General features: G+C 38.1%; 3 protein-coding genes, 1 long non-coding RNA gene and 3 pseudogenes across 4 annotated transcripts; 1 reads left to right on the top strand and 6 right to left on the bottom strand.

Annotated features, from left to right (window-relative positions):
* Window positions 1-18179: 18179 nt before the first annotated feature.
* Window positions 18180-27082, bottom strand: LOC122646160 (annotated as a pseudogene).
* Window positions 27083-36111: 9029 nt separating this feature from the next.
* LOC122645678 (cellulose synthase-like protein G2) lies at window positions 36112-47537 on the bottom strand. The gene is made up of 6 exons (XM_043839002.1): window positions 47357-47537; window positions 38300-38449; window positions 38102-38227; window positions 37299-37742; window positions 36828-37175; window positions 36112-36675 (listed from the first exon to the last, which is right to left on the bottom strand). Exons 1-6 carry the CDS (start codon window positions 47477-47479, stop codon window positions 36127-36129), a joined length of 1740 nt encoding a protein of 579 aa, XP_043694937.1. The 5' UTR covers window positions 47480-47537; the 3' UTR covers window positions 36112-36126.
* Window positions 47538-51973: 4436 nt separating this feature from the next.
* Window positions 51974-71262, top strand: LOC122645679. The gene is made up of 3 exons (XR_006330501.1): window positions 51974-51984; window positions 59732-59736; window positions 70917-71262. It is a non-coding gene; the product is annotated as an uncharacterized LOC122645679 (long non-coding RNA).
* Window positions 71263-80408: 9146 nt separating this feature from the next.
* On the bottom strand, window positions 80409-89284 carry LOC122646159 (annotated as a pseudogene).
* A 3599-nt stretch (window positions 89285-92883) lies between these two features.
* LOC122646158 (cellulose synthase-like protein G3) lies at window positions 92884-93405 on the bottom strand. The gene has a single exon (XM_043839652.1). The coding sequence runs from the start codon at window positions 93403-93405 to the stop codon at window positions 92884-92886; it is 522 nt and encodes a 173-aa protein (XP_043695587.1).
* A 5346-nt stretch (window positions 93406-98751) lies between these two features.
* Window positions 98752-116667, bottom strand: LOC122645677 (annotated as a pseudogene).
* Window positions 111273-116836, bottom strand: LOC122646157 (cellulose synthase-like protein G2). The gene is made up of 6 exons (XM_043839650.1): window positions 116231-116836; window positions 115514-115663; window positions 115253-115378; window positions 113345-113788; window positions 112605-112952; window positions 111273-111836 (listed from the first exon to the last, which is right to left on the bottom strand). Exons 1-6 carry the CDS (start codon window positions 116834-116836, stop codon window positions 111288-111290), a joined length of 2223 nt encoding a protein of 740 aa, XP_043695585.1. The 3' UTR covers window positions 111273-111287.
* Window positions 116837-139079: the final 22243 nt, after the last annotated feature.

Below are 139079 nucleotides of genomic sequence, written 5' to 3'. Positions count from 1 at the left end.
AATTTAGGAATTGGTCCAAATCTTAGTATGAGTTTGAATAATGAGTTCTATATATAGGGAATCCTTCAGACTTTGCAGCTACACTCTCACCCTTGTTGATTCATGGTTTGAAGGTATCTTCAACTTCTAGGTGGATTGTAAAGTTCTTCTCCCTTTTCTATTCTCTGTCTTTCATCATCCATTGAAGTCCTTGTCTGATTCACCCCAAAAAAAAAAAAGTCCTCAACAGCTTCCAAATTCTAGTTTTGCTTCCCACAGTTCATTCAATCAATCAATCAGTTCCTGTAGGAAACTAGAAAACATCGAAGAATCCAATAGAAATTCTCATTCATAAACCCTATAGAAATCCCCTAGTAACCCCATTGGCCTACCCTGATGTTCCATTGGATCTCAATTTTTGTTTCTTTCTATGATTTCTCATTTTTACCCCATCTGCCTAACTCTTCATAAACATATGATGGTGGAATTGAAACATTGGCAGAAATCAGAATGACTTTAACCTTTTCAACTCAAATGTTTTGGTTTCCTCCAAACCAAACAATCCATTTCTAAGACAATGATCTTCTGAGTCCTTTCGATAAGACACATACCATGTGAAGTATATTGCCCAGAATCCCTTTTTTGCTGACTGGAAATAGATTTGAGAGTTATCATATTGAGATATAATACCCCAAAATAAGGCCCAAGAACAGGGAAAATACAAAAGAGAGAGATAAAGAAATCAAGGTAACTCACCTCCACATTTTCTGAAAGGAGTAGTAGAAACCCCAGATGCAGAAGAGTGAGAGCCTTAGTCATGTTGAGTACCCCTCCCAATTCTCACAGTCAAGACAGTAATTCTTTCCTTCAAAGCTCATTGAAGGTGAGAAACTGGAGGCAATTGAACCACTTCCAACCAGGTTAGTAAAACTACAAGAGATGGTTCAGTTTCCTCCAGTTCTCACGTTCAAGACCTGTGTAATTACATTCTTGTAATAAACCACTGAATGCGAAGAGTTTGAACCAGAATCTGATGCAAACAATTTAGTCTTCTCCAATTTCTGGTATTCAGAATAAACCAAGCTTCAACATATATACCAATAGTAATTCTTTCCTTCAAAGCTCATTGAAGGTGAGATACTGGAGGAAATTGAGCCACTTCCAACCAGGTTAGTAAAACTACTAGAGAAGGTTCAGTTTCCTCCAGTTCTCACGTTCAAGACCTGTGTAATTACATTCTTTTAATGAACTACTGGATGTGAAATGGAGAAGGAAATCAAGCAAGAGTTTGAACCAGAATCTGATATATGCAAACAATTTCGTATTCTCCAAGTTATGGTATTCAGAGTAAACCAATTAAGCTTCAACATATCACTGAGACCCTTGAAGGTGAGACATTGGAGGAAACCAAACCATGATCATAACACCCAGGAAATTAAATGGTTTACTTTCCTCCAATTCTCACATTCAAGTCCCTGCACTCCGTAGAAGACCCTTGTGGGTGAGACACAGAGAAACGAAACTGATTAGTACTTCCAAGAGTTATGTTTATCCAAGAAGGCAACAAGAACTTCTATTTATGGATTGCTTTAGCTTTCTGTGCTGGAAAGCAAATATTCTTTAAAACGGTTACACCATGTGAAGGGCATTGCCATTTCCCACAACCAATAAGTTATTTTCTTACCCAAAATGTCTATTTCACAGTTCACACATGGGATCACTAGCTAGAGAGGTTAAGTTTGGAAATCATTAATGCACTTATCATACTTTTGCTGTGCTCCGTGAGTAGGAGCAATTCGGCCCTCCTCCAGCCTTGGCGGGAGCTGGAGGATCCAGCCCAGCAAAACAAGGGGTGTTTGGGTCATTTCATAGGTGGACCCCCCTCTATGAAATGACCAACACCCCTCCCCCGCCTTGTTTTTGCTGGGCTGGATCCTCCAGCTCCCGCCACGGCTGGAGGAGAGCCAGGTCCGAGTAGGAGTTGTATACTTGTAGTACTTACACCTAAAAATGTTGCATGTTATAAGAGAGAGGATTCTTTAAACGGGCAGCTTGGAAAAAGATCTCCAAGCATGCACCTGAATATAATAGGTTTTTGAAACCATTGGATAGGGACTAGTGGCAGTGTATTGTACACGATTACAGTTGAAAACATGACTGTACACCATACACGGTCATGTACGAAAACTCTCCCCTTCTCTTTATGTATTGTAGTTCAAAATTGATTGAAGAATATTAAACTTTAACAGTTTTAATGAAACTTTTGTTTTAATCATTGAAAATAAAAAGGTAAAATTCCTATATGGCATACTGCCTGTGTGTGGTAAGCTAGCGGACAACACCAATGAGGGCACGGGATGGGGCATTATATAGGAGGGGCACGTTAGTCATTTCAAGGGGGAGAGAGAGACACACACACACACAATGGGTACTGAGTAGCATACGGTACACCGGTTACTCCAATCTTTTCCCAATTCCTTATAAGGTAGGCATTATACTGGACCAAGATGGGACCCAAAACTTGATTTGTGGCTAATCCAAGGTAGTGCTTCCCATCCAATGGAACCTGAGATCCTTGATCCCAAGTCCCTGGCTTGCGAATTTCGAGAAGGTCCTCTCAGATGGCACAACACCCCCTCCCCCAAAATGATTAATTGCTTTCATTTCTTTGGGGCTTCTTTCCCCTTCTCCCTTCCCCCCTCCCCCCCCAACCTCCCAACCTCTTGATGGTTGGCCTCGTCGAGCTTCCTAAAGCTCTCCTTTTTTTGATGAAAAAAAAGAAACTTATATAACTTAAGGAAGCAAGTACAGTGGGGATGCCCTGGACCAAGCAATGTTTTTACAATAGTGCAAGGTAAGGTTGTCAAAGTTATCAACTTTTTCAGCTAAAGCAAAAAGTTACGTATAAGGTTCCAGGGTATAGGGTGGTGGTTGGTGTAAATAAAAAGCTGATAGAGTTATTTGTTGCAAAGCCAGAGAGATTTTAAAGCTCTCCTTGTTCTTTGCAATTTGCGGAATGCTCTTTCCTATGAGTCTTGCTGCCACCCCAGACACAATTGAAAGTATGGAGGTTAGATCTCATTCTAACGCTCACGACCCTCAAATCTTATATGTAAAGAAAACCCTAATTCCAATGAGGAAGAAGAGCACTGATTTGATTCAAAACTTCAAGATGACTTTATTTTGTCCAAACGATTCTTATGTAAGGTCGGAATACAAAGGAAAAAGAAAACTAAATAAATTATGAAACAAATATAGAAAAATAAAATAGAAAACTAATATCCTAAAATCATGCACAAAATGATGGAGGCTACATACATCCGTTAAATGTGTGAATTTGGCTTCGAAACATTTGTCCATTACTAGCCAAAATTTGCATGATAATTAATGCAATTTTTATAAATATTTTGTGTTCCTACAAATCGGGTATCAATAAGATTGAAAATCAATATGTATTAGAATGATACAAGATTGAAACTGATTGGCACTATAGGCCATACCTAGAAGAAGAGAGAAGAAAACCCAACAACAGCAAAAACAACAAAATGCCTAATTTCAAGGCTTTAATATAAGAGATGCCATCAAGTGCAGAACCCATGCTAGTAAGGCAGATGTCACTGTAGTCGTTGTAGGCATCTTTCCTCCATCCTTCTGCTCCTACTAGTTCCTTCAGAAATGAAATCAAGTTGATTATAGCAGCTGTTGTTAGTGGTACAAACAAGGGTGATGCAACTCCGAACTCGGAAATACCTTGCTCATATCGCTTACTTTGTTCTTCGTCGATGACTTTGCTAGTCACATTGAATCCAAATGCAGAGATGCCAATTGAGTTAAGAAAGTAATCAAAGGATCCAAATAGGTAAGATGAGATTGCCCTTATCATCCACTTTCTTTGATCATTCCACCAGCTTTGCATTGTTCCTCCTAGTAAGAAATCTAGTAGATCTTGTGCATAAGCTCCTAAGAAAAGGAACATGTACATATAGAACCAAGTGTTTGATACCTGTTCATCAGGTTTGAATTCTCTTTAGAGTTCATCATAAAAATTCTTGGTCAATATGTCTTTACTATAATATAGGTCCCTAATTATAGAACTATGCGAGAACCAAGAAGAAGAAGAAGAAAAGGGCAAGAATGTCATTCCACCCTATCAAGGGTATATTGTCATAAAATGACTTAAAACCTCTTACCGTTTGCAACTAACGGTGTGAATGCATTTGTTAACTTTTTTAAAAAGTAGGGGGACATAAATAATTATCTAAAATTGATAGGTGTTTTTGTAATTACATAAAACCTGAGGGGAGGTACGTATAAATTTCCCTTTTTTAGAATAACATGTATTTTTTTTTTCCAGTGAGTAAATTCTGTCATTTCATATGTTTATTAGAAAAATGTGACACTTTTAATTATGACATAATGACAAAATACTTTCAAATTATTTTAAAAATAATTTTTATCTCTATATTAAACAATTTTTGAGAATAAAACAAGAGGCATTCAAAAGAAGGTTGCAACTTCTCGCTTCACCATTTTGGTGACAACAAGATGCACCCTAAAATTATTTTTTTTTTTTTAAAATTTACTCGGAAATATCAATGGGCCGGGATGGGCTGGGCATGCCATAAACCCTAGCTCAACCCTAAGGTCTTTTAACTCAGCCTAGGCCCTACCAGGGCTTAACAAACCCTCGACTGAGCCCAACCCTATATATATATTAATACAACGCCGGGCTCAGAGTGGGTTAGGGCTCGTGCTGGGTGGGTTTCTTTGACATCCCTAAAATTTACCATTTTGCCCTCAAAATCTGACTAATTATGGTGACAACAAGATTCACCATTTTACCTGCAAAATCTGACTAATTACGGATGGGCTGGTCCTTGGCATCCGTAACACTAGCCACTAGGGGTGGGCATCAAGCCGGTTGGGCGCTTAACTTGTCAGCCCAACCCTAATTTGGGTTTTCTTTCAAGTTGGGTTTAGGTGGGTTTGTTAAACCCGCTAATGTACCCTCCTAATTTTACTATAATGGGGCAGGTTCGTCCGGACCCATTTGGGCTCAACCTTACCAATTCCTACCCCTTGCAAGATGAGTCAACAGTCAACACTAGAGTTCCAGTTGAATTTCAAGTTGTTTAATCAAGTTTTATAACCATAAGACACATTACATACCTCTGGAAACATGGAGACACCATTGATGAGAGCAAGCTGCGGGACAAAGGCATAGAATGTGACAGGAAAGGACCAAATGGGCCAGAATAAATAATGAGCATAGGAAAAGCCCATTAGTAAGCCCATCAACAGAATACCAAAGAAAACTGTGCTGTACTTGGAGAAGACCACCTCTAATAAGCCCACAGATCACCTCTAGACCTGGCCCAGCATATCACTGAGGCTGATGGGTACATCTCCAAGGAAGGCTGCTCTTTAGGATTGCAAAACACTAATTTCCAGCCCTCGCATTGCAACTGAGAACCCGTGAAGTAGTCTTTGACCAAGGATCCGTATCTGAACCCCATCTGCGTATTTTAGAATAACAAATTCATTACCTTTAGATTGTGAAATCCACACCTCATGGACGGTATGAGATTTAAGGAGAGAGGGTCCTAACTCGAACAACTTTACCTTCATGCTCCAATTGGTTTGATTATCGTATTTGCAACTTGCCACATGGTGAGCCAATGTTAAAACTTCTTCAAACCGAACCGGCTTGTTCACGACATGATCTGGGTGTAATTCTTGGATCTCAGGAGACAACAGCAATGACGGTGGTCCAATAAAAGCCCGCCAACGAAAAAAACATCTTGTGCCAACATATCTAGGACTGGCTAACCCATCCATCCCTTGTGGATTAATTTGGAATAAATGCTTTACTTCACCACCGTAGATAGCATGCTTGTTGATCCCATGGAAGAGTTGGGAGAATTGAACAAAAGCTAGTTTCGACCCGATTGCAGGATTTGAGAGATACCATAGCACCCGAAGAGGAGTGTTCGGATCATTGGAGTACATATCGTAGTCTAAGGTTAGAATCACTGGTGCATTTGTCATGGGAGCTGACACACGAAGCTTCACCACACATAAGAATTAGTAATAATTAAAATGAATTATAATTGTTTTTTTTTTAATTGGTAATATTAATTGTCTCCTACTCTCCTTAGCATGGTTCGTAAATCGTAGTCCCGGAAAGTCCTATCTATGAGGTATATGACAATCTAGCCGGATTCCACTCGTTGATTCAAGGAGCTTTGTAATCCCCCAACTAGGTGCTCTACACCTGCTTCTCAATAGTTTTTTACTTACTAAAAAAGAGTAATCAGCGGACTTTTGCCCCAAAAAAATATATTTTTTTTAAAAATAAATCATGGAATCTGTCTCAATATCGGTCAACGTTGATACTGATGCAATATCAATTTAGATCGGTCCAAACCTATCAATTGTGCCAAAAAAAAATCGGTTTTGCTCGATCTGTCGTGAAATCTTTGCTAGTATCAAAAAAAAAAAAAAAATAATTAAAAAATAGGAAACCCCCCCCCCCCCCAAAATCGGTCAAAAAAAACAGGTCCAAATAAATTTCACGTGTATTAGATTAGATTCGGGTGACCCAACTGAGGTGACCAATCCAAGGAGCGATCCATTAATACCAGGTAAGATCACTCATTATTTGAGATTGTCGACCCATGTAAATCTCTTGTCTCTTTTTGTGTATGTACTTATTTTCTTTTATTCTTGTTGATCTTGCACATATCATTTTCGTGCATTACTCACATCGTAAAGAGAAAGTTGAAAAAGTTGTTTCTAACCCTAATAATTACTAAGGCTAAATGTTCTCTGTGCCAGGGGCGCAGGCTGCGCCCAGACACATGGGGGTGGGTGAAATGACCACCCTGCCTCCCTAAATGACAGGCCCATGTGTCTAGGCGCAGGCTGCGCTGCGGCATAGAGAACATCAACCCAATTTTATTTTATTTTTGGTAAAAGCATCAGCCCAATTACTAATATCAAAAGTTGTTAGATGCCTATATCAGTGTAGCTTAGTTCTCTTAAGCAACTCCCACAACTGTGAGTCTAGAAAGGGTCATAATGTGTTCAGCCTTACCCCGCTTCATAGAGAGACTTTCTACGACTCGAACCCATGATCACTAGGTCGTTATGGAGCAATATGATATGATGCAGAAATAGATAAATCTTATGAGTCATACGAAGAGTGGGAGGCTTATCTTCCTGCTTGGCTCACTAAAATCCAACTGTGGGCTAATTCTTTGCTCCATCATTTTCAATGGCAAGTTATCACTTGGGCAAAGTTTTTCCATTTGAGCTTAGGTGGGCACCTAAGAACAATCAAATGAATCCACATCAATCAAATCATGAGATAATTATTGGATTGGTTTCGATTTGGGGGATTACAACCCCAAAACGAATCGAACCAAACCGAAAATCAAAAGAATCCAAAATCAAACCGAAACCGATTCAAAACCCAAACCAAAACTGTAATCAAAACGATCTACCTCGATAATAATCCAAAACCCACTAAAAATCATATTTTTCCGATAGTTTTATATAAATGTGTATGGCAAATCGAACCCAAACCGAATCAAAACCAAAACCAAAATCGACCTAATAACAAATCGATACAAGAAACCAATGTAAACCCAAAATAAAATCAAGACAAAACCAAAACCGAGCCGAAACTAAACTATCCTTATTGGTTTGATTTTGGTTTTATTATTACCATAACGAAACCAATTCAAACTGAACCCAAACCGACTTATTAAGACTCTACATTTAAGGGTCACATGAGATACGTTTAAACTATGAACCACAAGAGATCTGTTTTAACCATTTCCCAAGAACTGCTAAGCTGTAACTGTATAAATAAACTCTAAGTAAGGATTCTCTCCATTCCCCATTCCCCATTCCCCAATCCCCAATGAGATATGCTTTTGTCAGAGATGGCGAGTGAAGCGTAATACCTCCAAGATTCAATCCATGCTGATAGCCTGATACTGTTCTTGTAATGCGTAAATGACAGAATTTGCTACTTCAAAAAAAAAACGTAAGTTAAAAAAAATAATGTAATAAATTATTTTTTGGGACAGTTTTCATATATAGTTTTGTAAGTAGGGCATATGAGAGGGTGAGAGTTTCAAAGCATTAAATACGAGTAAGGTTTCATGACTTTTCTAACTTCTTGTGAGAGGAGACACGACTATACATGCTTGCACGGCGTATGAAATCTTTGGCCATTATTTATCACCACAAAGCTCTCAATAAGAATATATCTTTTTTTTTTGGTACGATAATAAGAAAATATCTTTATGTATAATTGGGGGCGGTTTTCATGCACGGTCATGTATAAGAGGAATCTTTTACACTGGATTTTAGTAACCGTCAGATCGAATTGTTTTAATCTGAACCGTCTAAGAATAAAGTAATGATATATACTTCTCCTATACGATTACTTTTCGATTACTCTTTCAAATACGTCTACAAGACTTTGTATTTATTGATTAAAAAAAAGGATATTTTTTTTGTGAGAAAAAACAAGAAATTACTTCCATATTTTTCGTTCACTGCAACTCCCTTTTCTCTTGCCCAAAAAACCTTTTCTCTCTTCCTCTCTTCCACAAAACAAGGTTTCTTCACCTCAATCTCAACTCTCAATCGACCATGAATCTTTTCATTCTTTTTTCTCCTCCCTTTTCAGTTCGCTTCACCTTCTATCACAACCAATCGGATCCCACAATGGATACCGCCGTTTCCATCGTCGGAGCTGTTAACAGAGCACCTGTACTGTGTTCTTCCCTCCCTTTTCACCCTTTGTACCAATCCTTGCTTATTTCTTTCTTTCGTTTCAATTTCACATGGCAGAATGGAAATAGTTCCACGATCTCTTCTGAATTTTGCAGGCTTGTGAAGCTCAGAAATACTGCAACTCTTCTTCATGTGGGAACCTTGTCAACATCAGCTACCCTTTTCGCTTGAAAGACGATCCTCCAGACTGCGGAGACCTTCGATGCAACCTCTCATGTGAGAATAACCGCACCGTTCTATACATGTTTTCAGGGAAGTTCTATGTAGAAGCAATCTGTTATCAGAACCGATCCATGAGAGTGGTTGATTCCGGTCTCTAGATTCAAAATTGCTCCTCGGTACCTCTTAATTCCTTGACAAGTAATGGTAACTTCACTTTTGAGGATAGATTAAGAGGGAGTTGCAGAGAAAAGCATGGAAGTTGTTTCATTTTTTTTTTTTTAATTATTATTGATAAATACAAAAGGCAATCTTTTACACGTATTTGAAAATGTAACTGTAGAGGATGAGTATATACCGTACTTTATCCTTAAACGATTCAGATTAAAACTCTTGAATCTAATGGCAAATAAAATCCAGTGTAAAAGGTTCCTCTTATACACGACCGTGTATGAAACTTTTTGCCTATTCTTAATTTGCCCCCTATTGTTTATTTTTTGTTCTCATCGATCGCTAATCAGCCAGTGTAGACATGGACAGCCAGTGTAGATGTGGACACCGATCGACCTTCAATTCTGGAGGTTTAATTTTCAGTTTGAAAGTTTGATTTTAGGGTTCATCTTCCCCAAATGATTTAGGGTTTGATTTTCAGTTTCAAACCCTAAACCATTTGGAGAAGATGAGGGTATTTTAGTTATTTTATTTTTAAATTCTGGTGATTTTTTATCAGAAGGGTATTTTGGTCATTAGATATCCTGAAACTAACATTTAACGTTTCAAATTAACGGCAAGGACCAAAGTGCTATAAAGTTTTGAAAGTAAGAAGGAGTTTGCAATTAGAAAAGTTGTAGGGAGGCATTTGGACAAATGAGTATTTTCAGGGGGCCATTTGACAAAAACCCAAAAAAAAAAGATATTAGGGACTTCATTAATAAGTCCGAGTCTAATTATTCAAAAGATCGAAGAATAGATGTACAGCTAATCATGCTCATGTCGTTGCTTGCTATGCTAGGAGAAATAAGTTTACTGGTTGTATACCCAATGATTCACCATTAGAACTTCTAAATTAGTAATCCAGTATGTTCATCTATGCATGAGAAGATCTCAATATCTAAAGGCAAAGGTAAATGTAATGCAATAATCCCATCCATGGAAAGTCACAATATGTTATTTCAACCACCACAATGCATCAAAAAGAAAAACTACTCAGTCCTGCATATTAAAAAGAACATTCACTTTCTATTCAAAATTTCACAGAGGAGAGAGAGAGAGGACCCCTACTGAATTACTAGAACTATTCACATTACATTAATCGAAATGGTCAATTTAATCATTAAAAGAATTATTATAATTGCTTTCCCCTTGTAAGACTAAAATAAATTAAATAAACCACTTCAACCACAGTAATCCCCACCCATTCATAACATTATTTCCCTACCTACATTTAGAGTGGAGTACTGAAACCACATCCAAATAACCAGAGCCATCAAGAGTAAAATTTTGTCCCCTCAACATATATTATATATCTTTCAAGAAGGACCATGTCCCTTGTATGGTTGTCTACCTCTCCTTTTGTCCAAACACTTTCTCACTAAATCCGTTTTTCTAGGAATATTTCTCCACATTATTATGCGGATTTTTTGTGTGGTGGGTAACTAAAATCAACAACTTGGCACCACAAGTGTTGCTTTCTTATTCCAAAACCAAGGTGAGGTGTGGAAGAAAGAAAGAAACTGGAAATGGTAGTTCCATGCAATATGTTATTAGTAATAAGCGACAGAAAGAAGACTTGTTGATGAGCTTGGCACCAAATTCAAATTCAAACCCACTTTGCTTGAAGAATTTAGAGAAATCTTCAAAACCCCAGGAAGAAAGGCAATAGATAGCATTTCATACCCGTTGAATATCCCAATCTGTGTACATGAGAACTCTCTCTATTTAGCTTATTCTTCACTTTCCCAAATTAAAAACTGTTAACTTCACACCAACACACAACGAAATCACCAAGTACTCAGGAAGAGACAGAAATCATTCAGGGAGGCACCAAGACACAACGAAATCAGCAAGCATTCAAGAAAAATTAACACAAAAACCCTATAATCGACACCTTCAAAATAAACAAGCCCTAAAACCATACCTTCGAAGCGTTCTTTTCAAGCTATTAGAAGAAAGCACAAAAAATGAACGAAGGACCAAATGATTCAGATCTTCAATGGTGTTAGGCTGAAACAACAACAAATCTAGGGTGAGACCGAGATAGATAGATAGAGAGAGAGAGAGAGAGAGAAAGAGAGAGAGGAAGCTTACCATCACTGTTTGCGAGTGAGAGATGTGCAGGAGAGTCTCGATTGGCAAATAACTGAAGGACAGTGACGATCGGGAAGAGCAGGGAAAGTGAACTTGAGTTGTGATATTTTGGAACCCAGTAGAATCCATTTTTTAGTCAAGATATAAATACCTGAGTCCAGAACCTGGATTCATTTTAGAATTTGCCCCTTGAGGTGAATTCTAGTGGCTTCTAAAATTACATAGTAAAATGGATTTTAGTGAATTCTTAGAATCCAATACAGAACCGTGTTCCGAGTAACCAAACACGAAAAAAACGGCGGAATCCAGATCCTGTTGAATCCGTCTCCGAAGAAACCCTCAACCAAACATGACCTAAGGCTTCTATCTTATGCTGAAGATCATCTTCTTACAAGCACATACAGAAAGCGAATATTAATTCTATATTGAATAGAATTCTAACATCTTTCACAAATACATGGCATTTGATATAGGGCTTTATGGTTTGAAGTATAAAATGTATCCCATCTTTCTTCTTGCACTTGATTATAAGAGCTGTTGGCTTTTTGCAAATCCCACCATTTCTTTAACTGTTACAATAAAAGTGTTAAGTATAACATGGGAGGGGGTTTTCTAAACGGACAGCTTGGTAAGAGATCTCCAAGCAGCACCTAAATATTATCTTTAGGCAAAATGTCTCTGACAACATTGATAAGGATAAGCAACACGATCATGTCCATCCAATGGTTGAAAGTACGACCGTGCATCATTCATGGCCATGTATGGAAACTCTCCCCCTTATCTTTATGTATTGTAGTTCAAAATTTATGGATCTTCTTCTTCATGTTAACAGCTTTTGGTCTCATAAATTTCAGCCAAATTCCATTTTCTCATGTGGAGATGTAGTGGTTTTTAAAAATTGATTGAAGAATATTAGACTTTAGAGTTTTAAGGTAACTTTTGTTTAACCATTGAAAATTATTGGCGAGATTAGTGCAATAGAATCCTCCTCCGATATGGTAGGAAATCAGATAGAATCCTTCTCTGATAAGGCGCTTATATGTGTTAGCCACAATCACGGCTCAACAGCCAGTACCCACTGTGTACACGCTATTTGTGCTTATCTTATCAACTGTATAATGCTCTATTTAAAGATAATACACCCTCCTCAAGATGCTAAGTTGGGATGAGGGATTTCACCCATGGAGTAGGCTTCCAAACCTAGGAAGACCGAACCACCTTATCTTCTTCGTCTCTTTTATCTGTCTCTTCTCTTCCCTTTCTCTGTGTGAATGAATGATAATCAGAACATGGTATCAGAGCGATCATTTGTAGATCATTCTCACTGAGATCGGTAGTTTCTTGCTGAGCCTGTCTTTGTCGTTCAACAGCTAAGTTCCTCTATCTTTATTTCAATTTTTTTTTTATTTTTTTTTATCATAGATAGCTCTACTGCTTCATCTAAAACAAATAAGTCCTTCTTTGAGGGCAATAATTGTCTCACTTCTATCACTCTTACTGGCTGGAATTACCTTCCATGGGCTTGTGCTATAACGATCTCCCTTGGAGGTCGTTCAAAGTTGGGTTATGTTAATGGCAAAATCACAACACCCGATCCAGAGGATCCCAAGTTTGCTGAATGAGAGAGTAATGATTATCTTGTAATGAACTAACTATTCAACTCCATGGAATCCCAAGTATACAAAATATTTAAGAACTCTGAAACGTCTAAGATACTATGGGATTCCCTGAAGGACATGTATGGACAAGCCTAGAATGCTTCTCATGTTTTTGAGTTACAATAACAAATTTCTCATATGGAACAAGCCTCTGGACAATCATTCACAGATCATCTTGGCAATCTCAAAAGAAAATGGGATGAATTGAGGCAATATCGTCCTCTTGCTACTACTGTTGAGGTCTATACAGAACATGAGGGACAAGATCGTATCTTCCAATTGTTATCAAGTTTGCGACTTGAATATGAAGATTTAAGGCGACAAATTCTCATGAGCAGCACCTTGGCCCCCCTTCTTGTCTGTTTGTACTATTATTTAGCGTTAGAAAACACGTCGGCGTGTGATGAATTCCAGTTCTGAAGCAGGAAATGATGTGCCTGAAAATTTTGTTCATTCCGCTAATCTTGGTCTCTCGCAAGGTACTTGCTCCTCTTCTTCCCGTGGGCGTGGTGGGAAGAAAGGTAGTGGTTCTTCTTGTTACCACTGTTATCATTGCACCCGAGATGGCCATACGAAGGATCGCTATTGGGCGTTCCACCCTCATCTTCGTCCTAACAAAGAAAAAGGACCTGAAACTAAAGTGGGAACCGAAGCTAATGCTGCCTCCCACACTGTGTCACCTGAACTGTAGACATCTCTTTGCCAACTGGCTATGCAGTTACAGAATTTATTAAAGACCAACAGTGGATCAATTGTTGATTCCACTCCTTCAGCTTCTGAATCTGGTAATGCCTTTGCCTTTACTACATTATCTAAAGATTTTTTTTATAATTGACTCTGGAGCTAGTCATCATATGTGCTGCACTCCACATGCTTTATCTCAAGTAAATACTAACCCTGGCCACTCTCCTATTATTGTGGCAAACGGTACTCATGTTTCGATCCATGGCTTGGGTAAGATTAATTTGTTGTCTAAGGCTTCAGTTGGTATATTGGTTCCTGCATTATCCTCTAATTTGTTATTTGTTAGCCAGTTAACCAAGGAATTAAACTGTGATGTTATTTTTTTGTCCAACAAGGTAACCTTTCAGGACAGTGTTTGAAAGAAGAAGATTGGTGAAGGTCATTGTCAAAATGGATTATATGTCCTTGACTTTCCAGATACTGTTTTTGTTGCAAGAAAAATCAAAGATATGGAGGCAAAACTCTGGCATTGGCGATTGGGACATCCGTCCAACCGGGTGTTGCACATCTTACATCCTTCTTTTTCTCTTTCTGATAATAATTGTGAGACTTGTCATTATTCTAAACAACACCCGTTACCTTTTTCGCACAGTACTACTATTTCTACAAAGTTATTTGGTTTAATACACTGATGTTTGGGGGAGAGCTCCAATAGACTCTAGAGATGGTTTTAAGTATTTTATAATGTTTATTGATGATAAAACTCGTACTACATGGTTGTATTTGTTGATCTCAAAGAGTGAAGTATTAACTATTTTTCAAGAATTTTGTCATATGGTGCGAACTCAGTATAATGCCCATATTCAGGTCCTTCATACTGACAATGGAACTGAATACACCAATGGTCCCTTCCAGGCCTTTCTTAAAACCCGTGGTATTCTCCACCAAACCTCTTGTGTTGGAACTCCCCAACAAAATGGGGTAGCTGAAAGGAAAAATCGCCACCTCCTTGAAGTGACTCGGGCGCTTCTGTTCCATGCCAATGCACCTAAGACTTACTGGTCTGATGCGGTGCTCACTAGCTGTTACTTGATCAACAGACTTCCTAGTAATGTTCTCAATTTTAAGATTCCCATGGAAGAACTTCGTCGCAAGGTCAATATTTCTCATCTCCGGGTCTTTGGCAGTGTGTATTATGTACACTTACAAGCCGGGGGGAAATTGGACCCTCGTGCTCGTAAATGCATGTTTCTAGGATACTCTTCCCTTAAAAAGGGTTATAAATGCTATTATCCCAGTGTTCGAAAGGTAATCATCTCCTATGATGTTCAATTTGATGAACATTAATTGTTTTTTTCTGGCAGGGATTCAATTCAAAGGGAGAACAATGGTGATTATGACTATGAGGAATTTACCTCCCTACCTTTGCCTATTGCACTGGATCAACTTGATGATGCTATTGTTGACAGTGGAAATATGGATCAGCCAGTTGATGAGAACACTCATGAGCCCATAGATGGGAACACTCATGAGGTCATCAATGAAAATGAGGAGGCTATATCAGCTGCTCCTGCCCCAATCATACCTGTTCGGAGGTCATCTTGGGTCTCATGACCATCTGTTAGTCTAAGTGATTTTTCAACCTATTATGCTGGTACTTATCCAATACAGTCACACCTTTGGTATGATTATATAGCGCCTGAATTCAATGCTTTGCTAACCATGATTGATGCCTTCACAGAATCAAATAGCTTTGCTGAAGCTAAGACCTCGTCAGTATGGGTTGAGGCTATAAATGAAGAGTTCAAAGCTCTTGACAAAAATCATACATGGGACATAGTTTCTCTCCCTGAGGGAAAGCGCTCTCTAGGGTGTCAATGGGTCTATAAAATCAAGCATAAAAGTGATGGGTCTATCAAAAGGTAGGCCAAATTAGTTGCCATAGGTTACACCCAAACTTATGGGGTTGACTATAAGGGAACGTTTGCCCCTGTTGTTAAAATGAACATTGTTCGTGTTCTATTATCTATGGCTGTTAATTATAGTTAGTCATTATTCCAAATGGATGTTAAAAATGCGTTCCTACAATGAGATCTTGAAGAAGAAGTATACATGGATATTCCTTCTAGACATATCCTCAAAAATCAAGTTGGAAAAGTTTGTAAGCTCAATAAGACTATCTATGGCCTTAAACAATCACCACGTGTTTGGTACAGGAAGTTGAGTTCAGCCCTTATAACTGAAGGATTTAAAAAGGGAGAATCCGATTCGTCCTTGTTTATTAATAGGAATGATAAAGGAATTGTTGTTGTTCTTGTTTATGTGGATGACATTGTCATCACAGGTAGTAACCTTCAAGAAATAGCTAAGCTCAAAGGATATTTGACTAAAAAATTGTATATCAAGGATTTGGGGAGACTTCGCTATTTTCTTGGTATTGAAATCGCAAGATCTAATAAAGGGTTGTTTATGTCCCAAAGAAAATATGACTTAGATTTGTTGGAAGAAACTGGGAAACTTGGAGCTAAACCAGTTGATTCCCCTATGGATTATAATAGTAAATTTGGCAGCAAGGATAACCCTTTGTCTGATCGTGGTCAATTCCAAAGGTTAGTGGGACGGTTGATCTACTTGACTATTTCCAGACCCGACATCACATATGCTGTCAGCTATGTAAGTCAATTTATGTATTCTCCCACTGAGGGACACATGGATCTTGTCGATCGTATCTTACGATATCTAAAATCTTGTCCTGGAAGAAGATTTACCACCGGTTTTTGCACATTTGTTGGGGGTAATCTGGTTACTTGGAGAAGTAAAAAACAAAGTGTTGTTGCTCACTCAAGTACCGAAGCAAAATACAGAGCAATGACATCTACTACTAGTGAGCTGGTCTAGTTGAGATTGTTAATTCAAGAACTTGGCCTTGATGTTTCTCATGCTCCCATGAAGTTGTTTTGCGATAATTAGGCAGCCATACATATTGCTTCAAATCCAGTGTTCCATGAAAGAACCAAACACAGAAGTTAACTGTCACTTTGTTCGTGAAAAGGTTCAAGATAAAATCATTGAGACAACATATGTTTCAAGCAAGAATCAAACTGCAGATATGTTTACTAAAGCTCTATCTAGAGAGATCTTTCGCGACATGTTGTCCAAGTTGACCTTAGAAGATTTCTTCGCCCCAACTTAGAGGGGGAAGTGTTGGCGAGCTTAGTGCAATAGAATCCTCCTCCAATATGGTAGGAAATTAGATAAATTCCTTCTCTGATAAGGCGCTTATATGTGTTAGCCACAATCACAGCTCTACAGCCTATACCCACCGTGTACACGCTATTTGTGCTTATCTTATCAACTGTGTAATGCTCTATTCAAAGCTAATGCACCCTCCTCAAGATGCTAAGTTGAGATGAGGGATTGCACCTGTACAGTAGGCTTCCAAACCTAGGAAGACCGAACCACGTTATCTTCTTCGTATCTTTTGTGTTTCTCTTCTCTTCCCTTTCTCTGTGTGAATGAATGATAATCAGAACAAAAATACAAAGGTTATATTCCTAAGTTCAGGAGAGGGATAGGCATATTGTCCATGTGTGGTAAACTAAAAGGCGGTATCAATGAGGGCACGGGACGAGGCATTATATAGGAGGAGCATATTAGTCATTTCAAAGGGGTTGGAAGAGAAAGATAGACACAATGTGTAGCTTACGGTACACCGGTGGTGTATCCAACCTTTTCCCAATTCCTAATATTGTAGGCATTATAGTGGACTAAGATGGTACCCAAAACCTTGATCTGTGGTTAATCCAAAGTAGTGCTTCACATCCAATGAAACCTGAGATCCATGATCCCAAGTCCCTGGCCCATGAACTTCGACAAGGTCCTCTCAGATTGCCAAACAGCCCCTCCCCCAAAATGATAATTGCTTTCATTTCTTTGGGTGCTTCCTTCCCTTTCTCCCACCCCCCAACCTATTGATGGTTGGCCTCGTCGAGCTTCCTAAAGCTCTCCTTGTTTTTAGCAATTTACGGAATGGTCCTTCCTATGAGTCTTGTTGCCACCCCTGACACAGTAGGAAGTCTGGTGGCTAGATCTCGTTCTAGCACTCACGACCCTCGAATCCTCAATGTAACAAAAACCCTAATTCTGACTAAGAAGAAGAGCAAACAAACTGATTTGATTCAAAACTTCAACATAATTTTATTTCGTCGAAACGACTCTTATTTAAGAAGGTCGAATTACAAAAGAAAAGGAAACCTAAATATAAACTAGGAAACAAAATAATATAAAAAAAAATAAAATAAGAAACTAATATCTTGAAATCATGCACAAATCTATGGAGGTTGCGTACATCCCTTAAGCAACGAATTTAGCTTTGATACGTCTTTCCATTACTAGCCAAAATTTGCATGATAATTACCGTAATTTTTATAAATATTTTGTGTCCCTACAAACCGTGTATCAATAAGACTAAAAACCAATATGTATTGGAACGATACAAGATCGATACTGATTGGCAATATAGACCATGCTGAGAAGAGGAAGAGATGAAAAAACCCAACAATAACAAAAACAACAAAATGCTTAATTTAAAGGCTTTAAAATAAGTGATGCCATCGAGTAGAGAACCCAAGCTAGTAAGGCAGCTGTCATTATAGTCTTTGCAGTCATCTTTCCTCCATCCTTCCTCAAAACCATAGCTTCATAAATTGGCCAACAATTTACCACCACAAAACTAGATATGAACAACTGCACAAATACTTCCCCTAAGTTCCCATATCTAAAAACTCCTACTAGTCCCTTCAAAAATGAAATCAAGTTGATTATGGCAGCTGTTGTTAGTGGTACAAACAAGGGTGATGCAACTCCAAACTCGAAAATACCTTGCTCATATCGCTTGCTTTGTTCTTCGTCGATGACTTTGCTGGTTACATTGAATCCAAATGTAGAGATGCCAATTGATTTAAGAAAATAAGCAAAGGATCCAAATAGGTAAGATGAGATTGCCCTTATCATCCACATTCTTTGATCGTTCCACCACCTTTGCATTGTTCCTCCTTCTAATAAGGAATCTAGTAGATCTTGTGCATAGGCTCCAAAGAAAAGGAACATATATAGATAGAACCAAGTGTTTGATACCTGTTCATTAGGTTTGTCATCCTCTTATCATGAAAATTCTTGATCAATATGTCTAAAATTATGGGAAAATTTGGTTGTAACTATAATTGGTGAAAAAAGTTTGTTAATTTTTTTTGGGGGGGCCTTTTAGTATAAAACACTTGCATTACATACCTCTGGAAACATGGAGACACCATTGATGAGAGAAAGCTGTGGAACAAAGGCATAGAATGTGACCGGAAAGGACCAAATGGGCAGAAATGAATAATAAGCATAGGAAAGGCCCATTAGTAAGCCCATCGATGGAATACCAAAGGTAACTGCACTGTACTTGGAGAAGACCACTTCTAATAAGCCCACAGACCACCTCTTGACCTGGCCTAGCACATCACTGAGGCTGATGGGTACATCCCCAAGGAAGGCTGCTCTTTCAGGATTGCAAAACACTGATTTCCAGCCCTCGCATTGCAGCTGATAACCCGTTAAGTAGTCCTCAACGAAGGATCCGTATCTGAACCCCATCTGCGCATTTTAGAAGAACAAACTCATTACCTTTAGATTGTGAGATCCACATGTCATGGACGGTGTGAGATTTAAGGAGAAAATACCCACGTGGGGAGAGGATCCTAACTCGAATAGCCATAACTTCATGCCCCAATTGGTTTGATTCTCGTAGTTGCAACTTGCCACATGGTGAGCCAATGTTAAAACTGTTTCAGACCGAACCGGCTTGTTCACGACATGATCCGGGTGTAATTCTTGGATCTCAGGGGATAATAGCAATGATGGCTGTCCAAAAAAAGATCGTCGATGGAAAAAACATCCTGTGCCAGCATAATTAGGACCGGCTAGCCCATCCATTCCTTGTGGATTAATTTGGAAGAAACGCTTTATTTTACCAGCGTAGATATCATGCTTGTTGATCCCAACGAAGAGTTGGAGGAATTGAACATAAGCTAGTTTTGACCTGAGTCCAGGATCCGAGAGATAGCATAGCACCCGAAGAGGAGTTTTCGGATCATTTGAGTACATATCACAGTCTAAGGTTAGAATAACTGGTGCATTTGTCATGGCAGCTGACACACGAAGCTTCAACACACACAGTAATTAGTAATTAAAATGAAGGAAGAAAGTTCTCCATTGGGGAGCGTATTGCCCATGCTCAGATACAGAGGGTGAAATGACCACCCCGGCCCCCAAGAAAGGCAGAAATCCAACCCTCCATAATGCCAATGTGAAAGCTCTCATTGGCCCTGCACGCATATTGCTATGCTCCCCCACAGAGAACACTGACCCTAAAATAATGAATTATAAATATTTCCTTTCATGCCAAGGTTCTGAGAGTTCAGATCTGTCCCTAAAATAATGAATTATAAATATTTCCTCCATGGGATGTGGGACCCCGCCTCTAGGGTGTGGGACCCACGCCCCATGGAGGGGTCAGATTTGTCCCCACCCTTCCCCATGTGGGTAGCTGATCCGGATTCAGGTTCTAATTCGGGTTTGGTCTGGGTAGAGCTATCCCAACCGACCTGAACCAATCCTGACACCCTACAAATTTTGATTATGAAGATAAAAAAGGATATCCATTAAAAGATGCTTACAAGGGCATTTAGGGCACACCAGCTTTAAAATGGTGTGGAGAGGCCTTGCTCTTCTGTCTGGAAACATAAACAAGGTTTGGCATTTCATGGCCCGTGATGTCCTTTTCTCTTCCATTCTCCATCAAAACCTGCATTTGAATTGTCAAGTAAGAACCTAATAATTAATCTTGCATTTACCACTGACCCCACAACATAGGATCCCTCTAAGACGAACCTGAATCACTGTCGTATGATCATGACGGGTAAATCCAGCCGTCCATTTGTCGAAGGTGTCACGCTCAAGTACACTGGCAATGTACTCATTCGGAACACGCCCTCTATCCATTGCAATCTCAACCTTAGCTTTAATGGTTTCATATATCATCTGCAACATTTTGTAACAACAAAGAAGCAATAATTCAATAACTATAAATACAGTAAGTAATACACCATAAATTTTAGTTATATTGTATTATATAGTTAGGAAATTCTTTTGCCTTGGTAAGAAGTTTAACAAGTTTATGATAGATTGAAATGCAGAATTCAAATGCAGTCCATTTGGGAAAAAAACAAAGGACAATTAGAAGAAGGTGTCAAGTTCTAAATACACCTACTGCTCGAGATGGCATTACATTCTAATCTTTTTAATTCATTGAAAAAAGGAAAAGAAAAACTGTTACAAACTTAGAATACCCCTTACAAAAACAAAAAAGGTTAAGAATTCCCATGACATCAATGTAGGACATCACACTAATAGGCATTTGGGAACAGGGTTTTAGTAATCGATATCGGGATTAGCTGATATCGATACCAATTTGGATTGTGGATCTTTTTCCTAAAAACGAGGAAGGGAAGTTTTCATGTATAGATGCATGAGAGGGGTGAAGATTAAGATGCGATGATTGGGAGTTCGAGTCCTCTGCACGTACCAATAGGTCAACGTTCATTTGAAAGCCAACCACCTATCCTAGTTTTGCCATTTACAAGGGGAGGAGGGGTTTCTATGGAAACAAAATTGTAATGTAATTGACTCGAAGATGTAGGTTCGCCTATTGGTACGTACAAATGATCCATTTTCTTGATTGGTGGGTGGTTGTCTTTGCGACTCCTTTATTGTGAGAAGAGGGACAAGACCACGCACACAACCTTTTGCAAAAAAAATATATATTTTCTATTTCTTTGGCGTTTGGGTCGATTTTGTTTTTCATTAAAGGCATATGTGGCATAATGGACAATGTGTTGGGCCTAGCGCAACATTGGCACCACCATCATGGGCCGGGTTCTGTGAGCCATATGGAATGTTGATGTGGTCATCTATAAGAGCCGGATAAAGAAGGGTTCCCCTTATTAGAGACTCTTAGATTTGTGGAGAACCGGAAAATTATACTCTCATTGTTTACAAATGGATGAAATAAAATTGATCCTTTGTGTGGGACCAAGGTTTTTGTAATTGGTATCGATCTCGATCGATATTGATTCGGGTCAATTTCTTTTACCTCTGTCTATACTGATCCAATGATACGAGATCAATTAAAAATTATATCAGTCTCCACTCTCCTCCAATATTGATACAAATCAACCGATCTGATTGATCCGATTCTGATAACTCAAACCAACCTACTTGAATCTCAGGTTTAACCACACAATTTGGATCGTCTATGGTGCAGCTGCCCGTAGCGGTCTGTACGGTATAGAATGGGTTGCCCATGTAATGATCGCATTACCCTTGCTCAGGTAAGGCGTTTGGGTAAGAGTATGACAGTCTTTGCACGTGCGGCTCAGTCTGCACCCCTCAAACCACTACAGGCAGCGCACTATAGAGGATTTGGATCCTTGACCACAAGAGATATGTTTTTGATGAGAAGAACTTTTTCGACCGTTTACCAAAAAAAAAAAAATTTTCGGCTCTTTTCCAAGAACTAATAATAAGTAAACTAAGAATTCTCTCCATTTCCCAATGATATATGCTTTTGTCAGAGACAGCGACGACTAAGCGTAATACGTCCAAGATTCAACGCATACTCAAATAAGGAGTTTGAGTTATAAAGGGTATAGCCAAGAGATGGGAAGCACAAGCAAAAGCATCTCTCCCTTATCCTCTCCTCCTCCTCCTCCTCTTCACACTCTTGAGCCCTTTCGTCGCACGTATTTAAACTGTGCATTTGCCTTACTCTACATGTGTGTGGATTCAGATCCTCTACTGCCAAGCTACCTGGCAGGACCGTGCTGCCTAGACACGGCAAGACGTGCGATGATCGCCTCACCCCTGCCCGAGCATCTTGCCCGAGTGGGGGTAAGATGGTCATTGCACGCCTTACCATGTCTAGGCAGTATGGTCTTGCCAGGCAGCTAGGCAGTACAGGATCCAAATTGCTCTTCTATCACCATTCACTCAGACTCCTCCAGTACTCCAACTCCTTCATCACCTTCTGCTTCTCCCTCACCTTTTTCTTTGTGATGTCGTTCTCGCCTTCATGTAGTTCACCACTCAATCCTTTCGGATGCATCCAGTACACCGCCGAGAGTTCCTGGAAAACCTCCTTCACTTTGTGAAGAAAAGTGTTTTTCCGGCGTTGGACATATTTATATGTACAACTGACCCATACAAAGAACCACCAATAAACATAGTTAACACTGTTCTATATGTTATGGCTTATGATTACTCGGTGGAGAAAACTTTGTCATAAATTATTTAACACCTTAAGTCATAAGAAATTCTCTCTAATATATAATATCTTTGTATATAATTTATACAAATATTTTGTTTCTGTCAACCCGTCAAATTGGAATCAAATCATACGAAATGACAAAAAAATAATATTATAAATTATTTAACATTTTAAATGATAAGAAAGTCTCTAATATATAAATATCATTGTATATAATTTGTAATTTATACAAATATTCTGTTTCTATCAGCCAATAAAATAGAATCAAACCATATTGAAGGAATTGGAGCGGCCAGCGAATTAGAGGTGATAATTATTCAACATATCCTATGAGTGGAGGAAAACTATGTCATAAATTATTTAACACCTTAAGTGATAAGAAAATCTCTCTAATGTATAATATCTTTGTATATAATTTATAATTTATACAAATATTCTGTTTTTGTCAACCCATCAAAATGAAATCAAACCATACTAAATGACAAAAAAATAATATTATAAATTATTTAACACTTTAAATAATAAGAAAATCTCTAGTATATAATATCTTTGTATATAATTTATACAAATATTCTGTTTCTGTCAGCCACCCAAAATGGAATAAAACCATATTAAATATTGAAAAAATACAAATAGTCATCCTAAACCCATTATAATATGCAAGTTCAATTTAAATTGAAGAGCAAGTGGTAATTAAAGAGAAACACATCAACGAGATCCAATAAAATAGTATCATACACAGAAGGACAAAGAGGGCATTATATGTTTAAAATTAACATAGAGTTAGACAAAAAAATGCTAGTGTATCCTACTCCAATGGTTCAAAAAACCTTTTTTTCCCCCTTAATTCTTCATGTGTCTAAAGATTTGCGAGAAGGTTATCAAAACAGAAGGAAAAAAAAAAAAAACCAATTAACAAAAAAGGACAATCTCTTCAGTCAAAAATTTCCAACTTAAAATAGTTAAAAATAAGGGAAAACTACGTTTACCACCTCTGTAGTTTGAAAAAATTACATCGATCCCCCTTAAAATTACCTCTACCCCCTCCAAAGGGGAGGTGGATGTAATTTTGAGGAGGATCGGTGTAAAATTTTCAATTGCAGGGGTTTTTTTTGTAATTTTCCCTAAAAATAAATAAACAAAGATATATATAGCAATCAATTCAAACTTGACAATATAAAACATACACATGTGAATTCAACAACCCTCAACAGAAAGATTTCATTGATAAGCTTTTTAATTAAAGAGACTTTTAATAAGAAAATTGTGTTTCACAAGATAATTAAATTAAGAGTAAACTTCATGTAAACCCCTGAACAGAAAGATATATATAGCAATTAAAATTGATAATATAAAACATACACATGTGAATTCAACAACCCTCAACAAAAAGATTTCATTGATACACTTTTAATTAAAGAGACTTTTAATAAGAAAATTGTGTTTCACAAGATAATTAAATTAAGAGTAAACTTCTTGTAAACCCCTTGAAGAGAAACATATATAAAGCAATTAAAATTGACAATATAAAACATACACATGTGAATTCAAAAACCCTCAACAAAAAGATTTCATTGATACGCTTTTTAATTAAAGAGACTTTTAATATGAAAATTGTGTTTCGCAAGATAATTAAATCAAGAGTAAACTTCTTGTAAACCCCCTGAACAGAAAGATATATATAGCAATCAAAGTTGACAATATAAAACATAAACATGAGAATTCAACAACCCTCAACAAAAAGATTTCATTGATACGTTTTTTAATTAAAGAGATTTTTAATAAGAAAATTGTGTTTCACAAGATAATTAAATTTTTTTTTTTTTGGTAAACCACAAGATAATTAAATTATGAGTAAACTTCTTGTAAACCCCCTGAACAGAAAGATATATATAGCAATCAAAGTTGACAATATAAATATAAACATGTGAATTCAACAACCCTCAACAGAAAGATTTCATTGATACGCTTTTTAATTAAAGAGACTTTTAATAAGAAAATTGTGTTTCACAAGATAATTAAATTAAGAGTAAATTTCTTGTAAACCGCCTAAGGTTTGTTCACCTATCATGTAGCCTCTAAATGTTTTAAAACCTTACTTACAGACCCAGATAATGGACGGACTACCCGTTTCGTTAGAGTCAACTAGTTAAATGATGATGCCAGCAGACCATAAATCACTTAATGACAAAAATACCCTTATCACCGTTGAGGGTATACCTTTTCCTCTTTACTCTTCTTTATCCTCTGCTAGCACCGGTATGCCATTTCCTTTCTCAGATTTCTCTGCTACAGAGAGATTCAGAGAAGGAGAAAGAGAAAAAAAAATTGGTTTTAGAAATTTCGGGTGTTCTTGTCGATGATTGTGAGCTAAAGAAAAGGGGTTTGAAGCCAAGATTCATTCGCCAGAACCGAACGGAAGAGTTCATCGATTTGGAATCCAACACTCGTTTGATTTGAACTTAGGGTGTGAGAACCCCTTTCCCTGGGTGAATCGGACACTAGGTTCCCCAGCCCCATTCGGCTTCCCCATCGTGAGCAGTAAGCCAGAAATCCCTTCGCACTGAGTGAGAGAGAGAGAGAGAGAGAGAGATAAGACGAAATGTTGAAAGTAGAGAACTTTACTTACCTTTACTTTTAATTCTCTTGAAAATTCATGGAGTCTCAATCATGAGAGAGAGAGAGAGAGAGAGAGAGAGAGAGAGAGAGAGAGAGAGATGAAAACATGGGAAGTCATCCCCCATGACTTTTCTCTTTTGCAATCAATCTCTCTCTCCAGTGTCAGGGTCGTAGACATGAAGGTGACCCCTCTTTCAAGAAAGAAAAAAAATATTGAGCTTCGGTGATGTATGGTTCCAAAGACATACAAACACAGTAAGTGATGAGTTTCAAAATTTGTTCTATCATTATGACTTTGTGTTCATCAAGACCATTCCATGAATGAAACGGATTTCATTTTCAGGTAAAAATCAGATCTGACTCTTGTACCGCCAAGCTCTGTTGCAGGTTTCCCGATTGAGATCCCAGCTTGCTGTTTGCAAGAACTACTACTTGGGTTTAATAGGGCTTGGGATTGCGACTATGCATCTGCAATTTCAGGCCAAACAGAGACCTGTCGTGGGAGTTCTCTCGATCTGAGTTGTTCTCCTTTTCGCTGGGTGTTGTTCGTGACTGAAGGTTGAAGAAGAAAGTCTCTTTCCACGATTCTTAACCCCTTTACTTTATTCTTTAGTTTTCCCATTATGCCCTCTCCTTTGATTCTTAACCCTTCATTAAAAAAAGGTAGCATTGTCTTTTAAAATAGTCTTTGTACTTTATTAAAGATGTACGAAGGCTATTTTGGTCTTTTAATTTGTTAAACTAACACCGTGAGGTTTATGGGTCTGTAAGTAAAGTTTTAAAAACCTTGGGATCTACATGAAATGTCAACAAACCTCAAGGGGTCTACAAGAAATTTACTCTTAAATTAATTAATTGTAAGGATGCGTTTTGTCAATAATTTTGTTACCTTCATCTTCGCAGTCTCAGTGCAACTGTGGGTGGACCTAAAATAAGCATCAGGGCACCTCTCCTCTATCCTGTGCTCCCTACAGAAAGGCAACCAGTGGCTCGCGAACTTGGCAGCTTCCATGAAAGCAAACAGTGTAAGCTCTGAACCTCCATCATCTGAAATGTAAATTGAGAGTTTCTCCACCAGGTAATCATAAGCCATCACCGATAGAGCAGTGTTAACTACGTTTATTGGGGGTTCTTTGTATGGGTCAGCTGTACATATAAATATGTCCAATGCCGGAAAATCACTTTTCTTCATAAAACGAAGGAGGTTTTCCGGGAACTCCCGGCGGCGGGTTGGACGCATCTGGAAGGATTGAGTGGTGAACCACATAAAGGCAAGGACGGCATCAAAGAGAAGAAAGGTGAGGGAGAAGCAGAAGGTGATGAAGGAGGTGGAGTGGAGGAGTTTGAGTGAATGGTGATAGAAGAGTGTTGTTATGGCACACGTGTAGAGTAATGCAAATGCACGGTTTAAATACGTGCGACGAAAGGTCTGAAGAGTGTGAAGAGGAGGAGGAGCAGGAGAGGATAAGGGAGAGGAGCTTTTGCTTGTGCTTCCCATCTCTTGGCTGCACCCTTTGTAACTCAAACTCCTTATTTATATGGATTTTTGTTTGACACACGTGTGTGTTGTGTGGATCTATTCATGTTGAACTGTTGCACACGTGTGAGAAGGGACCTATCCTAACTTGAGAGGATCTTGGTTCAGTTTCCTTTTAATATAGAAAAGTCTTGAAGAGACTGAAAAAGGATATATAGGTTTGAACAGTAAGTCAGGGAGTTCGATTCGATCTGATTGTGGAAAGTGATAAAGAAGGATGTGTTGGTTCTTTTTCGAAACCAATGGATTGATAAAAGGATCTTGCTGGTTCTTTTTGCCAAATTTCAAGGTTTTAATATAAGAGATGCCATTGAGTAAAGAATCCAAGCTAGTAAGGAAAATGTCACTACAGTCTTTGCGGACATCTTTCCTCCATCCTTTGTCAAAGCTATATAGCTTTATAAATTGGTCAGCAATTTACCACCACAAAACTAGATATGAACAACTGCACAAATACTTCCCCTAAGTTTCCATCTTTGAAAACTCCTGCTAATCCCTTTAGAAATGAGATCAAGTTGATTATGACAATTGTTGTATGTGGTACAAACAATGGTGATGCAACTTCGAACTCAAAAATACCTTGCTCATATCGCTTACTTTGTTCTTCATGGATCACTTTGCTGGTCACATTGAATCCAAATGTAGAGATGCCAATTGATTTAAGAAAGTAATCTATGGATCCCAATAGGTAAGGTGAGATTGCCCTTATCATCCACATTCTTTGATTGTTCCACCACTTTTGAATTGTTCCTCCTGCTAGTAAGAAATCTTGTAGATCTTGTGCATAGGCTACCAAGAAAAGGAACATGTACAGATAGAACCATGAGTGTGATAACTGTTCATCAGGTTCTCATTCTCTTTAGAGTGTATCATAAAAATTCTTGGCCTATATGTTTTCACTATATATATATATATATATATTGGTAAGACTTATTTATATAATTAAGCTAATAAAATTATGGGAAAATCTTGTAAGATGTGACCAAGGTTACTGGAAATAAAGTCGTAACCTTACTGTTTTTGCCATTTTAGTATAACGCTTTTGTTTTTCAATGAGTAAATCTTGTCATTTCACAATCATACGAAGAAATGCGCAACTTTTAATAACGACATAAATCATAAATCACTTTAAAATTATTTTGAAAATCATTTTTTACCCCAACTAATTAAATAAGTTTTGGGAATAAATAACGGGCAATCAAAAGTAGGTTACAACTTCTCACTTCACCATTTTGGTGACAACAAGATTAACCCTAAAATTAAATACTCTTTGTTTTTAATTCAGCACATCCATACCTGTAAGGGTGGGCATCAACCTGGTTGGGCCCTTAACTTATCAATCCAGCCTTTTCCTTGGCTACCTTCTCTTTTTGTTTATATTGTTTATATGGTAGGCAAGGATTTGATTAGCTTAGACTAAGGGAATCTTATTCCCAATTAGCATAGATAAAGGAGACAATCTCTCCCCCAATAGCTTAGTCAAAGGAGAAATTCTCTCCAATATCTTTGTACTAATATTCCTTCTATCATTACATTCCAATCACTGGATTTTGAATATCAAATTCAAATTTTACAAAAATGTTCTTCCATATTTTGTTATGGTAGTGGCGAGGGTGTTAATTGGTGGAAATTCTTGGGGTACTACTTCCCCCCCCCCTCCTTCTTTTCCTATTTACTTTCTTTTTATCTAGGGTCTTATATCTTTGAATTTTTGGTTCCTTCTTCCATTATAATAAAAACTTTTATTATTGTTACTAATTCAAATTTAAAAAAATAAAAATAAAAATAACCCAGACAAGTGATACTTGACTCTCCACCATAAATAATGCAGTTTTACATATTGATACTATAGACCATGCCTACATATACAATAGGAGAAGAAGAAGAGATGAGAAAACCCAACTGCAACAAATTAAAATGCAAAATTTCAAGGTAATAATATAAGAGATGCCATTGAGTAAAGAATCCATGCTAGTAAGGCAGACGTCACAATAGTCTTTGCAGGCATCTTTCCTCCATCCATCCTCAAAGCTATAGCTTCATAAATTGGCCAACAATTTACCACCACAAAACTAGATATGAACAACTGCACAAATACTTCCCCTAAGTTTCCATCTTTGAAAAATCTTGCTTTTCCCTTTAGAAATGAGATCAAGTTTATTATGGCAGCTATTGTTAGTGGTACAAACAATGGTGATGCAACTCCGAACTCGAAAGTACCTTGCTCATATGGCTTACTTTGTTCTTCGTGGATCACTTTGCTGGTCACATTGAATCCAAATGTAGCGATGCCAATTGATTTAAGAAAGTAATCTATGGATCCCAATAGGTAAGGTGAGATTGCCCTTATCATCCACATTCTTTGATTCTTCCACCACTTTTGGATTGTTCCTCCTGCTAGTAAGAAATCTAGTAGATCTTGTGCATAGGCTACCAAGAAAAAGAACATGTACAGATAGAACCATGAGTCTGATAACTGTTCATCAGGTTCTCATGCTCTTTAGAGTTTATCATAAAAATTCTTGGCCTATATGTTTTCACTGTATCTATATATATATATATATATATATATATATATATATATATATATTGGTAAGACTTATTTATATAATTAAGCTAATAAAATTATGGAAAAATCTTGTAAGATGTGACCAAGGTTACTGGAAATAAAGTCGTAACCTTACTTTTTTGCCATTTTAGTATAACGTTTTTTTTTTTGCAATGAATAAATCTTGTCATTTCACATTCGTACTAAAAAATGGGCAACTTTTAATAATAACATAAATCATAAATCACTTTAAAATTATTTTGAAAATCATTTTTTACCCCTACTAATTAAATAAGTTTTGAGAATAAGTAACGGGCAATCAAAAGTAGGTTACAACTTCTCACTTCACCATTTTGGTGACAACAAGATCAACCCTAAAATTATATACTCTTTTTTTTTAACTCAGCACATTCATACCTGTAAGGGTGGGCATCAACCCGGTTGGGCCCTTAACTTGTCAATCCAGCCCTTTCCTTGGCTACCTTCTCTTTTTGTTTATATTATTTATATGGTAGGCAAAGATTTGATTAGCTTAGACCAAGGGAATCTTATTCCCAATTAGCATAGATAAAGGAGACAATCTCTCCCCCAATAGCTTAGTCAAAGGAGAAATTCTCTCCAATATCTTTGTACAAATATTCCTTCTATCAATACATTCCAATCACTGGATTTTGAATATCAAATTCAAATTTTACAAAAATGTTCTTGCATATGTTCTTATGGTAGTGGTGAGGGTGTTAATTGGTGGAAATTCTTGGGGTACTACTTCCGCCCCCCTCCTCCTTTTCCTATTTTCTTTCTTTTTATCTAGGTTCTTATATCTTTGAATTTTTGGTTCCTTCTTCCATTATAATAAAAACTTTTATTATTGTTACTAATTCAAATTTAAAAAAATAAAAATAAAAATAACCCAGACAAGTGGTACTTGACTCTCCACCATAAATAATGCAGTTTTACATATTGATACTATAGACCATGCCTACATATACAATAGGAGAAGAAGAAGAGATGAGAACACCCAACTGCAGCAAATTAAAATGCCAAATTTCAAGGTTTTAATATAAGAGATGCCATTGAGTAAAGAATCCATGCTAGTAAGGCAGACGTCACTATAGTCTTTGCAGGCATCTTTCCTCCATCCTTCCTCAAAGCTATAGCTACATAAATTGGTCAGCAATTTACCACCACAAAACTAGATATGAACAACTGCATAAATACTTCCCCTAAGTTTCCATCTTTGAAAAATCCTGCTATTCCCTTTAGAAATGAGATCAAGTTGATTATGGCAGCTGTTGTTGGTGGTACAAACAATGGTGATGCAACTCCGAACTCGAAAATACCTTGCTCATATCGCTTACTTTGTTCTTCGTGGATCACTTTGCTGGTCACATTGATTCCAAATGTAGAGATGCCAATTGATTTAAGAAAGTAATCTATGGATCCCAATAGGTAAGGTGAGATTGCTCTTATCATCCATATTATTGTTCCACCACTTTTGGATTGTTCCTCCTGCTAGTAAGAAATCTAGCAGATCTTGTGCATAGGCTCCCAAGAAAAGGAACATGTACAAATAGAACCATGAGTCTGATACCTATTCATCAGGTTCTCATTCTCTTTAGAGTTTATCATAAAAATTCTTGGCCTATTCGTTTTCACTAAAAATTCTGAACTGACCCCTTGGGGTTCCCGAAGAGGAGTTTTCGGATCATTGGAGTACATATCACAGTCTAAGGTTAGAATCACTGGTGCCTTTGTCATGGTAGCTGACACACAAAGCTTCAACACACATAGGAATTAGTAATTAAAATGAATTATAATTGTTTTTTTTTTTTTTTAAATTGGTAATATTAGCTGTCTCCTACTCTCCTTAGCATGGTTCGTAAATCGTAGTCCCGAAAGGCCCTATCTATGAGGTGTACAACAGTCTAGCCGGACTCCGCTCGATGATCCAAGGAGCTTTGTAATCCTCCAACCAGGTGCTCCACACCTAACTGCCCATAGCAGCCTGTGCGACGTGACAGGACTGCGTGCATAATGACCGCCTTGTCCCCGCTCGGGCAAGACCCTGGGCAGGGGGTAAGACAATCATTGCGCGTGCGGCCCAGTCTACGTCGCACAGGCTGCTACGGGCAGCTGGGCCGTAGATGATCTGCATTGTATAAGTAAACTCTAAGTAAGGATTCTCTCCATTCCCCATTCCCCATTACCCAATGAGATATGCTTTTGTCAGAGACGGCGACTGAAGCGTAATAGTCTAATACCTCCAAGATTCAATCCATGCTGATAGCCTGATACTAATCTTGTAATGCGTAAATGACAGAATTTGCCACTTGAAAAAAAAAAACAATTAAAGTGTCATATAAAATGACAAAAAAAAAAAATTAATGCTATAAATTATTTATCACTACAAAGCTATCGATAAGAAAATATATTTAGGCTAAAGTGTCGCGGTGCGTGCGTAAGAAAAGCATTGCAGAACATTGTTTGATTTTAACCGTCCATTTAAGCAATTAAAATCTCAACCGTTGGACTTTTTTTATCTCAATTAACCGAGACTTCTTGTTACCGGTATGCCTTCTTTCCCGCTAACCTCTACAAAACCCTGTGACAATCTCTGCAAACCCTTGAAACCACAAAATCAAACCGGATTTGTAACTGCATGTACTCGTAAGAAACCATTGAGCAACTGCAACTCGGATCATGAGTTTTCAAAAGACATCATTGATGTTAGAATTGTTGAGATGGCCAAGAAGATCATAGTTTCATTTCTGGAAGCCGCAGCTACAGGAGATTAACATATGATCTCGCAAGTCTTCTTCAAGAAATTGGCTAAGGTTCTGACTTTTACTGGTTTTAACATGGATGAAAGTCTCATGCCAATAGTTTATTTGGTTAGATACAAAGACCCAAGCTTTGAGAATAAAATGCATCTCAAGTCTCTCATTGTTAAGGAACAAAATGGATATTACTCAAAGCTCAGAATAGACTTGGAAATTGGAACGTCCCAATCCTTGCTATGATCATGATTAGAAACACACACCCATCATAAATAGACATGGGACCCATCGTCTTCTTCTTTGTGCTTTGGCTTACTGTTTCCGTTCTCGTTAGTTCAGTAGTCACCGCAGATGGCCAAAGATACAGTGGGCAGCTTGCAACCTATTCCAATGCCGTCGGACGGAGTTTGGTGGTCGGTACATGCTATTGATTCTTCAGAAAGGGGACTCTCACCCGCTGTCTCTAAGGATTTTGACCTTTACAAGCTTATGCCTTCCACCACATGCGTTGCCTCCTTCGACGATAGCAACATCGTTTTCAATCCCTCACTCCATCCCTTCTCTTGACTGCAAGAACTTCAGAGCATTTTTGGAACCTCTTACAATTCCACCCATAACTCCAATCTGGGTAAGGAAGCAATGTTGATGGGTGGTTTACATACAGTAAAACAAAAACTGAATCCGTATCACCGTAATAGCAATTAACCATTGATTTCTATTCATATTCATTGGATGGTCGAGATTAATCTTATTCTAGATGTACGATTATTATTAAAAAGACGTGAAAATAACTTCACAGAATGCATGTTCTGCTACCACTCACCCATATATTTAATATTATTTATAATTTATGCAAATATTCGATTTCTGTTAGCCCGTCAAAATGGAAACAAATTCCATTAAACATATAATATTTTTGTATATAATTTATGGGAGGGTTTTCAGAAGGAATGAGGGGTTAGAAAATGATATCATATGGCTCACATGGTCAGAATAAGAGAGAAGGATATAAAAGAATCCAAAGAAGGGCAATGTACCAATCTTTTTTCGTATATAATTTATAGAAAGTAGTTTTTTGTCCGAGAGTGTGGCTTATGTCAGTAGTCCCATGTGTCTATCTCTGTCCTTCAGAGATAGACTCATGGGACTGGCGTAGGCCACAGTTCCAGGACAAACTGATAGAGCAATCAAAATTGGCTTGATATTTAATAAAATAGACAATACAAAACATACCCATGTGAATTGTCAAGCTTTGTAATTAAAAGAGCCATTTAACCTTTCAAGCTTTGTAATTAAAGAGCCCTTTAACCTTTCATAAATTAATGGGTAAAGTATACGTACCCCCTATAATGCACCCAATATTCCTTGTACCCCCCTAAGCGGCTCAATATTGAGCCCCTTAGGGGGGTATATTGAGCCGCTTAGGGGGTACAAGGAATATTGGGTGCATTATAGGGGGTACGTGTACTTTACCCTAAATTGATTACAATGACACTTGCTGCTCCAGTATATTGATCTAATTAAGATCTTTGCAGTTTTAGTGTTGATCTTTGCAGTTTTAGTGTTCTACCACTGATTGCCTTGGTTGTAATAAGGAAATTGTGTCTTCTCCAAGTTATGGTATTCAGAGTAAACCAATTAAGCTTCAATATATCACTGAGACCCTTGAAGGTGAGATATTGGAGGAAACCAAACCATGATCATAACAGACTTCAGGAAATTAATTAAATGGTTTAGTTTCCTCCAATTCTCACATTCAAGTCCCTGCCCTCCAATTCTCACATTCAAGTCCCTGCACTTCCTAGAACACCCTTGTGGGTGAGACACAGAGAAACGAAACTGAATAGTGCTTCCAAGAAGGCAACAAGAACTTCTATTTATGGATAGCTTTAGCTTTCTGTGCTGGTTCTGCTGGAAAGCAAATATTCTTTAAAACGGTTATACCATGTGAAGGGCATTGCCATTTCCCACAACTAATAAGTTATTTTCTTACCCAAAATGTCCTCTTCACATGGGATCCGAATCTTTATCCCCTCCAATTCCTCACATGGAGGCGGAAATGACCACTTTATCCCCTGTACGAAAACACTATCCATTGTGGGGTCCATTCCCCCCTGTTAGAGGAATTGGAGGTGCCCACGAATTGGAGGTGATAATTATTCCATACTAGCTAGAGAGGTTCAGATTGGAAATCAATAATGCACTTATCATACTTTTGCTATGCTCCGTGAGTAGGAGTTACATACTTACACCTAAAAGTGTTTAAGTATGACATGGGAGAGGGTGTTCTAAATGGACAGCTTGGAAAGAGATCTCCAAGCAGCACCTGAATATTATCTTTAGGCAAAATGTCTCTGAAAACATTGGATAAGGATGAGCGACATGATCATGTCCATACAACGGTTGAAAGTATGACCGTGCACCATTCACGGCCATGTACGGAAACTCTCCCCTTGTCTTTATGTATTGTAATTCAAAATTTATGGATCTTCTTCTTCTTCATGTTAACAACTTTTGGTCTCATAAATTTCAGCTAAATTTCATTTTCTCATGTGGAGATTTAGTGCTTTTTAAAAATTAATTGAAGAATATTAAACTTTAGTAGTTTTAAGGTAACTTTTGTTTAACCATTCAAAATGAAAGGGTAAAATTCCTAAGGTTAGGAGAGGGATAGGCAAACTGTCCATGTGGGGTAAACTAACAAGCGGCATCAATGAGGCACGAGATAGGGCATTATATAGGAGGGGCATATTAATCATTTCAAAGGAGGAAAGAGATAGATAGACACAATGGGTAGCTTATAGTACATTGGTGGTGTATCCAACCTTTTCCCAATTCCTAATATGGTAGGAATTATAGTGGACCAAGATGGTACCCAAAACCTTGATCTGTGGTTAATTCAAAGTAGTGCTTCACATCCAATGAAACCTGAGATCCAGTCCTTGGCCCACGAACTTCGACAAGGTCCTCTCAGATTGCCAAATACCCCCTCCCCTAAAATGATTATTGCTTTCATTTCTTTGGGGGCTTCCTTCCCATTCTCCCACCCACCAACCTCTTGATGGTTGGCCTCGTTGAGCTTCCTAAGGCTCTCCTTGTTTTTAGCAATTTGCGGAATGGTCCTTCCTATGAGTCTTGTTGCCACCCCTGACACAGTAGGAAATATGGGGGCTAGATCTCATTCTAGCACTCACGACCCTCGAATCCTCAATGTAATGAAAACCCTAATTCTGACTAAGAAGAAGAGTAAACAAACTGATTTGGTCTAAAACTTCAAGATAAGTTTATTTCGTCCAAACGACTCTTATATAAGAAGGTTGAATTACCAAGGAAAAGAAAACCTAAATATAAACTAGGAAACAAAATAATATAAAAAAAAAATAAAAAAAATAAGAAACTAATATCATGAAATCATGCACAAAACTATGGAGGCTGCGTACATCCCTTCAGCATACGAATTTAGCTCTGAAACATCTTTCGATTACTAGCCAAAATTTGCATGATAATTAATGTAATTTTTATAAATATTTTGTGTCCCTACAAATCGTGTATTAGTAAGACTGAAAACCAATATGTATTGGAACGTTACAAGATTGATACTGATTGGCACTATAGGCCATGCCTAGAAGAGGAAGAGAGGAAAAAACCCAACAATAAGAAAAACAACAAAATGCTTAATTTCAAGGCTTTAAAATAAGAGATGCCATCGCATAGAGAACCCATGCTAGTAAGGCAGATGCCATTGTAGTCTTTGCAGACATCTTTCCTCCATCCTTCCTCAAAACCATAGCTTCGTAAATTGGCCAACAATTTACCACCACAAAACTAGATATGAACAACTGCACAAATACTTCCTCTAAGTTTCCATATCTGAAAACTCCTACTAGTCCCTTCAGAAATGAAATCAAGTTGATTATGGCAGCTGTCGTTACTGGTACAAACAAGGGTGATGCAACTCCGAACTCGAAAATACCTTGCTCATATCGCTTGCTTTGTTCTTCGTCGATGACTTTGCTGGTCACATTGAATCCAAATGTAGAGATGCCAATTGATTTAAGAAAGTAATCAAAGGGTCCAAATAGGTAAGATGAGATTGCCCTTATCATCCACATTCTTTGATCGTTCCACCATCTTTGCATTGTTCCTCCTTCTAGTAAGAAATCTAGTAGATCTTGTGCATAGGCTCCAAAGAAAAGGAACATATATAGGTAGAACCAAGTGTTTGATACCTGTTCATTAGGTTTGTCATCCTCTTATCATAAAATTCTTGATCAATATGTCTAAAATTATGGGAAAATTTGGTTGTAACTATAATTGGTGAAAAAAGTTTGTTAATTTTTTTTTGGGGATGTTTTTAGTATAAAACACTTGCATTACATACCTCTGGAAACATGGAGACACCATTGATGAGAGAAAGCTGTGGAACATAGGCATAGAATGTGACCGGTAAGGACCAAATGGGCCAGAATGAATAATGAGCATAGGAAAGGCCCATTAGTAAGCCCATCGATGGAATACCAAAGGTAATTGTGCTGTACTTGGAGAAGACCACCTCTAATAAGCCCACAGACCACCTCTTGACCTGGTCTAGCACATCACTGAGGCTGATGGGTACATCCCCAAGGAAGGCTGCTCTTTCAGGATTGCAAAACACTGATTTCCAACCCTCGCATTGAAGCTGATAACCCGTGAAGTAGTCCTCAACCAAGGATCCATATCTGAACCCCATCTGCACATTTTAGAAGAACAAACTCATTACCTTTAGATTGTGAGATCCATATCTCATGGATGGTGTGAAATTTAAGGGGAAAATACCCATGCGGGGAGAGGATCCTAACTCGAATAACCTTACCTTCATGCCCCAATTGGTTTGATTCTCATAGTTGCAACTTGCCACATGGTGAGCCAATGTTAAAGCTTCTTCAGACTGAACTGGCTTGTTCACGACAAGATCTGGGTGTAATTCTTGGATCTCAGGGACCAACAACGATGACGGCGGTCCAAAAAAAGCCCGTCGATGAAAAAAACATCCTGTGCCAACATAGCTAGGACCTGCTAGCCCATCCATCCCTTGTGGATTAATTTGGAATAAACGCTTTATTTCACCACCGTAGATATCATGCTTGTTGATCCCATGGAAGAGCTGGGGGAATTGAACAAAAGCTAGTTTCGACCCGATTGCAGGATCTGAGAGATAGCATAGCACCCGAAGAGGAGTTTTCGGATCATTGGAGTACATATCGCAGTCTAAGGTTAGAATCACTGGTGCATTTGTCATGGCAGCTGACACACGAAGCTTCAACACACACAGTTATTAGCAATTAAAATGAAGGAAGAAAGTTCTCCATGGGGGAGCGTATTGCCCATACTCAGATATAGAGGGTGAAATGACCACCCCGGCCCCCAAGAAAGGCAAAAATCCAACCCTCCATAATCCCAATATGAACGCTCTCATTGGCCCCGCACGCATAGTGCTATGCTCCCCCACAGAGAACACTGACCCTAAAATAATGAATTATAAATATTTCCTTTCATGCCAAGGTTCTGATTCGGGTTTGGTCTGGGTAGAGCTATCCCAACCGACCCGAACCAATCCTGATGTCCTACAAATTTTGATTATGAAGATAAAAAGGATATCCATAAAAAGTTGCTTACAAGGGCATTTAGGGCACCAGCTTTAAAATGGTGTGGAGAGGCCTTGCTCTTCTGTCTAGAAACATAAACAAGGTTTGGCATTTCATGGCCCGTGATGTCCTTTTCTCTTCCATTCTCCATCAAAACCTACATTTGAACCTAATAATTAAGCTTCCATTTACCACTGACCCCACAACATAGGATCCCTCTAAGACGAACCTGAATCACCGTTGGATGATCATGACGGGTAAATCCAGCCGTCCATTTGTCGAAGGCGTCACGCTCGGGTACACTGGCAATGTATTCATTCGGAACACGCCCTCTATCCATTGCACTCTCAACCTTAGCTTTCATGGTTTCATATATCATCTGCAACATTTTGGAACCACAAAGAAACAATAATTCACTAACTATAAATAGAGTAAGTAATACACCATAAATTTTAGTTATATTATATTATATAGTTAGGAAATTCTTTTGCCTTGGTAAGAAGTTGAACAAGTTTATGATAGATTGAAATGAAGAATTCAAATGCAATCCATTTGGGGAAAAGACAAGGGGACAATTAAAAGGTGTCAAGTTCTAAATACACCTACAGATCGAGATGGCATTACATTCCAATCTTTTTAATTCATTGAAAAAAGAAAAAGGAAAACTGTTACAAACTTAGAATATCCCTTACAAAAACAAAAAAGGTTAAGAATTCCCATGACATCAATGTAGGACGTCGCACTAATAGGCATTTGGGAACAGGGTTTTAGTAATCGATATCGAGATTAACTGATGCCGATACCAATTTGGATCATGGATCTTTTTCCTAAAAACGAGGAGGGAAAGTTTTCATCCACGGACGCATGAGAGGGGTGAAGATTAAGGTGCGTTGATTGGGAGTTCGGTTCCTCTGCATGTACCAATAGGTGAACGTTCATGTGAGAGCCAACCACATGTCCCATTTTTGCCATTTACAAGGGGAGGAGGGGTTTCTATGGAAACAGAATTATAATATGATTGGCTTGAAGATATATGTTCACCTGTTGGTATGTGCAAATGATCCATTCTCTTGATTGGTGAAAATTATCTTTTCGACCCCTTTATTATGAGAAGAGGGACAGGACCATGCACATAACCTTTTGCCAGAAAGAAATCTATTTTCTATTTCTTTGGCATTTGGATCGATTTTTTTTTTTCATTAAAGGCATATGTGGCATAATGGACAATGTGTTGGGCCTAGAGCAACATTGGCACCACCATCATGGGCCTGGTTCTGGGAGCCATATGGAATGTTGATGTGGTCATCTATTAGAGCCGGATAAAGAAGGTTCCCTTATTAGGGACTCTTAGATTTGTGGAGAACCGGAAACTTACATTCTCATTGTTTACAAATTAATGAAATAAAATTGATCGTTTGTGTTGGATCAAGGTTTTAGTAATTGGTATCTATCTCGATCGATATCGAGTCGGATCAATTTCTTTTACTTCTGTCTATAATGATCCAATGATACGAGATCAATTAAAAATTAATATCATTCTCCACTCTCAGCCAATACTGATCCAAATCAACCGATCTGATTGATCCAATTCTGATTTCTCAAACCAACCTACCTGAATCTCATGTTTAACCACAAGAGAGATTTTTTTGATGAGAAGAACCTTTTCGGCCCTTTTCCAAGAACTCTTTCACCCAAAAAAATAAAATAAAAAAAATAAACTCTAAGAATTTTTTCCATTCCCAATGAGATATGCTTTTGCCAGAGCCAGTGACTGAAGCGTAATACGTCAAGATTCAAAATCTTCTAATATGTAATGACAGAAGGGGAGCCTCTTTAAAAAACAAAACAAATTCTTATAAAAAGACAAAAAAAACAAAAATAATGTTATAATTTATTGGATCGAGTTTCCCTCCACCTATGGAAAAAGATCTCATGCAACCGTGGCGAAGCTGCACAGGGTGCAGCACCATTAAACGGAAGCAAAAAATAGGGGTAAAGTAGTCATTTGACAGGTAGGTCCACCAGGGCCTCACATTTGAAATGACCACCCTCCCCCTAAATTTGGGGTGGTTTTTGTGCTGCACTTGTGCAGCTCCCATCACGACTAGACAAGTGCCAAATCCTCCACCTACACGATGAATGAAATTCCATTCATCAAGGGACAGGAGTGAGTATCAAGAGGGTATTTTGGAACATACTAAAACTCTAGGAGAGGTTTGTGAACCTTAGGATGATGGGGGAACAGTCTTATGGGTCGAGGAAAACTTTGTCATAAATTATTTAACACCTAAAGTGATAATAAAATCTCTCTAATAAATAATATCTTTGTATATAATTTATACAAATATTCTGTTTCTGTCAGTCCGTCAAAATGGAATCAAATCATAGTAAATGATAAAAAAATAATAATATAAATTATTTAACACCTTAAATGATAAGAAAATCTCTAATGTATAATATCGTTGTAGATAATTTATACAAATATTCTGTTTCTGTCCGCCAGCCAAAATGGAATCAAACCATATTAAATATTAAAAAAATAAAAATAATCATCCTAAACCCATTACGATATGTAATTTCAATTTAAATTGAAGAGCAAATGTTAAAGAGAAACACATCAATGAGATGCAATAAACTAGTATCATACACGGAAGGACAAAGAGGGCATTCTATGTTTAAAACATAGAGTTAGACACAGAAATGCTAGTGTATTCTATTCCAACAGTTTAAAAAACCTTTGGGGCGCTGTTCTCTGTGCCGCAGTGCACCCTGCGCCGAAACACATGGGGGTGGGCGTAATGACCATCTTGTTTCCCTGCATAGGCTGCCCATGTGCCTAGACGAAGATTGCACTGCGGCACAGAGAATATTCTCCCTTTTTTTATTCCCTTAATTCTTCATGTCTCTAAAGATTTGTGAGAAGGTTATCAAAATGGTGTGTCATAGAGGGATCATGATCGTCTACGGCCTGCCTGCCCGTAGCAGCCATAGCAGCGCCCTAATGAGGCACGGTGCAATGACCGCCTTACCCCTACCTGAGCGCCTTGCCAGAGCAGGAGTAAGGCGGTCATTGTGCCGCACCTCATTAGGGCACTGCTATGGCTGCTACAGGCAGCAGGCCGTAGACGATCTGAATTCATCATAGAGGGCTCATTTTATAAAAAATAAGTCATAGAGGGCTCCAAACCCCAAGAAAAATAAAAATAAAAGAAAAAAGAAACGGATTAACAAAAAAGGACAATCCGTTCAGTCAGAATTTCCAACTTAAAATAGTTAAAAATAAACAAAGATATATATAGCAAACATACACATGTGAATCCAACCACCCTCAATAGAAAGATTTCATTGATAAGCTTTTTAATTAAAGAGACCTTATAATAAGAAAATTGTATTTCACAAGATAATTAAATTAATTGTAAGGTTGAGTTATGTCAATAATTTTGTTACCTTCATCTTCTCAGTCTCAGTGCAACTGTGGGTGGACCTAAAATAAGCATCAGGGCACCTCTCATCTATCCTGTGCTCCCTACAGAAAGGCAACCAGTGGGTCACGAACTTCACAGCTTCCATGAAAGCAAACAGTGTAAGCTCTGAACCTCCATCATCTGAAACGTAAATTGAGAGTTTCTCCACTGGGTAATCATAAGCCATAACAGATAGAGCAGTGTTGACTACGTTTATTGGTGGTTCTTTGTATGGGTCAGCTGTACATATAAATATGTCCAACGCCGGAAAATCACTCTCCTTCACAAAATGAAGGAGGTTTTCCGGGAACTCCCGGCGGCGGGCTGGACGCATCCGGAAGGATTGAGTGGTGAACCACATGAAGGCGAGAACGACATCAGAGAGAAGAAAGGTGAGGGAGAAGCATAAGGTGATGAAGGAGGTGGAGTGGAGGAGTTTGAGTGAATGGTGATAGAAGAGTGCTGCTATGGCACACGTGTAGAGTAATGCAAATGCACGGTTTAAATAAGTGCGACGAAAGGTCTGAAGAGTGTGAAGAGGAGGAGGAGAGGATAAGGGAGAGATGCTTTTGCTTGTGCTTCCCATCTCTTGCACTTGCAGTAGGCTATAATCTTTGTATCTCAAATCCATATTTATAGGGATTTTTGTTTGACACACGTGTGTATTGTGTGTGGTCTATTCATGTTCAACTGTTGCACACGTGTGAGAAGGGACCTATCCCAACTTGAGAGGATCTTGGTTCAGTTTCCTTTTTTTTATAGAAAAGTCTTAAAGAGACTGAAAAAGGATATATAGGTTTGAGCAGTAAGTCAGGGAGTTCGATTCGATCTTGTTGCGTCAGGAAATTTTTGGTAGGTCTTTCGGGTGCCACAACCTGCAAAAGGACGTCAGGGACAAGAGAGAACCGGTTTGGTTCCGGCCTAGAACTCTCCGATGCCAAAGTTAGATCTCTCTCAGCAACCGATGAATTATTGGAATTTAAGATGAATAATGGATTAAAATACCTGAGTATTTATAGTTGGGCATGGCGGTGTGGAGAGTCCCAGTTGATGATAAGTATTCTTCGTGGAAGAATCTATCACGTAGTAGAATTGTACTTGGAGTAGCTCCTTGTGAGATGTAGAGTCGTAGTAGGGAAGAGGTTCCCTAAGCGTCCTCTTCTCGTGTTGAGTTTAATTAGGTTTGTACCTCTTTGGGAATAGTTCTCCTTTGGTATACCTCCCGTTACATTCCCTCACAAAGAACTCTTTCCCAAAAATTAAATTTGAAGACTAATTGTTTTAGGTAATAATACTTTTGGGCCATAGGCCTCTTAACAGCCCTTCAGAACTAGGGGTGTCAATAAAGCCCGGCTGGCCCGAACCCGCCCGAACCCGCCCTGAGCCCGGCCCGGGCCCGACCCTGATTTTTTGACCCTGAGGGCGGGTTTGGGTTTAGTTATAGTCTGACCCTGGCAGGGTCGGGTCGGGTCAGGGTTTAGATCCTGGGCCTAGCCCGGCCCGGCCCGACCCGACCCTGTATTAATTATAGGTATATAATATTACATATATATATATATTATATACTTAATATAAGTATTTTCTTGACAAAAAAAAAAAAACAGAAGAGAATTGTACATAGATAACTACTAGCTTTGTCATCATCATGAAGTGGGAACCCATAAAAAGAGTAGATCATCTACTATTTTGATCAGGACCATAAAAAGAGTCACTGACATGATTGTTATTTAGTTGTAACCCCTATAAGCTTCCAGGCCTATTAAGGGGACATCGTTACAATTGTAGAGAGAGAGTTTATACACACGCCATTTTTTTCAACATATTTATTAGCTGTCCCATAGGTTGAGATCCTATGTTACAAAAACATGTTCTAATGAGACACGTGGACGGTGCCATAAATCAGGACCAACCCGACCCGGCCCGACCCGACCCTGGCAGGGTCGGGTCAGGGTTGAGAGTTTCTTGACCCTGACAGGGTCGGGTCAAGGTCAGGGTCAGGGTTAAGGCCTCTAGGGTCGGGTCAGGGTTTAGGCAGGCCCGGCCCAACCCGACCCATTGACACCCCTATTCAGAACCAACCCACTTATGCAAGTGACAAAATACAAGACATCATACCCCCAACACTTCTAAGATGAAATTATTGTACTCACTTACAGGGCCTCGTTGGAACACACTTAAGTTGTGCTCAATCAACTTCTCTTTTAGCATAATAAAAGATTTTTGAGAAAGAATTCTCTTTCTATCTCCTCAATGTTGCCTTCTTTCATTAGTGGAGTGGAGCTAGCTAGCTGCAAGGTTTTGGCTCCTATCTATCACACTTAGCTCTCACTGGGTCCATGAGCTAGCTAGCTGCAAGGTTTTGGCTCCTATCTATCACACTTAGCTCTCACTGGGTCCATTAGCTCTGTCTCCATATAAGCACTCACAGCGTCATTTTTTCTTTTCTATTTTCTTTATTTTGCATGACTACTCATCTCTTTAAATGTTGTTCGTCACTACAAAGAGGCTCTCCACCTGCAATTTTATATTACATTTGTTTATATCATTCTTGAAATGATTGTTTTGTACTTCACCATGATTCATGCAAATGATCATACAATTAAACACAAAAAACACAATTAATTTGGCAGTGTTTGATATGTATTATTGAAATGAATGCATTCCAAGTGGTTTTCGCATTCTCAGATGATAAAAATAGTTGTTTTAATTTGGCCGTGTTTGATATGCATGTGTCTTGCATGTTTTGTTATGATAGTGGTGAGGGTGCTATTTGATGAAAATTCTCTCACCCTCTTTCTTCTTTTCGATCTTTCTTTGTATCTAGGGTCTTCTCTCTTTGAGTTTTTGGTTTCTTCTTTCATTCCAATAAAATTTTAGGTGAGAAAGAACGCTACCTGGGTGCATGCAGTGTGCCGCCCCCAACGCCCGGCCACAGGGGTGGGTGAAATGACCACCGTGCTCCCATAGAAAGGCAGAATTTCTCGGGGGCACGGTGACCATTTCGCCTGCCCCTATGTCTGGGAGCAGGGGCAACGTATCGCACACGCCCAATAGCATTCTCTTTCTAAAATTTTATTATTGTTGCTAATTTAAAAATTCAAAAAAAAAAAAAAAAAAAAAAAAAAAAAAACACTTAGAAAAACATAAATGATATGGTAATAAAATTATTATCGGTTCTATCCACCTGTACATCTCATCCCTTTTCCTTGCCTACCTTCTCCTCTTCCACTAGCAAGCTACAATTATGGGCTTACTGTGACTCTGATTAGGGAGCTTGTTCTACAACCAGACAATCAATAATTGGTTATTGCACTTTCCTTGGTACTAGTCCTATATCTTGAAAGTCCAAAAAGCAGCATACGGTTTCCCGATCTTCCGCTGAAGCAGAATACAGGGCTATGGCATTTGCATCTTATGAAATTACTTGGGTCGGACCTCAAAGTACCATGTTCTAAAGCAACCCCATACTGTGACAATCAAGCAGCACTTCAAATAGCTTCTAACCCCATGTTTCACGAGCGAACGAAGCATATCGAAATCGATTGCCACCTCATCCATGACAAACTTCAATCAGGCAGCCTCATCACAACCTACGTTCCCTCCAAACTACAAGTTGCAGATGTCCTCACCAAAGCCTTGGGAAAGGAAACTTTCAACTCTTTAATTGGCAAGTTGGTTTGTGATCTCCACTCTCCAACTTGGGGGGGAGTATTATCGGTTCTATCCACCTGTACATCTCATCCCTTTTTCTTGGCTACCTTCTCCTTTTGTTTATATTGTTTATATGGTAGGCAAGGATTTGATTAGCTTAGACTAAGGGAATCTTATTCCCAATTAGCATAGATAAAGGAGACAATCTCTCCCCCAATAGCTTAGTCAAAGGAGAAATTTTCTCCAATATCTTTGTACAAATATTCCTTGTATCAATACATTCCAATCCCTGGATTTTGAATATCAAATCCAACTTTTACAAAAATGTTCTTGCATATTTTCTTATGGTAGTGGTGAGGGTGGAAATTGGTGGAAATTCTTGGGGTACTACTTCCCCCCCCCCCACCCTCCCCTATTTTCTTTCTTTTTATCTAGCTAGGGTCTTATATCTTTGAAATTTTTGGTTCCTTCTTCCATTATAATAGAAACTTTTATTATTGTTACTGATCAATTTTTTTTTTAAAAAAAAAAAAAATTAACTCAGACAAGTGATACTTGACTCTCGATCATAAATAATGCAGTTTTACATATCAACACTATAGACCATGCCTACATATACATTAGGAGAAGACGAAGAGAGGAGAAAACCCAACTGCAGCAAATCAAAATGCCAAATTTCAAGGTTTTAATATAAGAGATGCCATTGAGTAAAGAACCGATGCTAGTAAGGCGGACGTCTAAGGATGTCAATTTGGAACCGAAACCGTGTACCGAAACCGAAACCGCCCGTGTAAAACCGTACCAAACCGTACTGTTTCAAAAATGGTACGGTACGGTATAGGCAAACGGTTTTGATCACGGTACGGTACGGTATCGGTATTGGGTATAATACCATCGGTATGTACCGTTACCGTACCGTTATACCGAATTCATACCGAAACCATACCATTTTTTGGGGGTATTTTTGTAAAACCAATTTCTAACTCCTAAGACCCTAAACCTAAATCCCTAATTTCTTAACGACTTGGCCTCTCCGCCCTCTCGTCCTCGACTCCTCTCCCGCTTGCGACTTTCAGAGTTTGAGACCTTGAGTCTCACAACAATGGAGCATTTCAGGCTTTCGATTCTCAAAGTTTCAGACTTCAGTCTCATAATGGAGTAATGGAGTAACCTTAACCTCTTCAAAGTTCAAACACAACTCCTCTCACAACTCACAAGGGTCATCTTCTTCAGTTCACCGAAAACCCTAACAGCGGAGGCGGAGATTTATCAGGTACACAATGAATCTCTCTCGTTCTTGGTTACCTTTGAGTGTAGTTGTGTTTTTTTATAAGTGAATCACTGGAAAATCATGAAAAATCTCGTTCGATTTTGTTCTCTGTGATGTGGTTTCTTTTATTTTTCGATAGATTTTCTCAAAGCTTGCTTCTCTCTATATCTCTCTCTATTTTCTATACTTTTAGACTGATAAAACCTTGAATATTGCATATATGTGATGACCAAAGCAGCAGAAATCTGTTCATAATGTTTCTGAAATACCAACAGAATGCGTTGATGTAGCATTGTAGCCTATCTGGGCATTGAGAGCTCCTGTAGATGCACTCAAGAGTTGAAACTGGAAAGACATTTCTACTGATGGTGATGGGAACTTTAGCAAATATATCCTATTTGACAATTGAGAACCCCTGCAGTTAAAAAAAAAATGATTTAAAAACCAGTTCATTCAAATTTATAGTGTTTTTATATCATTTTTTATAAAAATAGAATTCATACCATTTTTGTACCGTTTTTATATTATACCGAAACCGTACTGTGAGTATACCGTTTTATATACCGTATTCATACCGTACCGAAACCGTACCGTGACGGTACGGTTGCGGTATTAAAAGTAGACCTTCTAAACGGTACGGTACGGTATCGGTATTGGGTACCTATTTTTGGTACCGTACCGAAACCGTACCGTTTTACCGAAACCGTACCGGTTGACAAGCCTACGGACGTCACTATAGTCTTTGCAGGCATCTTTCCTCCATCCTTCCTCAAAACCATAGCTTCATAAATTGGCCAGCAATTTACCACCACAAAACTAGATATGAACAAAAAAAAAAAAAGAGCATTCCAGATTCATTAATTTTGTTCCAGTTTTTTGGGTTTTCCATTAAAAATCATACCTTCATCTTCTGAGTCTCAGTGCACCTATGGGTGGACCTGAAATAAGCGTCAGGGCACCTCTCCTCTATCTTCTGCTCCCTACGGAAAGGCAACCAGTGGGTCGCGAACTTGGCAGCTTCCATGAAAGCAAACAACGTAAGCTCAGAACCCCCATCATCTGAAACGTAAACTGAAAATTTCTTCACTAGATATAGATATATCCCTACAAGAAATTGGTGCAATGGCGGCACTTTGGGTTGAGATATTACGGCATATTTTACAAATGTTGTCATATGTGAAGATATACCGACATTTTACAAAAAATGCCGTCATATATAAAGGTATAACGACGTATGTCTTTAAAGGCAGTCATATATAAATATATAACGGTGTTTGATCACAATCGCCATTAAATAAACTAGTTTCCGTGGCGGTTTATTAAACAAGCGCCACTGTAGTTTACTATTTAATAATGGTTTAATATTTTTTGTAACGGCGTTTTCAAAGAAATGCTGTTGTATGTGACAATACAACGACGTTTATAGATAAACGCCGTATAAAGTAATAGTTTTCAGCGAAAAAAACCCCAAAATCTTTTCACTTTCCCGCGCTTTACATCTCCATCTCAAAAACGTTTTCGTTTCCCCCGCTCTTTCCATCTCTCTCTCAAAGTTCTCTCAAATCTTTTTCCCCTCTCAACCGTCAAACTTCTCTGAAATCCCTTTCAAACGACAGAACAACGATGAATCGGCGACACCAATTCTCTCAAGTCCCACAAGGTTTGATCCCATTGAACCCTTCTTCTCTCCTTTTTTCTTACATGTTTTGATTTGTCAGAAAATGTTAGTTCTTGTGTTTGATCTGTTGTTAGTATTTCAAGTTTTTTGTCCAAATTCTTTTGTTTAGGGTTTCTGTAGTTAATTCTGTTGTTTTAAATATATTTTTTTTAATCTTAAACTCTCCTTTCTCTCCTGCTCTCTTTGTTTCTGCTTTGATTCATTCTTTGTTTATCTTTGGATTTGCTTATGTTTATATATGTATAAACATGTGGTTTTGATCTTTAAGGGGGGAGAGTATTTTCTACTTCTCTCTTCCGTCTTTGTTCATTCGATTATTTTGCTTCATTTAAGCACCAAAAAAGATGGGTTTGATTTCTGGAATTCTAATGGGGATCGTCGGCAGCATCGCTTTGAGGGCATGAGCTTTATGGAGCTTTATAGAGCTTTATGGCCTGTGGGGTGTTGATATATCATACTACAGTACTAATACTACTGGGTATGGTCGTATGGACTATGGATAGAGTCAGATCGACCTCCACTAACTTCTCTGTCAATGATTGAGTCAATTCAGGAAAAAGGAGAGGAGGAGAAAGATTGAGACCCCAAGAGAAGATGTTGACATTTCAGCAAGCAATCAATATAAAGTAGAGCAGTTAAAGAGATGGATAAAACTTATAAAACTTAAAAGGATGGTTAAAGGTGGAGGAGGGGAGAGGAGAGGAGTGGAGTGGAGAGATGCCATTCTAGTGAATAGGAGTCAATGTAGAAAGACAATAGGAGAAGTGTGGTTTTGTGTCTTCACAGAATGTCAACCCAACCCAATCCCATAGAATTCAAATTCACCATTTATATATTCTTTACTATTAGGTAGCAGGTAGGACACTTTCTTTTTTTAAAGAGGAAACTGAAGAAACCACCCAAGATTTCTTTTTCTTTTTTTCTTTTCCACCTTTGAAGGTGCATGAAGGAATATCTCTCTCTCTCTCTCTCTATCTCTGTGTGCTGTAATGGGAGTGTCACTGTAAGATTTTGATGCAACTTGGGTTCTTCCATGTTTCCAAAATTGGTATTCTGATGGTGTTGTTGTTCCAATGACATTCTGTTTGTATTGAATCCACCAAAATTGGTCTCTTGTTCATGTCCACCACTATTGCATTTCACTCCAAAGGTAGGGATTCCTCCTGAAGCAGCTCCAAAAATGGAGGAGCCACCATTTGCTAGAGAATTCATTAGATCTTGGAGATGATTTTCATTTTCCATCTGTGACAATGTTTCACCCCCACCACCTCCAAAATTAGCCCTAAAATTAACAGTCAAGTGAGACCTATCAGATTTAGGACCACTTAATGAAGAACTGCCAAAACCTCTAAGCAAAGAACCACTTCCACTGCTTGCTGTTGAACCCATTTGAGCAGCTTTTTGAAGCAAAGCTGTTGCAGACATTTGAGGAATAACAACTTCATTTTGCTTCGATTCATTCTGTGTATGTAGTTTATATATGTATGAACATGTGTTTATATTGGTGATGTGATGGTGAAAAGTGAAAACAGTAGAATTTGAGCTAATTTGGATTTGTTTTGATCAAACAAAGGTGGGGAAAAAGAAAATAGAATAGGTTTTACTTTCATCTTTGTTCTATTTGTTTCTAAGTGTGTTTAGGATGTTAGATTTTTGATATCTTGTTCAGTTCTAAATTCTAATCATTATTAGAAATTACCTAGCTCTAATTACTAGTTGCTGTGGATGTCTTTTTTTTTTTTTCTTCTTCTTCCTTTTTTGGGGTTAGAAACTCTTGTTAGAGTTTCAGAGTGAAACCATTAAAACCTCAACAATAACAAATCCTACTGTATAGTTGGTGAAACTATAGCCATCACAAATGCATTATTCTAGTGATACATAATGCTGCATTGATAAATTGTTTGCTGTCTCTCGTATCTTGCGTTATGTATAGGTGTACTTATTTGACAAGTTATGAGCGTAGTTCCTTGGATAATTAGGTCTCTTCTTTGTCTCTATAGCTTGCTTTCTATGTACGAAATGTATTCGTTTTTGGAGTAAGAGTTCAGTTGTCAGTTGGTTGGATTTTTTTTTTCCCCCTTTTTTTCTATCTCTTTGTACGTTGTAATGTTGTATTTTGACTGATCAACTAGCTCGGAATGAGCATGGTGACTGTGTTATCTTCTTATGTATAGTTTTGAAGTTTCTCTAAGAAGGGTGTGTGTTAAATTCGTGTTTTTACTTCTAGTCTTTGGAAAATCTCTTCATATTTAAAATATGGGATGCAAAGTAAATGGATACTACCCAAGGAGCTTTACCATCTGTATAGAGCCATCCAACCTCTGGACAATTGGTTCCCTTTCTCAATCATTATTTGTATGAACTTTAATCCCAATCAAACTTGAGGCTTGTGTGTATAAATAGATTCCAACTTGCAAGAGTTCATCTCACTAATCTCTCCCCTCCTGGGGGTTGAACTATTTGAATAATTGTCTTAGTATTTTTATCTCCCATTTTTGTTAGAACTTGAACTATTTGAATAATTCTCTTATTATCTTTGATTCGGATCAAACTTAAGCTGGGACAGATTGCAGCTGATGACCTGGGCAACCCTCTGCAATGGACTTGGATGCTCATTTTCGCTTGCCTTTGATTCTTATCAACAAATTCGCATTTTTGAGTTATTAATTAAAATCCTCATTCCTAATCTTTCCTCTCTACAGCTAAGGTAGGGGAGCAACAGACCCTCAACTTCGTCTCTAGCTAAGAGCTCCACCTCTCTTCACTGGGAAAAAAGGTTAGTTGCTAATGTCTCTCTCTCTCTCTCTCTTGCATTTGATCAATTTTCAGAGACTTTTGTAGGTTAAATCTTATTTGTTTTCTACTCATTATGTATTGATCTGCTTAATTTCATTTCCTTTAGATTTTCTTTGGTTTATTGTTACTAATTAGGTTAGTATGATTTTGAACCCGGAATCAGAGATAGTTTATAGACATAACTTGCTTTTATATTCATACTTATGAACATATTATGAGAACATTGTCAACCATTACAGGTTGATTGTAAATTAGAGATGGAGTTACTGAGAGAGAGAGAGAGAGAGAGAGAGAGATGTTTGATGTTTATGAGAAAGTTTAATAGATTTTCTCTTTTGTACATACATAACCTGGTTTGTAATATATTGCCCTCTTTTGTAGACTCTCTCTCTCTCTCTCTCTCTCTCTCTCTCTAAGTGTTGCTTGCAGGTATGAAACTATGAATATGGTGAAGAGATATATAGCTTGACGTGGGTTGACAGGAATATGGTAAGTTATTCTTTATTCTGTTGGATTTGAGAGGGTTGGAATCAAGAAATTTCAGTGGATATCTCAGTTTGGGAATAGTGGTGTTTGGGGAGGGGGTGGTATTGGGTCCCATAAATGTTTAAATATGTTTTCTTCCATTTCCATCTTTAGGGTTTTAATCCAATTGTTTGGAGCACTTGTATCAAGAAACTAAAAAAATTCTGTTTTGTTCTTCTAAACCTAACCTCTCTATCTCTCTTCATCTTTCTTAGAGTTTCCTTTGGGGAATTGGTCCCATTAGAGAAGGGGATATAAAGCAGAAACTATTCCTCCTAGTTGTCTTCTACTTTATTTTTCTGTATGTGAAGATTGAGTTCTTTCCTTTCTACATGCATAAACATGGCATGTTTTTAACTAAGAGGCCCACAGCCTTTCTACATGAATAATGGAATTACATTAAAATGGGTCAAGTCATAGGAACAAGGATGGTTAGTTATGTTGGATTTTGAAAAGCTTCATGGATAGGTGTGGTGGACATTTTTTTTGTTTCTTTTCTTCTTTTTTCCCTTCCTCTTCAACCAAGGCATGTGATTTCTCTACTTTTTTTTGTCAAGAAATGCCAGGTAAGGGATGACCACATTACAACTAATTTGAAACTGAAGTTGACTGTAACAGTTTGGTAAATTTCTAGGAAATACAGCATGATCATGAGAAATTGGTAGCATTCATATCATAGTTATCTCCTAAGCTTGAAGAATTGGATTGGGTACTTGAAGATGCTAATGCAAGAGGGTTGGCCTCGGCACAACGGTAAGATTGCTCTTTTGCAATCTGTACTTTATTTTATAATTCTATATTGTAATATGACAACAAATTTCTGATTTTACTTCTAATGAAATTGATGAAGTTTTTGCTAAGCATTGCAGTTAGTCGAGCTCATGTGTGTGTGTGTTTGGTGATTTTGGGGATGGGGTTGTAAAATCAGATCATGTGACTTGTGTGGGTGTGTTTTTTAGATCTTTGGGGGTATGTTGGATGTGCCACAAAATGCAGATCATGAGTCTTGTTTCTCATGATGAAAGGGCTTGGAAATTGGGCTTGCATAGATGGTAAGTATGGATGAATGGATTTCTGTTTGCACTGGGATTCTTAATCGTTGAGTTCTTTCAGGTAGCCTCATCCCCACAATCTTCAGATCTCAAATAACTATGGGAATGCTGCTGGCTGTTGATACCCACCATTCAGACTTCTTTCTTTTTCTTTTTCATGTTTTACATAGTGAACAATCATTGGGAAGCTTACCTTTTTTTTTTTTGGGTAAGGGGAAGCTTACTTAATACTTAATAGGTTATGATAGTCTACATATGAAAATATTGAATTTCTTGGTTTGACTTGTGCCTTGGTAGGGAAAGATAGATTGACGGGTTTAGCTGTTGAGGTAGCAAAGAGAGCTCTTCAAATGGCTCAAGTTAATGCTAATGATGTAGACTTTACCCTGCTGTGCAGATCTACTCCGGACGGTCTTTTTGGCAGTGCTCCTCAGGAACATCCACATGATTTAGGAATCTTGAAATGCTATGGTTAAAGTAATCATCTTTGTAAGAAGAGGCAATTATAACTGTACTGTGGCTGCAAAACATGTTTTCATTTGATTATGAGTGAAGGGCTAAGTACTTTATAAGAGTAATATTTCATTGTTAGTATAAAGAAGTGTGATGCTAGGTGATAAGGATCCAATTAAAACTCTATTTCTTGTTAGTTCATAAATTTCATTTTCTCTATGTCATGCCATGTTTAGCTTAATATTGTGTTTCATTTATCATTCTTTTAGACTTGATATAGCTAAAGAGGAACAAGTTAGTTTATATAGTTGAGACCAACTTTTCAAGAGACATATTCGTTTCTAACCTATTCTTCTACTTAGTTAATATTGTGTTCCATACTTGTGATATTGTTTGTCTAATCATTAACAAGTATTTGTGTTGGATCTCATAATACCTAATATGCTTCATGTTTCTGTACTAGAGCATTCATTGTAATTTACCATCTCATGACAGTTCTAGAGATATACCATCAATTATTAGATTACAATCCCCTCAAGTGTGTTAAGGTATCAGTTAGACCTGAGCATCTCAAACTCAAAATTCTTTTTAAATGATCTGTGATGAATTTTGAATTTGTGCATAAAAGGACACTATGTTTCAGTCTATTGATTTGGATAATTACTTGCTCAAGTCCTTATTTCTGCCTATTGCTTATAAATGGGTCAGATTTGAGTTTGATTTGGACTATTGATCGCTTAATCTTTGTTTCAGTCCATTGCTTTTTAAATGTATCAGACTTTAACATGACTTGGATATATTTACTTAAATCTCTTATTTCATCCCATCTCTGTGGATGCACTTCGAATCTGAAATGGGTAGGGTATTTGGTGAGGTATGTTTCTGTTTTATATATGAATTTGTTTTGGATATAAAAATAGGTGACATGATGAATCTATTATCTTTGAAACAGGTTAATGGATTGAATATAGAAATAAATTTTTTGTAAAAAAAATACATATAGCGGCATTTTTTTACAAACGCCGCTAAAAGTATAAACTCAACACCTATCACGGCACTTTTTAAATGCCGTTGTAATACACCTTTCCCAGCGTTTATTGAAAAACGCCGCAAAAAAAAAGAAATTCAATACCTATCACGACACTTATAAAAATGCCGTTGTAGTCATTTTCCCCGGCATTTGTTAAAATACGCCGCAAAAAAGTAAAAAAACGTGGTAATTTTGCCGACATTTTAGCAACACAAATTATAAACGCCGTTATATCCTATGGCGGCTTTTTTTTTTGGACTTCTAGCGGCGTTTAAAAATGCCATCGTAGGCCCAATTTATTGTAGTATATAATCATAAGCCAACACCGATAAAGCAGTGTTGACTACGTTTATCGATGGTTCTTTGTATGGGTCAGCTGTACATATAAATATGTCCAACGCCAGAAAATCACTCTCCTTCATAAAATGAAGGAGGTTTTCTGGGAACTCTTGGCGGCGAGCTGGACGCATCCGAAAGGATTGAGTGGTGAACCACATGAAGGCATGGACGGCATCAGATAGAAGAAAGGTGACGGAGAAGCAGACGGTAATGTAGGAGGTGGAGTACTGGAGGAGTTTGAGTGAATGGTGATAGAAGAGTGCTACTATGGCACACGTGTAGAGTAATGCAAATGCACGGTTTAAATACGTGCAAAGAAATGTCTGAAGAGTGTGAAGAGGAGGAGGAAAGGATAAGGGAGAGATGCTTTTGGTTGTGCTTCCCCTCTCTTTCACTTGCAGTAGGCTATACCCTTTGTAACTCAAATCCTTATTTATAGGGATTTTTGTTTGACACATGTGTGTATTGTGTGTGGATCTATTCATGTTCAACTGTTGCACACATGTGAGAAGGGACCTATCCCAAACTTGAGAGGATATTGGTTCAGTTTCCTTTAATATAGAAAAGTCTTGAAGAGACTGAAAAAGGATATATAGGTGTGTTGGTTCTTTTTCAGGACCAAACGAAAATTAAACTTGAATGTAAATTTAAGGCTCCATTTGTTTTGGCGTAAAATTTTAATTCTATCTAGAAAATTTTTCTTGGTAAATTATACTTCTTAAATGTAAAATTTTATATGTTGAAAATTTTTTCAATGTTTTTTTTTTTTCATTAAAAAACAAACATTGGAACACTTTTCAACAAGTAAAATTTTACTTGTCAAATTTTTTGAAGTGAATTTTTAAGTAAAATTTTATGTCAAAACAAACAGAGTAGGGAAAAAGGACTCGGGGTTTGAGGTGTGTGTGCTCGCTGTGCCAGACACAAAGAAGGCAAAATGACAAACCCGCCTCCATGAAAGGCAAAAATGCTCACCCTGTTTATGCTTCCATATGTGTCCTCATTGGCCCTGCATTCATCTACAGGAATCATGCTCCCCCACATAGAACTCTTTCTCAAAATTTAAGAGCCCACTTGATAACCTTACGGGAAACAGTTTTTGGTGTTTTTTCGTTCCGAGATACAAGAAAACACCATAAAAAGCGCTTGATAACGTAATGTTTTTATTGAGTGTTTTTGGAAACAGAAATTGAAATTTATGGTCCTTGGACGAGATTTTACAGCACATCAAATACATGTTTTGAGGTTTCTCAACACAAGTTTGAGAAAACTGTGCCCGATATTAGACATAAGCCTTGTCCTCTCAAAGCCTCGTTTTATGCTTTTCATTAGACAGAAACCTTCTTCATCCTCTCAAAGCTCTGCAAACCCTCAAGGCTACTGCAAAAAAAAGCGACGACGCCTCACCAGGTACCCTTGCTCTCTCTGTCGTTCTCTCTTTCTCTTTGATTTGTTCTCTGTTGCGTGTGTGTGAAGCTTGAAAATCTTACAAAACCCTCCATTTCCAGTGAAGACGCATATTGTTGGTGAATCCAAAATAAGAAAATAGGGCATCCCACAGGTCTTTAGTTGTCGTCTTTCCAATAATCAGAGGTAGGACCTCCTTAGAGAGGGAGGCGATGAGCAAGCTGAGAATGGTTGCATCTTGTTGCAACCAAAGAGTAGCAACAGAGGAATCGGTTGAACCCTAGAATTTTAAAAACATAGAAAATCGTTTTGGATTACTTTCCCCTCGTTTTTAATGAATAAATGGCATGAATCTACTTCTGATTTGCTGATTCGCTCTCTCTCTCTCTCTCTCTCTCTTTATCTATGTCTGAAGCTTGAACATTTGATTCCTCGGTCTAGCTTGTGATTTGCGGATTCTTTGTCAGGTATACACCCAATACCAGGCTTTGTAACAAATATACAAACCATAATCTATAATTTATACCTGCTGAAGATGTCTTTTTTTGTTGAGCTATGTGATATGTGTATGATGGGTAATTTTTTTTTTAAGTCTGTTATACCTGCTGAAGACATCTTTTGTTTTCGTTTGCCCTTTACACTTACAGAAGCTCTGTCCAGCTTTGTAAATTCATTCTAGCATCTGTTTGATTAAAGCCTAGTACACACACACATCATGCTTGAAATTGTAAGAGGCATCACAATTGATTTTAACTGAATGGGTGTTTTTTGGATCTTTCCACCTTGCTTCTTTTGATTTTTGTATTTCTTTTTCTTTCTTCTTGCACTTGATTATAAGAGCTTTTGGTTTTTTGCAAATCCCACAATTTCTTTAGCTCGCATTTTACTATGAACAACATCATGTGGTGATACCTTTAGTGTCAAACATAAAATTACTTCTGGACAGTCAGATAGTTAACATTACATGAGCAAGTTTAGCCCTTACTACCTTCTTCTCCCATTCTTGAAGTTTTCCTTTCCTAATCCCCACCCCCGCTCAAACCAAAACTGAATAAACAATGCTCATTGGTTTCTTCAATATTATAGAAAGGACAGGTAACAGGTTTTTGTATGTCAAATCTGCAGTAGTTCCTTACTAGTTGGAAGCATCTTGTGAATGCATTTCCATAGAAAGAGTATCATTCTTAGTGGTGCAGGGATCTTCCAAGATTTTTACCATGGGATGATAGAGCATTGGTGTCTAAGATAATAAGATTGTCCAGAATGACAATCAATTCAATTTGAATATGATAATGACAAGGTGTTTCATTCGTTTAGACTGTTTATTTAGATATTAGATGGGTAGGGGTAAAAAATCTAAGATCAAATTTTATCGCTATCATCACTTTTTGGAAGTGAACCCTTCCAATTGCATTTTGTACATCACATGTTCCATCCCCAAATTTACAGTGGTCATTTATCGCACTTTGTGTAAGTAGTAACATGTGAAGTGTCATGGGTAAAGCTGTTAACCTGCTTTGTACACTTGCAGTCATTTATGGCTGCATACCCCCACCTCTCAAACCCCATTGGTGGGGTTGGGGGGGGGGGGAGGGGGGGGGCGATGAAAGTCTGAATTATTTAGTTATCTTCGGTGACATTCCTATAAGTGTGAAGCTAGAATCCCTAAGGTCATGTTTGGTTGGAGGTGTCGGAGGAGTCAAATTCTAATGTTGGATCGGATTCTTATGAATCTGGTTCTAGTGGATTCGTAGGTGAGAAAAAAAACATATTTGGTTACCATGGTTCTGTTAGATGGAATCCTTCTGAATCCATCTGAAAACCTGTTTGATTACCCAGAGTCTGTTAGTTGGATTCTTGCTTAATCCATATTAAAAACTGTTTGGCTACCCTGAGTCTGTCAGTTGGGTTCTACTTGAATTTTACCTTAAAAAACTTTTTAACCTTGTTTTGTTATACAACATATGCATACATTTAATATGATTTTATTAAAAAATAGGATAATCAAAAAATTGAATGAAAATTGTAAAAATAAATAGTCTTTCCCAATTTTTCATGTATCCAAATTTCAAAATTAGAACTAATTGGTGTTGTGTTACTTCAACCAAGCAAAACTCATAGTATCCATTTAATTTAAATACATACATATGGTCAAAAATCTATATCCATTTAATGTAAGTACATACATATAATAACCAAAGTCACACACTTTTTATTTCCCTCTTCTCATACTGCTTCACTTGTTAAGATCTATTGTTTTCGCAGCATCCAAGACCTCCTCCAACGTCTTTCTATGGTGCTCACATAATTTTGTTTGTTGTTCTGCATTGCTGATTTTCGCAGTTAGGTATCCTTCCACATATTCTTTGGATTTACGTGAAGTTGGTACGGTCGTAGAATGATTTTTGACAGTATTCCCCGGTTGGACTTTTGAAGACGATGATTCTCCCTCGTCTATAAATTTAAAAAATCCACAACCATTATATTTTCCCTGAAATAAAATGAAAAAAAAATTTGTTAAAAAATTTAGAGACTGAATTATTAGAAATAAAATAATTATTAAAAACTAAAGGTATGACAGTCATACTGGGGTGGAATTGGGGCAACACAAAAAATCGCGCCCTATATCCGGTCCTTTCGTGCACCTACTAACCTTGCACTGATTTTTTCCACATTCACACATTCTTAAGTGGTCCACCCACATAAAAAATGAATTGTAATCAGGGCATTTGAAGAATCTTCTTTCCGGATTATTCATCGTAGTCGATGTAAATATCTTGTATGGAACATGACAAATTTTGCATTTACCCTCAATGTCCATCTGGGTAGATTGAAAATTGAATAACATCAGAAAAATGGGAAATGGAATACATACATCTCCATTTTGCTTGATAAGTGATAAGTAATACATCTCCTTTTCACATGCATATCAAAAGGATTGTTTAACGCTGAATTACCTCCTATTGTGTCAATTGGGGGTAAGAAAATTTTTATCAAACTTTGAGCTGAAGGGGAAAAACCCACTTGATGAGATAGGAACAACGGAGAAGGGGACAACAGGTGTCTGTTGTAGAAAAATAGAAACAGCCGGGTAAAAAATTATGCTAAACCCAAATAGGTACTGTTCAGGGATTAAGCATAAGATGCATTAGCCTCTATGTCACTCCATTTGATACAAGTAGGGGTTTTTCTATCCATAGTAAAATGATTCTTCTGACAAGGTCAAACTAAAAATGGTTCTGTGCACCACGTTATATGATTCACAATGTTACCAGTGTGATGTTCAACCCCACGTTATATGATTCACAATGTTACCAAAAAAAAACACAAATTACAAGCTGTGCACCACCCACTAGACAACACTTTTGCCATGCCATTTTTACACATGTCCTCAAGCAAAACTATCCAAACTTCATTCCAACCTTCACTGCTCCTTGCCAATACAACCAATCAGGTCACTACTAGAACTAACCAGCACTGACCAAAGAGTGCTCCTCAAAAGACTTAAGAGAGGGAGCCCAGTTTTTTGAGCATGGAACTGCATTTCAGGGAAGAGAACTGGCAAACCAGCTAACTGGTCATGTTTTGACACTCAGTCTCCAAATGTATGGCTGTCGAGTAATACAAAAGGTACCCATATTTCCCCCCCCCCCCTCCTCTCTTTTTAAGTTCTACTGATCATCGAGTTTCGGGTGCTCATTCTTGTCGACAGTAGTACCATGCATCTCTTTGTGTGCTAAAAAATGGGTGGAGATGGTATTATTCAATATACTTATATTTTTTTCTTCCCCTCCCCTCCTAACAAAATTGTGCCCACTCACCTAATGGAGGACTAAATCATGTGTGTGGCACTCGAAAGTAAATCATCTCTGAAGAAGACCACCTATTGGTTTGGTGACTAGTGGTCATGATGTAGCACTGTATTTGAAAGACTCAACAAAGTAGCCAACAGACAAGATCTTTAAATCAAAGAATAATTCAGGCTATATGGGACAGTCCTAGTAGATCTAGGAGAAAACAAATAGTAACCGAAGTAGGGGTTAAACAGTATATTAGGATTCAACAACATATGACAAAACAGTATAAGAATAGCAACACAGGAACATGAGCAATAGAGCAATCTACTTGGGCTTCACGCTGCAACACATATCAAATGCTACTGAATCTTGCATATTAATGGGAAACACAAGAAGGAATTAAAGACAATTAAACCAAGTGAAAGGAAATATAAATATGATTAGCTAAAACTTTGTTCCAAGTACCAAAATTAAAGAAAAATCAAAACTTAAGAAAACTACCAAAGTATCACCAAAAGCATCAGCTAAAACATTCAAAGTAGTCTAAATATGTCCTTACACAAAGTCATCTGTTCATAAACCAAAGTTTCACACAAAGCATCAGGTAAAATTGTTTTCTTCATTCTGTCCAAGATAATATTCAATCATTTGAGGCCTCTCTTCATTACTAGTAGTCAAGAAAAGATTAGCCTTATCCTTCTCGTCCAATAAGAATTCTTTTATACACATTCGCTTCTGAAAGTCAATCCCAGGAATGGCATTAATTGCTTCATGTATATGTCTTGCTAAATTAGTCTCCCTGCTGGATATATCAGATATTGCCTTAGCAATCACTTTTAATGGACTTACGACCTTATCAACACCTGCTTTCTTTTTCTTAGATTTTTTACTTTGGCCAGACGTAGAAGACCTTTTCTTTGAACAACTAGTTCTCTAATTGAGAGTGGAATGATTACTTTCTCCTTCTTCAAGATCCATGTCTTCAGCAATGTTAATATTATCAAATCCTATATCTGGCAAAGACAAGTCAATATCTTCATCATGGGCTGCATCAGCAGGGTGTGAGGAACCTAACCCTGTGGCTATTTCATTCCCTAGCCAAATAGCAACTTCCAAATGAATTGGAAGAATTTTATGCTCTTTCCAATATCTTTGCTCCTTCTTCTGTCAAACATTCAAATATATTGTTATTAGTTATATGGTATTATTACAGATTACCATATACATAAGCTTATAAATTTTGCAATGTACAACAATATTACCTTGAATTCATTCCAGACATGTTGGCCTGCATTAAACCTATTCTCTTGGGAATTCTAACCCATACCACTATTTTTTTGCAGATCACTTAGAGCTTTAAATCTTGCCTTCCAAATCTTGAAGTGGTTTCTGCATTGTTCGCAATCATATGTCATTCCATACTTGTCAGTTATCTTTTTTTATATGTCGAGTCATATCTCCTTTCTTAACCCATTGTCTCCACCATTTTCACTTTTATGTTGATTGATACATAATTCCAACATATAATGTGACACTTCAATTGTCCAAGTAGCAATGTGTTGTGATCTACTCTTGGTTCCCTCTTGTGTAGCCATTTATAGGCACTGTAGTTCACCCTGAATATAATAATTCAACTGTAAGTACGACTATGATTGAAATTAATAAATAAAATGGCAAATCTTCAAAAACCAAACACGAAAATAATCATCTTGACACTACAAGAAATTGGGTCTACGACGGCGTTTTTAAACGCCGCTATAGATCCCAAAACGCCATCAGATCATTCAACGACGTTTCTACTTTGTGCCGTAGAAACGTCCGGCGAAGGTACCGCCGTTTTGTACAACGGGCGTTTTTGAGAGTGTGTAAGTGCCTTTACCGCGGCGTTTTCTAATAAACGTCGTGGAAAATGTCCTACAACGACGTTTTTAAAAGTGCCGAGGTAGGCATTGAATTCCTAATTGTTGCGGCGTTTGTAGCAAATGCCGGCTTAGTACACTAAAACGACGCGTTTATAAAAGCGCCACTGTATGCAATAATATTGAGGCATTTGTTAATAAACGCCGTAAATGAGGCTGGCTTTTGTTTTGCCGACGTTTTTAAAACGCCGCTATAGGTGCTATTTTTTTTTAAAATTTAAGAATAGCTTCGTATCTATTCCATTAACCTGTTTCAAATATAATAGATTCATTCGCCACCTATTTCATATATAATGCATTCATCCATATTAATCTTTTCGACCACTTGTTTCATATAGAACACATAAATCCCACAAAATAATGATTTTACTAATGCCAAGATATATTGAACTATGTAAAATATCCATTAAACATAAAATAAAAACAGAGTCTAAAGTACTAAGGTTCCGATATGCAAAAAGACAAGATCCTCCCTACACAGAATCCATAGTTCTAAGGTTCCAATACTACAAAAAGATAAAAGATCCCTCCTACACAAAATCCATAGTACTAAGGTTCGATATCGCAAAAAGACCACAAAGAGACCCCTTCTATAAAAAATTCATAACCCAATTAGCAAGTAAAATAATATTAGTTCATGGATCTCAAGCCACCAAAGTTATACTCCCAGTGAGGAAACCAAGCCCAAAAGTGAAATTCCAAGACCTGAACACCATCTCCATCCTACACAAAACCATCAAATAGCAATATAAACTAATTAGTAAGACTGAAGGTGACAAGAGGTATGCACAAGTACCAATAACAAAGTAAACAAAAAATTATAGGGACAGATAAACAATCCAATCAACCATCCTTCACTGGCTTGTATAAATAAAACCTCTTCACAGATCTTCACACTCAAGCCCACACTCAAAGCCTTGAATTGTGCAACTTTCCTAGATGTTCTTAATCGGATAATTAAAGCTTGTCTCAAGGAGAAGTAAGCATTAAAAAGTAGCATTACTTCCTACCAAACCTTGGAATTGCTTACATAGAGACAAGAATCATGCTTCAATCAGAAAATGCGAGAATACCCAAATGCCTAGCGATTTTAGATTCAATGAAAATCAAGGAAATAAATGCATTTACATACACATGCACACACATGCACACAAATATCGAAATACACAGAGAAAGCAACCTGAGGTCCAAAAAACAAATCTAACACGAGATCATACAATTTCAACCATCTTCTATCTTCTCGATCCTCTAATGCTATCAACAAGATCTGGATTTTACAACACAACAATTACCCGAAATTCCAACACGCTATGGTCTCTTCATCGTGCGGCGATATTACTTCCCAAGAATGTCAAAACACTTCAAGTATCAAGTGGTCAAACACTTCATCCCATGTTCCATCAACTATCAACTATCAAGTGGTCAAACACTTCATCCCATGTTCCCAATCGTTGATTAATGCAATTTACACATGGGCATAAAATCTTCTCTCCTATGGGTACTTTGGAAAAAGCAAAGTTTAGGAAGCCATTTACACCACTTCATATATATCGCCCGCACGGAATCCACGATCCCGTGACTTATGAATCCAACTCTTATCCATATGATGGTACCTAACTTTCTCAATAACCTATAAAAAGAGAAGGCCTAAAACCAATCATAAATTGACTATCAACACAAGAAATCAAATCGAAGCGACTTTGGAAACTATCAAAATGTAGAATAACAGAACAACTCGGGCCTAAAACCTATGATAATTATAAGAATTAGACTCGCATAAAAGATTCCATTCGCATCACTATTTCATGCTTCTATATGCATAAACACTATTTTTTTTTTTTACATATATGCCCATCAAATGTGCTAGTTGTACTCTTTCCCTCTCTCGTCTCTCTGTCTCTCTCTCTCTCTCTCTCATATTCTCCCTAGCTCTCACTGCTCTCGTGTGGATATTTCTTTGAAGATTGATCCAATTTGTTTCCCATTTTGTCTCAAGAAGTGGATTAGCACCCTTTAATCAGCACCCTACAACGAAAAGGTATGGATCAACACCCTTTGATACATCTTTTGTCTTAGGTTAATATTATATCTCGAATCAAACTGAAAACGATAAGTGCTCTTACGTATGTAGTTTGGTTGCATAAATTGCTTGAATGGGTTTCCTTTTTTTTTTTCAATGAACTCATGGTAGAGAGTGGAGATTGTTTCATAGATTTTTGGGGAAAATTTGATTGCATAAATTCTCAAGCTAGCAGTTCTTTCTTGTGTTGTGTTCTCTGTTCTTTAATTGAAGGTGTTTCCCCCATCAAGTTAACTGCTGCCAAACCGCTGCTATTACGCAAGAAGACCTCCATCTGTGCTGAAGTTCAAGCTCCGAACTCCAGCTTTCAGTCCACTCGAGCCCCGCTATAACCTGGGTTTTTAAAAATCGATCCTCTATTGGTGTCTCTCCTAAGTTCGTTCGCATCAAGATTTTGGGGTTTTATGCCACCCTTTAAGAGGGCTGCTCAAACTCGGTCTTGGCTCCTTTTGCCCACTCTTGCTGTTACTTCTATTATTCTCTTGTGGGTATCAAACGTTTTCTCTATTCAGCCCTATTTTTCAGATTTTGGTTGATTACTTCTTCTAATTAAATCTTAGTCTGTTCTTCCTAAGTTTCCTAATAATGTTTAAATGAGTTTAAAAGGGAGGGTTGATCTGTTTAGCCTTTTTCAATATTTTCATATGTAGACTATCATAACCTATAAAGTATCAAGTAAAATTCCCTTACCCAAAACAAAAAACAAGTAAGCTTCCCATTGATTGTTCACTATGTAAAACATGAAAAAGAAAAAGAAAGAGGAAAGTCTGAATGGTGGGTATCAACAGCCAACAATGAAACTTCAGTGCTAAGTTGAACTTAAACAAATGACATTATGAACTAATCAACCAATCAAATTGACTTTGGTTTTCGGAAACAAATAGAACATAAGATGAATCTAGCTCTTAGAACTCAATGAAATAAAATACAAGCAAATAGAGACTAATTAATATATGAAGCCACATAATAGGGATAAAATCAAATAGAGAACCAAACTAATTGGACGAGTTATATGAAATCCCTCTATAACCAAAGAAGGGGAATAGTTTCATTCATGATGGTTAATCAATGGGAACCCTTCCTTGCTTGACAAAATGACAGATATATGAGAGAGTGTTAATTAGTTGTGGATGAAGAAGATGGGATCCTAAACATCCAAATAGATCACAAGGATCAGTGATGACGACTCTTTACAAGTTGCAATGTAATATAAAGGATTCATAGTGACACTTGGAAAGGGGAAAATCAGTCAACTAAAACTCGATTAAAGAACAGACGCAAAATTTATAAACCCAATAGGAGATCGGTGTACACTATTAATTTCGAACCAACAGAACATACAATAGCATGTACAATTCGGGGTTTTAGGTCTTAAAAGTGTAATCCTACTCAAGTAGGACTCGATCAACTACTCGTAAAACATTATTTGAAAACAGAATGCGGAAGAGTGCAATATCCATAGAAGGTGTGGAGGTTACCTTTGTTTAACCCGTTAGGTTTTCTTCCAAGCGATGCTCTCTGCCTCGCCTACCTTGGATTAGCTACTGAATTTTTGAGAAGCGTAGCTATGCTTCCCCACGCGGTGCTGCCTTAGTGCCTCAATTCTTACTTTCCTTCGTTGCGCGGTTTTCGGTTTTCTTCCTTGCCGTGCTGCCTCGATTGCATCGTCCTTGTCTACCTTGGCTTTAGCATACCTCTCCTTTCCATCCTAAAGCTTCACGTCATGCTCGTTCTAAATGAGGGATGACCCATCACTATCATTGAAGTTTGATCAATACTAGAGTCACCCTCCTCAATATCCTCAACCAAGAACACACTTTGTCTTCCATAAGCACCCACATTTTTTTATTCTAGGGAATTGCCTTAGGATTTCACTTTGTACATGGAAAAGGAATACATGTATGTAGAATATAATATTAGATATACACATTAGCTCATATAAATTTTGAGAGCATCTTCTCTCTTCATATCTCTTATTTGCTTGCTTCTAAAATTTGAAGTGCATACTCTACCTTTCAATAATTTATACTTTGTAATATAACATTAAGAACCATTAACTATCAATCTATCATAACATCGGCATCGAATACCCTTCCACTGCTTAGCTATTAGCGAGAACTCCTTATCACAATCCGATCAGGTTGCATAACACCCACCAATAGGAGCATCCAATGTCAATAAATGTGTTGTAGGACAACACTCTAGGAACAACAAGATGAGTGTATAACATTCTACACCAAACTTAATTGCTACACGAAAAAGATGAGTACTCTGCAAAATATCACTCAATAATAATGAAGTTTAATGTCACATTCCAAGAAGAATGCTAGAAAATATCAAACTAAAACCTTGCCAAATATGTCTTTAATTTTATGGTCTAACTTATCACAAGGAATGTTCGAACATAAATCGTAATGCGATAAAAATGACCACCCATTATAGGATCGGAAAGCACCATTTCAATGTGGATCATTGCATTATATGGCATGCTTAATTTTCAAGACAAATAAACTCCTTAACCCCTCTAGTATCTACTCAAGTCTTTCACTTCTTTACCTTTCTTACAAAGCTCTCAACATTGAAAGAACCTAGCCTACAATAATAGGGATTGACCTTTGAGAGTCCATCACTTGTTGGTTGTGGTTTTCTCAACTCATCCAAAATCGAAACATTTTTCTTCATTCGAAAGCCATAGAAGAAACATGATATGCTATTTCTCTACCTCAAAACAAAACCCCGACATACAGGGAATACTGATATGCTATTTCTCTACCTCAAAACGAACCCTGATATACAAGGAATACGGGTGAAAGGGATCGATATCTGAGAATGATAAATATTCCAGGGTTGAAAGCACTTGTGCCAATATTGGCGTTTGTGTTTAAACCTTTTGGGAGGACTAAGGATGTCAGAGTTTCCTTTAGTTGAATTTGATTAGCATGTGAAACATTGCTGATATTTGCTTGGGCTGTTGTGCTCATTGAATGCAGGGATAAGAAGAGTTGGTGGCTCAAGATGCCTAAGCATTTGAAGAAGGTTCTGCATTTGTCTAGCTTAAAGAAGAATCTCTTAAAGTATCTAAAAATCTTTCTATTGCGGACATTTTCTAATACATGTCTCCTATTTGATAGGACTTTGCTACTAATAAGGTCGAAAGAAATATTGCAGTATTATTTTGTATATCTTTTTACTTTGTAGAGTCCTCTGGTGTTGCATTTCAAGCAATTCCCACAAAATATTTGCCATTGGAATAAGTGGAGCCTAAGACATGTAACAAATTCTAGAGAAGACACGACTAAAACGAAATATCTAGGGGTGGAATGCAACATTATTATTATATTCAAAGAGTGGCTAAAAATGAATTCAAGGACATGCATACTACACTATAATAGAGATTTTGATTTAAACAAATTCCACAACATGGAAAAGATTTCCAAGAATTGACTTATTAACTAATATTTTTATGAACTCCCCAATGTACAAGTTGAATGACCAATTCCAAAACCCAAGCACTGTTCATGGATTATAAAAATTACCCTCCTAGATTAAATCTCAAGGGTTAAACTATTAAGAATAAACTAATATTTTAGCTCTTACAAGAGGTTTTCCAAAGTAAGATGCACATCTCACCTTAATGGTTCATCTTCTTCCTTTCTTTTCTCTCTTTCTTCTTTTCCTTTCTTTTCTTTTCTTTCCAATACCAGTGGTTGAGATCCCAAACATGCACACAACCACACTCACAACTTACTAGGACATGGCAACCACACACATACACACAAGAACACACATGCACACACATGCAAACATAAACACAAGTAATAGGATCGCCTCCTCTTCTCCTTATTATTTTCATTCTTTTCTCTTCTTTTCTCTTCTTTTCTCTTCTTTCTTACTTTTCTTTTCGATTAGTAGTCAGTGGTGAGGCCACTTGAACCTCAACCAAGCACCCAAACACCACAAACACACACACTCACACACTCATACATACAGCCTAATGGGCAGCCACATAAACACCCAAAGACACACACTCTCGCAACCACTTGGGCAGCAACACACATGCACTGGACTTACACAACCCACACACGCATATCGGTCTCTCTGCGTGGCTTGGCCAAGCTCCTCACCCCACGATCTAGGAATTTAACCAGGGCTGATTATAGCCCTTTGATTCGAAGCATATTACCATGAGGTTTTATAGTCGAGGTTTCCAAAAGAATACGACAGTGTGGCAAAGGTAGATGGACCACAAGAAAGGCCATCATTACTTCGGAATGACCGAATTCGGTCTCGGTTCAATCATTTACAGAGGTTCATTATGGAAATAAAATGGAAAAAGAAAAGAGAGCATGAATCATATTGCTCATATCAATCGAAAATATTGGTCAAAATGAACTCAATTGCATGAGAAATGAAGACTTGAGATTATACATTCAACAAAAGTAACTATGAATCAACAAGTCGAATTCCTTCAACGAATAGCCATTCGATGGTCTCATGCATTTGCCATGCCGGACCAAATTCAGTTCCATTGTCCACAAAAATTCAATTAGATGAGAAGAAAATGGAGAACTAGGTAAAAACACATGAATCGTCTCCCATAGCTAATACCCTAAACATGAATTTCCAAAATTTTCTCCAATGAATCTCATAATCAAATAGAATGAAGGCCCAAGAATTTAATCAACTAAAATGTAATTTGAGGAAGAATCTTACTTCGGAATGAAGAAAATCAAGGGAAAATAGGTTGGATGTTCACTAAAAGATAATTCGGCGACCAAACACTCGTGAATCTGGAAGCTCCAAGGGCATCCCGCAGTGAATCTCTATTGAATCAACGACTTAAGCATTTCGCAGTCGGTTCCCAGATCTGGTTTGAATCGAGCAAAACCTCGATCATTCCAATCAAAAACCTTGAAGAAGAAAGCCTCAAACTCCTTTTCTTTCTACTCTCTCACGTTCTCTATCCTTTTCTTTCTCTCTCCATTTCCCTCTTTCTCTCTTCTTTTCTCTCCCACCTTCGATTTACCTTCTTTCCCACTTTATATTTGCCCTAAATCTCACTCCCACCTACTGTATTTGTCGGGAGCGAGTGAGAGACGAGATCACATGGCAGTGCAGTCGCCGTAGGCAAAGAGGAGATCGCAGCGCGAGAAGTCCGGAATAGTGAGAGAGTTGACAGATGCTCCGTCGCTTGATAGAGGAAAAAGAGCGCTGCTCGGAGTTTGAAAAGATTTTTAGAAAACTTTGAGAGAGAGATGTAGAGAGCGGGGAAACAAAAGGTTTTAGAGAAAGAGACGGGAAGCGCGGGAAGTGAAAACAGTTTTGGGTTTGGAAATCTATTATTTTATACGGCGTTTGTTTAAAAATGCCGTTGTATTGCAACATACAACGACATTTCTTTGAAAATGCCGTTAATAAGAATATTAAATCACCCTTAAACGGTGAGCTACGGTGGCACTTGTTAAAGAAAACGCCGCGGAAACTAATTTGTTTAACGGCAATTGTACACAAACGCCGCTATATACTCATATGGCGGCGTTTGCATCTATACGCCGTTAGACCTTTATATATCACGGCATTTTTAAGAAAATGTCGATATATCTTCATATATGACGACATTTGTAAAAAATGCCGCAATAGCTCAACCCAAAGTGCCGCCGTTGCACCAATTTCTTGTAGTGTGAATATGTTAATAGAAGCATTCAATATTGAGCTAAAATCATCCATTCAATATTCAAGTCATGTAACTTAAGATATTTTTAACTTAACACAAACATGTCAAAGTTCATAAACCAATATACCACAAACATGTCAAACCTTCGAAAACCAGTAAAGTACACAAACATGTCATAAGTTCCAAAACCAAGACATTACAAAATCAATCAAACTAATCATCAAGAGAATCAGAAGTATCTTCAGCATCCGTATCGCCTGTCATCCAGTCAACCCACATGTTGTCAGCAATTTCTTCTCTGAGTGCATCACAGTCAACTGTCCCACCACCATCTTCTTCATCACTATAATCATCTTGAACTTCATCTTCCTCACATGTGTCATTCTGGGAGGGTTGACCACTGGAACTAGGTCCTGCAGTTGTCTCAGCTTGCGCTAGCCACTCCTCTTCTTCTTTAGCACTGTGTTGTGTAAGGATATGGTTATGTATGAGAACACATGTTTGCACAATTCTTACTTGTGTCTTGTATGGATATTCCGACTGAGTCTTCAATATCTTGAATCTTGACTTCAAAAGAGAAAAAGCCCGTTCAATTACGGAGCGTAGCCTAGCATGTCGCAGATTAAACAATTCCTTTTTATTTGATAGTGACAAGTTCAAATTTCTCCACTCCTTCAGATGGTACCGAACATTACGATACGGTCTCAAGAACCCCGTTTTGTTGGCAAACTCAGTATCAACTAGATAAAATTTACCTGTAGGTACGACTAACTTGGTTTCACCTTATCTATGAATGGCTTCATCTAATATTCTAGAATCTGTTGTTGATCCTTCCCAACCGGATAGTATGTATGTAAACCTTCTGTCATGATCGCATGTAGCTAGAATATTTTGAGATATATTTCATTTTCTATGCGAAACCTACAATGATCAGCAACTGGAACCCAAGCTGGGACATGTGACCCATCTATGGCTCCAATACAGTTCTTGAAGTATGGGTAGAAGCTTCTACTGTTATTTAATATTTTTTCATGCTTTGTGGTACCAGGAGGCTTCAATAACACTGGGTACAGATTAAGAATTGCATGTAATACTTTGTTAAAGTACCGACTTATAGTCTCACCAAAGTGTCCAAAATCATGCTTCATAACTCGGTTCTTAACATTGTGGGCAATTCTATATAAAAATATGACTAGTTGTTCTTCCACTCGCACTGAGTTGGTATGAGACAGAAGGCCACTATCTTGTAGTCTTTGACATAAGCTAAAAAAAGCCCTTTCTGCTCATTCTTAATATTTCTCTACAGGTCTTGTCTGAAACACCAATAATTCTCTCTGTCTCAATCCATCCACGATTACTCTTAAGCCGATAAGGTTGTTTCGTGAGGAACAATTTCTTATAGTTTTCCACTGCTATAATAACAACAATAATTACCCAGATAAATATTATCTCTTCGTTGTCGGGATCAATATCCATCTAGTAGCAATATAGAAATTCCAAAATTTAAAGAAATCAATTAGGAAAAAGATGGTCATATTAACTACAAAAGCTAAATTTTAAAAAACAAATCTTGAACATTTATCATATATCAAAGAATTTGTCATAGTCAGACTAGAATCTGATTTCTTAACACCAAGTCATTCTCTTCCAAGAAACCAGGGCAGCTCTTCCTCTTCCTAATATCCTGAACACCAGAAGATTCCATGCACAGGCACAGGGGATGGCTCCTGCAGTGCACATTCGTACAGTGATCCCTGTGTGCGCAGCCCCGCCTGCAAGGCCTCTATCATTGAATCTTCCATCACCACAGATGAAAGAAGCCTCACAATCACAACAATCCTCGGCCTCAGTCTCCATAAAAACAGTACAAGGAGAGCCTTCATCAGCGAGCTTAGATCTCAACAGGTTACAGTTATGAAAATCAAGGACAATATAATCGACTGGTTTTCAACCCATGATTATCATATTGTGCAAGTTTTTGATTGATGAATCTTTCTATAAAACCCTTTTTAATTTAATTTTCTTTGCAGCTATGAATCCATGATATTCTTTTCATGGGTCTTCTGAGATTATGAATACCCTTTTTCGGTTTTTCCCCCTTGGCGATTCAAGTTTACAAGTTTTCGAGTAGTTATTGTAAGAAAAGAGAGAACTAAAAAAAGAGGGGTAGTGGGTGGGGTGAGGCTTCTACTGTGTCCATTGATGATGATGATGAATGAGGAAACTGAAAAAGAGGAAACATTAATTGAAATCTGAAAACAGATGTGAGGGGAAAAATTGGAGGGAGTGGGCAGATGGGTGTTGCATTGAATGCGAGGCTCAAGAGCAAACAAATACAGTGATAAACCCGAGCGTTAAGTTGCGGTCAGATATTTAATGGTCTTGTCTTCTCCGTTAATGCTCCTTTAAGAAGGAGAAAGACCGGAGATGGGATGATTGAGAAGAGTAAGATTTCTATTGTATTCTTAATTTGCTCCCCTATTGTTTATTTTTTGTTCTCATCGATCGCTAATCAGCCAGTGTAGAAGTGGACACCGATCGACCTTCAATTTTGAAGGTTTGATTTTAGGGTTCATCTTCTCCAAATGGTTTAGGGTTTGATTTTCAGTTTCAAACCCTAAATCATTTGGAGAAGATGAGGGTATTTTGGTCATTTTAATTTTAAATTTTGGTGATTTTTTTATCAGAAGGGCATTTTGGTTATTAGATACCCTGAAACTAACATTTAACGTTCTAAATTAACAGGCAATGACCATAAAGTTTTGAAAGTAAGGAGGAATTTGCCATTAGAAAATTTGTGGGGAGGCATTTGGACAAATGAGTATTTTCAGGGGGCCATTTGACAAAAACCCAAAAAAAAAAGATATTAGGGACTTCATTAATAAGTCCAAGTCTAATTATTCAAAAGATCGAAGAATAGATGTACAGCTAATCATGCTCATGTCGTTGCTTGCTATGCTAGGAGAAATAAGTTTACTGGTTGTATACCCAATGATTCACCATTAGAACTTCAAAATTAGTAATCCAGTATTTTCATCTATGCATGAGAAGATCACAATATCTAAAGGCAAAGGTAAATGTAATGCAATAATCCCATCCAGGGAAAGTCACAATCTGTTATTTCAACCACCACAATGCATCAAAAAGAAAAACTACTCAGTCCTGCATATTAAAAAGAACATTCACTTTCTATTCAAAATTTCACAGGGGAGAGAGAGAGAGAGAGAGAGGACCCCTACTGAATTACTAGAACTATTCACATTACATTAATCGAAATGGTCAATTTAATCATTAAAAGAATTATTATAATTGCTTTCCTCTTGTAAGACTAAAATAAATTAAATAAACCACTTCAACCACAGTAATCCCCACCCATTCATAACATTATTTCCCTACCTACATTTAGAGTGGAGTACTAAAACCACATCCAAATAACCAGAGCCATCAAGAGTAAAATTTTGTCCCCTCAACATATACTATATATCTTTCAAGAAGGACCATGTCCCTTGTATGGTTGTCTACCTCTCCTTTTGTCCAAACACTTTCTCACTAAATCCATTTTTCTGGGAATATTTCTCCACATTATTATGCAGATTTTTTGTGTGGTGAGTAACTAAAATCAACAACTTGGCACCACAAAGTATTGCTTTCTTATTCCAAAACCAAGGTGAGGTGTGGAAGAAAGAAAGAAACTGGAAATGGTAGTTCCATGCAATATGTTATTAGCAATGAGCGACAGAAAGAAGACTTGTTGATGAGCTTGGCACCAAATTCAAATTCAAACCCACTTTGCTTGAAGAATTTAGAGAAATCTTCAAAACCCCAGGAAGAAAGGCAATAGATAACATTTCATACCCGTTGAATATCCCATTTTGTGTACATGAGAACTCTCTCTGTTTAGCTTATTCTTCACTTTCCCAAATTAAAAACTGTTAACTTCACACCAACACACAATGAAATCACCAAGTATTCAGGAAGAGACAGAAATCATTCAGGGAGGCACTAAGACAACGAAATCAGCAAGCATTCAAGAAAAATTAACACAAAAACCCTATAATCGACACCTTCAAAATAAACAAGCCCTAAAACCATACCTTCGAAGCATTCTTTTCAAGCTATAAGAAGAAAGCACCAAAAATGAACGAAGGACCAAATGATTCAGATCTTCAATGGTGTTAGGCCTGAAACAACAACAGATCTAGGGTGAGACCGAGATAGCTAGAGAGAAAGAGAGAGAGAGAGAGAGAGAGAGAGAGGAAGCTTACCGTCACTGTTTGCGAGTGAGAGATGTGCGGGAGAGTCTCGATCGGCAAATAATTGAAGGACAGTGACGATCGGGTAGAGCAGGGAAAGTGAACTTGAGTCGCGATATTTTGGAACCCAGTAGAATCCATTTTTTAGTCAAGATATAAATACCTGAGTCCCGAACCCTGGATTCATTTTAGAATTCGCCCCTTAGGGTGAATTCTAATGGATTCTAAAATTACATAATAAAATGGATTTTAGTGAATTCTTAGAATCCAATACGGAACCGTGTTCCGAGTAACCAAAGACGAAAAAAATGGCGGAATCCAGATCCTATCGAATCCGTCTCCGAAGAAACCCTCAACTAAACATGACCTAAGGCTTCTATCTTATGCTGAAGATCATCTTCTTACAAGCACATACAGAAAGCGAATATTAATTCTATATTGAATAGAATTCTAACATCTTTCACAAATACATGGCATTTGATATAGGGCTTTATGGTTTGAAGTATAAAATGTATCCCATCTTTCTTCTTGCACTTGATTATAAGAGCTGTTGGTTTTTTGCAAATCCCACCATTTCTTTAACTGTTACAATAAAAGTGTTAAGTATGACATGGGAGGGGGTTTTCTAAACGGACAGCTTGGTAAGAGATCTCCAAGTAGCACCTAAATATTATCTTTAGGCAAAATGTCTCTGAAAACATTGATAAGGATAAGCAACACGATCATGTCCATCCAACGGTTGAAAGTACGACCGTGCATCATTCATGGCCATGTATGGAAACTCTCCCCCTTATCTTTATGTATTGTAGTTCAAAATTTATGGATCTTCTTCTTCATGTCAACAGCTTTTGGTCTCATAAATTTCAGCCAAATTCCATTTTCTCATGTGGAGATGTAGTGGTTTTTAAAAATTGATTGAAGAATATTAGACTTTAGAGTTTTAAGGTAACTTTTGTTTAACCATTGAAAATTATTGGCGAGATTAGTGCAATAGAATCCTCCTCCGATATGGTAGGAAATCAGATAGAATCCTTCTCTGATGAGGCGCTTATATGTGTTAGCCACAATCACGGCTCAACAGCCAGTACCCACTGTGTACACGCTATTTGTGCTTATCTTATCAACTGTATAATGCTCTATTTAAAGATAATACACCCTCCTCAAGATGCTAAGTTAGGATGAGGGATTTCACCCATGGAGTAGGCTTCCAAACCTAGGAAGACCGAACTACCTTATCTTCTTCGTCTCTTTTATCTGTCTCTTCTCTTCCCTTTCTCTGTGTGAATGAATGATAATCAGAACATGGTATCAGATGGATCATTTGTAGATCATTCTCACTGAGATCGGTAGTTTCTTGCTGAGCCTATCTTTGTCGTTCAACAGCTAAGTTCCTCTATCTTTATTTCATGTTTTTTTTTTTTTTTTTTTTTTTTTTTGTCATAGATAGCTCTACTGCTTCATCTGAAACAAATAAGTCCTTCTTTGAAGGCAATAATTGTCTCACTTCTATCACTCTTACTGGCCGGAATTACCTTCCATGGGCTTGTGCTATAACGATCGCCCTTGGAGGTCGTTCAAAGTTGGGTTATGTTAATGGCAAAATCACAGCACCTGATCCAGAGGACCCCAAGTTTGCTGAATGAGAGAGTAATGATAATCTTGTAATGAACTAGCTATTCAACTCCATGGAATCCCAAGTATACAAAATATTTAAGTACTCTAAAACGTCTAAGGTACTATGGGATTCCCTGAAGGACATGTACGGACAAGCCTAGAATGCTTCTCGTGTTTTTGAGTTACAATAACAAATTTCTCATATGGAACAAGCCTCTGGACAATCATTCACAAATCATCTTGGCAATCTCAAAAGAAAATGGGATGAATTGAGGCAATATCATCCTCTTGCTACTACTGTTGAGGTCTATGCAGAACGTGAGGGACAAGATCGTATCTTCCAATTGTTATCAAGTTTGCGACTTGAATATGAAGATTTAAGGCGACAAATTCTCATGAGCAGCACCTTGGCCCCCCTTCTTGTCTGTCTGTACTATTATTTAGCGTGAGAAAACACGTCGGCATGTGATGAATTCCAATTCTAAAGCAAGAAATGATGTGCCTGAAAATTTTGTTCATTCCGCTAATCTTGGTCTCTCGCAAGGTACTTGCTCCTCTTCTTCCCGTGGGCGTGGTGGGAAGAAAGGTAGTGGTTCTTCTCGTTACCACCGTTATCATTGCACCCAAGATGGCCATATGAAGGATCGCTATTGGGCGCTCCACCCTCATCTTCGTCCTAACAAAGAAAAAGGACCTGAAACTAAAGTGGGAACCGAAGCCAATGCTGCCTCCCACACTGTGTCACGTGAACTGCAGACATCTCTTTGCCAACTGGCTATGCAGTTACAGAATTTATTAAAGACCAATAGTGGATCAATTGTTGATTCCACTCCTTCAGCTTCTGAATCTGGTAATGCCTTTGCCTTTACTACATTATCTAAAGATTTTTTTTATAATTGACTCTGGAGCTAGTCATCATATGTGCTACACTCCACATGCTTTAACTCAAGTAAATACTAACCCTGGCCACTCTCCTATTACTATGGCAAACGGTACTCATGTTTCGGTCCATGGCTTGGGTAAGATTAATTTGTTGTCTAAGGCTTCAGATGGTATATTGGTTCCTGCATTATCCTCTAATTTGTTATTTGTTAGCCAGTTAACCAAGGAATTAAACTGTGATGTTATTTTTTCGTCCAACAAGGTAACCTTTCAGGAGAGGGTTTGAAAGAAGAAGATTGGTGAAGGTCATTGTCAAAATGGATTATATGTCCTTGACTTTCCAGATACTGCTTTTGTTGCAAGAAAAACCAAAGATATGGAGGCAAAACTCTGGCATTGGCGATTGGGACATCCGTTCAACCGGGTGTTGCACATCTTACATCCTTCCTTTTCTCTTTCTGATAATAATTGTGAGACCTGTCATTATTCTAAACAACACCCGTCACCTTTTTCTCACAGTACGACTATTTCTACAAAGTTATTTGGTTTAATACACTGATGTTTGGGGGAGAGCTCCAATAGACTCTAAAAATGGTTTTAAGTATTTTATAATGTTTATTGATGATAAAACTCGTACTACATGGTTGTATTTGTTGATCTCAAAGAGTGAAGTATTATCTATTTTTCAAGAATTTTGTCATATGGTGTGAACTCAGTATAATGCCCATATTCAGGTCCTTCATACTGACAATGGAACTGAATACACCAATGGTCCCTTCCAGGCCTTTCTGAAAACCCATGGTATTCTCCACCAAACCTCTTGTGTTGGAACTCCCCAACAAAATGGGGTAGCTGAAAGGAAAAATCGCCACCTCCTTGAAGTGACTCGGGCGCTTCTGTTCCATGCCAATGCACCTAAGACTTACTGGTCTGATGCGGTGCTCACTAGCTGTTACTTGATCAACAGACTTCCTAGTAATGTTCTCAATTTTAAGATTCCCATGGAAGAACTTCGTCGCAAGGTCAATATTTCTCATCTCCGGGTCTTTGGCAGTGTGTATTATGTACACTTACAAACCAGGGGGAAATTGGACCCTCGTGCTCGTAAATGCATGTTTTTATGATACTTTTCCCTTAAAAAGGGTTATAAATGCTATGATCCCAGTGTTCGAAAGGTAATCATCTCCTATGATGTTCAATTTGATGAAAATTAATTGTTTTTTTCTGGCAGGGATTCAATTCAAAGGGAGAACAATGGTGATTATGACTATGAGGAATTTACCTCTCTACCTTTGCCTATTGCACTGGATCAACTTGATGATGCTATTGTTGGCAGTGGAAATATGGATTAGCCAGTTGATGAGAACACTCATGAGCCCATAGATGGGAACACTCATGAGGTCATCAATGAAAATGAGGAGGCTATATCAGCTGCTCCTGCTCCTGCCCCAATCATACCTGTTCGGAGGTCATCTTGGGTCTCATGACCATTTGTTAGTCTAAGTGATTTTTCAACCTATTATGCTGCTACTTATCCAATACAATCACACCTTTGGTATGACAATATAGCGCCTGAATTCAATGCTTTGCTAACCATGATTGATGCCTTTACAGAATCGAATAGCTTTGCTGAAGCTAAGACCTCGTCAGTATGGCTTGAGGCTATAAATGAAGAGTTCAAAGCTCTTGATAAAAATCATACATGGGACATAGTTTCTCTCCCTAAGGGAAAGCGCTCTGTAGGGTGTCAATGGGTCTATAAAATCAAGCATAAAAGTGAAGGGTCTATCGAAAGGTAGGCCAACTCAGTTGCCATAGGTTACACCCAAACTTATGGGGTTGACTATAAGGGAACGTTTGCCCATGTTGTTAAAATGAACATTGTTCGTGTTCTGTTATCTGTGGCTGTTAATTATAGTTAGTCATTATTCCAAATGGATGTTAAAAATGCGTTCCTACAATGAGATCTTGAAGAAGAAGTATACATGGATATTCCTTCTAGACATATCCTCGAAAATCAAGTTGGAAAAGTTTGTAAGCTCACTAAGACTATCTATGGCCTTAAACAATCACCACGTGTTTGGTACAGGAAGTTGAGTTCAGCCCTTATAACTGAAGGATTTAAAAAGGGAGAATTAGATTCTTCCTTGTTTATCAAGAGGAATGATAAAGGAATTGTTGTTGTTCTTGTTTATGTGGATGACATTGTCATCACAGGTAGTAACCTTCAAGAAATAGCTAAGCTCAAAGGGTATTTGACTGAAAAATTGTATATCAAGGATTTGGGGAGACTTCGCTATTTTCTTGGTATTGAAATCGCAAGATCTAGTAAAGGGTTGTTTATGTCCCAAAGAAAATATGACTTAGATTTGTTGGAAGAAACTGGGAAACTTGGAGCTAAACTAGTTGATTCCCCTATGGATTATAATAGTAAATTTGGCAGCAAGGATAACCCTTTGTCTGATCGTGGTCAGTTCCAAAGGTTAGTGGGACGGTTGATCTACTTGACTATTGATAGACCCGACATCACATATGCTGTCAGCTATGTAAGTCAATTTACATATTCTCCCACTGAGGGACACATGGATCTTGTCAATCGTATCTTACAATATCTGAAATCTTGTCATGGAAGAAAATTTACCACCGGTTTTTGCACATTTGTTGGGGGTAATCTGGTTACTTGGAGAAGTAAAAAACAAAGTGTTGTTGCTCGCTCAAGTACCGAAGCAGAATACAGAGCAATGACATCTACTACTAGTGAGCTGGTCTAGTTGAGATTGTTAATTCAAGAACTTGGCCTTGATGTTTCTCATGCTCCCATGAAGTTGTTTTGCGATAATTAGGCAGCCATACATATTGCTTCAAATCCAGTGTTCTATGAAAGAACCAAACACAGAAGTTAACTGTCACTTTGTTCGTGAAAAGGTTCAAGATAAAATCATTGAGACAACATATGTTTCAAGCAAGAATCAAACTGCAAATATGTTTACTAAAGCTCTATCCAGAGAGATCTTTCGCGACATGTTGTCCAAGTTGACCTTAGAAGATATCTTCGCCCCAACTTAGAGGGGGGAGTGTTGGCGACCTTAGTGCAATAGAATCCTCCTCCAATATGGTAGGAAATTAGATAAATTCCTTCTCTGATAAGGCGCTTATATGTGTTAGCCACAATCACAGCTCTGCAGCCTATACCCACCGTGTACACGCTATTTGTGCTTATCTTATCAACTGTGTAATGCTCTATTCAAAGCTAATGCACCCTCCTCAAGATGCTAAGTTGAGATGAGGGATTTCAACCGTAGAGTAGGCTTCCAAACCTAGGAAGACCGAACCACGTTATCTTCTTTGTAGCTTTTGTGTTTCTCTTCTCTTCCCTTTCTCTGTGTGAATGAATGATAATCAGAACAAAAATAAAAAGGTAATATTCCTAAGTTCAGGAGAGGGATAGGCATATTCTCAGTGTGTGGTAAACTAAAAGGCAGTATCAATGAGGGCACGGGACGAGGCATTATATAGGAGGAGCATATTAGTCATTTCAAAGGGGTTGGAAGACAAAGATAGACACAATGTGTAGCTTACAGTACACCGGTGGTGTATCCAACCTTTTCCCAATTCCTAATATGGTAGGCATTATAGTGAACTAAGATGGTACCCAAAACCTTGATCTGTGGTTAATCCAAAGTAGTGCTTCACATCCAATGAAACCTGAGATCCATGATCCCAAGTCCCTGGCCCATGAACTTCGACAAGGTCCTCTCAGATTGCCAAACAGCCCCTCCCCCAAAATGATAATTGCTTTCATTTCTTTAGGTGCTTCCTTCCCTTTCTCCCACCCCCCAACCTATTGATGGTTGGCCTCGTCGAGCTTCCTAAAGCTCTCCTTGTTTTCAGCAATTTGCGGAATGGTCCTTCCTATGAGTCTTGTTGCCACCCTTGACACAGTAGGAAGTATGGTGGCTAGATCTCGTTCTAGCACTCACGACCCTCGAATCCTCAATGTAACGAAAACCCTAATTCTGACTAAGAAGAAGAGAACAAACTGATTTGATTCAAAACTTCAAGATAATTTTATTTCGTTGAAACGACTCTTATATAAGAAGGTCGAATTACAAAAGAAAAGGAAACCTAAATATAAACTAGGAAACAAAATAATATAAAAATAAAATAAAATAAGAAACTAATATCCTGAAATCATGCACAAAACTATGGAGGCTGCGTACATCCCTTAGGGATACGAATTTAGCTTTGAAACGTCTTTCCATTACAAGCCAAAATTTGCATGATAATTACTATAATTTTTATAAATATTTTGTGTCCCTACAAACCGTGTATCAGTAAGACTAAAAACCAATATGTATTGGAACGATACAAGATTGATACTGATTGGCAATATAGGCCATGCCGAGAAGAGGAAGAGATGAAAAAACCCAACAATAACAAAAACAACAAAACGCTTAATTTAAAGGCTTTAAAATAAGTGATGACATCGAGTAGAGAACCCAAGCTAGTAAGGCAGCTGTCATTGTAGTCTTTGCAGGCATCTTTCCTCCATCCTTCCTCAAAACCATAGCTTCATAAATTGGCCAACAATTTACCACCACAAAACTAGATATGAACAACTGCACAAATACTTCCCCTAAGTTCCCATATCTAAAAACTCCTACTAGTCCCTTTAGAAATGAAATCAAGTTGATTATGGCAGCTGTTGTTAGTGGTACAAACAAGGGTGATGCAACTCCAAACTCGAAAATACCTTGCTCATATCGCTTGCTTTGTTCTTCGTCAATGACTTTGCTGGTCACATTGAATCCAAATGTAGAGATGCCAATTGATTTAAGAAAGTAAGCAAAGGATCCAAATAGGTAAGATGAGATTGCCCTTATCATCCACATTCTTTGATCGTTCCACCACCTTTGCATTGTTCCTCCTTCTAATAAGGAATCTAGTAGATCTTGTGCATAGGCTCCAAAGAAAGGGAACATATATAGATAGAACCAAGTGTTTGATACCTGTTCATTAGGTTTGTCATCCTCTTATCATGAAAATTCTTGATCAATATGTCTAAAATTATGGGAAAATTTGGTTGTAACTATAATTGGTGAAAAAAGTTTGTTAATTTTTTTTGGTGGGGCCTTTTAGTATAAAACACTTGCATTACATACCTCTGGAAACATGGAGACACCATTGATGAGAGAAAGCTGTGGAACAAAGGCATAGAATGTGACCGGAAAGAACCAAATGGGCAAAAATGAATAATAAGCATAGGAAAGGCCCATTAGTAAGCCCATCGATGGAATACCAAAGGTAATTGCGTTGTACTTGGAGAAGACCACCTCTAATAAGCCCACAGACCACCTCTTGACCTGGCCTAGCACATCACTGAGGCTGATGGGTACATCCCCAAGGAAGGCTGCTCTTTCAGGATTGCAAAACACTGATTTCCAGCCCTCACATTGCAGCTGATAACCCGTTAAGTAGTCCTCAACCAAGGATCCGTATCTGAACCCCATCTGCGCATTTTAGAAGAACAAACTCATTACCTTTAGATTGTGAGATCCACATGTCATGGACGGTGTGAGATTTAAGGAGAAAATACCCATGTGGGGAGAGGATCCTAACTCGAATAACCATACCTTCATGCCCCAATTGGTTTGATTCTCGTAGTTGCAACTTGCCACATGGTGAGCCAATGTTAAAACTGTTTCAGACCGAACCGGCTTGTTCACGACATGATCCGGGTGTAATTCTTGGATCTCAGGGGATAATAGCGATGATGGCGGTCCAAAAAAAGATCGTCGATGGAAAAAACATCCTGTGCCAGCATAATTAGGACCGGCTAGCCCATCCATTCCTTGTGGATTAATTTGGAAGAAACGCTTTATTTCACCAACGTAGATATCATGCTTGTTGATCCCAACGAAGAGCTGGGGGAATTGAACATAAGCTAGTTTTGACCTGAGTCCAGAATCCGAGAGTTAGCATAGCACCCGAAGAGGAGTTTTCGGATCATTTGAGTACATATCACAGTCTAAGGTTAGAATAACTGGTGCATTTGTCATGGCAGCTGACACACGAAGCTTCAACACACACAGTAATTAGTAATTAAAATGAAGGAAGAAAGTTCTCCATTGGGGAGCGTATTGCCCATGCTCAGATACAGAGGGTGAAATGACCACCCTGGCCCCCAAGAAAGGCAGAAATCCAACCCTCCATAATGCCAATGTGAACGCTCTCATTGGCCCTGCACGCATAGTGCTATGCTCCCCCACAGAGAACACTGACCCTAAAATAATGAATTATAAATATTTCCTTTCATGCCAAGGTTCTGAGAGTTCAGATCTGTCCCTAAAATAATGAATTATAAATATTTCCTCCATGGGGTGTGGGACCCCGCCTCTAGGGTGTGGGACCCACACCCCATGGAGGGGTCAAATCTGTCCCCCCCCCCCTTCCCCATGTGGGTAGCTGATCCGGATTCAGGTTCTAATTCGGGTTTGGTCTGGGTAGAGCTATCCCAACCGACCTGAACCAATCCTGACGTCCTACAAATTTTGATTATGAAGATAAAAAAGGATATCCATTAAAAGTTGCTTACAAGGGCATTTAGGGCACCAGCTTTAAAATGGTGTGGAGAGGCCTTGCTCTTCTGTCTGGAAACATAAACAAGGTTTGGCATTTCATGGCCCGTGATGTCCTTTTCTCTTCCATTCTCCATCAAAACCTGCATTTGAATTGTCAAGTAAGAACCTAATAATTAAGCTTGCATTTACCACTGACCCCACAACATAGGATCCCTCTAAGACGAACCTGAATCACTGTCGGATGATCATGACGGGTAAATCCAGCCGTCCATTTGTCGAAGGTGTCACGCTCAGGTACACTGGCAATGTACTCATTCGGAACACGCCCTCTATCCATTGCACTCTCAACCTTAGCTTTCATGGTTTCATATATCATCTGCAACATTTTGTAACAACAAAGAAGCAATAATTCAATAACTATAAATACAGTAAGTAATACACCATAAATTTTAGTTATATTGTATTATATAGTTAGGAAATTCTTTTCCTTTGGTAAGAAGTTTAACAAGTTTATGATAGATTGAAATGAAGAATTCAAATGCAGTCCATTTGGGAAAAAAACAAAGGACAATTAGAAGAAGGTGTCAAGTTCTAAGTACACCTACTGCTCGAGATGACATTACATTCTAATCTTTTTAATTCATTGAAAAAAGGAAAAGAAAAACTGTGACAAACTTAGAATACCCCTTACAAAAACAAAAAAGGTTAAGAATTCCCATGACATCAATGTAGGACATCACACTAATAGGCATTTGGGAACAGGGTTTTAGTAATCGATATCGGGCTTAGCTGATACCGATACCAATTTGGATCGTGGATCTTTTTCTTAAAAATGAGGAAGGGAAGTTTTCATGTATAGATGCATGAGAGGGGTGAAGATTAAGATGCGTTGATTGGGAGTTCGAGTCCTCTGCACGTACCAACAGGTGAACGTTCATTTGAGAGCCAACCACCTGTCCTAGTTTTGCCATTTACAAGGGGAGGAGAGGTTTCTATGGAAACAAAATTAAAATGTAATTGACTCGAAGATGTATGTTCGCCTATTGGTACGTACAAATGATCCATTCTCTTGATTGGTGGGTGGTTGTCTTTGCGACTCCTTTATTGTGAGAAGAGGGACAAGACCACGCACATAACCTTTTGCAAAAAAAATAAATATTTTCTATTTCTTTGGCGTTTGGGTCGATTTTGTTTTTCATTAAAGGCATATGTGGCATAATGGACAATGTGTTGGGCCTAGCGCAACATTGGCACCACCATCATGGGCCGGGTTCTGTGAGCCATATGGAATGTTGATGTGGTCATCTATAAGAGCCGGATAAAGAAGGGTTCCCCTTATTAGAGACTCTTAGATTTGTGGAGAACCGGAAAATTATGCTCTCATTGTTTACAAATGGATGAAATAAAATTGATCCTTTGTGTGGGACCAAGGTTTTTGTAATTGGTATCGATCTCGATCGATATTGATTCGGATCAATTTCTTTTACCTCTGTCTATACTGATCCAATGATACGAGATCAATTAAAAATTATATCAGTCTCCACTCTCCTCCAATATTGATACGAATCAACCGATCTGATTGATCCGATTCTGATAACTCAAACCAACCTACTTGAATCTCAGGTTTAACCACACAATTTGGATCGTCTATGGTGCAGCTGCCCGTAGCGGTCTGTACGGTATAGAATGGGTTGCCCATGTAATGATCGCATTACCCTTGCTCAAGTAAGGTGTTTGGGTAAGGGTACGACGGTCTTTGCATGTGCGGCTCAGTCTGCACCCCTCAAACCGCTACAGGCAGCGCACTGTAGAGGATCTGGATCCTTGACCACAAGAGATATGTTTTTGATGAGAAGAACTTTTTCGACCGTTTACCAAAAAAAAAAAAAAAAACTTTTTCGGCTCTTTTCCAGGAACTAATAATAAGTAAACTAAGAATTCTCTCCATTCCCAATGATATATGCTTTTGTCAGAGACAGCGACTAAGCGTAATACGTCCAAGATTCAACGCATACTCAAATAAGGAGTTTGAGTTATAAAGGGTATAGCCAAGAGATGGGAAGCACAAGCAAAAGCATCTCTCCCTTATCCTCTCCTCCTCCTCCCCCTCTTCACACTCTTGAGCCCTTTTGTCGCACGTATTTAAACTGTGCATTTGCCTTACTCTACATGTGTGTGGATTCAGATCCTCTACTGCCAAGCTACCCGGCAGGACCGTGCTGCCTAGACACGGCGAGACGTGCGACGATTGCCTCACCCCTGCCCGAGCATCTTGCCCGAGCATCTTGCCCGAGTGGGGGTAAGATGGTCATTGCATGCCTTACCATGTCTAGGCAGCATGGTCTTGCTGGGCAGCTAGGCAGTGCAGGATCCAAATTGCTCTTCTATCACCATTCACTCAAACTCCTCCAGTACTCCACCTCCTTCATCACCTTCTGCTTCTCCCTCACCTTTTTCTTTGTGATGTCGTTCTCGCCTTCATGTAGTTCACCACTCAATCCTTTCGGATGCATCCAGTCCACCGCCGGGAGTTCTTCGAAAACCTCCTTCACTTTGTGAAGAAAAGTGTTTTTCCGACGTTGGACATATTTATATGTACAACTGACCCATACAAAGAACCACCAATAAACATAGTTAACACTGTTCTATCTGTTATGGCTTATGATTACCCGGTGGAGAAAACATTGTCATAAATTATTTAACACCTTAAGTGATAAGAAATTCTCTCTAATATATAATATCTTTGTATATAATTTATACAAATATTTTGTTTCTGTCAACCCGTCAAAATGGAATCAAATCATACTAAATGACAAAAAAATAATATTATAAATTATTTAACATTTTAAATGATAAGAAAGTCTCTAATATATAAATATCATTGTATATAATTTATACTTTATACAAATATTCTGTTTGTATCAGCCAATCAAAATAGAATCAAACCATATTGAAGGAATTGGAGCGGACAGCGAATTAGAGGTGATAATTATTCAACATAGCCTATGAGTGGAGGAAAACTTTGTCATAAATTATTTAACACCTTAAGTGATAAGAAAATCTCTCTAATATATAATATCTTTGTATATAATTTATAATTTATACAAATATTCTGTTTCTGTCAACCCATCAAAATGAAATCAAACCATACTAAATGACAAAAAAATAATATTATAAATTATTTAACACTTTAAATAATAAGAAAATATCTTTGTATATAATTTATACAAATATTCTATTTCTGTCAGCCACCCAAAATGGAATAAAACCATATTAAATATTGAAAAAATACAAATAGTCGTCCTAAACCCATTATAATATGCAAGTTCAATTTAAATTGAAGAGAAAGTGGTAAAGAGAAACACATCAACGAGATCCAATAAAATAGTATCATACATAGAAGGACAAAGAGGGCATTATATGTTTAAAATTAACATAGAGTTAGACAAAAAAATGCTAGTGTATCCTACTCCAACGGTTCAAAAAACCTTTTTTTTCCCTTAATTCTTCATGTGTCTAAAGATTTGTGAGAAGGTTATCAAAACAAAAGGAAAAAAGAAAAAAACCAATTAACAAAAAAGGACAATCTGTTCAGTCAAAAATTTCCAACTTAAAATAGTTAAAAATAAGGGAAAACTACGTTTACCACCTCTGTAGTTTGAAAAAATTACATTGATCCCCCTTAAAATTACCCCTACCCCTTTCAAAGGGGAGGTGGATGTAATTTTGAGGAGGATCGGTGTAAAATTTTCAATTGCAGGGGTTTTTTTGTAATTTTCCCTCAAAATAAACAAAGATATATATAGCAATCAATTCAAACTTGACAATATAAAACATACACATGTGAATTGAACAACCTTGAACAGAAAGATTTCATTGATAAGCTTTTTAATTAAAGAGACTTTTAATAAGAAAATTGTGTTTCACAAGATAATTAAATTAAGAGTAAACTTCATGTAAACCCCCTGAACAGAAAGATATATATAGCAATTAAAATTGACAATATAAAACATACACATGTGAATTCAACAACCCTCAACAAAAAGATTTCATTGATACACTTTTAATTAAAGAGACTTTTAATAAGAAAATTGTGTTTCACAAGATAATTAAATTAAGAGTAAACTTCTTGTAAACCCCTTGAACAGAAACATATATAAAGCAATTAAAATTGACAATATAAAACATACACATGTGAATTCAAAAACCCTCAACAAAAAAATTTCATTGATACGCTTTTTAATTAAAGAGACTTTTAATAAGAAAATTGTGTTTCGCAAGATAATTAAATCAAGAGTAAACTTTTTGTAAACCCCCTGAACAGAAAGATATATATAGCAATCAAAGTTGACAATATAAAACATAAACATGAGAATTCAACAACCCTCAACAAAAAGATTTCATTGATACGCTTTTTAATTAAAGAGATTTTTAATAAGAAAATTGTGTTTCACAAGATAATTAAATTTTTTTTTTTGGTAAACCACAAGATAATTAAATTAAGAGTAAACTTCTTGGAAACCCCCTGAGCAGAAAGATATATATAGCAATCAAAGTTGACAATATAAAACATAAACATGTGAATTCAACAACCCTCAATAGAAAGATTTCATTGATACGCTTTTTAATTAAAGAGACTTTTAATAAGAAAATTGTGTTTCACAAGATAATTAAATTAAGAGTAAACGTCTTGTAAACCCCCTGAGGTTTGTTCACCTATCATGTAACCTCTAAATTATTTAAAACCTTACTTGCAGACCCAGATAATGGACGGACTACCCGTTTCGTTAGAGTCAACTAGTTAAATGATATGCCAGCAGACCATAAATCACTAAATGACAAAAATACCCTTATCACCGTTGAGGGTATACCTTTTCCTCTTTACTTTTCTTTATCCTCTGCTAGCACCGGTATACCATTTCCTTTCTCAGATTTCTCTGCTACAGAGAGATTCAGAGAAGGAGAAAGAGAAAAAAAAATTGGTTTTAGAAATTTCGGGTGTTCTTGTCGATGATTGTGAGCTAATGAAAAGGGGTTTGAAGCCAAGATTCATTCGCCAGAACCGAACGGAAGAGTTCATCGATTTGGAATCCAACACTCGTTTGATTTGAACTTCGGGTGTGAGAACCCCTTTCCCTGGGTGAATCGGACACTAGGTTCCCCAGCCCCATTCGGCTTCCCCATCGTGAGCAGTAAGCCAGAAATCCCTTCGCACTCAGAGAGAGAGAGTTAAGACGAAATGTTGAAAGTAGAGAACTTTACTTACCTTTACTTTTAATTCTCTTGAGAATTCATGGAGTCTCAATCATGAGAGAGAGAGAGAGAGAGAGAGATGAAAACATGGGATGTCATCCCCCATGACTTTTCTCTTTTGCAATCAATCTCTCTCTCCAGTGTCAGGGTCGTAGACATGAAGGTGACCCCTCTTTCAAGAAAGAAAAAAAATATTGAGCTTCGGTGATGTATGGTTCCAAAGACATACAAACACAGTAAGCGATGAGTTTCAAAATTTGTTCTATCATTATGACTTTGTGTTCATCAAGACCATTCCATGAATGAAACGGATTTCATTTTCAGGTAAAAATCAGATCTGACTCTTGTAACGCCAAGCTCTGTTGCAGGTTTCCCGATTGAGATCCCAGCTTGCTGTTTGCAAGAACTACTACCTGGGTTTAATAGGGCTTGGGATTGCGACTATGCATCTGAAATTTCAGGCCAAACAGAGACCTGTCGTGGGAGTTCTCTCGATCTGAGTTGTTCTCCTTTTCGCTGGGTGTTGTTCGTGACTGAAGGTTGAAGAAGAAAGTCTCTTTCCTCGATTCTTAACCCCTTTACTTTATTCTTTAGTTTTCCCATTATGCCCTCTCCTTTGATTCTTAGCCTTTCATTAAAAAAAGGTAGAATTGTCTTTTAAAATAGCCTTTGTACTTTATTAAAGATGTACGAAGGCTATTTTGGTCTTTTAATTTGTTAAACTAACACCTAACTAACACCATGACGTTTATGGGTCTGTAAGTAAAGTTTTAAAAATCTTGGGATCTACATGAAATGTCAACAAACCTCAAGGGGTCTACAAGAAATTTACTCTTAAATTAATTAATTGTAAGGGTGAGTTTTGTCAATAATTTTGTTACCTTCATCTTCGCAGTCTCAGTGCAACTGTGGGTGGACCTAAAATAAGCATCAGGGCACCTCTCCTCTATCCTGTGCTCCCTACAGAAAGGCAACCAGTGGCTCGCGAACTTGGCAGCTTCCATGAAAGCAAACAGTGTCAGCTCTGAACCTCCATCATCTGAAACGTAAATTGAGAGTTTCTCCACCAGGTAATCATAAGCCATCACCGATAGAGCAGTGTTAACTACGTTTATTGGGGGTTCTTTGTATGGGTCAGCTGTACATATAAATATGTCCAACGCCGGAAAATCACTTTTCTTCATAAAACGAAGGAGGTTTTCCGGGAACTCCTGGCGGCGGGTTGGACGCATCCGGAAGGATTGAGTGGTGAACCACATAAAGGCAAGGACGGCATCAGAGAGAAGAAAGGTGAGGGAGAAGCAGAAGGTGATGAAGGAGGTGGAGTGGAGGAGTTTGAGTGAATGGTGATAGAAGAGTGTGGTTATGGCACACGTGTAGAGTAATGCAAATGCACGGTTTAAATACGTGCGACGAAAGGTCTGAAGAGTGTGAAGAGGAGGAGGAGGAGGAGCAGGAGAGGATAAGGGAGAGGAGCTTTTGCTTGTGCTTCCCATCTCTTGGCTATACCCTTCGTAACTCAAACTCCTTATTTATATGGATTTTTGTTTGACACACGTGTGTGTTGTGTGGATCTATTCATGTTGAACTGTTGCACACGTGTGAGAAGGGACCTATCCCAACTTGAGAGGATCTTGGTTCAGTTTCCTTTTAATATAGAAAAGTCTTGAAGAGACTGAAAAAGGATATATAGGTTTGAACAGTAAGTCAGGGAGTTCGATTCGATCTGATTGTGGAAAGTGATAAAGAAGGATGTGTTGGTTCTTTTTCGAAACCAATGGATTGATAAAAGGATCTTGCTGGTTCTGTTTGCCAAATTTCAAGGTTTTAATATAAGAGATGCCATTGAGTAAAGAATCCAAGCTAGTAAGGAAAATGTCACTATAGTCTTTGCGGACATCTTTCCTCCATCCTTTCTCAAAGCTATATAGCTTTATAAATTGGCTAGCAATTTACCATCACAAAACTAGATATGAACAACTGCACAAATACTTCCCCTAAGTTTCCATCTTTGAAAACTCCTGCTAATCCCTTTAGAAATGAGCTCAAGTTGATTATGGCAGTTGTTGTAAGTGGTACAAACAATGGTGATGCAACTTCGAACTCAAAAATACCTTGCTCATATCGCTTACTTTGTTTTTCATGGATCACTTTGCTGGTCACATTGAATCCAATTGTAGAGATGCCAATTGATTTAAGAAAGTAATCTATGGATCCCAATAGGTAAGGTGAGATTGCCCTTATCATCCACATTCTTTGATTGTTCCACCACTTTTGAATTGTTCCTCCTGTTAGTAAGAAATCTTGTAGATCTTGTGCATAGGCTACCAAGAAAAGGAACATGTACAGATAGAACCATGAGTGTGATAACTGTTCATCAGGTTCTCATTCTCTTTAGAGTGTATCATAAAAATTCTTGGCCTATATGTTTTCACTATATATATATATATATATTGGTAAGACTTATTTAGATAATTAAGCTAATAAAATTATGGGAAAATCTTGTAAGATGTGACCAAGGTTACTGGAAATAAATTCATAACCTTACTTTTTTTGCCATTCTAGTATAACGCTTTTGTTTTTCAATGAGTAAATCTTGTCATTTCACAATCGTACGAAAAAATGTGCAACTATTAATAACGACATAAATCATAAATCACTTTAAAATTATTTTGAAAATCATTTTTTACCCCTACTAATTAAATAAGTTTTGGGAATAAATAACGGGCAATCAAAAGTAGGTTACAACTTCTCACTTCACCATTTTGGTGACAACAAGATTAACCCTAAAATTAAATACTCTTTTTTTTAATTCAGCACATCCATACCTGTAAGGGTGGGCATCAACCCGGTTGGGCCCTTAACTTATCAATCCAGCCTTTTCCTTGGCTACCTTCTCTTTTTGTTTATATTGTTTATATGGTAGGCAAGGATTTGATTAGCTTAGACTAAGGGAATCTTATTCCCAATTAGCATAGATAAAGGAGACAATCTCCCCCCCCCCCCCAATAGCTTAGCCAAAGGAGAAATTCTCTCCAATATCTTTGTACAAATATTCCTTCTATCATTACATTCCAATCACTGGATTTTGAATATCAAATTCAAATTTTACAAAAATATTCTTGCATATTTTGTTATGGTAGTGGTGAAGGTGTTAATTGGTGGAAATTCTTGGGGTACTACTTCCCCCCCACCTCCTCCTTTTCCTATTTACTTTCTTTTTATCTAGGGTCTTATATCTTTGAATTTTTGGTTCCTTCTTCCATTATAATAAAAACTTTTATTATTGTTACTAATTCAAATTTAAAAAAATAAAAATAAAAAGAACCCAGACAAGTGATACTTGACTCTCCACCATAAATAATGCAGTTTTACATATTGATACTATAGACCATGCCTACATATACAATAGGAGAAGAAGAAGAGATGAGTACACCCAATTGCAGCAAATTAAAATGCCAAATTTCAAGGTTTTAATATAAGAGATGCCATTGAGTAAAGAATCCATGCTAGTAAGGCAGACGTCACTATAGTCTTTGCAGGCATCTTTCCTCCATCCTTTCTCAAAGCTATAGCTTCATAAATTGGCCAGCAATTTACCACCACAAAACTAGATATGAACAACTGCACAAATACTTCCCCTAAGTTTCCATCTTTGAAAAATCCTGCCTTTCCCTTTAGAAATGAGATCAAGTTTATTATGGCAGCTGTTGTTAGTGGTACAAACAATGGTGATGCAACTCCGAACTCGAAAATACCTTGCTCATATGGCTTACTTTGTTCTTCGTGGATCACTTTGCTGGTCACATTGAATCCAAATGTAGAGATGCCAATTGATTTAAGAAAGTAATCTATGGATCCCAATAGGTAAGGTGAGATTGCCCTTATCATCCACATTCTTTGATTGTTCCACCACTTTTGGATTGTTCCTCCTGCTAGTAAGAAATCTAGTAGATCTTGTGCATAGGCTACCAAGAAAAAGAACATGTACAGATAGAACCATGAGTCTGATAACTGTTCATCAGGTTCTCATTCTCTTTAGAGTTTATCATAAAAATTCTTGGCCTATATGTTTTCACTATATCTATATATATATATTGGTAAGACTTATTTATATAATTAAGCTAATAAAATTATGGGAAAATCTTGTAAGATGTGACCAAGGTTACTGGAAATAAAGTCGTAACCTTATTTTTTTGCCATTTTAGTATAACGTTTTTTTTTGCAATGAGTAAATCTTGTCATTTCACATTCGTACTAAAAAATGGGCAACTTTTAATAACGACATAAATCATAAATCACTTTAAAATTATTTTGAAAATCATTTTTTACCCCTACTAATTAAATAAGTTTTGAGAATAAGTAACGGGCAATCAAAAGTAGGTTACAACTTCTCACTTCACCATTTTGGTGACAACAAGATTAACCCTAAAATTATATACTCTTTTTTTTAACTCAGCACATTCATACCTGTAAGGGTGGGCATCAATCCGGTTGGGCCCTTAACTTGTCAATCCAGCCCTTTCCTTGGCTACCTTCTCTTTTTGTTTATATTATTTATATGGTAGGCAAAAATTTGATTAGCTTAGACTAAGGGAATCTTATTCCCAATTAGCATAGATAAAGGAGACAATCTCTCCCCCAATAGCTTAGTCAAAGGAGAAATTCTCTCCAATATCTTTGTACAAATATTCCTTCTATCAATACATTCCAATCACTGGATTTTGAATATCAAATTCAAATTTTACAAAAATGTTCTCACATATGTTCTTATGGTAGTGGTGAGGATGTTAATTGGTGGAAATTCTTGGGGTACTACTTCCCCCCCCCCTCCTCCTTTTCCTATTTTCTTTCTTTTTATCTAGGGTCTTAAATCTTTGAATTTTTGGTTCCTTCTTCCATTATAATAAAAACTTTTATTATTGTTACTAATTCAAATTTAAAAAAATAAAAATAACCCAGACAAGTGATACTTGACTCTCCACCATAAATAATGCAGTTTTACATATTGATACTATAGACCATGCCTACATATACAATAGGAGAAGAAGAAGAGATGAGTACACCCAACTGCAGCAAATTAAAATGCCAAATTTCAAGGTTTTAATATAAGAGATGCCATTGAGTAAAGAATCCATGCTAGTAAGGCAGACGTCACTATAGTCTTTGCAGGCATCTTTCCTCCATCCTTTCTCAAAGCTATAGCTTCATAAATTGGCCAGCAATTTACCACCACAAAACTAGATATGAACAACTGCATAAATACTTCCCCTAAGTTTCCATCTTTGAAAAATCCTGCTTTTCCCTTTAGAAATGAGATCAAGTTGATCATGGCAGCTGTTGTTGGTGGTACAAACAATGGTGATGCAACTCCGAACTCGAAAATACCTTGCTCATATCGCTTACTTTGTTCTTCGTGGATCACATTGCTGGTCACATTGATTCCAAATGTAGAGATGCCAATTGATTTAAGAAAGTAATCTATGGATCCCAATAGGTAAGGTGAGATTGCTCTTATCATCCATATTCTTTTATTGTTCCACCACTTTAGGATTGTTCCTCCTGCTAGTGAGAAATCTAGCAGATCTTGTGCATAGGCTCCCAAGAAAAGGAACATGTACAAATAGAACCATGAGTCTGATATCTGTTCATCAGGTTCTCATGGTAGCTGACACGCAAAGCTTCAACACACATAGGAATTAGTAATTAAAATGAATTATAATTGTTTTTTTTTTAAATTGGTAATATTAGCTGTCTCCTACTCTCCTTAGCATGGTTCGTAAATCGTAGTCCCGAAAAGCCCTATCTATGAGGTGTACGACAGTCTAGCCGGACTCCACTCGATGATCCAAGGAGCTTTGTAATCCCCCAACCAGGTGCTCTACACCTAACTGCCCATAGCAGCTTGTCCGACGTGACAGGGCTGCGTGCATAATGACCGCCTTGTCCCCGCTCGGGCAAGGCCCTGGGCAGGGGTTAAGACGATCATTGCGCACGCGGCCCAGTCTACATCTCAAAGGCTGCTACGGACAGCTGGGCCGTAGATGATCTGCATTGTATAAGTAAACTCTAAGTAAGGATTCTCTCCATTCCCCATTCCCCATTCCCCAATGAGATATGCTTTTGTCAGAGACGGCGACTGAAGCTTAATAGTCTAATATCTCCAAGATTCAATCCATGCTGATAGCCTGATACTAATCTTGTAATGCGTAAATGACAGAATTTGCCACTTGAAAAAAAAAACAATTAAAGTGTCATATAAAATGACCAAAAAAAAAAAAAATTAATGCTATAAATTATTTATCACTACAAAGCTATCAATAAGAAAATATATTTAGGCTAAAGTGTCGTGGTGCGTGCGTAAGAAAAGCATTGCAGAACGTTGTTTGATTTTAACCGTCCATTTAAGCAATTAAAATCTCAACCGTTGGACTTTTTTTATCTCAATTAACCGAGACTTCTTGTTACCGGTATGCCTTCTTTCCCGCTAACCTCTACAAAACCCTGTGACAATCTCTGCAAACCCTTGAAACCACAAAATCAAACCGGATTTGTAACTTCATGTACTCGTAAGAAACCATTGAGCAATTGCAACTTGGATCATGAGTTTTCAAAAGACATCATTGATGTTACAATTGTTGAGATGGCCAAGAAGATCATAGTTTCATTTCTGGAAGCCGCAGCTACAGGAGATTAAGATATGATCTCGCAAGTCTTCTTCAAGAAATTGGCTAAGGTTCTGACTTTTACTGGTTTTAACATGGATGAAAGTCTCATGCCAATAATTTATTTGGTTAGATACAAAGACCCAAGCTTTGAGAATAAAATGCATCTCAAGTCTCTCATTGTTAAGGAACAAAATGGATATTACTCAAAGGCTGAAGCTTCAGAATAGACTTGGAAATTGGAACGTCCCAATCCTTGCTATGATCATGATTAGAAACACACACCCATCATAAATAGACATGGGACCCATCATCTTCTTCTTTGTGCTTTGGCTTACTGTTTCCGTTCTCGTTAGTTCAGTAGTCACCGCAGATGGCCGAAGATACAGTGGACAGCTTGCAACCTATTCCAATGCTGTCGGACGGAGTTCGGTGTTCGGTACATGCTATTGATTTTTCAGAAAGGGGACTCTCACCCGCTGTCTCTAAGGATTTTGACCTTTACAAGCTTATGCCTTCCACCACATGCGTTGCCTCCTTTGACGATAGCAACATCGTTTTCAATCCCTCACTCCATCCCTTCTCTTGACAGCAAGAACTTCAAAGCATTTCTGGAACCTCTTACAATTCCACCCATAACTCCAATCTGGGCAGGGAAGCAATGTTGATGGGTGGTTTACATACAGTAAAACAAAAACTGAATCCGTATCACCGTAATAGCAAGTAACCATTGATTTCTATTCATATTCATTGGATGGTCGAGATTAATCTTATTCTAGATGTACGGTTATTATTAAAAAGATCGCAGAATGCACGTTCTGCTACCACTCACCCATATATTTAATATTATTTATAATTTATGCAAATATTCGATTTCTGTTAGCCCGTCAAAATGGAAACAAATTCCATTAAACACATAATATTTTTGTATATAATTTATGGGAGGGTTTTCAGAAGGAATGAGGGGTTAGAAAATGATATCATATGGCTCACATGGTCAGAATAAGAGAGAAGGATATAAAAGAATCCAAAGAAGGGCAATGTACCAATCTTTCTTCGTATATAATTTATAGAAAGTAGTTTTTTGTCCGAGAGTGTGGCTTATGTCAGTAGTCCCATGTGTCTATCTCTGTCCTTCAGAGATAGACTCATGGGACTGGCGTAGGCCACAGTTCCAGGACAAACTGATAGAGTTCTTTTTCCCACATCTTATACAGAGAAAATGTTCTCTGCACCGGGGATGGTTGCCCAACCCCCTAAATGGCTGGAATGACTGCCCCACCCCCCAATGTGTCTGGGTGCAACTTGTGCCCCGTACACGACGATGCAGGAAACATCACCCTTTTATACAAATATTCTATTTCTGTTAGCCCAAAATGGACTCAAACCACATTAAATATTAAAAAAAAGTAAAATGGTAATCGTGAACCTATTCTAATATGCAACTTCCATTGAAATTTAAGGAGCACACGTCGATATAGTTTTTTTATTATTTCATTTTTTTAGTTTTTAATTCTTCAAATGTAAGATTTCTTCATAGAGGCCCTAAACCCCAGAAAAATACAAAAAAAATAAAATAAAATAAAATAAAGGGAAAGAGATTGCTATCTGGTTGTGTGCAACACGACCCCTGTGTCTAGACACAAGCCTGCATGAAATAACTGTCGTGTCCTTTAAGATTTTCACCTTTCCATGGAGGTGCAATTGTTATTTCATGAGGTCCTATGTCTGGGTGCCAAGTGCAGTAGCCGTGCACGACACACGACTATATAGCAGTTTTTCTCAAAAAAAAATAAAAGAAAAGAAAAAAAAATAACAAAATAGGACAATCCGTCTAGTCAAAATATTCAATCAACTTAAAAATTAAAACATTTAAAAAAATAAACAAAGATAGCAATCAAAATTGGCTTGATATTTAATAAAATAGACAATACAAAACATACCCATGTGAATTGTCAAGCTTTGTAATTAAAAGAGCCATTTAACCTTTCAAGCTTTGTAATTAAAGAGCCCTTTAACCTTTCATAAATTAATGGGTAAAGTACACGTACCCCCTATAATGCACCCAATATTTCTTGTACCCCCTAAGCGGCTCAATATGCATCATAGGGGGTACGTGTACTTTACCCTAAATTAATTGCGATGACACTTACTGCTCCAGTATATTGATCTAATTAAGATCTTTGCAGTTTTAGTGTTCTACCACTGATTGCCTTGGTTGTAATAAGGAAATTGTGTCTTCTCCAAGTTATGGTATTCAGAGTAAACCAATTAAGCTTCAATATATCACTGAGACCCTTGAAGGTGAGATATTGGAGGAAACCAAACCATGATCATAACATACTTCAGGAAATTAATTAAATGGTCTAGTTTCCCCCAATTCTCACATTCAAGTCCCTTCCCTCCAATTCTCACATTCAAGTCCCTGCACTTCCTAGGACACCCTTGTGGGTGAGACACAGAGAAACGAAACTGAATAGTGCTTCCAAGAAGGCAACAAGAACATCTATTTATGGATAGCTTTAGCTTTCTGTGCTGGTCCTGCTGGAAAGCAAATATTCTTTAAAACGGTTATACCATGTGAAGGGCATTGCCATTTCCCACAACTAATAAGTTGTTTTCTTACCCAAAATGTCCTCTTCACATGGGATCCGAATCTTTATCCCCTCCAATTCCTCATATGGAGGCGGAAATGACCACTTTATCCCCTGTCCGAAAACACTACCCATTGTGGGGTCCACTCCCCCCTGTTAGAGGAATTGGAGGTGCCCACGAATTGGAGGTGATAATTATTCCATACTAGCTAGAGAGGTTCAGATTGGAAATCAATAATGCACTTATCATACTTTTGCTATGCTCCGTGAGTAGGAGTTACATACTTACACCTAAAAGTGTTTAAGTATGACATGGGAGAGGGCGTTCTAAACGGACAGCTTGGAAAGAGATCTCCAAGCAGCACCTGAATATTATCTTTAGGCAAAATGTCTCTGAAAACATTGGATAAGGATGAGCGACACGATCATGTCCATATAATGGTTGAAAGTACGACCGTGCACCATTCACGGCCATGTACAGAAACTCTCCCCTTATCTTTATGTATTGTAATTCAAAATTTATGGATCTTCTTCTTCTTCATGTTAACAACTTTTGGTCTCATAAATTTCAGCCAAATTTCATTTTCTCATGTGGAGATTTAGTGCTTTTTAAAAATTGATTGAAGAATATTAAACTTTAGTAGTTTTAAGGTAACTTTTGTTTAACCATTGAAAATGAAAAGGTAAAATTCCTAAGTTTAGGAGAGGGATAGGTAAACTGTCCAAGTGGGGTAAACTAACAAGCGGAATCAATGAGGCACGAGATAGGGCATTATATAGGAGGGGCATATTAGTCATTTCAAAGAAGGAAAGAGATAGATAGACACAATGGGTAGCTTACAGTACATCGGTGGTGTATCCAACCTTTTCCCAATTCCTAATATGGTAGGAATTATAGTGGACCAAGATGGTACCCAAAACCTTGATCTGTGGTTAATTCAAAGTAGTGCTTCACATCCAATGAAACCTGAGATCCAGTCCTTGGCCCACGAAGTTCGACAAGGTCCTCTCAGATTGCCAAATACCCCCTCCCCTAAAATGATTATTGCTTTCATTTCTTTGGGGGCTTCCTTCCCGTTCTCCCACCCCCAAAACCTCTTGATGGTTGGCCTCGTCGAGCTTCCTAAAGCTCTCCTTGTTTTTAGCAATTTGTGGAATGGTCCTTCCTATGAGTCTTGTTGCCACCCCTGACACAGTAGGAAATATGGGGGCTAGATCTCATTCTAGCACTCACGACCCTCGAATCCTCAATGTAATGAAAACCTTAATTCTTACTAAGAAGAAGAGTAAACAAACTGATTTGGTCTAAAACTTCAAGTTAAGTTTATTTCGTCCAAATGACTCTTATATAAGAAGGTCGAATTACCAAGGAAAAGGAAACCTAAATATAAACTAGGAAACAAAATAATATAAAAAATAAAATAAATAAAATAAAAAACTAATATCATGAAATCATGCACAAAACTATGGAGGCTGCGTACATCCCTTCAGCATACGAATTTAGCTTCGAAACGTCTTTCCATTACTAGCCAAAATTTGCATGATAATTAATGTAATTTTTATAAATATTTTGTGTCCCTACAAATCGTGTCTTAGTAAGACTGAAAACCAATATGTATTGGAATGTTACAAGATTGATACTGATTGGCACTATAGGCCATGCCTAGAAGAGGAAGAGAGGAAAAAACCCAACAATAACAAAAACAACAAAATGCTTAATTTCAAGGCTTTAAAATAAGAGATGCCATCGAGTAGAGAACCCATGCTAGTAAGGCAGATGTCATTGTAGTCTTTGCAGACATCTTTCCTCCATCCTTCCTCAAAACCATAACTTCGTAAATTGGCCAACAATTTACCACCACAAAACTAGATATGAACAACTGCACAAATACTTCCTCTAAGTTTCCATATCTGAAAACTCCTACTAGTCCCTTCAGAAATGAAATCAAGTTGATTATGGCAGTATCGTTCTTGGTACAAACAAGGGTGATGCAACTCCGAACTCGAAAATACCTTGCTCATATCGCTTGCTTTGTTCTTCGTCGATGACTTTGCTGGTCACATTGAATCCAAATGCAGAGATGCCAATTGATTTAAGAAAGTAATCCAAGGGTCCAAATAGGTAAGATGAGATTGCCCTTATCATCCACATTCTTTGATCGTTCCACCATCTTTGCATTGTTCCTCCTTCTAGTAAGAAATCTAGTAGATCTTGTGCATAGGCTCCAAAGAAAAGGAACATATATAGGTAGAACCAAGTGTTTGATACCTGTTCATTAGGTTTGTCATCTTCTTATCATAAAATTCTTGATCAATATGTCTAAAATTATGGGAAAATTTGGTTGTAACTATAATTGGTGAAAAAAGTTTGTTAATTTTTTTTTGGGGATGTTTTTAGTATAAAACACTTGCATTACATACCTCTGGAAACATGGAGATACCATTGATGAGAGAAAGCTGTGGAACAAAGGCATAGAATGTGACCGGAAAGGACCAAATGGGCCAAAATGAATAATGAGCATAGGAAAGGCCCATTAGTAAGCCCATCGATGGAATACCAAAGGTAATTGTGCTGTACTTGGAGAAGACCACCTCTAATAAGCCCACATACCACCTCTTGACCTGGTCTAGCACATCACTGAGGTTGATGGGTACATCCCCAAGGAAGGCTGCTCTTTCAGGATTGCAAAACACTGATTTCCAACCCTGGCATTGAAGCTGATAACCTGTGAAGTAGTCCTCAACCAAGGATCCGTATCTGAACCCCATCTGCACATTTTAGAAGAACAAACTCATTACCTTTAGATTGTGAGATCCATATCACATGGACGGTGTGAGATTTAAGGTGAAAATACCCATGCGGGGAGAGGATCCTAACTCGAATAACCTTACCTTCATGCCCCAATTGGTTTGATTCTCATAGTTGCAACTTGCCACATGGTGAGCCAATGTTAAAGCTTCTTCAGACCGAACTGGCTTGTTCACGACAAGATCTGGGTGTAATTCTCGGATCTCAGGGGACAACAACGATGATGGCGGTCCAAAAAAAGCCCGTCGACGGAAAAAACATCCTGTGCCAACATAGCTAGGACCGGCTAGCCCATCCATCCCTTGTGGATTAATTTGGAATAAACGCTTTATTTCACCACCGTAGATATCATGCTTGTTGATCCCATGGAAGAGCTGGGGGAATTGAACAAAAGCTAGTTTCGACCCGATTGCAGGATTTGAGAGATAGCATAGCACCCGAAGAGGAGTTTTCGGATCATTGGAGTACATATCGCAGTCTAAGGTTAGAATCATTGGTGCATTTGTCATGGCAGCTAACACACGAAGCTTCAACACACACAGTTATTAGTAATTAAAATGAAGGAAGAAAGTTCTCCATGGGGGAGCGTATTGCCCATGCTCAGATACAGAGGGTGAAATGACCACCCCAGCCCCCAAGAAAGGCAGAAATCCAACCCTCCATAATCCCGATGTGAACGCTCTCATTGGCCCCGCACGCATAGTGCTATGCTCCCCCACAGAGAACACTGACCCTAAAATAATGAATTATAAATATTTCCTTTCATGCCAAGGTTCTGATTCGGGTTTGGTCTGGGTAGAGCTATCCCAACTGACCCGAACCAATCCTGACGTCCTACAAATTTTGATTATGATGATAAAAAGGATATCCATAAAAAGTTGCTTACAAGGGCATTTAGGGCACCAGCTTTAAAATGGTACGGAGAGGCCTTGCTCTTCTATCTAGAAACATAAACAAGGTTTGGCATTTCATGGCCCGTGATGTCCTTTTCTCTTCCATTCTCCATCAAAACCTGCATTTGAACCCAATAATTAAGCTTGCATTTACTACTCACCCCACAACATAGGATCCCTCTAAGACGAACCTGAATCACTGTCGGATGATCATGACGGGTAAATCCAGCTGTCCATTTGTCGAAGGCATCACGCTCGGGTACATTGGCAATGTACTCATCTGAAACATGCCCTCCATCCATTGCACTCTCAACCTTAGCTTTCATGGTTTCATATATCATCTGCAACATTTTGGAACCACAAAGAAACAATAATTCACTAACTATAAATAGGGTAAGTAATACACCATAAATTTTAGTTATATTATATTATATAGTTAGGAAATGTTTTTGCCTTGGTAAGAAGTTTAACAAGTTTATGATAGATTGAAATGAAGAATTCAAATGCAGTCCATTTGGGAAAAAGACAAGGGACAATTAAAAGGTGTCAAGTTCTAAATACACCTACTGATCGAGATGGCATTACATTCCAATCTTTTTAATTCATTGAAAAAAGAAAAAGGAAAACTGTTACAAACTTAGAATATCCCTTAGAAAAACAAAAAAGGTTAAGAATTCCCATGACATCAATGTAGGACATCGCACTAATAAGCATTTGGGAACCGGGTTTTAGTAATCGATTTCGGGATTAACTGATACCGATACCAATTTGGATCGTGGATCTTTTTCCTAAAAACGAGGAGGGAAAGTTTTCATGCATGGACGCATGAGAGGGGTGAAGATTAAGATGCATTGATTGGGAGTTCAGTTCCTCTGCACGTACCAATAGGTGAACGTTCGTGTGAGAGCCAACCACATGTCCTATTTTTGGCATTTACAAGCGGAGGAGGGGTTTCTATGGAAACAAAATTAAAATATGATTGGCTTGAAGATATATGTTCACCTGTTGGTACGTGCAAATGATCCATTCTCTTGATTGGTGAAAATTGTCTTTTCGACCCCTTTATTATGAGAAGAGGGACAGGACCATGCAGATAACCTTTTGCCAGAAAGAAATCTATTTTCTATTTCTTTGGCATTTGGGTCGATTTTTTTTTTTTCATTAAAGGCATATGTGGCATAATGGACAAGGTATTGGGCCTAGAGCAACATTGGCACCACCATCATGGGCCTGGTTCTGTGAGCCATATGGAATGTTGATGTGGTCATCTAGTAGAGCCGGATAAAGAAGGTTCCCTTATTAGGGACTCTTAGATTTGTGGAGAACCGGAAAATTACATTCTCATTGTTTACAAATTAATGAAATAAAATTGATCGTTTGTGTTGGATCAAGGTTTTAGTAATTGGTATCTATCTCGGTCGATATCGATTCGGATCAATTTCTTTTACTTCTGTCTATAATGATCCAATGATACGAGATCAATTAAAAATTAATATCATTCTCCACTCTCAGCCAATACTGATCCGAATCAACCGATCTGATTGATCCAATTCTGATTTCTCAAACCAACCTACCTGAATCTCATGTTTAACCACAAGAGAGATTTTTTTGATGAGAAGAACCTTTTCGGCCCTTTTCCAAGAACTAATAATAAGTAAACTCTTTCACCCAAAAAAATAAAATAAAAAAAATAAACTCTAAGAATTTTTCCATTCCCAATGAGATATGCTTTTGCCCAGAGCCAGTGACTGAAGCGTAATACGTCAAGATTCAAAATCTTCTAATATGTAATGACAGAAGGGGAGCCTCTTTAAAAAACAAAACAAATTCTTATAAAAAGACAAAAAAAAAAAAACAAAAATAATGTTATAAATTATTGGATCGAGTTTCCCTCCACCTATGGAAAAAGATCTCGTGCAACCGTGGCGAAGCTGCACAGGGTGCAGCACCGTTAAACGGAAGCAAAAAATAGGGGTAAAGTAGTCATTTGATAGGTAGGTCCACCAGGGCCTCACATTTGAAATGACCACCCTCCCCCTAAATTTGGGGTGGTTTTTGTGCTGCACCTGTGCAGCTCCTGTCACGACTAGGCAAGTGCCAAATCCTCCACCTACACGGTGAATGAAATTCCATTCATCAAGGGATAGGAGTGAGTATCAAGAGGGTATTTTGGAACATACAAAAACTCTAGGAGAGGTTTGTGAACCTTATGATGATGGGTGAACAGTCTTATGGGTGTAGGAAAACTTTGTATGTCACCAATCATGTCCAAATACCCAAATCTGTCCACATCTATAATTTTGGATTCAGACTTCACACAATGATAGACCAACTTGCATACAGTGTTCTCCATTATTCAAATCCTGTCCTGTAATCAACAACATTATACAAAATACATAAACACAACATATTAGTGCAAAAAAGAAGATACATGCATATCAAGAGACTGGTCACAATTCCATACACCAAAAGTTACATTCACAACCCAAATATTTTATACAATTTTGCAACATAATGCATCAATGTCACAAATTCTTATTGACTATTCTATCACTATACTGGTTCAATAGAACACTGTAACTCAAAAAACCAAAGAATAATAAAAGAAATAAGGGAGAAATAATTCTAAATTATCTCCAACTCTTATTACATCATATAACTAAATTATATCCTATCTGAAACAACTGTAGGAGTCGTCCATGTATTGGAAATTTAGTCTTCAAACTGAACTCATCCAGTTGACCATGGGGCCCACTCGAAGTGGAATTACTTCTGGAAAAATCCCCCTAATCAGCAAACTTGGTTGCAGTTAAACCTCCCATATATAACTAATCGATCTCCTACTTTAATTCTGGCAGTAAATCCACTTGAATTCTGCTGGACAATCTCTCTTTAGGGCAGAAACCAATGGGTTTGAAGAAACCCATAATGTGGACCAGGTACATGCTGGTCAATCTGCAGCCATCAGATTATGTGTCTTGTACATCTCTTCTGAATGCATAACAAGTTTTTTGTTGAAGAAAAATGTGACATGTACAAATAGGCCTTCGTGAAAGCTTGCCAAAATAGAATCCCAATATAATTACAGTACTACTCTTTTAAGTTTGGCATTGCAGATCGAAAGTGTATATGACCAAATTCCGGAAGGACTGGGTTGCTACATATTGTCTTCTCAATTCTTGGAAGCTCAGATGACAGAGGTGTGAAGAGAAGATTTTTAATTACATTGAAGGCTGTTACAGCTCAGAGCAAACCAAAAAGGTCAGCAACTTTGATATTCCATGTTAACAAATTCTACTTTCTTATGGCAGAAAAATTCTATTTTTTCAACTTTAAATGCTTCCCCTGTTCTTTAATATAACCTATGTTCAATTTTATTGTTTGAGATACAAAACTCATGGTAAATATAGATTTTGTTCTATGTGTCAAGTATGTCCCCTAGATGAAGTGAATAGCAGAAATGAGATCCATGTAGACATACCTGATTATTTCTTGTAAAAAATTTGGAAGGTCAAGGTGATTTAACTGTGGTTTGCATCATCTAGGACTTGTAAACTCACTGAGATGCAGTCACATTTTTGAGTTTAAAAACTTTATTTTAAATGTTTCAAATTCCAAATTTCTGGATAGGGTGGTTGAGTCTCAAGGGATGGAGCACCTAGTTCCCTTCTAAGGCTGTGACCCAAATATATCGAAGGCTGCAGCAGGGCTTCTCTTAGAGCCTCATGTTACTTACAGATTAAGAAATACTCCTTTCAAATTCCAAATTTCTGGATAGGGTGGTTTGAGAATGGATGAAGAAATTCAACGAAATACATACAGATCTTGGAGTCGCAGGTTAAACTGAGGTTGGAGAAGTTGGAGAAGATGGAGAAGTTGTAGTCTCAGAACCCCCTTTTCTCTTCCCCTAGCTTTATCGAAGTTGCAGGTGCTCTAACCCCCTTTTCTCTTCCAGTGTGGCTCGATTAAGGGAAAAACACAGTGCTCAAGCAAGTTCTTGGCCAAGATTGGGAGGAAGAAGAGTTGCAGCTCTGCATTTGGGAGTTTCTTCAATTTCAAACCCTAAAAATCCCATAACAATTAGTCATTTGTGAATCCCCAATGGAAAGGGCAATTCCGTCCGTTCACTTTCAATCCCCAATGGCAAGGGCAATTCCGTCAGTTCAAGTCTATTTTTTAACAGTGTTAGTCATGAACTGACGGAATGGACCTATCTGTTACCGTTTGCAAACCTCAGGGGGGTACGCAGAATTTTCCAAACCTGGGGGTTGAAAATATCCTTTCGTTAAACCTCAGGGGGGGTATGTGTAAATTTTTCTATTATAATATATATATATATATATATATATATATATATATATATATATTTTAAGATAAGATGTTATTAATGGAGGAAGAATTGAATTTAACTGAAAATTATAACAAAATTGAGGGGGGGGGGGTTTATCGATTGTTCAAGGAATAAGAAAATATTGTAAATTTTTTTTTGGTAAGATAAGATGGGATTATTTTATACATTGAAAAGTGGGGTTTTATAGATTGTTTAATGAAAAAATGGGATTATTTTACTCTCTTTCTAATTTCTAATTTCTCATTAATAATAATTATCTCTTATTGAATTTATCTAAAAAAAACGTGAGAAAACTGAGTAGGGAAACGATTGATCCCTTAATTTTTATAAAAGAATAATTAATGTTACAATGAGGGGGGTTTATTAATGGAGGAAGAATTTAATTTAGCTGAAAATTTTAACAATTAATAATTAATAATTAATGAAGGATATTTTCAAAATTATAACAATTAATTGAGGGTTGGGGGGATTTATCGATTGTTCAAGGAATAATGGATAATATTGTAATTTTTTTTTTGGTAAGATAAGATGGGATTATTTTATACATTGTTCAACGAAAAATGGGATTATTTTACTCTCTCTTTATAATTTATAATTTAGAATTAGTAATTAATAATAATTATCTCTTATTGAATTTATCTGAAAAAAACGAGAGAAAACTGAGTAGGAAAACGATTGGTCCATTAATTTTTATAAAAGAATAATTAATATAACATTGAGGGGGGTTTATTAATGAAGGAAGAATTTAATTTAGCTGAAAATTATAATAATTAATAATTAATAATTAATGAAGGGTATTTTTTTGGGCTTATTGATATTGTTGAAGGGTATTTTTGGTATGAAAAGATTTGCCATGACTTTTGAGTTTCTACGTCTATAATATAGTATGATAGTATGATATATATATTCATCTAAGTCGAGTAAAAAAAAAACATGAAACCTAATGAGGATTTTCATTAAGATTGATAAAATTTCATAAACGACTAGACCAAGTCCGAGCCAAAAAAAAAACCATTAAACATTAATTTTGTTCCAGTGTTTTTTGGGTTTTCCATTATAAATCATACCTTCATCTTTTTAGTTTCAGTGCACCTATGGCTAGACCTGAAATAAGCATCAGGGCACCTCTCCTCTATCCTGTACTCCTTACAGAAAGGCAACCAGTGGGTCGCGAACTTGGCTGCTTCCATGAAAGCAAACAGTGTAAGCTCTGAACCTCCATCATCTGAAACGTAAATTGAGAGTTTCTCCACCGGCTAATTATAAGCCATCACAGAAAGAGCAGTGTTGACTACGTTTATTGGTGGTTCTTTGTATGGGTCAGCTGTACATATAAATATGCCCAATGCCGGAAAATCACTCTCCTTCACAAAATGAAGGAGGTTTTCCGGGAACTCCCAGCGGCGGGCTGGACGCATCCGGAAGGATTGAGTAGTGAACCACATGAAGGCGAGAACGACATCAGAGAGAAGAAACGCGCCTGAGAAGCAAAAGGTGATGAAGGAAGTGGAGTGGAGGAGTTTGAGTGAATGGTGATAGAAGAGTGCTGCTATGGCACACGTGTAGAGTAATGCAAATGCACGGTTTAAACAAGTGCGATGAAAGGTCTGAAGAGTGTGAAGAGGAGGAGGAGGAGAGGATAAGGGAGAGATGCTTTTGCTTGTGCTCCCCATCTCTTGCACTTGCAGTAGGCTATAACCTGTGTAACTCAAATCCATATTTATAGGGATTTGTGTTTGACACACGTGTGTACTGTGTGTGGTCTATTCATGTTCAACTGTTGCACATGTGTGAGAAGGGACCTATCCCAACTTGAGAGGATCTTGGTTCAGTTTCCTTTTAATAGGTTTGAGTAGTAAGTCAGGGAGTTCAATTCGATCTTGTTGCGTTAGGAAATCTCTGGTAGGTCTTTTGGGTGCTGCAACTTGCAAAAGGACGTCAAGGACAAGGGAGAACCGGTGTGGTTCCGGCCTAGGACTCTCCAATGCCTAAATTAGATCTCTCTCAATAACCGATGAATTACTGGAATTCAAGATGAATAATGGATTAGAATACCTAAGTATTTATAGTTGGGCATGGCGGTGTGGAGAGTCCCAGTTGATTATAAGTATTCTTCATGGAAGAATCTATCACGTAGTAGAGTTGTACTTGGAATAGCTCCTTGTAGGGAAGAGGTTCCCTAAGCATCATCTTCTCGTGTTGAGTTTGATTAGGTTTGTACCTCTTTGGGAATAGTTCTCCCTTTGGTATACCTCCCGTTATGATCTTTTAGTGATAGGATAATGTAGATCGATCTTGCCGATGATGTCATGGTTGGACCCCGTGGGTTGCATGGTAGACTTGGCCTTTGGAGTGGCCTCTTGGATCCTATTCCTCCTGGGCTACCGAACTGGTTCTGTCACGGCCGGGCTTGAGCTAGCCTCCTCTTCGGGTCAGGACACTTGGCATCTTGGGATTGGCCCATATATTTTTGGTTTATCAGATCTGATTGTGGAAAGTGATAAAGAAGGATGTGTTGGTTCTTTTTCGGAACCAATGGATTGATAAAAGGATCTTGCTGGTTCTTTTTGGGACCCAATGGAACTGAAGAAAAATTTAAGGAAAAAAAATTCTCTCTAGGGAAGAGTGTGCTCATTGTGTGCCAGACAGAGAGGGGGTAAAATGATCATCCCGCCCCGATGAAAGGCGAAAATGTTAACCCTCTTTATGCTTCCGCATACGCTCTCATTGGGCTTGCATATGCGCACATGGGCCACGTTCCCTCACAAAGAACTCTTTCCCAAAAATTAAATTTGAAGACTAATTGTTTCACGTAATAATACTTTTGAGCCTTAGGCATCTTAATAGTCCTTCGGAATCAACCCACTTATGCAAGTGACAAAATACAAGACATCATACCCCCAACACTTCTAAGATAAAATTGTCTCTTAAGCCTTCCAATAATTATTGTACTCACTTACTGGGCCTCGTTGGGACACACTTAAGTTGTGCTCAATCAACTTCTCTTTTAGCATAATAAAAGATTTTTGAGAAAGAAAATGAGATCAAAGAAAAGAAATAATTATAATGAGAGAGTGATTGTAACATATCAACAATCATATTCCTATGCTTTTCTCATACTACTCTAAATCCAAAACAAAAAAACAAAAAAACAAAAAAAATGCAAAAACCCTCGTCCTAGTGTATTTTTTCTCAATTGCGAGAGTGTGATTGTAGATTTCAATTTCTAGTGTGAAACAAACACATTTTAGGAGGTTTTTACATCGATCAAAGAAATTTGATTTTTGAAGAGGATTTCAAATCACATTCGAAATCTTTGCCATCAATTATAGTATTATCAAGGCATCTGAAGTGGTATATATAGCACTAGGCTCCCTGGCCACTGCGGGGTCTAGGGAAAACCATAATATATATATATATATATAGCATAGAAAGACTGTTTCCTGATTCGAATCCATGACCACTTAATCACAAATATATGATGACAACTACATAAATGAGTTTTTTTTTATTTTTTTATTTTTTTTTTATTTTTTATTTTTTATTTTTATTTTCAAAAATATGGTCTATGTATCATGTATATCACCAATGTGGTATAAAGCAGGACATATTGGAGGAGGTGATGCAGAATTTTCTTTCTATCTCCTCAATGTTGCCTTCTTTCATTAGTGGAGTGGAGCTAGCTAGCTGCAAGGTTTTGGCTCCTATCTATCACATTTAGCTCTCACTGTCTCCATTTAAGCACTCACAGCGTCATTTCTTCTTTTCTATTTTCTTTATTTTGAATGACTACTCAGGGTCAATATTGATTAGCAATTATTATCTCTTTAAATGTTGTTCGTCACTACAAAGAGGCTCTCCACCTGCAATTTTATATTACATTTGTTTATATCATTCTTGAAATGATTGTTTTGGACTTATCATGATTCATGCAAATGATCGTACAAACACAAAAAGCACAATTAATTTGGCAGTGTTTGATATGCATTATTGGAATGCATTGGAATGAATGCATTCTAAGTAATTTTTGCATTCTCAGATGATAAAAATAGTTGTTTTAATTTGGCCGTGTTTGATATGCATTTGTCTTGCATGTTTTGTTATGGTAGTGGTGAGGGTACTATTTGGTGAAAATTCTCTCACCCTCTTTCTTCTTTTCGAGCTTTCTGTGTATCTGGGGTCTTCTCTCTTTGAGTTTTTGGTTTCTTCTTTCATTCCAATAAAATTTTAGGGGAGAAAGAACGCTACCTAGGCGCATGCAGTGTGCTGTCCCCAACGTCCGGCCACAAGGGTGGACAAAATGACCACCGTTCTCCCACAGAAAGACAAAATTTCCCGGGGGCACGGCGACCATTTCACCTGCCCCTATGTCTGGGTGTAGGGGCAGCGTATTGCACACACCCAATAGCATTCTCTTTCCAAAATTTTATTATTGTTGCTAATTTAAAAAATAAAAAAAAACACTGAGAAAAACATAAATTATAAGGTAAGAAAAATATTATTGGTTCTATCCACTTGTACATCTCATCCCTTTTCCTTGGCTACCTTTTTTCCTTGGCTACCTTCTCCTCTTCCACTAGCAAGCTACAATTACGAGCTTACTGTGACTCTGATTGGGGAGCTTGTTGTACAACCAGACGATCAATAACTGGTTATTGCACTTTCCTTTGGTACTAGTCCTATATCTTGAAAGTCCAAAAAGCAGCATACGGTTACCCGATCTTCCACTGAAGCAGAATACAGGGCTATGGCATCTGCATCTTGAGAAATTACTTGGCTCCAGGCTCTACTTCAGGAGCTCAAAGTACCATGCTCTAAAGCAACCTCATACTGTGACAATCAAGCAACACTTTATATAGCTTCTAACCCCATGTTTCACGAGCGAATGAAGCATATCGAAATCGATTGCCACCTCATCCGTGACAAACTTCAATCAGGCAGCCTCATCACAGCCTATGTTCCCTCCAAACTACAAGTTGCAGATGTCCTCACCAATGCCTTGGGAAAGGAAACTTTCAACTCTTTAATTGGCAAGTTAGTTTGTGATCTCCACTCTCCAATTTGAGGGGGAGTATTATCTGTTCTATCCACTTGTACATCTCATCCCTTTTTCTTGGCTACCTTCTCCTTTTGTTTATATTATTTACATGGTAGGCAAGGATTTGATTAGCTTATGAACTTTCATGTGAAATCAGATTCTGCAACTACTGTACTGTGCACGACTAGAAGGAAATGAGGTTTTTGGGAAGGTTGGTACTGATTCCAGGAGGTTTTAAACCTGATGGATACACTTAGGCCAATGATCTCTTTCACCTACCGTGAAGGTAATAGAGCCGTAGATTTCTTGGCGAATTTAGCTTGTGCCTCAGCTTCGAACTTGGAGTATCATGGAGACATGGACATCCCTCAGGGACTATGTAGAATTGTAAGTGAGGATGCTCTAGGTGTCCCAGTGCTACGAACTTAAGGTCTTCTGTTTTGTTGGGGGTATTGTAGGGGGTGAGCTCTTGATGAGAGTGTTTGAGCAGTTTTTGTCTTGGTTTGGGGTAAGGCGGGAATGTCCCCCCCTTGCAATTCTTTATTCTTGATATTGATTTCTAATAAAATCTTAGGGGCCGGCCAGGGTCCCAGATAAGTTCGGGTTAAAAAAAAAAAAAAGGATTTGATTAGCTTAGACTAAGGGAATCTTATTCCCAATTAGCATAGATAAAGGAGACAATCTCTCCACCAATAGCTTAGTCAAAGGAGAAATTTTCTCCAATATCTTTGTACAAATATTCTTTCTATCAATACATTCCAATCATTGGATTTTGAATATCAAATTCAAATTTTACAAAAATGTTCTTGCATATTTTTTTATGGAAGTGGTGAGGGTGTTAATTGGTGGAAATTCTTGGGGTACTACTTTTCCCCCCCCCCTTCTCCTTTTCCTATTTTCTTTCTTTTTATCTAGGGTCTTGTATCTTTGAATTTTTCGTTCCTTCTTCCATTATAATAAAAACTTTTATTATTGTTACTAATCAATTTTTTTTTTTAAAAAAAAAATTAACTCCGACAAGTGATACTTGACTCTCGACCATAAATAATGCAGTTTTACATATCGACATTGTAGACCATGCCTACGTATACAATAGGAGAAGAAGAAGAGATGAGAAAACCCAACTGCAACAAATTAAAATGCCAAATTTCAAGCTTTTAATATAAGAGATGCTATTGTGTAAAGAATCCATGCTAGTAAGGCGGACGTCACTATAGTCTTTGCAGGCATCTTTCCTCCATCCTTCCTCAAAACCATAGCTTCATACATTGGCCAACAATTTACCACCACAAAACTAGATATGAACAACTGCACAAATACTTCCCCTAAGTTTCCATCTCTGAAAACTCCTGCTATTCCCTTTAGAAATGAGATCAAGTTGATTATGGCAGCTGTTGTTAGTGGTACAAACAAGGGTGACGCAACTCCGAACTCGAAAATACCTTGCTCATATCGCTTACTTTGTTCTTCATGGATCACCTTGCTAGTCACATTGAATCCAAATGTAGAGATGCCAATTGATTTAAGAAAGTAATCTATGGATCCCAATAGGTAAGGTGAGATTGCCCTTACCATCCACATTCTTTGATTGTTCCACCACTTTTGGATTGTTCCTCCTGCTACTAAGAAATCTAGTAGATCTTGTGCATAGGCTCCCAAGAAAAGGAACATGTACAGATAGAACCAAGCGTCTGATACCTGTTCATTAGGTTTTCGTCCTCTTTAGAGTTGATCATAAAAATTCTTGACCTATATATTTTCACTATATATTTATATATATATATATATATTGGTAAGACTTATTTATATAATTAAGCTAATAAAATTATGGGAAAATCTTGTAAGATGTGACCAAGGTTGCTGGAAATAAAGTCATAACCTTAATTTTTTTTTGCCATTTTAGTATAATGCTTTGTTTTTTCAATGAGAGTAAATCCTATCATTTACATGCATACTAAAAAAATGCGCAACTTTTAATAATGACATAAATCACAAATCACTTTAAAATTATTTTAATAATCATTTTGTACCCCTACTAATTTAATAAGTTTTGGGAATAAGAAACGGGCAATCAAAAGTAGGTTACAACTTCTCACTTCATTTTGGTGACAACAAGATTAACCCTAAAATTATATACTTTTTTTTAAAATAAATGGAAAACTAGCATTCAAAATCTGAGTAATTATGGATGGACGATGGACGGGTCCTCGGCACATCCATAACTCTAAGGGTGGGCATCAACCCGATTGGACCCTTAACTTGTCAACCCAAGCCTAAGCCGGGTTTTCTTTCGAGTCGGGTGAACATGGGCTTGGTAAAACCCCGCTAACCCTCCTAATTTTATTATAATGGTGCAGTAGGTTTGACCGGACCCGTATGGGCTCAACCTTACCAATTCCTACCCCATGTAAGATACAGTCAACACTAGAATCCAGTTAAGTTTTAGAACCAACACAAATTACATACCTCTGGAAACATGGAGACACGATTGATGAGAGCCAGCTGCGGAACAAAGGCATAGAATGTGACCGGTATGGACCAAATGGGCCAGAATGAATAATGAGCAAAGGAAAGGCCCATTAGTAAGCCCATCGATGGAATACCAAAGGTAACTGGGCTGTACTTGGAGAAGCCCACCTCTAATAGGCCCACAGACCACCTCTTGATCTGGCCCAGCACATCACTAAGGCTGATGGGTGCATCACCAAGGAAAGCTGCTCTCTCAGGATAACAAAACACTGATTTCCAGCCCTCGCAGTGCAGCCGATAACCCGTGTAGTAGTCTTCGACCAAGGATCCGTATCTGAACCCTATCTGCATATTTTAGAAGAACAAACTCAATACCTTGCTAATGTACACAAATCAAAAGATTAAACAATGATCCCAACTTTTGTATTCAACATTATTTGAGTGATGGTGTTGGTTTTATAATCAAACATGAGTAGCAATAAAATTTGGGCCATATGCTTACTCGTAGCCTGATCAGCCCTTCCTAGACGTAGGCCCGTAAAGGTTTTTGGGCCACATGGCTTTAGCCCAATATAAATAAGAGCCGGGTGAGCTGACCTTGTCATCTTGGCCCAAATTGAATATTGGGCTTGGTTGGACTTTTTAACCCCACAATTTTTGGCTCTATCCAGCCTGCCTTGTGACCTGGTCCGATGTAATTTGGTTCGTGTGTATGAGAAGTATATATATAACCTTACCTTCATGCCCCAATTGGTCTGATTCTCGTAGTTGCAACTTGCCACATGGTGAGCCAATGTTAAAATTGTTTCAGACCGAACCGGCTTGTTCAAGACATGATCCGGGTGTAATTCTTGGATCTCAGGGGACAATAGCGATGATGGCGGTCCAAAAAAAGACCGTCGATGGAAAAAACATCCTGTGCCAACATAATTAGGACCGGCTAGCCCATCCATTCCTTGCGGATTAATTTGGAACAAACGCTTCATTTCACCAGCATAGATGTCATGCTTGTTGATCCCATGGAAGAGCTGGGGGAATTGAACATAAGCTAGTTTTGAACCGAGTCCAGGATCTGAGAGATAGCATAGCACCCGATGAGGAGTTTTCGGATCATTTGAGTACATATCGCAGTCTAAGGTTAGAATCACTGGTGCATTTGTCATGGCAGCTGACACACGAAGCTTCAACAAACACACAAAATAATTAGTAATTAAAGTGAATTATAAAAGAATTCCCTTCTCTTTTTTTTTTTTCTTAAATTGATAAAAATTCCGCGCAACCCCTTTTGAAATAAAAAATCCTATTTGTGCTGATGTCCTATACCCATTCTCATTGGTCCCTGCATTGGTCTAAGGGCCATACGATCAAACAACGATCTCTACTGGGTTGCATGGTCTCTACACAAGTGTCTCGGCCAATGGGTGAGCACACCTGGTATCTACCGAGGGGGTAAAGGCGTCATCTCTCGGTGTCCTGTGAGAGGGCGTAGGAAACACCACCAAGTAGAGATCTTTTTCCCATAAATAAAACCCATTTTAACTATTATCATCAGGTGATGATTTCACTTTGTCCCAATGGATTCAGGCATGGGATTCTATAGCATCTCTAGACAAGATGATCCAATAGGAAGTGGTTTCACTTTGTACCTTCATATGTTGGATGTTATGGAAAGCTCGTAATGATATTGTTTTTGGGCGACGTAGGTGGACTCCTCAAGAAGTTATCTGATCTTCTCTCATGGGTTTTGGAGATTTTATAAAATCCCAAACTGCCTCTAATACACATCAAATTTCATTACCTATTGCTTCAACAGATTCGGTATCTTGGAGTGTGCCAAGTCCAGGCCATGTGAAAATAAATTGTGATGTATCTTTACCATTAAATGGGTCTGCAGGTGGTATTGGAATAATCAGCCATGACTGTGCTGGCCATCCTCTTCACGCAGTGTTAATTCCAGTGCAATTTGGTGATATTGCTTTGGGTGAGGCTTTGGCAATTCGGCATTCTTTTCTTGAAGCAGTTTCTGAATTTTATGATCGGATTATTATTGAATTGGCTAACAAGAGTATAATCTCATATTTTCAATGAGGGTTTCACTCTTCACCACTCTCTTTGGGTACCATCTTGAAGGATGCTATATATCTTCTTCTTGTTTTGAAAGTTGTATCTTCAGTTTAGTTCCAAGGGAGATTAATAGTTGTGTTGGTTCCCTAGCAAGGAAGGCCCTATCGGTAACGTGCACGATGGTGTTGCGTATTTTCAATCCATGGCTAATGGATTTATGTGTCCTACAACCATGAGCTTTCACGTTTTCTAAATAAAGTGCTTTTACCCACAAAAAAAAAAAAAAAATTTAACCGACACGAGATAACCTCTGATGTCCTCCAAAATGTTGGATTTGGGTCCTTTGTAGTGCAACATAGTGTGTAGCACACCATCTGACAGTCTGTAGCGCATGGGCATGCAGCCCAACACACAGGTGGGTTGTTGGGTTGTGTGCCCATGCGCTGCAGACCGTTGGATGTGTGCTACACACGGTATCGCGCTACAGAGGAGCCCCACGCCAAAATGTCACCATTAATGGGTAATTTAAGGATTATGAAGACTAAAATTAAGATCCAAGATAGATGCAAAGAGATGCGTACAAGGACGTTTAGGGCACCCGCTTTAAAATGGTGGGGAGAGGCTTTGCTCTTCTGTCTGGAAAGATACATAAGGTTTGGCATTTCATGGCCCCTCGTGTCCTTTTCTCTTCCGTTCTCCACCAAAACCTGCATTCATCGATCACTTCTTATATATATTCCATTATTAATTTGATCAACTAGTCAAGTAATTTACCAAAATAAATTAAAAATATCAACTAATTCTTTTTTTGTGGATCGATCGATCACTCTCAGACGACAGACCTGAATGACTGTGGGATGATCATGACGAGTAAATCCAGCCGTCCACTTGTCGAAGGAGTCACGGTCGGTTACACTGGCAATGTACTCTTCCGGAACTCGCCCTCTATCCATTGCACTCTCAACCTTAGCTTTCATGGTTTCATATATCATCTGCAACATTTTGTAACCACACAACAAACAATCAATAATAATTGACTCCAAGTCCCAATTCCCAATTCCCAATTCCGGCCATTCCATTCCCTACCTGCTATCAGATATTATTTCACCAGAGATAGCGACTGAAGCATGCATAATACCTCCAAACTCCAACTCATACATACATACATGAACGATCAATCAAATCAAGTCCGAGCCAATCCTAGTTTTCATTGGCTTGGTATTTTGTCCGAATCATATAAAACTCATCAAGTTTTTTTTTTTTTTTTCAACTTTAAACCGTACACAGTACAGAGGGGGTGAACGTTCACGTACCGTACGTGAACAACTCACAGCCATTCAGTTAGAACATTTGCATAAAATAGATTCTATCTGAACAGCTTTGAGTTGTTCACGTACAGTTCACGTTCGTAAACATTCCCTACACCCCACAGAGCATAAGTTGGTCTACGACTAAACAAACATATAACTTTTTTTTGTTGCTGTCCAAAAAAAAAAAGAGCATTCCACATTCATTAATTTTGTTCCAGTGTTTTTTGGGTTTTCCATTAAAAATCATACCTTCATCTTCTGAGTCTCAGTGCACCTGTGGCTAGACCTGAAATAAGCATCAGGGCACCTCTCCTCTATCTTGTGCTCCCTACAGAAAGGCAACCAGTGTGTCGCGAACTTGGCAGCTTCCATGAAAGCAAACAACGTAAGCTCAGAACCCCCATCATCTGAAACGTAAACTGACAACTTCTTCACCGGATAATCATAAGCCATCACCGATAGAGCAGTGTTGACTACGTTTATGGGTGGTTCTTTATATGGGTCAGCTGTACATATAAATATGTCCAACGCCGGAAACTCACTCTCCTTTAGAAAACAAAGGAGGTTCTCTGGAAACTCCCGGCGGCGGACTGGACACATCCGGAAGGATTGAGTGGTGAACCACATGAAGGCGAGGATGGCATCAGAGAGAAGAAAGGTGAGGGAGAAGCAGAAGGTGATGAAGGAGGTGGAGTACTGGAGGAGTTTGAGTGAGTGGTGATAGAAGAGTGCTACTATGGCACACGTGTAGAGTAATGCAAATGCACGGTTTAAATAAGTGTGACGCAAGGGATAAAGAGTGTGAAGAGGAGGAGGAGGAGGAGGGGATAAGGGAGAGATGCTTGTGCTCCCCATCTCTTGCTCTTAGAGACGCAGTGGTCTTTCTCTCCAGAACCACTCCACTGGAAAGCTTCCTCTCTTAATTCCTTATTTATAGCGGCACATTTGAAGAGTGGCTAGTACTTTCTTTGACACACCGCACACGTGTATCCCCATGGACGGTGAAGATCGATCTGTCCCCACTCGTCCCTATGTGGAAATCTCCACCCACAAAATCAAGTAAAGACCCAACCTCTAGCCAATTATCCAATTATATACACACGTTCATTCTTCAATCATATTATTGGATATTTTCTCATGGACCGAGTTTCCCTCCACCCATGGTGAATGGAATCTCATTTACTGTGGGGCGAGAGAGGACTAGTATAAGTATCGGAAGGGTATTTTGGAACACACCAAAACTCTAGGAACTTGGGATTTGTGAACACTAGGATATTGGATGAATGGTCTTATATAGGTGGAGGAAAACATTATCCTTTTCTCATAATCTTTAATTTTCCAAGTTGTATTTAAAATCTACTAGTTGGAGCTTGCAACCCAATGATGTGCCACCTCTGCTGCTCTTGCGCTCTTGCGCTCTTGCCTTTTGATCTTCAGATACTAACAAAGATTGTTTTGTTTGGATTCTTAGAGCAATCATACTAAAAGACAACTTTTCTTAGTAATTGGTGCTAGCTGTTTCTATTCTCCAATAAGCCATGAAGAAGAAACTAGAGTCCCAGACGCAAATCAAAGAAGAAAAAATAAAAAAAAGAAAGGTCCATATATGTTCATCTACTTGCTCAAACACCAACAAGAATGGCCCCACCACCTGTTGCTCAGGCCAAAAAACAAGTGGTCTCTACAAGACTTCCAAAGCTGAGGGAAACAAAACAAGGGTTTGTCTTAATATGGGTCTGATGGCTTCCCATCTTGTAATGAGGTCGTTTTGTCAATAGCATGTGGATGGATTTGTTAGAATAGTTTGATCCAAATAGGGATAAAATCATAAAAGTCAGGATCTTCATATGACGTTTAAGAATACAATCAACTATATAATAGAGAACAAGGATAGAACCACCAATCTTGTTTCGAATCCATAGTAATGATGATCGCAGTGAAAAATAAAAATCATAGATCTAGGTGCTTCCCCTCTATTCCCAAAGTAACTGACTTGATGAGAACACCATATGCACAGAGATGATGAACACTGAATATTTCCCTCTCTTTCTAAAATATACTCCTCAACAGAGATTGAAAACTAATAGTTGTGATGGGTAGAGGGGGCACCTAGCTCTCTTTACATAATAATTCCTATAGGGCCTCTCTTACCATAGTCCTAATAGGAATCTATCTAGCACACACTAAACCAGTCCACATTAGACTTCTAATACAACTTAATGACCTCCGTAATTAGACCAAAACTCTATTAGCCAAGTTTAGGATATTTAATGTTAGTCTATATAATATTAAAATATTAATCCCTGTAGGATTAAAATTCTAACAGGATTCCCCATATGAGAAGACATTCTTCCGATTGATGAATTGGAATCATGTCAAACAAATGTACCAAAAGAATACAGGCTAACAAAGCTAGCAGCCAACAAGCTGTTGTTTGTTCCCAGCAAACAGTAAAGCAAAATGACAATAGGGTCAATTAGAGATGATATTATTAGGGAAGTAGTTTTCTGTCTAGGGAGTATGGCCTATGCCAGCACTCCCATGTGTCTATCTTTCTCTTCCTTAAAATAAGGGGGCAGAGGTGTCTTTTCATATGAATAGGAGAAAGATAAACTCATGAGAGGGCTGGCGTAGGCCGCACTCCCCAAACAGAACTTTCTCCCTATTATTAGTATTATTATTATTATTATATCCCCTGCCATTGAGGATAAAAAAAGCTTATATGGTCATGATTCAATCTAGGTGCACTGACTTTTGGTTGATTTATCTTAAAATTTTCTTTTCGATTATTATTGTTTTTCTCTTTTTATTTGATTGGAGCAATGGAAAGGGTGGAAAGCTTTGGTGATTTATAACGGATATAAAGTGGATAATTAAACATGAAGAACCGTGTCCCTTGTAGTGATATAAGAGTTGAGTTTTCAAGAATCCCTTGCCCAAACCATTGGTATCGTTACGATCGAAAGAAAAAGTAATTTTGAATTTAAGTTATATCATATGGTCACCACATCATCCGTGGGTAAGGGAGTTTTCCACCGCTTGTAAACATGGTTTAAGGATTTGGTATTGGATCGGCTGATCTCAACTATCTGTATTGGTATCGGTGGAGATCAATACTGATTCCTGATCGATCCCGTATTGATGGATTGGTATGAACAAAGGTAAAAATGTAAATCAAAAAAAGAAAAATCAATTTTTTCAAAAGAAACAAGCGTAAATTTGTCCAATCCAAACCAATCTAGAACGATATTGGATCGGTATCAAACCTTGCTCATGAAAGAAAACTTTCACCACGAGAAAATGTATCAATTAAAAAAAAACCCCTAATAAATAACAAAATCGCTACAATTTTAATATGAGTAAATTACTTAGACACCCCTATGCCATTTTGCTCCGTTGGTCAGTCATCGTTATCATAGGTTAAATATTTTTTAAATACTTAAACTACCCTTAAAGGGTACTGGAGTGACAGATTTACCCCTTTTTTCTTCTTCCCCTCCAACAAAAAAAAATAAAAATGGCTGCTGTTGTAATAACCATTAGGGCATCTTTGAAGATTAAGCCCGAAAGGTCAAATCGAAATCAAAGAGAAAAGCTTCGTTCGTGGCTCTTACGGCGGTCGTCCTCGCCGTCTTCTCCTTCATTGGAGATGCTATTGCTGCTGATGCTCCGGCTCCAAATCCTACTTCTGGTGCCGGACTCGGTGCCGTCTCCCCGGAACTATGGAGTACCCCAAACAGAAACAGAGAGGAAACCGACTGAACCAGGAGCAACTCGATTTTAGGCCAAGAGAGCAGGTGTCGCAGATCAATTTCTGGCGTTGCAGCTCGATTTCAGGAACTCAACAGTAAAGCAGGGAGAGAGAGGAATAACTGAGCACACTTAGTCTTTACAATCTCTGTCAACTGTAGTGATCTCCAAAATATAGATCCCATTAACGAGTCGATACACAATACTTGCTCTCAACACCGACAATCACATGCCCATTCGATGCAGCTAGTGGATTCATCCAGAGACGAATCATCATCTTCGACCGAGTAGGGCTTTCCACTTGCAAAAGCAATTCGAGTCCGCCGAAAAGCATTGAGAAATAGTCTTACAGAGAGAGAGAGAGTCAGGGAGGGTAAGGAGTAGAAAGAATGGATGGAGAGCAAGAGCAACCATCCCCAAATCTTTCCACGCTCCTCAGAGACATCTCCAATTTCAGAACCCCTAAACAGTCATTCCAAAAACCTACTTCACACTCCCCATATCCTCATTTATTCACTGCACCTAAACAAACCCCATCTTTCCGTCGCCGCACTTCAATTGCTCCATCCTCTCGTTCAAAAGCTGCTCGTAAGCTCAAAGCCTTTGAGCTTGAACAATTTCAATCCTCTCGGAAGGCCCAAATCCGTAAAGAGAAATCTCTGAAATCTCTTGTCAAATCACAAACGGCATGGCTCAATTTCCTCTTTGAGAATCCTATAGCTTGTGGATGTGATATTACCGCCTTGAATGGAGCAGATCGATTGGAGAATGTGAGGACTGTGTTTGCTAACGGTAAGAGGGACAGTTGGCCAGGAGGAACCATTCACAAATCTGGAGAAAGATATCAGATCCATTCGTTGGTTGAAGCGAGAGAGCTAAACAAGCCATTGCTTTAGAGTTCACTTCAGGATCTACGGAGATCTAAGTTTTTGTTTCAGATGCTATAGTCATCGAAAGTACATGGCCAATTCGCCATTGAACAACTAGGGTTCTTAGGCCTGTTCCTCTTCTCTGTAATCAAGTCGAAACAGAAAAAATTGCAGATACCAGTAGAGTATTCGCCCCTCATAATTGCATAGAATCGCCTAGGTTTCGCCCCTCTCTCTCCCTGCTTTACCGTTGAGTTCCTAGTTCAGGCGCGAAAGAAGAAAGGATGAGGAGGGTAAGGGGGGTAAATCTGTCAATTTACTGTTTTTCTATTGAATTTGTGAGAAGGGTAAAATGGATTTTTTCATTCAACCACTAACAGCAAACTAACACTGTCAGGTTTCAGGGGGTGTTAAGTAATTGTTTGAAACATTGGTAATCATAAGCAAAATGATCATAGTACAAGGGGTGCTCAAGTAATTTTCCCTTTTAATATCTATATCTTTTGTCCAAAAATGAATCCTAAGATTGGAGTTTCATTGAAAAAATAAGCCCTCCATTGGATTTGAATTGATCACTCATGAATCCCAAAAGATTACATTATCCATCAAAACATCACATACTATAGATATATACGAAAAATTAGGGTAGTCGAAATAAAAGAAGCTTTAAAGAGAATGAAAGTTGGTAAGATACAAAGATCAAATGAGGTCCCGATATAAATGTGGAAGAGCTTAGGAATCTACGGTTTATCATAGCTAATTAACCAAGTTATTTAATAAGATTATGAACATAAGGAAAATGTTGAATAGAGGAGAAGCATTGTGGTTCTGATTTACAAAAAATTAACTAATAAGTTTATGTTTATTTGCTTGTGTCCTCTCTCTTGTCTCAATAAACTTGGTTTGGATCTTCCAAAGAGAATATCCAACGCTCCACAAGTGCAAACACCAATACTGGCATCAAAAGCAGTTTGACGAGAGAGAACAAAGAGAATGCGAGTAAGAAGAGCTCTGCACTAGAAACCCTATTTTCTTTGAGAAGAGCTTTAGGACTGCCATCAGGTAAGATAATGTGATGGTGAATAACATCAAAGGGAGAGATGTAGATTTCCTGGTTATGATTAGATTCAAGTTTAAGTTGAAACGGTAAACACTAAACCGATTGCAATTAATTCGGATAAACTTAGATCGAGTATTGTTATTATTTTAAAATGGAGGAGTCTACATGACTTTTGATAAGTTTTCTATTTTTTTATTCGACTCGGATGACTTGCCTGAGTCAAAACCTGGATTTCCAACTATAAATAAAAAAATCGAAGAGGCAAAAACAAAAAAAAAGGAAAATCCCCACACATGTAAAGGGTTTCCTCATACCTTCTCCAAAAACTGAATTGACAAAATAAAAAAGAGATAAAGTGTTAATGAAATTTATTTATATTTAAACAAATATTTAAGACTACTTTGAATCTTAAATTGTTTTAAAACTTCATTTAAAACTAACAGGTTGCCTTTTTTTTTTTTTCCATGGAATGGTGGGATCTATGAATCTCTCTTACAATAGTAAATTGGATTTTGCTTCATTTTCATTTAATAGGTTAGTTACAGAATGCTAAAAGAATGTTCTGTTGCAGCCTTTGTAAAGTGTATAGCCCATGCAATGCTGCAAAGTTGAATTCCAAGGATGCAATTGCAAATCATGTAACGTAAGGAACCCAAGTCGTTGGTCATTCTTACTGTATTAAGTTCTAATGTCTTGGAAGCCTTGATGATTGCATGCAAACACCCAGCAATTCATCACTCCTAAGTCACCAACTTTAACAATAATATCTCTTAGCTAAAGTCACGAGCATTGGGGATGGTACATTCTGCCTTGCTTGTGTGTGGGGTACACACGACAATAGAAGCAGGCGAAAGTAGAGGAATCGAATACTTAGATAACTTTAACAATAATATCTCCTTATCATAGACATTTTCCACATCATCTACAACTATAGCAAAAAGAAAGAAAGACTTTCGACTACAATGATTGAAAAAGATCCCAAGTATGAGAAGAAGTAGCTGGCTTTCAAGAAAAGATACTTCATAGAATAATCTTTATTGCAATCATGATTACAAACAGTAAATATTCATCCCATAATTGACTTGGTTTGCATCAACTGGCATGTGCCATATGCATGCAAGCATCTAAAACTCAGGTTAGGTATGACATACTTGGAAAAGAGCCAAACAGATATTTATGGCAATGGTTTGCCTTGAACTATAGTAACCATTTTACCAGAAAAATGCTGTCCAACACGGCTGTGTAAGCCGTGCATGTGAGAGGGTGAGAGTTTCAAGGCATTAAAATAGGAATGGGGTTTTATGACTTTTCTAACTCTTCGTGAGAGGGGACACGACCGTGCATGCTTGCATGGCCGTATATGAAATCTTTGGCCAAACTTTTTTTTTACTTTTTTTTTTAGATAGGGGGACAGGGAGAGAGAAAGGTACCCGCCAGGAGACTCGAACTCGAAACCTCTTGGTGAGCATGGACATGAAGCACACCACGGCTCACCAACTGCACTAAGCAACTATTGATCCAAATATATTAAACATTTTGATGGGAGTCAACAGAAACAATGACTTTTCACAGGAAAGCTTGGGTGAAAATGAGCTCTCACTTCTCAATTCTCACTCTCAACAGTGAAATCCAAAACAGATTACTAAAGCCACCCACATGTATTCATTTACAGCTCTGTGCAAAAATCTCAACTACTTGTCCACTCTACTCTACAAAAATTGTTGTTTTAGAAGGGACAAAGAACATGCCCTATGCTCTGCCTTATTTCCACCAAGTGATATCAACTAATGAGTATAATTGTACGTATAAAATTATAACTATGAGAATTTTGATAGGTTCGAACCATTATCTCCTGGGAACAAACTAGGTGCTCTTCCTTCTTGAGCTAAAGACTCACCTAACTAGCTCGATCCATCTCACACCAAGGTGACCCACCCCCTATTAATATAAATTGTAAAACTGGAAATTATCCTTGGACTGGACTTAATAGACCAAGAGGAAATTAATGAGGTTTCTATTTGATAGATAGTTTTTCTTAGGTTGGAGTGATCTCTCTCAATAATTGAAGATAATTCCTATCTTTTCATGGTCTTTAGCAAAGTCTTCTAGCCATAAGACTTGGCACAGCAAGTCAAGTCAAGCTCCTAGCATTACACATTTACCGACTCTAGTTGTGAACAAAGAGGGAAAAGAGGAAATACATACACACTTCACTCTCGTAGATCATCCCATTAAAGTCTAGTTAAAGCTAATGGTTTTTATACAAGTCCATGTTAGAGATTGAAACGTCCTATCATTACACAGTTGCCCTGTTCATGTTGATTGCCTTATTCATGGAGGCTGCCTTATTCCGCGATTACCCTGTTCATGTTAAACCAACTTTCTATTTGGTAGCTAGATATTGTTTCTTAGGTTCGAGTGAACTCTCTCAATAATTGAAGATATTTCCTATCGTTTCATGGTCTTTAGCAAAGTTTTCAACCCATAAGACTTGGCAAAGCAAGTCAAGCTCCTAGCATTACACATTACCGACTCTAGTTGTGAAGAGAGAGAGAAAAGAGGAAATATATGGACACTTTGTAGACGCTGAATTTTGTCACCACCCCTAGTGATGAAGACAACCGGACAGGAAAGACTAGCAATGCCCGCTAAAACCCATATTTTCCAAAGTATCCCAGGTCACTCCCCTTTTTTTTCCGTGGAAAATTCCATCTTCGGTGCAATCTTGCACAAAAATCACCACCCTAAACTCCGAACCCAACCCACGGCCCTGCAAGGCAGCCCCGCACGGTAGCCCCACGCACACGGCCGACGCCTCACGGAAGTGCCATGCGCACGGCCGCGGCCCCGTACGGCAGCACTTCACGGTCGCTGCCCCACGCTGCAAAGTCGTACTGCCACGACCTCGCGCTGCAGCGCCGCGTCTAGAGCTTTTTTCCCCCTGCGGCGCCGCATGGCAGTGTCGCGCCCTGCGCACCGGCGCCACCCCCCCCCCCCCTCCAAAAAAAAATTCGCTTTTTTTTTGCGTCCCGCACTTGGCCGCGGTGCCGCCAGACGTGGATTTTGCCTATAAATACCCTCCTCCACCCCTCGTTTTGCATAAGCTCCAAGTTGAGGAGAGGGGTCATCCCCAGAGCACCTCTGCCAATTTTTTTCTTTTTTCCTTGTTTTGGGGTCTTTCCCCACCTGATTCTGGGTTTTCGAGCCTTCTAGCCTCGTTCCCCTGTCCGAAGCCTGGGTCCCCACAACCCGCCTTCCATCACCCATTTCGGCCCAAAGCCCGAAGTCTCCCATGGCCTAGTCACCCTACCCAACGTCCCAATGTCTAACTTATAAAGCTTTCTGATGCCGTTATTTTGTCCGAGGTCCTAGTGCCCGACACACCCATGCTGTTATTCTGTCCGAGGTCCTAGTACCCGATATCCCGATGCTGTTATTCTGTCTGAGGTCGTAGTACCCGACATTCCGGTGTCGTTATTCTGTCCGAGGTCCTAGTGCCCGACACTCCGACGCCGTTATTCTGCCCGACATCCGGGTGATTATTACTCCGACATAGTTACTCTACCCGACATTTGGGTGACTACCCTATTGATGTCGTTACTTTGTCTGACGTAGGGCATAGCTAGTCTTTTTCCTCCACCTGAGCTGGGGGACGCGATCTGTCCCGTATAATTACATTGGATTGAAATATACATGTATTTATTTCTTTTATCGCATTTTAATTTCACAACAATGTAGACTTTTCATTTGTTTCCATGTAGTGTACAATAGTTAATTTAAATTAGTTTAATTTAGCGTAGTGCATGACCGTTAATTTAAATTAGTTTAATTCCAAATTGTGTGCGAATCATTCTAGCCCTACATGTGGGAATAGGATATTTATGAACGGAGAATATTCGAAAACCAGCATCTAGTAGAAAGACCGGTTCGCCCGGGCGAGGTTGGTGCCTAAATCACCTTCCCACTCTCGTAACCTGACCGCTTACCCCGAATCTCTTACTAGACCAACGAAGTCTCGTAGCCCTTCACAGGGATATACCAATGGATTCTAGGCCCTAATCCTAGGTGGCGACTTCATTTCATTTAATTGTATGACCCCCATCCCTTGATAGATATATCAACAGCCATTTTAAGAAGACGCAATACTTCTCTCTCTCTCTTCCTTCGAATGAGGAACCCTAAATAAGCCAAACCCTACCCTTTCCTAGAGCTGCGGGAGCGTGGTTCCGAGGAGCGGATCCTCACAGTGGCGACTCCGCAGGGGATTAATGGTCAAGCTTTCAATACTAGATTCTACCGCTGAACGTAAGAATATTCTCCCTCCACATTGTTTGATTGATGACATGTTTGGCTAACCCCCTATAATGTACTAACTACATTATGCATCGTGTTCGAAGTGAAATCAATTGATAAGGGTACTCCCTGTTGTGCCTCTACCCCCAGGGAGGTGGGGCACATCATACGAAGCACTCTGAGATCGGATGATACCAGCTTTCGCCACCACTATCATGCACACACCACTTCATGGAAACACACAGCCCTGTGGTTAGTTGTTCACGATGAAGCCACATCTCTTGATATTTATTGTACTAGTTTAGAAAGTCACCGACGAGGTATTCACTAGTGTGTCGTGGGGTACTCCGCTACTCAAAAAGGGCACTGGTTTGATTACTCAGAGATCGTGTAGCCTCACTGACGAGGATATTCACTAGTGTGCCGTGGGGTACTCAGCTACTCAAAAAGGGCACTAGTTTGAGTACTTTGAGATTGTGTGACCTATACTCTAGATATCTCCAAAAGAACCACGTACTGACCATTCTGCCCACGAGTGATAGGTATATGGGTTCTGTCAAGGGTAGCTTTTTTTGTCCTATTAGCCCACCCTTTGCATGCATCATGTAGGAAATTAGACCATATATGATTAGGATACATTACAAACTAATGTAGCAACCCTTTGGGGGTCAAAAATGAGGTTCTTGGTAGTATATCCTCCTTATATAGTTTACCTTTCATGGGAAAAAGCTCCATCCGTCCCTCGATTGTCCCGCGAATGTCCCTCGATAGTCCCTCGGTAAAAGCAGCACGATCATCGGGGATAGTGTATCAAAAAAAAATATAGCCTCGATAGTCCCTCGAAAAATGATGCACTACCCAGGATGTTGTGTCAATAATGGAGCTTCGATTATCCCAAAATGAAAGGTACTCTACATTAATAGAGGATAGACTGTTAGGAAATCCTTGATTAGGCCTCCTCGTAACAACTTGGAATTGACCTCCCAGAACCGTCAAACGACGAAGGATCTGTGGTAAGACTATATCGACCATGGGAATCATCTCGGGACTATCCCAGGTTCAGATATGTACCTCGCCACCGACTACTTGAGTGAGATGGAACTAAGAGGTCAATCGTTACGTTATCCAGCCACTGTTTGTATATTTGTCATGTAAACCATATATATATAGATATAGATATAAAGAAAAGATAAAAAAAAATAAAAAAGATAAAAAACGAAATTTGTCAATCAAGATTTAAAATAATCTTTTGCCTTTGCAAGGAACAATTCCTTAACTATGTTTTAGGTATGTCTATTAATTATGGAAAATAAAGGTGCCTATGTCACATTACTATCAATATGATTTGATGTTATGGGTTAGTTAAATCATTAAAGTGGATTGACTAATGACCTGACCATATGATTCAATTTATTTTGAGTTGGGTTGGGTCTAACCAGTTTTGATTAACCTAACCCCATCAGTTGGAGTAGTTATAATGAAATGGGTTGGTTTAAATGGGAATTATTTGGATCTTAATTGCTCAATCTTGTTTGGGCTGGTCCAACTTCATTTTGCAATTAAGGAAATTGAAAGAAAAAAAAAAGTTGCCTGGTCATGTGGCCCCTATGCCCAAACACAGGATAGCATGAACTTACCACCCTACACCCCGTAAAATAAAAAATGTCATTTATGTTGATGCCTCTGTGTGCTCTCATTAGCCCCTCACTGCACCTAACCACATGAGCATGTAAAATTACCGTCCAGCTCCTCCTAAGATAAAAAAAAAAAAAAAAAAAAAAACAAAAATCTCATCATGTTGATGCTCCTACGTGCACTCACATTGGCCCTACGCTGATGCAGGGGCTGCATGTCCAAAAACAATATCTTGCCCAAAAAAAATTAAGAGGGTTTTTGAGGACTCCAGTGTTGGGGGAATCTGCACACTACACTAGTGGCGATGTAGAGAACAATATGAGAGGAAAATAGTACGTTGGCCTAGGGTTGTCAAGATGCAATCTGAACCAGTTGGACCAACCAAACGAAATCAAGCCGAACTGAAACCTTATTGGATGGTTTTAGATTGGGGTTTTTTAGAGACCAGTCAAAATGGAAACGAAAAACCGAACTGAACCAAGAACCAAAAAAAAAAAAACAACATATGAAACCAATAAGAAATAAAAAAGGGGGGGGGGAATAATTTTATTACTGATTTTTTAATACTTGTATATAACACCAAAACCAAATTGGACTAAAACTGATATCAGACCGACTATAATAACCCGGTAAAAGTAAAATCGAATTTCAACTTAATGGTTTGGCCAAGAACTAGATTGAAACTGTTTACCAAAGCTGGACTAAAACAACTGAAACACCCTTACCCGGTATTTGGGGAAACTTTTTTCCAAAAAATAATGAGAAAATTGAAGTAATCATGGTTGAGACAGGTTCAAAGTACTAGTGGGATGAACCGGCCCATTAATAACCATATAATTAGCGTTGCTTTTGCCTAATTATGTGGTTAATAAAGGGTAATACCCCATATAATTGATTGCATTTGATTATATGTGTCTAAGTGTGATGGATAAGATGAACAGACAAAAAGAGACCCAAATCAAAAAGGGTATTAAGAAAGAAAATATTAATCCCAATTAAAGAATGTGTTTCGGTTCCATTCTTCATTCTTCTGTTTGTGTTTGGGTTCCGAAAATTCCTAACCTTACTTCGACATCTTCCAATTTTATTCTAGCTACTTATCACCTCTATCCGCTCCAGTTCCTCCAATTCCTCTGAAGAAAAACCCTAACCATGGCGGAGGTGAAGAATCTCCCGGAGGACTTAATCAGAGATATTCTTTCAAGGCTTCCAGTCAAGTTTATACTCAAGTTCAGGCGTGTATCCAAAACCTGGTGTGCTCTTGTAAGCAAACCCTTTTTCATCAAGCTCCAACTTAGCCGATCGGTTGCAAGTCTCAATTTCATAGATCTCCCCCATCTTTTCTCTGCTGAATTGAATGCTTTTGAACAACAAGAAGAGGTAGAACTTGATCATATATCTCTACGTCATACGCCTTTAGAGTATGGACCAAAAGAAGTTTTGGGTTCTTGCAACGGCTTACTCTGCTTAGGGACCTTCCTTTTCAATCCTTCTACAAGAAAGCATCACAGAGTGTCTCTTCTGTCAAAAGATCACTTCACTCCCTGGCAGATAGTTTGGGGATTCGATTATGACCCCATCAACGATGATTACAAGCTAGTAAGGGTTGCACAGTCTCAATCTTGGTATTCGGAGGTGACAGTCTATTCACGTAAGTCCAACTCATGGAGTAGTGCCAGGTACAAGCCCTTCCTCCCCATCCAACCCCAATTTGAAATGATTTTTACAAATTTTGCTGTGTATTGGGTAATAATTCGTAAGATGGGAGTCACGAAAATAAATGCGATCGTTTCCTTTGACCTTAAAGATGAGAAGTATCAAGAGATGCCACTGGCTGACTTTGTGGATAATGATTTTACCATGATCATCGGGGTTCTTGGAGGACAATTCTGCATGCTCCGCAGGTTCTTCATGTTCCGTAAGTTCTTTAGTGTCCGTGTTGAGTTGTGGGTGATGAAGGATTACGGTGTGAGGGAGTTTTGGGAGAAACATTGCTCAATTGAACAATCGGGGGTCCAAGGGATTTTTGGGTGTAGAATCAAGCGCTTGTCAATCCCTCAAAAGATGCCTTGTAAGGAAATGTGCAACTTTAATTTTTTATTACACACTAGCCAGCGTGCATCGCTCTGCCTGAGCCAGGATCTGGGCAGGGCATTTTAAGTCATCCCCAACAATTCCCCCCAAATGCATGCCCAATAACAGAGCACCCACAACACGGGGAGACTCGAACTCGTGACCACCTACTCTGATACCAATTGTAGAATCAAGTGCTTGCCAATCCCCCAAAAGACGCTTTGTGAGGGAAGGTACAATTTTAATTTCTTATTGCACACCAGCCAGCGCGCATCGCTCTGCCTGAGCCGGGATCTGGGCAGGATATTTTGGGTCACCCCCAACAATTCTCCCCAAATACACGCCCAATAATAGAGCACTCACGACACGGGGAGACTCAAACTCGCGATCACCTGCTCTGATACTAATTGTAGAATCAAGCGCTTGCCAATCCCCCAAAAGACGCTTTGTGAGGGAAGGTGCAACTTTAATTCTTTATTGCACATCAGCCAGCGCACATTGTTCCTTCCGAGCCAGGATCTGGGCAGGACATTTTGGGTCACCCCCAACATTGGACGCGTCGATCCTATATACAATTTAAATAATGGTGAAGTAGTAATTCAGAGGGATCGAGGATTTTGGGAGCGAGAGCTAGTCCTATTTCTATATGATTCCCGCAAAGAAAGAGGTAGGAATTTTAGGATTCACGGTTCTTTTTCAAAGATGGAATAATCAATATTCTTTTTTTCATCTTTGAGAGCGTTGAGAGTCTTGTTCCTCCCAATACCAAAGGTGGAATTGAACAAGAAAAAACATAGAAAAAGAAGAAAAAAAAAGGGACTGTTGAAGTTGAAGTTGAAAGTGAAAGGTTAGTAATGTTATTATTGAGACACATTTATTTATCTTCTTATTGTGATAGGTAGGTGGTGTACACAACCCTGTTGTTTTACATTGAAGAGAATTTTTTTTTCAACGACTCAAAGTGGCATACGTGGTTATGGGTCTGTTGATTAATTGGTTTGTCTTAATTTTGTCGTATTTTTAATTCATGTAATTCTTACAATTTGATGTAGGATTCAGAAACCACTCCTTTACAAGATGGTATGTAACTTTTAGTTTAGTAGCAATGTCCATCCAGATGTTGTCATTACTTTTCACTATGGATTTAGTGACTTACATTCATGATCCATAGAAATTGGTGTGTTTGTCGTTAATTTCCTCAAGGTTACTATAGATACAGCTTCTTATATGTCTCACTGGCTATCGTTGTAGAATGCATGTGGTTATATTCCTATATTTTGTTATGCTCTGCCTCACCACATTTGTGACTTCATATAATTATGCCAAGGAACCCCCTTTCTGATGCTTGTTCTTAACCCGAAAAAGGGGAGGTAGGGAAGGGGGGACAGAAACCGTGATGTTTTCTACTGTAGGATGTAGGATCTTTTTATAATACAAAAAAAAAGGTGTTCGTAGTGCACAAGGCTCCCGCAGTAGGTCTGGAGAGCATCATAATGTACACAGACTTACCCCCATTTTGGAAAGAGGCTGTTTGCCGACTTGAACCCGCGACCATTAGGTCGCAATGGAACAACCGTATAATAGGATGTAGGATACAATTATCTGGTATATAAACAGAAGAGAGTTATTTCAGTTTGATCCAATGTAAACTTGTGTAATATTCCAAGTTTCAGGATGTTAAATGTGCATCATACTGATGCTCTTCCATTTTAATAAGGCTGGGTATGACAAGCCATGGCTTAGAGTGGGTTGTTATTTATTTATTTATTTATTTTTTGGTTCTCTAGAATTCTGATCTAAATAATTGCATTAATGTTAAATTTCTTATTGATATCAATAGTTGTAATGATGGGAAAACTGAGTGCTTACAAGGGTTGGACGTCTTATCCGTTGACTAAAATATCAGTGATTATGGTAGTAAAAGGTAAAGCGATTATATTATACCCGCACCCAAACTACACTTTAATTCTTCGGGCCACGTCAAACTTTCACTGGTAGATGTGACGGCGTTGTCAACGGTCAATACCTGTGATTTCGGGTCGTGACAGTCAAGGAGTTGGAATAAAAATGGTGAAATTTCAATCTGATGGGCGATGTGACCGCGTGAAGGTGAGCATTTAATCCTTAAATATCACGTGTACGTGCTCCCTTTGTAACCTTCGAAAGGTGGGCCAAAGCCCAAAATTTATTACCTTGGGTTTACCCTATTTTTGGTGGGTTGGACCCTGAACTGGACCCGGTGATGAGTCCACACCTGCCATATGATTTATTGTGGATAAGGTATCGTGGGCCCCATCATCTCCTTTTGTATTTTAGTGTGGGGTCTTAAAATATCTTAGGGACCCACTAGAGATAAATAAGGGTTTTAGAGTTATGTGGATTAATTCAACTATCCACTCACCTATTACAAATATCTTTGAGACGCACTAAAGATAAATAAACTTTTTGGATTTTGTGGATTAATCAAATGACCTCACTAAGCCATGTGTTGATCTATGGGTCCACTCACCTAGCCAAGTGGAAATCTATGGATTCACTCACTAACCACTAAGCTAATCCACTCACAAACCACTAAATATCCACTAACTATTCTCTAACTCATCTAAACCTAGTAAAACCGTGGAGGTGAGGAGAGAAAGGAAAAGAAAGGAAAAAGAGAAAGGAAAGAAGAAAGAAGAAAAGGGAGAAGAAGAAGAAAGGAAGAAGAAAAGAGAAGGAAGGAATTGGAAGAACCCTAAGGCTTGTGTAGCTCTACCCTAGGAGTGTTTGTCTTGGTTGAGGTAGGTCCTTAAATCTATCTCTCTCTCTCTCTCTTCTTTATTTCTTTTGGGTTTGGGAAAAAACCATTCAATTGGGGGTTTTTGACCTAGGGTTCCATTTGGAACCCAAGGATGCTTTTGGATTTGGTATCCTACCTTCTTGGGGGCTTGAAGCTCACCTCTAAGACCTCTCTTTACCTTATATTATGATCTATTTCTTAGATCTAGGGTTCTTGATGGAGAAACCCTAGTTTTGAATTATTTGATTTGATTTACTCTTTAAACCCAACAATCCCATGATTGGGTTAGGGTATTATGACCCTAGGTGACTCAAAAGTCCTTTCCCTTAGTCCTTGTAGGTTGAAACCCATGAGATTTCAAGTTTGGAAGCTTGCATGTGGTGAATTTTGATTTCAGCAAGAAGGTGGACCCAGGAGTGGACCCAGACCAGAGTCCACCCCGTGAGTCCGTATGCTTCCTGGTTTACGCTGGACCCAGGAGTGGACCAAGACCAGAGTCCACCCCTTGAGTCCCCATGCTTGCTGGTTCGCACTGGACCCAGGAGTGGACCCAGACCAGAGTCCACCCCGTGAGTCTACATGCTTGCTGGTTCACGCTGGACCCAGGAGTGGACCTAGACCAGAGTCCACCCCATGAGTCCGCATGCTTACTGGTTCGCACTGGACCCAGGAGTGGACCCAGATCAGAATCCACCCCAGAGTTCAGTCTTGGGTTTTAAAGTATTTTGCCCGAAGTGGACCCAAGCATTGTGCCTCTACTCAAGAGTCCACCTAAACTCTATTGTGTTACCTTTAAGCCTAGACTTTGAGACCCCTCTTACCTCACCTAACTCACTTTGTTACACTTCTTTAGGCACCATTACTCTTATGGTGAGACTTATCATACGTTGATCGACAATGAATCCTAATAAACGAATTCGCAAACTAATAGGTGAGTGGGGTTGGGATTTGCCTTAATTTGGGAGTGTTTTGCAATATGTTATGCTTGTATGTCATTTCTCAAGCATACTCATTCTTGCATTTTTATAACTATATTTGTGAAAATTACAAATATATACATTATGGATGTGGCTTGTTAATGTCTTCATCATGCTTAAAATTGGTTTGTTATGCGCCGTGTCGTGCTGGTACCCGGTACAAGATGGTATGGAACGTCATGTGCTGGAATACCTCTCAATACGATAGTATCATATTACATCATACAGTTAGTGCTATTATATGGTCTGTCATGCGCCGTGTTGTGCTGGTACCCGGTACAAAATAGTATGGGATGTCATGTGCCGGAATACCTCTTGACACGATAGTTCATATAGAATGGTTAGGATTTTCGATCTCCTTGCTACGACCCTTACCAACAGGGGTTTAGGTGTTGGGTAACCAAGGCTACCTGTGGTGCCTGAGGAGTGATACGAGGCCAGGTCAGGTGAGATCATTGGTTATCGGGGTTTACCTTTGGGTGGCGAGTGGCTTCTACCGGTGCGAGCTCCCTTGTAACAATTGAGGTTTCATCGACGGTGATAAGATAAGTGATCCGTGATGTTTCCCGAGTTATTGCAGTAGCACGTACCTAGTGACTTAGATATGCTTGCTAGGTGGATAGTTGGTTAATAATTCATGCATCATGGACTATATGTTATTGCTTGTATGTTCCCCATCCCCTTACTGGGCTCAGTGGAGCTTACCCCCTCTTTGCGCAACCCTTTTTAGATGCGTTGCAGGTGATGTTTTGGTGAAAATCTTTGTGGCTCTTTCTCTTGGATATGTTTTACTTGGTGTTGCTGACTGGCAGTCGGTGACTTATATCTATAATGTTGATGACTGTGCCAATGGGGTACTTGGATCGAGATACTTATTTCTTTATTCCTTCTTAGTTTCATCAATTGTATGGTATAAACTCTCTAATAATTATTGTTTGTTCTTAATTTTAATTAACCTCTTGAGAAAGGATGTAATATGTTATTTGTCTATCACATAGACTTTTGAACACTTTTATTATTGTAAACGCTTTCTTTCTTTTGCATCTACATTTACTTTTATTGTAAATGTATTTCTTCCCGCACTCTGATGTACATATGAGTTGTATTGAGTTGACTATGATTTGAGCCACTGCATCGAGATCCTGGCGGTGTGAGGTGACACGTGTCATCCTAATTATACCCATTTTATTGTATTTTATCCCTTTCTGGGATGGAGGTGTAACAATATGGTATCAGAGTTTGATGCTCTGCACTTGGAATCACAGTCGAGCGGAATATCAATTTACTCTACACAAGTAGGTTTTATTTAAAAGACTTGCAAGATAATGATATTGTTTAACAAAACCTAGGCAGAAGACTAGATAGACGTGAAAGCCGAAAACATCCATAATAAAACAATAATAATATGACACAGTAATGATGAATTAGCGTTCCATTCTTAGATCCAGCCTTGATTACATAGACCTCACCTTGAGGCGTCCACTAAGGTTGAATTCTCAAAAATTCAGCTGCGTTTCTTGTTATTCTTACATAGAAGGAAGTAAATAAAGTACAATAACTTAAACTAATAAATGTAAAGAGCATAAAACATTATAAAGGTGGGTCATGGACCCTAAGCCTAGCTTCATGTCACTGTCATTGCCAAATCATCTCTAGGTTCTAGTACTCTTTCCTTATGACTTCCCTCTCTGCTTTTGATTTGTCGTATATATATATGTATGTATGGATTCTCTAGACTTGGATTTCTCTTTCACGCTATGAAACCTACTAAATGTGCGTGTTGGGTTGAGAATTTTGAACAAGTGTTTATAGTTCACACCCGTTCAGATGAAAATTTCTCCCCTCTCCGAAATAAGGCCTCAGATGACTTAGATACGGCTGTACCACTCACCCTTCCTGCCCAAAACAATGCAGACGTGATGGCAATAGTAGGGAGTATATTGCGAGTCATGAAATAGGAACAACGGGCCTTTATACAAACCATGAATGCCTAATTCCTAGCGGTAATGTAGGCAGGAGAAAGGCAACCAATGCCTCCTGCTCAAGTACCACCTCCTGCACCTGCTGCTTAACCTTCCCTCACTACTGATGAGGTTATCTTCATAGTGAACGATATGGTGATGAGTTTTCAACAATAACAAGGCAAATATGTGGAGGATATGTTGGCGGCCTTGAGAAGGCAATAATAAGAGTTCATGGCCAACGTGAATGTGCGAATCCAATCAGCACAACAGACACAGACCGTGCTAGTGGAATTCCTTCGTAGCTATTGCATCATCTACAAGCGATGCACCTCAAGATCAACCTATACCACCACCTCGAACTTAAGGATCTAAGAAGAAACCTTTGACCTCACGAGAGTCTGAGACACCTAGTAAGGCTCCCAGAGAACTCTATCCTGTTTCAACTCCAACAAGCTCTGGTAGAAAGGATGCAAACCAACCTGGCCAAACGGCACAATTCAAAGTTACACCTCAGTCGTCTAGGCTGAACTTCTGTTGTCACAACTACAATGAGCTGGGGCATATAGCCAGGGTTTACCCATATCGTGGAGCCAGGTATGTGTCGGATCCACATGTCGCATATCCCGAGTAGCCACAATAGGACGATAGGTTCCAAGGTAGCTTTTCACCTTGATTGTAGAGAAGACAAAGTCAACACTGGGCACCGTAATAGGTACCTTATCTATACCGATGACCTGTGCATGCATTATCTTTTGGGGCTGCGTTCTCTTAGCTGCCGACTGAGGTTGCTAAGAATCACTTAGTACTTAGTCTGACTGTCGGTGAGGGATTCACCGAAGGACTTGTTACTTAGTCTAGTGGTTGGAGAGGAGGTTTTACCTTTCTCTTTTGTGCTGCGTATGCACGTAGTTGAGCTTCGGTAAAGTTATACACCAGCAAACCGATGGATTGAACTTTTCAATCCCAAAGCTTATTAAGTGTATGGTATTGTGTTGGGTGTTGATTTTGTAGTCTTGCGTGGGTAAGAGTATGAAAACTGGAACTGAAGGATTTGATAAAACTTTACTCAACAATGGATATGAGTGGAGTAATGGGTCACCAAATGTCCCCTCCATATTGGGAGCGAACAGTAGGGATTCCATCAATATTCTAATTCATTCTAAAGTTGAGTTAGGTATTAGAGAATCAGAAGTGAAAGTTTTCAAAGTAAAAGCCTTGTAAGAAAAGTAGTACAGATCTATGCCATACAAACCCAAGTACCTAATTTCTCTATCCTTTTATAAGATACAGCAAAGTCAAAAATTTAATCCTTAAAATACAAAGAGGTAAGACTTATAAAATTTTATGAGAAATAGAAATATTTATATTATGACTAAATGGAATCATAAATATGAAGTTCTAATGCTATTCTATGTATCGAACATTGTACACTGTTATAACAAGTAAGAAGAGTGTAAATGGAGAGAATAAATGGAACTTGCATGTTTTGGATGCTGAAATCCTAGTAAGGTATATAAAGAAGACTAATAGCTCCATGTGCAAAATCTCTAAGTCCATTTGAAAAATAAAAATTAAATTTAGAGGTGAAAATCTTTGATTCATAAGTAGAGAACACTTACAAGTTAAGGAAAATGAGATTTGTTTAGGTGATGGTCAAATGTCACCACTAACCTGAAACTATAATGTTAACATATGTTTAGAATATGGTATGCCATTAAAAATAAAAATAAAAAAAATCTAGTTTTGATTGGTGAAGCAGGAGACGTGTAACGTATACAACTTGTATAAAGTTATAGAGACACAATTAAAATCCTACATTGACAATCCAATCCACATTTAATAAAGGAAAATTAGGAACTAAACCTTGGGTTGTGTTCTTCTTAAGATCTTGTCTAGATCCTTGATTTGGAAATGCAAAGTTTATGAAAGTAGTATTATATAAACCTTATATAGTATAAATAGGTTGATGTTATGCTGTAAACAATTCCTAATAGAAACAAAACCACAATAGTAGATTTTGAGAAAGAACTTAAGTTTATCAATTTCTATCCCAAACTTGAGGGCATAGCTCTAAAGACTTGGAGTCAAACAAACACTTGTACAAGGAATGATCAATGCAAACTAAAGGAAAGAATCAAGCCTCATTCAAGTAAAAATATGAGAAAAAGGAAAAAATACCAATACATTATAACTTAAGTATAAAAAAATTCTGAAATCAGTGAATGGATGATCTAGGCGTATACACCAATCTCCAATGATATGATTGATGTCTTTTGTGTTTGTTTCTTTTATAAAAGACAAGGATTATGGAAGACTTGACCTAGAGTAGGGGGCTTTTCCCCAAAATTACTTGAAACCCTTGGTGAGCATGCCAAGAAACATGGAGTCAATGCTATACAAACCATACATAGAGCAAATGGGTCACCATTTAATTATAAAGTAATGCACTAATAGGAGATAAAGCACAACAGCAAAAAATTTTGTAAACTAAGAATTGTAGTTTTCGATCTTAAGTTGAGACCATAGTTTGAAGTGCTTAAAACTAAAATGAAATACTCACAACGACTTAAATTGATGAAAGAAATTGAAAAGAAAACACAAGACCAAGTCGAATTCGGGTAGAGAATGAGAATCCTTGTACGGTTAGGGGTTTCCCAAATTTGACTTAGATTGATGGTTTGGATTGACTACACTATTTTAAAGCTAATTTCTGATTTTACTACATTGAAACGTATAACGTTTTAAAGCTGATTTTTTATTTTTACTACATTGAAAACTACTCTGCATTAAAGTAATTTCTGAATTTTGCTGCATTGGAACCTTCTCTAATTTAAAGTTAATTTCTAATTTTGTTGCATTGGAACCCATTCTGTTTTAAGACTAAAGTTCTAATTTTTTTTCCTTACTTTGAAAACCTATTATGTGTTAGAGTTTTGGAACTACACTTAGGGCCCAAATCCCAAGACCCAATGTAGGTTAGATTAAGATGAGATTTTGGGGTTTTTGACCTACTAGGAGTGAAACTAGATTCTGAATTGGACGCATTTTGAGGTTGCTTGCTGTCCTGATTGAGAACTTCCATATGTTTATTTTTGGTCTTTTCTGTTAAAGTTGAGTTCTTTCTCAATCACTCAAATTCTGTCCAAAGTTCATGAACATAGTTTGGGAGTATGTGAGTACTACCTAGTGTAATTTTGACCAAGGTTTCAGCCTATTGTGACTGGTGGACCTTATGTTAACTTTTGAGGGAGTAGGGTACTAATTTAGAAGGGTAAAAAAATAAAAAATCCGTGAGTGGAGTGCTAAACTAGGCCTCCATAATATAAATAAGTCGAGACATAACTACAAACAATGCTTTAATAAATAAATAAAGCATGACATCAGAATTTTCTACAACTTTGGATTATAAATTTTTGATCTCAAACTTGATGATAACTTGGACTTTTCTAAATCAAATATAAATCATGCATTAGCATGTTGGATGCGGATGGATTTTAAAGAAAGAAAAACACAAACCTAGTCCATTACATGTATGAACAAATTGGAAATAAACCCAAAATAGTAAAATCTAGAAATTTATAAGGTTGGAAATTGGGTTGGGAAGTGAAAACTTTAATTTTTGGGATTGGGGTTTTAGCCAAAATTCGTCGGATCTTCGATCAAATCATCTTTAACGAAAATTCAATCGAGAATTTGAT

This window comes from Telopea speciosissima, chromosome 11, assembly GCF_018873765.1.
Source record: "Telopea speciosissima isolate NSW1024214 ecotype Mountain lineage chromosome 11, Tspe_v1, whole genome shotgun sequence".
NCBI classification, from domain to species: domain Eukaryota; kingdom Viridiplantae; phylum Streptophyta; class Magnoliopsida; order Proteales; family Proteaceae; genus Telopea; species Telopea speciosissima.
Note: the sequence above shows the minus strand (reverse complement) of the source record. Positions and strands in the feature narration are given on the sequence as shown.

What these genes read in the sequence shown, in the direction of transcription:
- LOC122646157 (XM_043839650.1), bottom strand. Translation starts at nt 116,836, where the DNA reads ATGGGGAGCACAAGCATCTCTCCCTTATCCCCTCCTCCTCCTCCTCCT. An exon ending in AGACCAATTGGGGCATGAAG is followed by an intron (nt 112,953 to 113,344) that starts GTAAGGTTATAT and finishes TAAAATATGCAG; the next exon opens with ATAGGGTTCAGATACGGATC. An exon ending in GTGTCTCCATGTTTCCAGAG is followed by an intron (nt 111,837 to 112,604) that starts GTATGTAATTTG and finishes CCTAATGAACAG; the next exon opens with GTATCAGACGCTTGGTTCTA.
- LOC122646158 (XM_043839652.1), bottom strand. Translation starts at nt 93,405, where the DNA reads ATGTTCCTTTTCTTGGGAGCCTATGCACAAGATCTGCTAGATTTCTCA.
- LOC122645678 (XM_043839002.1), bottom strand. Translation starts at nt 47,479, where the DNA reads ATGGAAGCTGCCAAGTTCGCGACCCACTGGTTGCCTTTCCGTAGGGAG. An exon ending in AAACCAATTGGGGCATGAAG is followed by an intron (nt 37,176 to 37,298) that starts GTAAGGTTATTC and finishes TAAAATGTGCAG; the next exon opens with ATGGGGTTCAGATATGGATC. An exon ending in GTGTCTCCATGTTTCCAGAG is followed by an intron (nt 36,676 to 36,827) that starts GTATGTAATGCA and finishes CCTAATGAACAG; the next exon opens with GTATCAAACACTTGGTTCTA.